Below are 144179 nucleotides of genomic sequence, written 5' to 3'. Positions count from 1 at the left end.
CAGATTCCCTTTCGTCAGCTTTCAGAACTATCAATGCAGGTAGGACTTTGCTAGCATATTCACAGCATAGAAAAATAAATTCTTAAAGGAACTGCGTGAATGCCTTGGTTTCATTTGAAAGCAACAGTCTTCAGATCTGGCGACAGTCATATTGTTAATAAATTTAAAAAAAAAGTAAATGTTAAAGCGAGACAGCAACAGTATATATATATATATAAATATAAGTATATATTTATTTATATATATATATTTATTTATTTATATATATATTTATATTTATATATATATATATATTATAATTATATATATATACTGTATATTGTATGTGTATATATATGTGTATATATATATGTGTATATATATATGTGTGTATATATATGTGTGTGTATATATATATATATATATATATACATATATATATACATACAGTATATGTGATTAGCTCTGTTCATTTACAAGATGATTGATTATAAGCAGTACACAGTATCAAACATTTGTTAAACTAACTTGGTAGAATGAATACATAAATGCATGTGCATGTCTCTTTGCTTTACAGCTTTGTGCTTTCATGACTCTCTGTCCTGTAGTAAGTATTTTGAGTTTGACTACTTTTCACGCTCATCTACTTCGTTAAGCACCTCGTTATTCATTTTTCATCAGAATTCACCTCTCCTTACTTGTGGAGTGTTGTACCATGTTAGCCATAGATTGATACAGGAGAAAGTAGGGTGAAAGGACACCTTTTATTCGCTAACTAAATAGATTACAAATGCAAGCTTTCGAGGCAGCTAAGGCCCTGATGAAGAACCCTTGAATACACTATCACATATATAATGCATTCAGAGGTTAAGTTGTGTAACATTAGATGTTTGATTTTTAAATTATTTTCTTTTTTTTCCCTTTTTTCTGCAGGAAATATGAAAGGTCAAAGTTATCCCTTTGGAATTGTAGGAATGTCTAATAAATCAGACTGCTTACAGAAGGGAGAGACTGTCAAGTTTCAGTTATGTACAGTGACACAGACTGGGCAGAAAATGGCTTGTAACATCGTTCCTCTCCGTAAAGCCACTGTAGAGTGTGTTAAAGACCTGGTGAGGCAGTTTTTTAATATTAAGCTCTACATTTACACTGGTATCTAAAAATGCCTCAAGTGTCTTTTGGAAATGTTTACAATGAAAGCTTCATACTGTATAATCGGTTGTGCAAAGTCTGTTTTTGCAAAAAAAATTAAAAAATAAATAAGTGGTGGACAGCTGTTAGTTTTTTCCCTCCAGCTTTTTTTAGTCAAAATGTGCCAGGTTCAAGCTGCATACACAACTACAGTGATAAGTTATTTTAGTTATCCGTGCCTTGCTCACACTGTAGGCATTTCAACAGCCCAGAATCATTGAACTGCTTACATTACACAGAATTGTTTTCGTTTGATTTGCTTTTGTCATTGTAGTATGCTACAAATTTCAAAACACACACAGTCCATATCAACATCTTCAATTGCTGTTTCTGTCAATGCAATTATGCCAAAATGAAGCTGGAAGAGCATTTTGCAGTACAAATGGTTAGTGCTAAAAAAATTAGACCGAATTGTGGAGATGAATAGTTGTGGAGAGATATGGACAGCATCTTGCCAGATTTTCACCAGCTTCTCCTCAATTTCTTGAGTCCTCACATCGTCATGGAGAGACTTTCCTTTGTCTTTTTGAAGTTAATTTCTGCTTTGTCTATCTAATTTCCTCTTTCTACCTTGTTAGCTATTTCTCAATACTGCTCTCACTGGCATTTTGTGCTAGTCTTGACTATGGTTGATATGTCACTGAACTGTCCATTTTTTAGCAGACACAAGTGACAACATGCACAGTGCTTTGGTTTTGTTTTGGTGATTTTGTTGGTATTAACAAAACTTCTCCAACTGGAAAATCTTCTCAAAAATAGTGAAATGTGATAGTGTGAGCCTGACATCTATCTGCATCTGTAATATTTTGAAACACTGCCTTGTTACAGAAATTGAAAAAGTAATCCATTTGGACATGTCTTTTTAGATAATTAAAGATACAACAATATTTCTGCAAAACATTTTCCACAAAGGTATTGTTTTTAAGGCATCTCAACCTGAATGGTTAGTGCTTATGCTTTGTGTGTGGCATTCATCACTGGTACCAAGATCCTGGTTAAAAATGCCTTCATGTGCTAATATAGTGCTATGACATAGAGTATACTAATTAAAGAGCCAAAGTAAAATTCATGTCTATACATTAATATATGTATATAAATGTACTTTGTTTTTTATATAAACAGTTTGGCTTCATAAACTATGAAGTTGGCGATGGAAAGAAGCTTTTTTTCCATGTCAAAGAGGTTCAGGATGGAATAGAACTGCAAGCTGGTGATGAGGTGGAATTCTCTGTGATGCTCAATCAACGTACTGGAAAATTCAGTGCCTGCAATGTTCGAAGGGTTAGGTAAGTGTATTTTTACATCAGGTAATGCAGGGGTGCCCACACTTTTTCGACTTGCGAGCTACTTTTAAAATGACCAGGTCAAAATGATCTACCTACATTAAAAATCATGTGGGAAAAGGCTGACTCGCATAAATAAGTAGAGCCGAATAATGAGGGCAAGGAGCTTTTGAATTCAGCCGAGTGAAAAATGACGGCTGGCCAATTAACTGCGATTTTAGTTCCCTCTCCTTTCTCTTTCTCAGATCGCATTTTGGAAGGATGTCAGTTTTGTAGTTTTTATGAACAGTTTGAAAGTGCCTTTCCACATTTTCCTTCTTTGGAATAGCAATGATAGATTGACAGATCAGACAAACGCACTGACCTTGTCAGAAAAAAAATCATCCATTTCCACATCCAGCTCATACCCTCCCCAAACATTTTTTTTTTTTTTTAAATCCCTTCTTTAATCGATATAAATTGGAAGGCTAACTAGATCACAGCCAGAGTTTTGCAGTAGCTCGCGCGTTTGATCATGTGTGCGGGATGACCAGTGTGTTAGAAGTAAAGAGATTTCAGACTAGCCGCCCTGTATGTCAATCAAATGACAAATGCCTTAGGGAGGATATAAATAAGTTTTTTTTGAATGCACCGCGATCTACCGGTCGATCACGATCGACGTATTGGGCACCCCTGAGGTAGTGCCTAGCTTTAAGCTGCCATTTGTGTTAACTGTTCAATGTAATTGCAGCATTTCGGTATCTTGTCTGATTCACTTTCCAGGAGATTCTGAGAATATAACAACATTGAGCATATAATTACCATTCGCTGCTGAGTGTTTAAATTTTTAGAACACGTCTTCACATCCAATCTTTCTCAGTACAGTGGAAACTCGGTTCACGACCATAATTCATTCCAAAACTCTGGTTGTGAACCGAAGTAATTTCCCCTATAGGATTGTATGTAAATACAACTGATCCGTTCCAGACCGTACGAACTGTATGTAAATATATTTTTTTAAAGATTTTTAAGCACAAATATAGTTAAACCATAGAATGCACAGCGTAATAGTAAACTAAATGTAAAAACATTGAAAAACACTGAGAAAACCTTGAACAACAGAAAACTAACAATGCAAGAGTTCACGCTGTAGCACTACAAACCGTTCGCTATGTGGAACTACCTTGCTGCCTGCAGAGTGCTGTTTATTTTTGAAGACCAGTAAGAGTTCCTATAAGTCTAAGTACAAATGAGCTAAATGCCTCATCAATGTAATGTAAGCTTCATGCCTATTAGTATAACACCCAGTACTTGGTCTAGGATCAACGCAGATTTTCCAGGAACTAATTGTATAGTTAATAATTATGCTTAGAGTAAATTTTAAGAGATGTCAATGTTTTTGTGGTGGGCGAGTGCATTTATTTATTTATTTTTTTTAATTTCAGTCACCCATTTGATACACTATATGGCCAACAATATGTGGACATTCTTCCAAATGATTGAATTCAGGTGTTTCAGTTGTATCCATTGTTAGCAAGCACATAGCCTTGCAGTCTCCGTGGTAGTCAAATGAGTCATAAGCAGGTGCAGTGGTAGTAGAATGAGTCATACAGAAGAGCTCAGTGACTTTTAAACGTGGCACTGTCGTATGATGCCACCTTTGCCGCAAGTTGGTACATAAAATATGTGCTGTGCTTATCTTGCCTAGCCAACTTTAAGTGCTGTAATTGTGAATTGGAAGTATCTTGGAGCAATAATAACTCAGCTACGGAGTAGTAGACCATGTAAACTGGAGACTGGGACCAATGCTGAAGCACATAGCATGTGAAAATAGAGTAGAGTTCTAAAATAGAGTTCTAAACTGTGTGTCAAAAGCTTCATGAAATGGATTTCCATAGCTATGCAGTTGCAGGCAATCGTTAGATTGCTACAGTATGTGCCATACCATGCTTTAGCTGGAGGTCTGTCAAGCATGCTGCCATTGGACTCTGGACCAGTGGAAACGTGTTCTCTGCAACCATGAATCCCACTTTGGTCTGATGAACCAATCTGGGTTTGGCAGATTTCCAGTAGAATGTAACCTTCCAGAATGCAAACTGTCTACTGTATAGCTTGTTGGTTAGCAGAGGGGTACCTTTCTGTGGTTGTTTTCCAAGTTTGGGCTTTGACCCCTAATTCCAGGGAAGGGTACTGAGGGTATTTAATGCTATAGCATACAAAGAAATTTTTAGATATTTGTGAATTTCCAACTTTGTCACAATAGTTTGGGGAAGGCTTTTTTTTCTCTTCTGGCATGACCGTGCCCCTGTGCACTAAGGCAGGTCCAGAAAGACATGGTTTTACTTGTCTAGTGGAGGAAATTGGGTGACCTGCCCGAAGCCCTAACCTCTGCCATTCTGAACACCTCTGGAATGAATTATGAGCCAGGTCTTCTCTCCAAGATCAGTACCTTATCTCACAAGTGTTCTTTTGGCTGAATGGGCACAAATTCCCACAGACACAAGCCTTTCTAGGGTGATTGAAGACTCCATATTAATGCCCATGGTTTTCTTTTGGGATTTCCAACCAGCCCATATAGGTGTGATAGTCAGGTGTCCAGAAACCCTTGCCCATATAGTGTATATTTATATAAGTGCTGGATCGACTTTAAAATTTTGAATTTAGTACTGATGCATTCTTTTGCAATTCAATGCCAATAACAAAAACGATACTTAAGCAAATAGCAGGTAACTTTGTATTTTTTTGCAAAGTACCAATATTGTAACAACTAGGCAGGGAAGAAACCCAAGGGTACACATGCTGGGTGTTTGAAATCACTGGTGATGCCAGACCTCTCCTTTGTTTTTGTTGCATCTATATTTGCCTTTTTTAAAAAGGTTTTCTCATGAAATGTTAATTGTTAAAACTGGTTTCAGTTGCTGTTTTGATGATTTATAATGGGGTTTGCTAAGTTGAACTGTACGTTGTTTGTTTTTATATTTAACAAAAAATCCCCCAAACCGTTTGTCTTCTGTTTTCAGTGAGGGTCCCAAACCTGTAGCAACGCCCCGACCTGATCGCCTGGTGAGCAGATTAAAGAGCATTACTCTTGACGACTCCAGTGCCCCTCGTCTAGTCATTCTTCGTCAGCCTCGAGGACCAGACAACTCCAAGGTGCAAAAAAGTGATTTATTTATTTTAATATTAATTGATTTTGAAAATATTTTGAAACGTTTTTGTAAAAGCCACCAAGGTTAAACAGGTCTCAATATAAAGTACAAAAAGGGAACCGATTAGATAGGTACATCTGAAAATATGTCATGTTTTTAATTATTATTGAAATGGCTTGGTCAGGTATAGCAAAATATCCCATCATGCTCTACTTACCTACAAAGAAACATCAGAATGTTGTGTGCAGCCTGCTGCCTCTGCTGAAACTAATGATAATAAAAACTTTTTTCAAAGTGGTTATCCCATATCCAACATATGTATGGGAGTATATATTAGATGTTCTAGTTACTGATAAATTAGTATTAGATTGAAGTCCATTACACACATTCACTAGAAAATCCTGGTATAGAAGTGACACATTCACTTGTACAGTATCTTGACTTAGCCGCACATCAGCAGAATGTCTGTCATGCGTACAGAAGTATTACTGAAATGGCAGAAGAGAGAGAAATACCAACTTTTCCACTTTGAATCATCCACCTTAATTCAGTTCATTCTCAAAAGTAGCAATGAAGACTCGTTTGTAGCATCAATTTTTGTTACCTCAGGAACTTGTATTTAAAGATGTTTGCAAATCTTGGAGACCTTCTCTTGGTGTGCCTCCAAAGTTCTTGAGGCAAAATCTTAATTCTATGTTCCTCTTTTAAATATGGGACCCGATCTTTGAGCATCCGTATTTGTCATAGAGTTCAAAATATATTTTGTTTATAATGTGTATTTTTTTTTTTTCTCCAAGTTGTTGGCAGGTGTCAGTTGGCTTGGTTTTGCTTATTAACCTCCTTTGTGTTACATTTATTTCTCAAAAAAGATGTGTAAAACAGTAAAAGTACAAAGTCAGTAGCGTACAGCAGCACTGGAATATTTGTGCAAACAGGGTGGTGTAGCGGTTAAGACCTTGCAGGTTGTGGATTCAGATCCTGCTACTGATACTGTGTGACCATGTGCAGGTAACGTTACCTGCCAGTGCTCCAAATGGAAAAACAAATGTTTCCAATTGTATCTCAGATGATGTAAGTCGCATTTGAGAAAGATGTTTAGCCAAGTCATAACATTAATATTGTCCGTCAGCAAGTTACAAAAACGGGCATGACAGTTGGTACATGTGTAGCTAATGCATTTCAAAGTGCAATAATATTTAAAGTGGCAACGGTGGGCAAAAATGTAAGGAAACAAAGTGCAGGTTGTTTGAAAACCTTTCATTTTCTCTGCCTTTCGTAGAGGGGACAATAGTGTCATCCCTAAATCTCCATTTGCTAAACTGAAAGGGTTAAATTCTTTTACCATGCTTATATTAACGTCACCTGTTTGTTGTTTGGTATAAATCTTATAATTGATATTTAACCCACTTCCTGTTGTCCAAATGACTTGAAATGTTGCACACTTTCTCACTTCCGATGACAATACATGAATCGATAATCAGTTTCACAAATTGGTCAATTCATGTTAATTAAGAAATGAAATTTTCATATGAAGAATATAGTTCCAAGATTTCACCAATAGATGGCACTAGTAATGGATAGAAATATTAAAGGTGTTATAAAAATTAAAATTAAACTAAATTAAAATTATACTAAACAAAACCAAGACCAAAAAGTTGAATATATATATATATATATATATATATATATATATATATATATATATATATATATATATATATATATATATATATATATATATATATATATATACACACAAAATACTTTTTTTTAAAAAAAAAAAAAAAAAAACATGCTTAAGTGTACTAAAAGGTAAAAAAAAATAAGTCTCTCATACATCACTCGCAAACTAAAAGGTGGCCGCTTTTCATCAATCAACATTCAAAAAACACTTCTTAAAATCTTAGCAAAGCGGCCACCTTTTCCTTTTATGAGTGATTGATGTATGAGAGACTTATTTTTTTGCTTTTTAGTACATTTTTTAACTTTAAGCATGGTTTTTAAAAAATTTTTTTATTGCCTTGTCGCTCATACTTCCACATTCCTTCAATCAATCTCTAGTTCCTTCTTGGCGGAAATCTTTAGGTCTATTATGTCTGTTATATCAAGATCAAAATTGCCTACATTACTCCAGGAGGTCCCATAAACACATTTCATATTTTAAGCATAATCTCCTATGACTGACAAATATATAAATACATGCGAAGTGTGATCAAAAAGTACAGTGAATGTTGATGCAGAGCACCATCCAGGAGCAACACAAAACAATTCAGTGCCGGTTCTGACATGTCCATCCTAGAGCCAAGTTCGTGAAAAGTTTCAACTGGCTTAATACTGTCAGTCATTGGTGAGCCACTGTTGATTTCAAGTGGGTTTTTCAAGTTTGCCGTTAATAATGGATATCGAGCAACGCATTAACATGACACTACACCAACAGTTAAGACTGTTTACAAGTGGTTTGATCAACTTCGTAATGGGTCTGACTCGGTTGAAGACGAGAAAAGATCAGGATGTCCTTCAACATCAATAACCAAGGAAAATGTTGAAACGGTTTCATTCTTCGTCATAACAACGCTACTTGTCACACATCCCTTCTAGTACGACCATTTCTGTTGAATAAAAACATTACGCTGTGTCCGCATCCAACTTATTCGCCGCATCTGGCACCGAGCTTCTTCTGGCTGTTCCCTAAATTGAAAATGACCATGAAAGGCAAAACGTTTCAATCTATTGAGGACATCCAGGCAGCCATGACAGCCCAACTAAAGACACTCTCGAAAGAAAACTTCCAGAACTGCTTCACAAAGTGGCAGGAGCTTTGGGATAAGCGCATTCAAAGTGGAGGAGAGTATTTTGAGGGTGACTAGCAGTTGTAAATCTTCCTGCAATAAACGTTTCTTTTTTAAAACATTCACTGTATTTCTTGATCACACCTCATACGGTGCAGTGTAAACTAACTTCCCATTAGTCATTTTGATTCCTTCTATACACTGTGTAACTGGACAGTGATGAGTCCACTGTGATTCCAAGGTCCTTCTCATAAATGGTTTCAAGTTAAGACTCTTCTATTATGTATTCATATACCTCACATGTACTTAAATATGTTAGTTTACATTTATTTATATAAAATTGCATTTGCAACCAGTCAGACCAAGTGCTGAGTTCTGTTTTCTTGGTGCAGTCCTCCATTTTTAAGACATTCCTATTTGCATTAAGACCTGTTAACTTCCATCTGTGATTCCTTGGTAAGTTATAAAGATACTGGTTTCAGCCCAAGCGAGTTAAAAATGGAATGTTTCCTCAATTTCAAAGACATGCCTGTTTTACCCCATTCTGAATGAAAATTTCCTTTAACAAGGTAAACAAAATGAAAAAACTAGTTTATATTAGTGGAACTAAAACCATGGCAAAAGGACATAGGACAGTGCCATTTGAGAAAAGTGTTTATTTTAAATATACTTTTGGCAGTCTAGGAGCAAGGACGTATAACTAATATAGTGATGTATGCAATTACGTATATCACTTCAGTTTCTCCATAACCTGTAACGCTGGCAAAATTGTGCTACATGATGTTGCATTTCGAACATCTGCACATAATGAAGCAAGTTTAGATAAGATTTTAAGATTAGGAAGTGTGATGTGAACTCCAGGGTTTACAAAATATGTAAACTGGAATGCAAAGGAGCATGGCCTCCCATGATGAGTGTCTCTAAATTGCATTCTTTCAGGTGAGGTATTTTCTTGACCTCAGAAGTAAAGCATTTGTGGAATCATCTCCAAAATATCCACATTCAGACCCAAAGCGTTTCATCAGTCTGTCTAAATTCAGGAAACACATTTTTATTTTTAATGACCTTGAGGTTTACAGAAGCATTTGTGGCTTCATTCCACTGCATAATATGAGCAGAATTCCAACCTTAAATTAAAACTGTGTTTTCTGCATTCCTGTCTTTGACATTTAGATTAGTCATTTTTTCCAAAGTAGTAATGTTTTTGTTTCTGTTTATTTTTTCTGTAGCCCTTTTTAGTTCTGCTGTTTTTGTCGTAACCCCCCATCCCAAAAATCCCAATCCCCCAACCCAATGTCTATGGCTTCAAAAGCCCTTCTTTAACAGTTCTATAGGTGCTAGGGTTACTTTGCTACTACCTCTGTTTTGGTTTAAAGCAAAGGGGTTTTTTTTTTTCTTACTCCGTTACAGCGTATGCATTTGATCTGTATTCCAATTTGCTTCGACGTAACTGCTTTGTATGTTTCATTACTCTGTATTGTATTTATTTAGAAGCTTTTTCACATTTACATTTTTAAATCCGGTATGACTTCCACAGTTTAATGCAAGGTTAGCTCCCTTCAACCCCTTACTTCAAATGTTTTTTTTTTCTAATGGTCAGTGCAGCGTGTTTATGCTAGAGCTAGAGGGAGGGATATGCATGGGGTGATGCTGTGATTTTTGTTTTAACATCAGCCCCACCATTCTTTCTTCTCTATTTTCTTCATGTGTTATTTTGGGGGATCAGTTGAATTTGAGTGTTGATGTGTACTTTGAGGTTGGTATGTAATTTCCTGTGATGGCATATGTGCATATAATCATAATTAAAAAAATTCTCGAGGAATGCGTAGCTACTCTTCACCTGAGAAGGAGATTGTAAAACATACAGCTATGTTAAATTTCCTCAAGAGAAGCCCTCAAATGTTAGTCTTTTTTTATTTGATATATAACGAAGGAAGTATTAGAAACAAGATTTTTTTTCTTTATAAAATACAGAAATTTGTTTACACATAAAGAAATTGCATGAAAACCACTACTGGGGGCACACTGTAAAACTTGACACACACTGTCTGTGTCTTTCTTTTACTTTAATTTGTTCCTTCTCTTTTTCAGGGCTTCAGCAGCGAGAGAAAAATACGTCAAGCTGGTGTCATCGACTGAATTTTTTTTTTTTTTCTTTTAATTATCTCCCATAGCTTAATTATTCTCAACCAGGATTTAAAGAATGATGATGAAACGGTTTGTCAATGCAGTTGTCAAAATTAGTTGCTGCTTAGCAACATGTGCCACCTACCCATGCAATTAAACAAGTCCTGTTTTTCTAAAAAGAATTGAGGGGCTTGGAAGCGAAGAGTCCAGGTAGTTGTCAAGTGGCCCAAATGGTTATTTTCAGGAAGTAATTTTCTGAAGTGTAAGCAGCAGGAATTTGAATAAAGATTTTGTTTTTAACCCTTAAGATCTGAAACACCTGCAACTATGTGTGTTGAATTCTCTAACGTAGCAGTTATTATACCACTGTTCAAAGGGGACTTGATCTCTACTTTCTGCCTTCCTTCTGAGTGTAAGAGACAAGTGAGTTGCGTGTGTGTGTGGGTGTGCCCGTCCCAAACCCCCACCCCCCCATGTCACATGCAGGTATCCATTCAACTCGAGGTACACTTTTTTGAAGTCCTAGTTGATGCATTGGGTTTGTTTTAGTTATTGAACTCACACTTCCTCTCTCTGTCCCCCCTCTTTTAATGCATTATCCCATATTGTGACATCGCTTCTGTCTTATACTTGCTTGGATTTTAGAAGTATGCTTTTATTTTCATTCAGTATTGCCACTTTATTTTTTTAATTTGTATATTACCTCTAATAAAAGCTGCTTCTTGGTTGGAATATTAGCAGGGTGGTGTGGCAAGGTGGCATCGATTTTCTGTCTTTATTCTGTACATTGCTGTATTACATGTGCCGATGAGGCTGTGCCCTGATGTACTTTTTCAAGAATTTTTTATATATCTTTTTTCTTTTTCTTTCTTGCTTTCCTTTTTCCTCTTCTCATTCCTGAAACCATATTAATGAGTCGAAACAAATGTGCCTAAAGATCTTTCCTTTTTAAGCCGGCACCCAAAATTAAAAATTAAAAAAAAAAAAGAACAAACTCTTTCGGACTGCTATTCTATAGAACTTTTAAAAATGCAAGTTTGCATCTGAACGATAACAAATGGGTTGAGCTATATATATATATATATATATATATATGTATGTAACGTGTGCTTTCAATTTTTTTTCTCTCCTAAAAATTCTGACATCACAAAAAATTTGCTACAAAAATTAAAATTAAACACAAAGATAGGTAAAGTTCAAGATTTCAATACTGTGGTGTAGAGGCTGTTTTAGGATTTCTGTTGCACACACCCACATGTATCTGTGGGTATCTGTTTGGTTTGTTGGGGGGGGGGGGGGGATGGCTCAGTTCTTGCAGAAACGCAAAGCTTTCTCCTGTGTAACTTTGTTAATGGTCTTGAATGAAACCAAATAGAAATAAAGTTTTACGAAAATTTTGAGAAAGTGATGTTCTGTATTTGTTTTTCCCTTTACTAAAGCTCTGAGAATGTCATTCATGGTCTTGTCTGTAACTTGTCCTCTCGTCTACAACGGCGCCGATTCCATAATGTTATGCTTATGGATAGAAATGGTTGGTGAACTTGTTAGTGTTGTTGCCATTTAAACTGCTTATAAGAGGTTAACATGAGGGTCTAAAGACTCTCTGCAACATAAGGCACAAGACTGGAACCATCCCTGGGTTATGGTTTGGTAGGGACACTTGGTGTACATGTTGGTTATGTAGTCAATTTACTCACATGATGGTCTGAGTCGGCTCCCTGTTCCGTGTGGGAGTCTCTTGAACCCTGATTGTAGTAATCATAAAAACAAGTTGAGCCGGGCAATTGAGTGGGCTAAACATCCAGACAAAAGGGGTAGGTGCAGAAGAGAAAGAGTGCTTTTATTAAAATCAATGCAAAAAACAAATTGCGTTCAGTAAGTGCAGAGTGCCAACTTCCAAATAAATAAGTAACCCATAAAAACAAATGCTCTTTGAGGTAAAAATCCCATAACTAAAGAGTCCTTTAAAGCAAGGTTGAAATCGCTAAGCAGGACAGTTTTTTTTAAAAATTCATGACCTTGGTGCCTCTTCTAAAACTGATGTCTGCTCTGGCGACCCCACACGGTATTTTGCATCAGAGGAGATGCCCAACCGACAGACAGAGCCAACTTTCTTTTTCAGGCTTGGGTGTCTACTGTCCATGGCTCCCTGGCAGAGTGTTGTGGCAAAAATCCTTTTGTTCCGTTATCTCTCGCTGCCGTCAAGGGCCTTACATGGGAGCGAGCTTCGTATCGCTCCACGCTCCCATTAAACACTCAGTGGGAGTGATCTAATGTAGCCCCAAGCGTTGACCTCGAGATTCACCCATAGGCTCTCCTCCCAGCTGCTTTCTTCTTGTTTTCCATACCCTGGTGTCTCCTAGTCCTGCCATGTCTCTTTCTCTCCAACCCCATAGTTTAACCTCCCTCCTTTTCTTCTTCTTCTTTGCATGCTTCTCTTGCCTCCCACGCTACTGGGTGCTAGTGTGGATGTGCTGCTCCCTTTTGAGGTGGTAATGATTTTGCACGTGTTTTTGCAATTAGCCAGACGCCCCAATTGTCCGTTGAGCGAGCCACTTTCATGCACACCCACACCCGATTCCAAATCTGCACACACTGGCATGATTATTTAAAGTTTTCCTGATGCCACGGACCGCTTATCACAACACACTGTTTGCTAAAATATTGTGAAATAGAAAGTTCTGGGGGGAAAAAAAATACATCATAAACCGGAAATGCAATTCACGAGATTTTTTTTTTTTAATTGAAGACGGGGCACTTGACCAATGAATGAGGGGGGGAAGGCCGCTCTTCAATACAGAAGCTCATTATTTTATATATTTTTTTTTTATTTAAACATTCTTAATAGTGTTAAAAGTAATGTTTGTGATATGGGTGTTTCTGTTGCGCTGTATTCACGTGCAACTTCAGTTTTGCAGTTCATAACATTCATTGCAGTTGATTTTGTTACTTGGTCTGCCAAAAAAAAATTTTGTTAATTTTGTTTTTCATGTAAATAAAGACCAGATTATATACGTATTACATTTTTCTCCTAATGCATTTTGACCATAATGTTGGCATTTCTGGCTGACCAGATTGTATATTTTATACAGCTGACTAAAGGTGCCTTCATTTACGTTATCTTAGCGAGTCACAGGATCTCAGTGGTGCTCCCGGTAGGCCGGTTGAATAATGTGCCATGGCCAACAAGTCGCTCCGATATAATCTCACTCTTATTTTAACTTTGGTCATTGGAGCAGGCTCAGTGTCCATGAGAGCGGACAACAATGAATGGAGCGCAGCGACGCAAAGAATGCGGGCGTTTTGAAATTTGGAAACCAAAGAGAGGCTCGTCCCTCCAACGTCTCGTGTTTTATGTACTGAAACAGTGGGGGTTTGGTGTCCTGAGACGGGGGTTTACACTCGTCCTGGTTGGTAACCCTTTGTTGCAGTGCCAGCTCTGAGGCTGCATGCCTATTGGCTGTCACATAAAAGGGCAAGCACAGTTGTGCTGGAAAGTTGGCGTTCATTGGGCAAAGTCGTTTACATTGACGCATGGTTCAGAAACTAGATCAGCTACTTCATTTGACAAATCTGACACAACTCCACGAATAGAAGCTGCATATTGCGATAACCGATTTAAGAGGAAAAGTTGGCATTAGGTCACAAATCCGAGTTCAGGTAGCACTGTTTTTTATCTGAATTGTTGCCCTTCTGGAACTCTGAACTCTTAAGGGTGTTCACTGTTTGTCTTGTAAACTCGTTTCGCCCCCCCCCATATCTCCTAGCATATACAGGTGGCAGTCATAAAATTAGAATATCATGACAAAGTTGATTTATTTCAGTAATTCCATTCAAAAAGTGAAACTTGTATATTAGATTCATTCATTACACACAGACTGATGTATTTCTATTTCTTTTAATTTTGATGATTATAACTGACAACTAATGAAAGTCCCCAATTCAGTATCTTGGAAGATTCGAATATTGTGAACAGGTTCAATATTGAAGACACCTGGTGCCACACTCTAATCAGCTAATTAACTCAAAACACCTGCAAAAGCCTTTAAATGGTCTCTCAGTCGAGTTCTGTAGGCTACACAATCACGGGGAAGACTGCTGACTTGACAGTTGTCCAGAAGACGACCATTGACACCTCGCACAAGGAGGGCAAGACACAAAAGGTCATTGCTGAAGAGGCTGGCTGCTCACAGAGCTCTGTGTCCAAGCACATTAATAGAGAGGCGAAGGGAAGGACAAGACGTGGTAGAAAAAAGTGGACAAGCGATAGGGATAACCGCTTGTACCCTGGAGAGGATTGTGAAACAAAACTGTGGGGGAGATTCACAAAGAGTGGACTGCAGCTGGAGTCAGTGGTTCAAGGACCACCACACACAGACGTATTCAAGACATGGGTTTCAGCTGTCACATTCCTGGTGTCAAGCCACTCTTGAACAAGAGACAGCGTCAGAAGCGTCTCGACTGGACTGCTGCTGAGTGGTCCAAAGTTATGTTCTCTGATGAAAGTAGATTTTGCATTTCTTTTGGATATCAACGACAACAACATTTATTTATATAGCACATTTTCATACAAACAGTAGCTCAAAGTGCTTTACATAAAGAAGAATAGAAAAATAAAAGGCACAATAAGAAAACAAAATAAGTCAACATTAATTAACATAGAATAAGAGTAAGGTCCAATGGCCAGGGGGGGACAGAAAAAAAAAAACTCCAGACGGCTGTGAGAAAAAAATAAAATCTGTAGGGGGTCCAGACCATGAGACCGTCCAGTCCCCTCTGGGCATTCTACCTAACATCAATGAAACAGTCCTCTTTGGATTTAGGGTTCTCACGGAAGGACTTGATGATGATGATGATGATGGTCACGTAGACTTCTGGCTTTCAGTCCATCAATGTTGGAGCATCATGATGCTTTGAGTAGGTGGTGGTGGCGCAGGAAAAAGAAACACAAGAGAGAGTCGGAGTCAGTATGGATTTTAGAGCCACCATGAATAGTTATTATGATGAATTGAACATACAGAAGAGTATCAGTATTAAATTAAATTGAAGTTATAGAAAGGCCATGTTAAAGTAATGTGTTTTCAGCAGTTTATTAAACTGCTCTACTGTATCAGCCTGGTGAATTCTTATTGGCAGGCTATTCCAGATTTTAGGTGCATAACAGCAGAAGGCCAAACGCCTCACCACTTCTTTTAAGTTTTGTTCTTGGGATTCTAAGGAGACACTCATTTGAGGATCTAAGGTTACGATTTGGAATATAAGGTGTCAGACATTCTGATATATAAGATGGGGCGAGATTATTTAAGGCTTTATAAACCATAAGCAGAATTTTAAAGTCAATCCTGAATGACACAGGTAACCAGTGTAGTGACATTAAAACTGGAGAAATGTGTTCAGATTTTCTTTTCCTAGTTAGGATTCTAGCAGCCGCATTCTGCACTCGTTGTAAATGATTGATGTCTTTTTTGGGTAGTCCTGAGAGGAGTGCATTACAATAATCTAGTCGACTGAAAACAAACGCGTGAACTAATTTCTCAGCATCTTTCAGTGATATAAGAGGTCTAACTTTATTTATGTTTCTTAAGTGAAAAAATGCTGTCCTAATGATCTGATTAATATGTGAAATCAATCAAGGTCCCAGAGTCTGGAGGAAGAGAGGAGAGACACAGAATCCACGTTGCTTGAGGTCCAGTGTAAAGTTTCCACAGTCAGTGATGGTTTGGGGTGCCATGTCATCAGCTGGTGTTGGTCCATTGTGTTTTCTGAGGTCCAAGGTCAACGCAGCCGTCTACCAGGAAGTTTTAGAGCACTTCATGCTTCCTGCTGCTGACCAACTTTATGGAGATGCAGATTTCATTTTCCAACAGGACCTGACACCTGCACACAGTGCCAAAACTACCAGTACCTGGTTTAAGGACCATGGTATCCCTGTTCTTGATTGGCCAGCAAACTCGCCTGACCTTAACCCCATAGAAAATCTACGTGGTATTGTGAAGAGGAAGATGCAACACACCAGACCCAACAATTCAGAAGAGCTGAAGGCCACTTTCAGAGCAACATGGGCTCTCCTAACACCTGAGCAGTGCCACAGACTGATCGACTCCATGCCACGCCACATTGCTGCAGTAATTCAGGCCAAAGGAGCCCCAACTAAATACTGAGTGCTGTACAGGCTCATTATTTTCATGTTCATACCTTTCAGTTGGCCAACATTTCTAAAAATCCTTTTTTTGCATTGGTCTTAATTGATATTCTAATTTTCCGAGATACTGAATTTGGGACTTTCATTAGTTGTCAGTTATAATCATCAAAATTAAAAGAAATAAACATTTGAAATACATCAGTCTGTGTGTAATGAATGAATCTAATATACAACTTTCACTTTTTGAATGGAATTACTGAAATAAATCAACTTTGTCATGATATTCTAATTTTATGACCGGCACTTGTACTGAGTTGTGCGGCGCCAGACCAGATTCTTGAACAAGGACTCGCTAAAAAGGTTAATGTTAATATCGTCACAGTCTGCCACTGAAGTCTTCACCCACAGGGCTTCTTTCTAAAAACAGTGCACTTTAAACATTTGAGGTGACAGTGTCTCATTTCTCATCATGTATTCGAGCAAAAAAAAAGGAACTGAGCAAAGATGTGACACCGAGAAAATATAGAAAGTAGAAAAAGAGATAGATAGATAAATACTTTATTAATCCCAAGTGGAAATTCACATAATCCAGCAGCAGTATACTGATACAAAGAAACAATATTAAATTAAATAGTAATAAAAATGCATGTAAAAGCAGACAAGAACTTTAAATAATGTTACCATTTACTCCCCCGGGTGGATTTGAAGAGTCGCATAGTGTGGGGTCTCCTCAGTCTGTCACTGAAGCTGCTCCTCTGTCTGGAGATGATCCTGTTCAGTGGATGCAGTGGATTCTCCATGATTGACAGGAGTCTGCTCAGTGCCCGTCATTCTGCCATGGATGTCAAACTGCCCAGCTCCGTGCCTACAATAAAGCCTGCCTTCCTCACCAGTTTGTCCAGGCGTGAGGCGTCCCTCTTCTTTATGCTGCCTCCCCAGCACACCACCGCGTAGAAGAGGGCGCTCGCCACAACCGTCTGGTAGAACATCTGTAGCGTCTTATTGCAGATGTTGAAGGACGCCAGTCTTCTAATGAAGTATAGTCGGCTCTGTCCTCTCTTGCACAGAGCATCAGTGTTGGCAGTCCATTTCAATTTATCATCCAGCTGCACTCCCAGGTATTTATAGGTCTGCACCCTCTGCACAGTCACCTCTGATGATCACGGGGTCCATGAGGGGCCTGGGCCTCGTTTTAGATTTGTGTTTTTCTTCTTTTCAGCCATAGAAGGTTTTATCTGTCATAAGTAGAGCCCACGATTTACGGCGGCCCGCGGAATTTAGGGTTTTGCAGCGGTAAAACGCCACGCCGCCTAAAATACCAAATCTGAATGAAATCTCACCATTTGAGGCATATTGATATTAGTATGATTAGTTTTGATTACTTTAAGTTCTTTCTTTAGCCTATGTCATCATCTCATTAATATCTCGTTCGTTGCTACTGAACTCGGATACAGTTCAGCTACAGTCCAGTTAAAGAAGCTGTCGGCTTTGCTGCAAAGTACTGATAAACTTAACGAGCTGAGAGCTGAACTTGAATTTGTATCTGTTCACTGCCAGCCAATTATAAACACTCAGACTTCTTCTAGGGCACAGTCATTCATCAATCAATCAATCAATCAATCAACATTTATTTATATAGCACATATTCATACAAAAAATGTAGCTCAAAGTGCTTTACAAAATGAATAGAAAAATAGAAGACACAATAAAAAATAAACATAAGTCAACATTAATTAACATAGAATAAGAGTAAGGTCCGATGGCCAGGGTGGACAGAAAAAACAAAAAAACTCCAAAAGCTGGAGAAAAAAATAAAATCTGTAGGGGTTCCAGACCAAGAGACCGCCCAGTCCCCTCTGGGCATTCTACCTAACATAAATCATCATATTTTCATGGAAGGACCTGATGATGATGGTCACGTAGACTTCTGGCTTTCAGTCCATCAATGTTGGTGCATCATGATGCTTTGAGTAGGTGGTGGTGGCGCAGGCCGCCACCACAAAGAAACCGAAAAAAGAAACAGAAGAGAGAGTTGGGGTTCAGTACGGATTTTAGAGCCACCATGAATAGTTATTATGATGAATTGAACATACAGAGTATCAGGATTAAGTTAAAGTGAAGTTATAAAAAGGTCATGTTAAAGTAATTTGTTTTCAGCAGTGTTTTAAAGTGCTCTACTGTATCAGCCTGGCGAATTCCTATTGGCAGGCTATTCCAGATTTTAGGTGCATAACAGCAGAAGGCCAAACACCTCACCACTTCTTTTAAGTTTAGCTTTTGGAATTATAAGGAGACACTCATTTGAGGATCTGAGGTTACGATTTGGAATATAACGTGTCAGACATTCCGATATATAAGATGGGGCGAGATTATTTAAGGCTTTATAAACCATAAGCAGTATTTTAAAGTCAATCCTGAATGACACAGGTAACCAGTGTAGTGACATCAAAACTGGAGAAATGTGTTCGGATTTTCTTTTCCTAGTTAGGATTCTAGCAGCTGCATTCTGCACTCGTTGCAAACGATTTATATCTTTTTTGGGTGGTCCTGAGGGGAGTGCATTACAGTAATCTAATCGACTAAAAACAAATGCGTGAATTAATTTCTCAGCATCTTTCAATGATATAAGAGGTCTAACTTTAGCTATGTTTCTTAAATGAAAAAATGCTGTCCTAGTGGTCTGATGAATATGCGATTTAAAATTCAGATTACAGTCAACGGTTACCCCTAAATTTTTTACTTCCGTCTTAACTTTTAATCCTAGTGCATTAAGTTTATTTCTGATAACCTCGCTGAATCCATTATTGCCAGTTACCAAAATTTCAGTTTTCTCTTTATTTAGTTTGAGAAAATTACTATTCATCCATTCAGAAATACCAGTCAGACATTGTGTTAGTGAATCGAAAGAGTCAGAGTCATCAGGTGCTATAGATAAGTACAGCTGTGTGTCATCAGCATAGCTGGGGTAACTCACGTTGTAACCTGAGATAATCTGACCTAACAGGAGCATGTAGATTGAGAATAACAGCGGACCCAGGATAGAGCCTTGTGGAACACCATATTGGATATCATGTGTCTTTGAGATTTGATTACCACAACTCACAAAGAATTTTCTCCCTGCCAGGTAGGATTCAAACCAATTTAAGACACTGCCAGAGAGGCCCACCCATTGACTAAGGCGATTTCTAAGAATATTATGATCAATGGTGTCAAATGCAGCACTCAGATCTAAGAGGATGAGAATAGCTGTCAAAGTCTACAACAAAGTGTCTGACTTACTGTCTTGCCTGAAATCGTCCGGATTTCCAACTGCAACCAGCAGCTGTGAAGATGTAAAGCACAATGCTGCTGCTAAACTTGAAGAATATTTTGTGCGAACCAAACAGCCAGCAATAGACCTATTCAGATCAGTGAGTATATTTGATCCACGACAGCTACCACTCTTCTCAAAGAATTCTGTTGATCATGCGCAATCAGTGCCAACAATGATGGCTGCAGCAGATGAATGGCAAGCTTATCTGGACATAGCATCTCGTGAAGTAATTCCAGCGGATATCACTGCTTTTTGGTGTGCCTTAGAGGACAGACTGCCTCGCTTAGCAGCTCTTGCTAAAGTTTACATTGCGTTGCTGATCTCTTCTGTTGATGTGGAACGTTTGTTCTCAAAATATGGATCGGTGTTGTCACCACTGCGATATCTGTCACAAGAAAACCTACGAGCTTACAGTGCCGTTTTCTTCAACAATAAACAATAAATTTAGAAACATTATTCGATAGTTTGTTGAGAATAATATTATGCCTACATACGTATGTTTCAGCATCGTTTGCCTAAAGCAAATCTGTGGATTAAAATGTGCGGATGTGAACGCTTTGATATACCTATCTGATTAGTATTACGAATTATGATTAATTATTATTAAGGATTAAGAATAAGAAAAAATTGCATTTATTTTTCTTGGGTTACGAATTAGTCTTATGGAGTATGGAGGAATATTTCGGACAAAATGAAATAAATAAATAAATGCGTAAATAAATAAAAGTACTGTGAAATGTGAGCATAAATAAATAAATGTGTCATGAAATGAGAGCCTTAATAAATAAATATGTCATGAAATGAGAGCATAAATAAATAAATGTGTCATGAAATATGTTTTTCGTTGCTTATTTATTTATTTCATTTTGTCCGTAACATTCCTGCAAACCGTCATGAAATACGGCTTGAAATAAAACTGTCACTTTCACTCGTCAAAGTTGAGAGGGTGGGCTCTAACACGCCCTCTAGTTACTGATTGGTGAATCGATAGCACAAGAATGAATTAGAAAAATGCTTACTACTGCCGATGAAATGGATTCTGCCGAAGATATTACGTATTTCAGAGAGAGAATTGAAGATTTATCGGAAGAAATTACAATGTTGGCGGCCCTTTTAGAACTGAGTATTTGACCCTTGTTTTACGAGTATAAATTCAGTTGCACATTCGCAGCTACTTTTTCAAACAACTGTACAGCTCTGATCAGTGGTAAAGTTGTTCAGTTCAAAATATTAGGTGGAGCTGCTTTGGGCATTCCATGTCAAAGTACCTAAACTAATACAGCCGTTGCAGCTTACCGTATATCAAAGTGGCTCATTCGCCTTGTGATCGTCTTCTCCGATACACCATACAGATCTGCAATCTGTCGTACTTTTAAACCGCATAACAGAAGGTGTTCTATTGACTCAGCTGGAATGTCAAAGGATGGACGTCCAGAGCAGGGAACTGTGTCACCTGAACTGGAGTGTAGTAGAGTCCGTTCCACCTGTTCTTCGATAATTTCAAAAAGTTTCATCTATATCGGAGTCTAAAAGGGTCGCCAACATTGTAATTTCTTCCGATAAATCTTCAATTCTCTCTCTGAAATACGTAATATCTTCGGCAGAATCCATTTCATCGGCAGTAGTAAGCATTTTTCTAATTCATTCTTGTGCTATCGATTCACCAATCAGTAACTAGAGGGCGTGTTAGAGCCCACCCTCTCAATTTTGACGAGTGAAAGTGACAGTTTTATTTCAAGCCGTGTTTCATGACGGTTTGCAGGAATGTTACGGACAAAATGAAATAAATAAATAAGCAACGAAAAACATATTTCGTGACACATTTATTTATTTATGCTCTCATTTCATGACATATTTATTTATTAAGGCTCTCGTTTCATGCCACATTTATTTATTTATGCTCACATTTCACAGTACTTTTATTTATTTACGCATTTATTTATTTATTTATTTCATTTTGTCCGAAATATTCCTCCATAATGGAGTTCTGGTACTGCATTTGAATTTACGGTTTTCTTGCCGCGGTAAATCGTGGGCCCAAGTCCTAAGCACAGTTTTGCTGTCAGTCAATGTTAAATGCACTCTTCACTGTTTAAATCCCCGCCCCTACTCTTAGCTCCGCCTTCACGAGGCGTTGGATTGGTTTAGAAATGCTAACACTCAGCGAGTCATCTTAATTGCTCCCACCCACATTTAAGGCAAATTCTGTCAAGGTTGTCTGTGTCCAGATGTCTGTTTTACAGGTTCGGCTCTGACAGACAAGATAGCAGTGACCACAGCATTACCGGGTATGGCCGACCAAACGTGTGCAGCGGATGGCATCACCAAGTCGGACATATAAAGGTCAGTATCATGAGCTCAAGAGTGTGGATATAACAAAGAGAAGACTGCTGTTCTCATTAGTGTTTTAGATTCTTTTGTTAATTGACCGCCACTCCCATCCTGTGTTTTGACTGATTTGCTTTTCCACTCCTTTGCTAACTTCTCTGGATTACGATTTTGGTTTCATGTCCCAGGCTTGTTTAGTAGAGTGTTCTCTTCCCGATGTCGACATTTGTTAAAACTATATTTAATCTCCTGATTCCTTTCCTTTTTTTATTTTCCCCGTATACAAAGTATAGGGAGAGTATTGTAATCGTGCAAAAAAATTAAGCTAGAGATTTTAATCAATCTGGATGCTTGAGACCTCCGAGTCTGATTTACTTTCTCATAGGGAAAGTATTGTAATCGTCCAAAAATTCGATTTTGATGAATCTCAACGTTTTGGACCTCACGGAGTCTGAAAATACAGTTTTTGGAATTGTGTGTGTGTGTAAACACGATAACTTGAGTACGCTTTCAATTACTGTAGGTCAACCAAATTTTGCATACAAGTATTGGGTAAAAAACGGAGATTGCTATTAACTTTTGGGCTATTTCCACCAACTGGAAGTGGTACTTTACCTTTTATTCATGCAGCTGCAGAGTATGATTTATTCAACATTACTTTTATAATTGTTTAATATATTAATTGTTAATTTGATTTGCTGTTAATAGTTCTTGAATGTACATAATATCTACATATACACTGACCTAAAGGATTATTAGGACCACCATACTAATACGGTGTTTGACCCCCTTTCGCCTTCAGAACTGCCTTAATTCTACATGGCATTGATTCAACAAGGTGCTGAAAGCATTCTTTAGAAATGTTGGCCCATATTGATAGGATAGCATCTTGCAGTTGATGGAGATTTGTGGGATGCACATCCAGGGCACGAAGCTCCCGTTCCACCACATCCCAGAGATGCTCTATTGGGTTGAGATCTGGTGACTGTGGGGGCCATTTTAGTACAGTGAACTCATTGTCATGTTCAAGAAACCAATTTGAAATGATTCGAGCTTTGTGACATGGTGCATTATCCTGCTGGAAGTAGCCATCAGAGGATGGGTACATGGTGGTCATGAAGGGATGGACATGGTCAGAAACAATGCTCAGGTAGCCCGTGGCATTTAAACGATGCCCAATTGGCACTAAGGGGCCTAAAGTGTGCCAAGAAAACATCCCCACACCATTACACCACCACCACCAGCCTGCACAGTGGTAACAAGGCATGATGGATCCATGTTCTCATTCTGTTTACGCCAAATTCTGACTCTACCATTTGAATGTCTCAACAGAAATCGAGACTCATCAGACCAGGCACCATTTTTCCAGTCTTCAACTGTCCAATTTTGGTGAGCTCGTGCAAATTGTAGCCTCTTTTTCCTATTTGCAGTGGAGATGAGTGGTACCCGGTGGGGTCTTCTGCTGTTGTAGCCCATCCGCCTCAAGGTTGTGCGTGTTGTGGCTTCACAAATGCTTTGCTGCATACCTCGGTTGTAACGAGTGGTTATTTCAGTCAAAGTTGCTCTTCTATCAGCTTGAATCAGTCGGCCCATTCTCCTCTGACCTCTAGCATCAACAAGGCATTTTCGCCCACAGGACTGGATGTTTTTCCCTTTTCACACCATTCTTTGTAAACCCTAGAAATGGTTGTGCGTGAAAATCCCAGTAACTGAGCAGATTGTGAAATACTCAGACCGGCCCGTCTGGCACCAACAACCACACCACGCTCAAAATTGCTTAAATCACCTTTCTTTCCCATTCTGACATTCAGTGTGGAGTTCAGGAGATTGTCTTGACCAGGACCACACCCCTAAATGCATTGAAGCAACTGCCATGTGATTGGTTGATTAGATAATTGCATTCATGAGAAATTGAACAGCTGTTCCTAATAATCCTTTAGGTGAGTGTATATACAGTATCTCACAAAAGTGAGTACAGTGATCCCTCGCTGTATTGCGCTTCGACTTTCGCAGCTTCACTCCATCGCGGATTTTTAATGTAAGCATATCTAAATATACAGGGTGGCCCACGAAAAAGTAGCCCGCCTTCCTGCCAGAGTGGCGTGCCGATTGACTACCCTCATCACGAAAGCTGTGTAGACGTAGTGCAAACGTGTGAGTACGAGCTGAGCGACATGTACTCCATTCCACAAAGAATCACAATAGTGGAGGCGTACGTTCTCACGGGTTCCATTAAGGAAACGCGGGACATTTTTGCAACAAAGTTTCCTGCCGCTGGTGTCCCAGCAAAGCGCGTGTCACTGTCACGAATTCGGGAGACATTTACAGAAGACAGGATTGTGGCCGCCGAGATCGCCGGATTCAAGCACTTGTGACTTTTATCTGTGGGGCAACTTGAAGGGAAAAGTGTACGCTAATAACCTGAGAACTTTACACCAGTTGAAAGACAATATTCGTAATGCAATTCGGAGCATTGGCGCGCCCCAGAGTTGCGTCGCGTATATGACAACATGTTAAGGCGCACCCAAACATGCATTGATGCACAGCACTTTCTGTAAAGAGTGAGTAAAGATTTTTGCATTTCAAGTTCTTTCTTTCTTTATGGAAGGGCGCCTTTTTTCGACAGGGAGGCGGGCTACTTTTTCGTGGGCCACCCTGTACATCACGGATTTTTCGCTGGTTCGCGGATTTCTGCGGACAATGGGTCTTTTAATTTATGTTACATGCTTCCTCAGTTTGTTTGCCCAGTTGATTTCATACAAGGGACGTTATTGGCGGATGGCTTAGAAGCTACCCAATTAGAGCAAGTATTACGTATTAAATAAAACTCCTCAATGATATGCGATATGCTTGATTGTTTGCTTTTCTCGGTCTCTCTCACTCTCTCTGCCCGACGGAGGGGATGTGAGCAGAGGGGCTGTTTGCACAGAGGATACGGACGCTCCTCTAAAAAACTGCGCTTTGTCCGGCGGTGCTTCGGCATACTTAAAAGCCCAACAGCACGTATTGATTTATTGATTGTTTGCTTTTCTCTCTCTCTCTCTGACATTCTCTGCTCCTGACACGCATTATTTGAAGAGGAAGATATGTTTGAATTCTTTTAATTGTGAGAAAGAACTGTCATCTCTGTCTTGTCATGGAGCACAGTTTAAACTTTTGACTAAAGGGTGTTATTTCATGTCTAGAGGGCTCTAATAATGTTAACAGTACGGGAGAGTTTTTATAAGGGCTTAAAATATATAAAAATAACTACACAAACATATGGTTTCTACTTCGCGGATTTTCACCTATCGCGGAGGGGTCTGGTCGAGGAGGGATTACTGTACACCCCTCGCATTTTTGTAAATATTTTATTATATCTGTTCATGGGACAGCACTGAAGATATGACACTTTGATCCAATGTAAAGTAGTCAGCTTGGATCACAGTGTAAATTTGCTGTCCCCTCAAAATAACTCAACACACAGCCATTAATGTCTAAACTGCTGGCAACAAAAGTGAGTCCACCCCTAAGCTGAAAAATGTCTAAATTGTGCCCAGTTAGCCATTTTCCCTCCCCGGTGTCATGCGACTTGTTTGTGTTACAAGGTCTCAGGTGTGTTAAATTTGCTGTTCTCACTCTCACGCTCTCTCATACTGGTCACTGGAAGTTCAACATGGCACCTCATGGCAAAGACCTCTCTGGGGATCTGAAACAAAGAATTGTTGTTCTACATAACGATGGCTATAAGAAGATTGCCAACACCCTGAAACTGAGCTGCAGCACGGTGGCCGAGACCATACAGCGACAGGTTCCACTCAGAACAGGCCTCGCCATGGTCAACCAAAGAAGTCGAGTGCCACGTGCTCGGCGTCATAGCCAGAGGTTGTCTTCTGAAAACGGATGTATGAGTGCTGCCAGCATTGAGAGGTCAGCCTGTCAGTGCTCAGACCGTACGCCCAACGCACACGGCATCAAATTGGTCTGCATGGCTGTCGTCCCAGAAGGAAGCCTCTTCTAAAGATGATGCACAAGAAAGAAAGCCCGCAGTTTGCTGAAGACAAGCAGACTAAGGACTTGGATTACTGGAACCACGTCCTGTGGTCTGATGAGACTGAGATAAACTTACTTGGTTCAGATGGTGTCAAGCGTGTGTGACGGCAACCAGGTGAGGAGTACAAAGACGAGTGTGTCTTGCCTACAGTCAACCATGGTGGTGGGACTGTCATGGTTTAGGGCTGCATGAGTGCTGCCGACACTGGGGAGCTACAGATCGTTGAAGGAACCATGAATGCCAACATGTACTGTGACATACTGAAGCAGAGCCACTGGGCCCTGGGCCACAGGGCAGTATTCCAACATGATAACGACCCCAAACACACCTAAAGGAGGTAAAGGAGCTGGACTGGCCAAGCATGTCTCCAGAATGTCTCCAGACCTAAACCCTATCATCCTCAAACAGAAGGTGGAGGAGCTCAAGGTCTCTAACATCCAGCAGCTCCGTGATGTCGTCATGGAGGAGTGGAAGAGGATTCCAGTGGCAACCTGTGAGGCTCGTGTGAACTCCATGCCCAAGAGAGTTAAGGCAGTGCTGGGAAATAATGGTGGCCACACAAAATATTGACACTTTGGGCACAATTTGGACATTTTTCACTTAGGGGTGGACTCACTTTTGTTGCCAGCGGTTTAGACATTAATGGCTGTGTGTTGAGTTATTTTGAGGGGACAGCAAATTTACACTGTGATACAAGCTGACTACACTGACTACTTGACATTGTATCAAAGTGTCATATCTTCAGTGTTGTCCCATGAAAAGACATAATAAAATATTTATAAAAATGTGAGGGCTGTACCCACTTATGTGAGATACTGTACTTTATACAATCCTAAGCTTAAAAGTGCAATGATTTTATGTGACGTTTTTATGTCCCGTTTTAAATTGGGCACATTGCATTGTCACACACGTGTGCATGGGAAGCAGCTAAAGGGCGTGAATGAAAGTAATACCACGCCAGACCTGCGGGGGGCGATGTGCACAGACCCCCGCGCCTTTCTTTCACTTCTCTGCAGACCAGTTATGGGAAATTCCACCTGCCACCCCATTGATGTCACTTCTGGTTTCACACAGATGACCTCTAATACGTCATTTCCGCCATCTTTTCCACCCCAAATCAGTTCTGTTTTGGACTCGACACTGCACTACACATCAAGTGTGCAGCGAAGAACAATCTGCGGGTGGCTGCCCCAAACCTTTTTGCACTCCTTGTCTTGGACAATATCTATTGATATTTCTGTTCAATAAATGATTGAGAAGACACATTTTCTTTGTGTTTTTTTTACTATTATTATTATTATTCAGGAACATTCCCTCTATCTGCTGGCACTGTTTACATCTACTGTTTGTCTTTTGTCAACACTTAACTAAGCAAGGGGTACAAAGGGAGCGTTCACAACATTTCAGAAAGCCTCCTTTACTTTGCTTGTTGTGAATTTATGGAACAAAAAGTTTTCAACTAAATAAAAGTCAAGTTTCAAGAACTGCTTTGTAAATGAATGCTTTGAGAAGAAGGACGCTCAGAACATGTTGCTTCCCCAAAGATCGGAGACACAAGTGAGTAGGCAGATCAGGGTAGTAATAAGGAGAAGATCCCACCTTTGTCTACCATCTAGTCCAGAACGTGGGGACTAATGAACAGCAACAACATCTTCTTTTTAATAGTTCACCAGCACCTTTGGAGAGCATTTTGGGCACGCTCAGTGTGTAATGTGCTGACATGTTAAGACCACCTCAAATTGTTTTAAGGATTCCACCTCACGAAGGACACGGCAGTCTGATATTTCATGTCTTTACACAACCCAAGTGCTTCCTCTATGTTGGACAGTTCAGACCTTCACTCTGCACGTCAGTCGGTCAGACGATGGTGCTGCCCCGGTGGAAAGTCTCCAGGGAGCTCGTGGCCTTAGACCAGAGTTTCTCCCACTCTTTTAGAGGCCCAATTGTAAAGCTGGTATCGCTGTAGCGGAAGGCCTTGGTGAAGGGGGACCCAGCAGGTCGGTCCAAGGACTCGGTCCCACAACTTGTCTCCAGGACCTGCATTTTCTTACCGGTTTCTTGCACTGGTACCCGGGCAAGGTCCATTGTACTTACCCAACTGTCTCTGTCTTGGCCCTTGCCCATCGGGTGGACCATTTTCTCCTGGGGATTGTCTCCAGAGTCTCCCAGTGACCTGTTACGTGGGTTCAGCCCCTGAATCCGATGTCGGTATTCTTCTAGCTCGAGTTTGCATTCTTGGACCTTCCATTTCATCTCCAAGAAAGTTTCTTGCAGGTCCTTCTCGTGGACCTCCTCAGCTCGCAGCTCATTCTCCCAGTATTCCAGTTCCTCCACTTCAGGGGTCTGGTTGTCCACAATATGCTGGAGCTGGGAAATTTCTGCCTCAAGCTCTTCTTGCTCCTTCAGAGCTTTTAGTTCTTCTTCGGTGGCAGCCAGCATGGCCTGCAGTTCTTCCATCTGGGCTTTCTGACATCTCAGCAGTTGGTGTAGTTCCTCCACAACATCTTTGGAACAGGATGATAATGATGGATCCTCTTCTTCCTTAACATCCTTAAGGTCCAAGTCTTCAGGCTGATGGGATGCATGGACCGTTTCCCCCAAAGGCTGACTAACGAGAGTAGAATTTCTCTTTCCGACCTCCTTAGACTTTGCCTTCACGCAGTTGAATTTCGCTTTACTGAAGGATTCAATCCACTCCTTGGCTTCCTCTGCAAAAGTGAGGGACTTCCTCTTGGGCTTTTTGGAGTCTTTTGTGGATTCTGTCCCAATCTTCATCCTTGCCTGCGGTGGCAGGCTCTGTCTGTGCAGCCTGTTATCGGGACATGACTGACCACGAAGTATGTGGGCTGCAGGCTTCTCTCTGGCTGATGGCCCATTGTAGTTAAGGATGAGGTGAACCTCGTTGGCCTGCTGCCCGTATTTGTTGAGGGACTCCAGCAGCTTCTCCTCTGGACTGATGTTTCGTTCAAACTCCTTGAACTTCTCCTTAAGGATATAACGACCCGTTTTACCTGATCAAAGAAGAAAAAAAGAAAAAGAATGTGAGCGTAAAGAAGCAAGACCACCACTGTGCCAGGAGTGAGCAACGCCAAGCACTTAAAGTTCTTCTATTGTTTCCTGGAGAAGTTCAGAAATATCCCATCAAGGCACACTGTAGAAGGTTAACTCCAACTAGAGGGTGCCACAGTACCCACCTTTTGATGATTCTAGAGTGGTTGGCACAGTGATAGTTTCAGAGTTCAAGTGACGGGTGTTCCCTGCGTGGAGTTTGCACATTCTCCATGTACTCCCATTGTCCAAAGACCAGCACTGGCAATTCTAAATTGGCCCCTGAGGGTGGGTGTTCTTTCAGGAGGTCAATGTCTGGGTGGCATACCCGTCGTATAATCACTCACATGACCCCCTAGTACAGTGGTTCTCAAACTGTGGGGCGCGCTGAAGCTGTACAAGGAGGGCGTCGAATAAATGAACATTTTTACATTTTTATTTCAAATTTAAATTTGCAAGCATATAATCGCAACGAATGCATTATAACTAAAATTAAAATCAAACATTTCTAAGGCATAGATCTAATGACTAATATGTGCCTACTTTAAAGTACACAGCCTGTCCAGGTTTGGTTTGATATTCGAGATATCAAGACACTCTGAGCTCCTTTTCTATTTGAAGTTTGTTTCTATGATGAGCGGCGCCGCTGCTGCTGCTTTTATAGTCGCGTATTTTCAATCCAGAAAGTTCGAAGCGTATCGGTATCTGTCGCGAACATTCGGGTAACAGTAGATCAGATGATAATGCAGGCGCGACTGCACCACACTGGCAGCGTAGCCAATATTGCCAACTTGAGTTAAATAATTTACTGCGTATTGGGTTATTCTCATGATACAACTAACAGTGGTATATTTCTTGGACGAAAATACGTTCGTCTCATGCAGATTGACTTCATCGGTGTCCTCGTTTATGAGATTTTTAAAAATTAAAACATTTAATCGTTTCTTTACATATAAAAAATTATTAAATAAGAATACAGTAAACCCTCGTTTATCGAGGTTAATCCATTTCAGACTCTACCGCGATAAATGAATTTCCACGAAGTAGGATTCTTTATTTATAAATCAAATATTTTTGCAGTTAGAGCATAGAAAACCGGTCTACGACCTTCTAAATACATTTTTTAACATTATTAGAGCCCTCCAGACATGAAATAACACCCTTTAGTCAAACGTTTAAACTGTGCTCCATGACAAGACAGACATGACAGTTCCATCTCACAATTAAAAGAATGCAAACATATCTTCCTCTTCAAAGGAATGCGCGTCAGGAGCAGAGAATGTCAGAGAGAGAGAGAGAGAGAAAAGCAAGCAATCAAAAATCAAAAGGGCTGTTCGGACTTTTAAGTATGCGAAGCACCACCGGACAAAGCGGCTGCAAGGAAGGGAGCAATGTGAAGGTAGTCATTCAGCATTTTTGAGAGAAGCGTCCGTATCCTCTAGGCCAGTGTGCGAACAGCCTCTCTGTCAGGAGCAGAGAATGTCAGAGAGAGAGACAGAGAAAAGCAAACAATCAAAAATCAATAGGTGCTGTTTGGGCTTTCAAGTATGTGAAGCACCGCACGGAAAGCATATCGTATATCATTGAGTAGTTTTATTTAATGGTAGCTTCTCAGCCATCCGCCAATAGCGTCCCTTGTATGAAATCAACTGGGCAAACCAACCGAGGAAGCATGTACCATAAATTAAAAGACCTATTGTCCACAGAAATCCGCGAACCAGCGAAAAATCCGTGATATATATTTAAATATGCTTACATTTAAAATCCGCGATGGAGTGAAGCCACGAAAGTCAAAGCGCGATATAGCGAGGGATCACTGTAAATAATTTATTCTTTGTTTTTGGGATTAGAATTAATTCCAAAAACCACACAAGGCATTTTAAGTTATTAAAGCACTTTAAAAAAATAAATTGCAAATATTTCATCGAAGTTAGCCGAACACATGCAAATCTTATGGAAGTAAAAATGATAGGATATAGCGACACTGCACGAGTATCATACCTTTTGTTAGTTGTATCAAGGGTGATACTCATCTGTCTTATATTACGCAGGGGGCGCAGAATTATTCCAGGTAGAAAATGGGGGGTGCGAAATAGGAAAGTTTGAGAACCGCTGCCCTAGTAGTAAGTAACGGATGACAGGCAAAGCAGTGAGTGAGAGACAACACAAGTTATAAAAGCTCAAAGTGCACCGTGCAGTTTTATTAAAACAAAATAATAAAGTGTGCCACAGGAAATACCCAAAGTACAAAAAGGGCAGTGCAATTGTGCAGGTTAAAACCAATCGATAAATACTTGAACATGCCTTTTGGAATACGTCAAGGTATCAGATTAGTCTCCTTGTCAAGACGAGCGCGGCTCAATCTTTTGTCTCTCCATCTCATCCCAGATCCATCCAAGTCCCCGCTCTTATTCTACAACTCGGTGAGGACAATCCTCGGACCGCCAAGGCTTTGCATCCCTCGACTGCCCTGCCTGCACTTGCTTGTAAGCTCCAAACCCAGTCTCGCCTCTGACCTCTTCTGGCTCCCTACTGCTCGGCCACTTCTTTTAAATATCAGTGGCCACAAGTGCTTAACTGCCATGGAGTGCCAACGGGGCAATCATCCAAACTGTGTGCATCTCTATGTGACTGTGCGATCTGCTGGCCACATTAACACCGCACTCCACTCCACTCCTCCGGTTTACCGCACTGTTTTAGTTTGTTTTTTTTCCCTTTTTAAAATTTGCCCCATCACGGCCATCACCTTGTGACGGGCTGGGCTGCCACCTAGTCCAGGGGCTTGTGCCAGCCTTGTGTTCGCTGGCATAGGCTCCAGCTTCCCTGCGGCCCCGCTCTGGTTATGCGGGCTTAGGAAATGGACAGACAGCAGGACTTTTCAGGTTGGGTCATGGAGGGCCACGTTGCCTCTACGATTTTGTTCCTTAGAAGTCAAGAGCTGCTGAAGCATCCATCGCCTTGTTAATAAAACTGCCAGGATATCACTGCTCTTTTATTTTGGTCTCTTTTCAAAAATCTTTGTTCAAGTTGACGAGTACCCAACTTCTATTTTTAAAAAAAAAAAAAATGTACAACCCCAAATCAGAAAAAGTTGGGACGGTATGGAAAATAAAAATTAAAAACAGATAGACAGACAGATACTTTATTAATCCCAAGGAGAAATGCAGTGAATGTAAATGTACTTTGACTTTTATGTCATCGCAGACAGTATCACCCCAAGATATTTCATGATTTGTCTTGTCAACTTCATTTCATTTGTTAATAGACATCCATTCCTGCATTTTAGGCCTGCAACTGAATCCAAAGAGAGTTGGGCCGCTGACGCATTCTGCACTTTGTAATGTCGCCATTCCTCCTCACAACACTTCAAAGCTGTGTTGGCACCGAGGGTACCAAGCGATGAAGCGTTTCACTTGTTATTTTGTTTCATTCTGCCTGTCTTAAGGTGTGCAGCAGTATGAGGGGGTCATCATTGTCACATTTTTTGATTTCCAAATCTTTTACACATTCTCTTTTGGGGACAGGAGAGGACTCCTGACAGGTCAGTCCAGCACTCAGACCCTCGTCATCCAATGTCGGTTTGCATTGTCTTGTTGAAAAATGCATGGACATCTCTAGAAAAGATGTCATCTTCCTCTAAAATTTCAAAGTACTTTTCTGCATGAGTCCTGCCATCACAGAAGTATAAATGCCCCTTGCCAGAGGCATTGAATACATGACCATGACAGACCCTGCAGGCATTTGGACTTGTTGCTGATCACAGTCTGGATCATCCTTTTCATTTTTGGCCCAGGGCACATGGCGTCCATTTCTTCTGATAAAGATCTGGAATCCTGACTCCTCTGACCACAATACACGTTTGTTTCCACTTTGTGATGGTCCATTCCAGATGTCTCAGAGCCCAGAGAAGTCGACTTCTTTTTTTGCACAGTAAAGTTTTAAGTAGTGTTTATGAATGTGACTCTGTATTGCAGTGCTTGACAAAGGTTTGCCAAAGTCATCTTTCCCTGCCCATGTGGTCTCATCAGCCATTGATGAGTGACGCTTCTGAGGGATCGGAGATCACGGCTGTTCAATTTGCACCTCTTGACCTTTAGGCTCTGAAATTCCTCCAGATTCCTTGAATCGTTTAATGATATTATGCACTGCAGAGGGAGAAATACACAAATCCCCTCCAGTCTTTCCTTGAGGAACATTCTTTTCAGACATTTCAATCGTTTTCTCACACAGTTGTTGGCAAACTGGAGATCCTCTGCCCATCTCTGCTTCTCAAAGACTCGGCCTTTGGTGGATACCAAATCCTGATTACAATCGCCTGTTTGAACACACATCATTATTTCATTATTTGACCTCATTACTGACCCTAATCCATAACCCCCAGCTTTTTCTGGAATGTGTTGCAGTCCTGAAGTGCAGGAATGGATGAAGTTGACCAGACAAATCATGAAATATCTTCAGTTCATTCTGTCTGCAATGAAATAAAAGTCAACGCATATTTAAGAATCACTGCATTTGCTTTTTTTTATTTGCACTTTCCACACCATTTGAATTTTTTTCTGATTCGGGGTCGTATTTTACTTGAGCACAAAGGTGTCCACATACAGTAGAACCTCGGGTCATGACCGTAGTTCGTTCCAAAACTCTGGTCGTAACCCGAATTTGGTCGTAAACCGAAGTAATCCCATAGGATTGTATGTAAATACAACTAATCCATTCCAAACCGTACGAACTGTATGTAAATTTATTTTCTTTAAAGATTTTTAAGCACAAATATAGTTAATTATACCATAGAATGCACAGTGTAATAGTAAACTAAATGTAAAAACATTGAATAACACTGAGAAAACCTTGAACAACAGAGAAAACTAACATTGCAAGAATTCACGCTATAGCCTTACGAACAGCTCGCTAAAAACACTTTTTTTTTAATGAGTTTTAAGCACAGGGAAAAAATTAACATTTGAAAAATCTGTAATTTAATAAACCACCAAGAAAAGTAACATTGCAACAATGCACGCGACGAACTGATCGCTGTAAACAGAAGTGAAGTGGGGGTTAAAATCCAATAGAAAAGAGTCTTCATTAAATACAACAAGGTTAAAACAATGCTCGAAGCAGTCTCCTTAAAAACAAGCCCGGTGCATTCTTTAACTGCCTTCTCGGCCATCCGTCTCTCGTGCGTGTGTCGCACTCTCTTGCTTGCTGCACAGGGAGAGACTGAACACGTGCGGAAATCATCGGCGCACACAAACCGAAAGGGAAACTGGCTTGTTCGTATACCGAGTGTGTGGTCGTGAACACATGCAAAAGTTTGGCGAACTTTTTGGTCGTAAACCGATTTTTACGTGTTCCGAGACGTTCGTGAACCGAAGTTCCACTGTACTAAAATTTGTTAGACTCAGGCAAGTTTGTCTTTAGCTCTGGGGCATCAAATATCAGAATGTCTATAACCAGTCAGTCAATTTTCAAACCTGTTAGTCCTGAACAGGGTCGGGGGAGAATTTTGTTGGGAGTCTATGTCAGCTAGCACAGGGTGCAAGGTAGGAACAAACCCTTGTGGGAGAAAACCACGCAGGGAGGACCCGGGGCACAAACATTGTTTTGCACAATGTTTAAAGAGTGGCATCTGCTGACCATTCTTGACCAGGCTGATGCAGCTCAACCGAACTGAAGAGCTGAGCACTTCGGTTTAAAAACTCACAAATGCCACATTTAGACTTTTTTTGTTTTTGTTTAGTGCATTAAATACATTTTAACTGTACAATAATATTTTCATCAAAATGCCACTATTCTAGTTTATTTGCTGACAAAGTTATATTCACTATTTTTTACTCTGAATGTCAACAAACTGTCATTTGACCAGCGGTGTTCTACATGTTTTTTAAAAAGTGCTCTTTTTGGTCTTTTCTCTTCACACAAACAGATGCTGTGTGGAGTTTTACGAGACATGAAGGGTCACATCACTGGTCATCATTTCAGAGTGGAGAGAGAGGAGGCCTTACCCATGGACTGTGCCAGTGCGATCACCACCTCCTGGCAGCTGGTATTTTCACTGACCCCGCAGATGACCCTCTGAACTCCGTCGACCCAAACTTTCAACTCCATTCCTTAGGTAGGAAGAGTCGGTGTGTGGGATCTGAAATGAAAAATAAATAAACAAAACATGGAAAATGTCATTAGGGTTTAGATAAGATAAAACTTTACTAATCCCAGAGGGAAATTAACATGCGTACCGCAGCAGAGCCATAATACACAAGAACACAGGCTCGCAGGACAAATAATACAGCCAATCAATCAATCGATCAAATAAATAATTTATTTAGAAATATTTATTTAAAAACTAGGGTGCTTTGCTCGCCAACCCCCTGGCCTGCACTATGCGCCAGCCTCTTCACGTCTCTGCCGCTCGCGTATGTGGATTTCACTTTCACCAAACCACAAATCTTTTAATTCTCGCAGATACGCCTCTTCATTGGGAAGAAACACTACTTCTCCCTGATGGCAACACAAATGAGACGATCTACAAGTCTCTGATTTAAACTATAAAGCCAAACAATATCCACATACTTCTGTCATATCACCTATGTCCATATATTCGATCTCTTTTCGCTGTTCTGTTATTTCACAGAGTAATAATTTCCATTTGTTTGTGCTAATGCGATCTTTACTATCATTTTTCTGAGACTTTTGAATTTTCCTACTTCCATTATCTCTAACCTGTTCTGCATGTGTATCGCGCCAACGTTTTTGAATGCTTTACGACTTTGTCGTCTACTCTTTGTCTTTTATTTCTGGCCCTGGGCGTGGTTAGATCTCTTGGCACAAAGTCTGTCTCGCGGGACGTAAAAGTATCTCTCTAAAAAGAGTCTCGTCTCGTCCCAGGATTTAGTTTTTTATAACTGAGAGACAGATTTTGGGTCAGTTGTGCAATTTACATGTAAGTGGACACAACAGCTTTTTATTTGCTGGGTATTTTATATATTTCGTTAGTATATTATACAAATATACCAAAATGTAAAATGAATTATATTTTTGAGTTGTAAGCATACATTTACAGTGCCCTCCATTATGTTTGGGACAAAGGCGTTTTTTTTTCCTTGATCTCCCCCTCTGTTCCACAGTTTCAAATTACAAATCAAACTATTCAGATGTCGCGATTAAAGTGCACATTGAAGACGTTCATTTAAGGGGATTGGCAGACATTTTGGTCACACAACACTTTTTCTACCTGGTCCCCCCCCCCATTTCAGAGCACCATAATGTTTGGGACACAGCAATGGCAGGTCTATTAACACTAGAATTACCAGAGCCTACAAAAAAACTCGTAATTCCGTCTCACCTTAAATTGCTTCTTAAATCCCTTCACACCTCTCCGCCAGCGTCCTTTGTCCTCTAAATGTGCTGATAAAGAGAAGCTAGGAGCAGCCGGCTATTCCACCAATTTAGAACGTGCAAGAACTTCTCTCAGCTCATGCCTTGATTGAGTATCTGGGAGTGAAGAGGAGTTTTAGAGTGGAAATAATAGATCGTTATTTGGAACACACGCATTTCATGTCTGTTCCGTTTCTACAGTAATCTGTGTCAACACATTGTTAAAACAGAGACGTTTTTTATATTCTAGTAGTAGATGACAAAATGTAGGCATAAACTATATAAATGTATGAAGCCTGAAGTCCAAATAACAAAGAAACATTTTCACAAAATGAACCATCATCATATTTAGGACTTTGTCGCATATCCCAGCATGCAGTGACTGCTCGACGTCCGTGGTTCACAGACATCAGCAGGTACTGAGTGTCTTCTCTGGCGAAGCTCTGCCAAGACTCTATTATAATAAACAGCCATCTTCAGCTCCCGTTTGTTTAGGTGGGCTTGTCCCCTCAAGTTTTCTCTTCAGTATATGGAAGGCTTGGCCATTCCAGAATTTTCCATTTTTTAACTCTGATAAGCTCCGGTGTTGCCTCAGCAGCATGTTTTGGGGGTCATTATCTTGTTGGAACTTGAGCAGGACTGTGGGTTCAAATCCTGCTGCTGACATGGTGTGACCATGACCGGGTCACGTCACCTGCCTGTGCGCTAATTAACGAAGACAAAAGAAATATCAATCGTATCTCAAATGTGGTAAAGTCGCCTTGCACAAAAGTTTAACATTTGCTTATCTGGCTGACACCCTTATATATATATCCAAGGTTTATGATATAATTGCTTACATTTCTTTTGGTTTTCCAATTGGAGCGCAGGTGGGTGACGTGACTTACTTCTGGTCACACTGGTGTCAGCTGCAGGATTTGAACCCACAGCCTCAGGGTTTGAAGTCCAAAGCCCTTAACCAGTACACCACACTGCCTACAGTAAATGTTTCTCCTTAGACATTCAAGTCTTTTTCCATTGATCCGTGTACATTAAATCAATGTCCGTGGCTGTCCGTTTGTCTGTCTGTCCAGGATTTTTAATCACCTGTAGCTCGCAAACCGTTTGAAATATTGACCTGAAATTTGGTACACTTATACTACATGGCGTCTACTATCTACTTTGAGGGTGATGACTGACCTCCAAGGTTATTCCCCTTTTTATTTTTATTTTATTGCAGAATCAACTCTCGGCAGCGAACACAAGGGCGGCCATGCGGCACATGCGTACAGCTGCCGTTCTGATCCATACCACCTTCGCCGTCACTTACCCTACCTCTTCATACCTTAAATCATTCTTGAGGCAGGTTGAAGATTTACGTGCCAGCTTAAGTGAAAAATGAAAGAAAACGCAACACAAACACTGACTTAATCAGTTTTAATGCAAAAAGATTCCGACGAAAGAAGAGAAGAAGCGGGCAGCTAGGGTGGAGAGAAGAGGAGCTGCTCAGGAAACAGCAAGGGCATCAACCTCTGAGCAAATGAATGCTAAACGTACAGAGAAAGAGGATGAGAACTGTAAGTCAAGAGTATTCGTGCAGTCTGCCATTACTGGTAGTAAAAGAATAAAATGTGAATTGGTAAATAGAGGATGGTTCATGAAAAAGTGGTCTGCCTCCGCAGAGACGACTGCCATATCTCGTCTACCGCCAAGAGTGTACATGAACATGCTGAAATGGGCACACAGATGTACGGACGCACAAGGGTAAATGTGAGTGCCAAATTTGATCATTTTTTTCTCTTCACCACGTAATGCAGTCGTCTCGGTGGAGGTGGGCCACCCTGGTAATTTTTATATGCACTGTACATTTGCGTCCCCTGCCACAAGTCCCTCTTCAACCCACGCGGACCAGAGTGACCATCACTGCCAGTGCTTACCAGTCCGTCCCTTCTCATCCCCACATCCTTTATCCATTTACTACATGGCAGAGGTTGGTAGAATTGACTGAAGTGTTTGAGATAAAGAAGAATGACCAGTGAAAGATGAACATGACTGTCATGGCAGTTAGCATCACCACTAACTGTCCTTCACAAGTACTGTGTCTGCTTTTAATCACCAGGAAGAAGACCAAACCATCTAAAAACTGCACAGGGGGATTGTGTCAACTTCAACACACACTTTGTAAGTTCTTGGAAAATTGTAAACTCTTAACTGACTGGATTTGATTGTTCACATACAATCCAAAATGTGTAGTCTTAAGCCTCTGTGGTGGCCTCCACTTCCTTTCTATGTTAGCTTAGTGGGGGATTTTAACTGGCACTGTGTGTCTGACTGGGCCTTGTCCAGCCTGCGCTCCTGATTTGCTCCCTGTGTTAGCAGAACAGACAGCAGTCTCCGCATGAAGGGATAATATGTTAAACTGACCCTTATTTATTGCATTATTTATAAGTGAATTGTATGGCAAAGTGTGTCATTCTGCCATGGATCCAGTGCCTTGTGCATATAATCTTGCAGATGGACATTGTAGTTGTGCATTCTGGACGATCCCCTCATGTCTGTTGGTGTTTTCCTCCCACATCATCAAGAACGTGCATGATAGGTGGACTAGCAGTGCCCAACTTATGGGTGGTTCCCCAGCACTTGGGCTGCCACAGTAAGGTTTTATTTAATGTTTTAAAAACGTTTTATCCACCGAGGAGACTCTTGAGCACACCACACTTACCGAAAATAATCATAAGGTGGGTTTAAAAAAATGGTGCTGTGGAAACCGTGGCAGGCCAGGCAAACATTATGTGTGTACAGGGTGGTCCAGATCTAATTATGCAGATCCAGATCGTCTGGATGACTTTGATTTATGCGGGGACGATTCCAGTTTGGCGCGAAGACAATTCTTCATGTCGTCAGTTCACACACTTCTCGATGGTCCGGGATTTTTCAGGTGATTTTCTATGTAATAAACTTAAGTTATAGCGTAATGAAAATTGCATAATTAGATCTGGACCATCCTATACAATATAGATAGATATGAAAGGCACTATATATTAGATAGATATGAAACACATTATATAATAAAGATTGATATGAAAGGCACTCTATAATAGATATGAAAGGCAACATGTATAGTAACAGACAGATATGAAAGTCACTATATATTAGATAATTATAGATAGATAGATGGAAAGAAATGAAGGCACTCTATGATAATAACAACAATGTTTATTTATATGGCATATTTTCATATAATATTTTCATATAATAATTTTCATTATAATATTAATAGAATAGTAATGAGTAAGTAACAAAGAAAATAAATCCATATAAATAAATAGATCAATCCATAATATAGATATAATAGGCACTATATGATAGAGGTAGCCAGATATGAAAGGCAGTATATAACAAACAGATGATGCACCCTGTAGATAGATAGATATGAAAGGCACTATATGGTAGACAGATAATGTAGATATACATAAAAGTCTTAATATTATAAAAATATACCGTAGACAGACCGATACTAAATGAAGTAAATAAAATGGACATAAAAGGCACTATATGATAGATAGAAACTGTAGAAAGATATGAAAGGCACTATATTATAGATACACACTTTTGAATGAGAGTGGAGCATCAAGTCAATGAAACTTTTGGGCTGTTGATGTGGTCAGTTAAGTAGCAGAGGGGCTTGTTAATCAGTTTAATGAAACAACAGGGGCACTAGAGGGGCAACAATGAGACACCCCCCAAAACAGGAATGAATGGTTTCACAGGTGGAGGGAGGCCACTGACATTTTTCCCTCCTCATCTGTTTTGTCACTCGTTTTGCATTTGGCTACTGTCAGCGTTACTACCGGTAGCATGAGGCCATACCTGGACCATACAGAGCTGGCGTAGGTAGTCCAACTTCTCCAGGATGGCAGGCACAGCAATGCGTGGCATTGCCAGAAGGTTTGCTGTGTCTCCCAGCACAGTCTCAAGGGCATGGAGGAGATTCCAAGAGACAGACAGTTACTCTAGGAGAGCTGGACAGGGCCCCTCGTAGAAGGTCCTTAACCCATCAGCAGGACCCACCGCTATCTACTCCTTTGGGCAAAGAGGAACAAGATGAGCACTGGCAGAGCCTACAAAATGACCTCCAGCACGCAGGCCACTGGTGTGAATGTCTCTGACCAAACAATCAGAAACAGACTTCATGAGGGGGGCCTGAGGGCCCAACGTCCTCTAGTGGGTACCGTGGAGCTCAATTGGCATTTGCCATAGAATACCAGAATTGGCAGGACCACCACTGACGGGCGTCCTGTACTTTTCACAGATGAGAGCAGGTTCACCCTGAGCACATGTGACAGATGTGAAAGGGTCTGGAGAAGCCGTGGAGAACGTTAGGCTGCCTGTGACATTGTTCAGCATGACCAGTTTGGTGGGGGGTCAGTCTGGGGAGACAGACCTCTACAGGCTAGACAATGGCACCTTGACTTCCATGCAGTGGGTCCTGGGTTCATCCTGGTGCACGACAATGTGATGAGAGGATGAAGGAATTGATACCACTGACTGGACCACCCAACACCAACACACACCCAACAACTCACTCTCCTGACCTTGATTATGTTTGGGTCCATCAGATGCCACAGCCTGTCCAGGAGCTCAGTGTTGCCCTTGTCCTGATCTGGGAGGAGATCCCTCAGGACACAATCCGTCGTCTCGTTAGGGGCATGCCCCCACCCCCACCCAACTACTGAATATAATTTGGAGTTGCTGCAATGAAATTTCGGCAAAATGGACTAGCCTGCCTGCCTCGTCATTTTTTCCCTTTGATTTTCGGGGTGGTCTGTGAATTCAGCCCTCTGTAGGTTGATCATTTTCATTTCCATAAAACGATGTGGCTGCCATCCTTTCGTTCTTAACACATTACCCAGTCCATATCAGTAGAGATATCCAGCAGGACTTTTTTCCCCATTGAGATCTGATGTGTTTTCAAAGTGTTCCTTTAATTTTTTGAGCAGTGTGTGTGTATATATATATATATATATATATATATATATATATATATATATATATATATATATATATATATATATATCTCCATCCATCCTCTTCTGCTTATCCGAGGTAGGGTTGCGGGGGCAGCAGCTTAAGCAGAGAGGCCCAGACTTCCCTCTCCCCGGCCACTTCTTCCAGCTCTTCTGGGAGAATCCCAAGGCGTTCCCGGGCCAGCCAGGAGACATAGAGCCTCCAGCGTGTCCTGGGTCTTCCCCGGGGCCTCCTCCCGGTTGGACGTGCTCGGAACACCTCACCAGGGAGGCGTCCAGGAGGCATCCTGATCAGATGCCCGAGCCACCTCATCTGACTCCTGTCGATGCGGAGGAGCAGCGGCTCTACTCTGAGCTGAGATGACTGAGCTTCTCACCCGATCTTTAAGGGAAAGCCGAGACACCCTGCGGAGGAAACTCATTTCAGCCGCTTGTATTCGCGATCTCGTTCTTTCGGTCACTACCCATAGCTCATGACCATAGGTGAGGGTAGGAACGTAGATCGACTGGTAAATTGAGAGCTTTGCCTTACGGCTCAGCTCCTTTTTCACCACAACAGACCGATGCAGAGCCCACTGTGGACGCAGCACCGATCCGCCTGTCGATCTCACGCTCCATTCTTCCCTCACTCGTGAACAAGACCCCGAGATACTTGAACTCCTCCACTTGGGGCAGGATCTCGCTCCCAACCCTGAGAGGGCACTCTACCCTTTTCCGGCTGAAGACCATGGTCTCGGATTTGGAGGTGCTGATTCCAATCCCAGCTGCTTCACACTCAGCTGCAAACCGATCCAGAGAGAGCTGAAGATCACAGCCTGATGAATCAAACAGGACAACATCATCTGCAAAAAGCAGTGACCCAATCCTGAGTCCACCAAACCGGACCCCCTCAACACCCTGGCTGCGCCTAGAAATTCTGTCCATAAAAGTTATGAACAGAATTGGAGTCCAACTCTCACTGGAAACGGGCTCGACTTACTGCCAGCAATGCGGACCAAGCTCTGACACCGGTTGTACAGAGACCGAACAGCTCTTATCAGGGGGTCTGGTCTCTTTAAAAAGGGGGACCGGAGGGTGTGTTCCAACTACAGAGGGATCACACTCCTCAGCCTCCCTGGAAAAGTCTATTCGGGGTTCTGGAGAGGAGGGTCCGTCGGATAGTCGAACCTCGGATTCAGGAGGAACAGTGTGGTTTTTGTCCTGGTCGCGGAACAGTGGACCAGCTCTACACCCTTAGCAGAGTCTTGGAGGGTGCATGGGAGTTTGCCCAACCAGTCTACATGTGTTTTGTGGACTTGGAAAAGGCGTTCGACTGTGTCCCTCGGGGAATCCTGTGGAGGGTGCTCTGGGAGTATGGGGTACCGACCCCTGATAAGAGCTATATATATATATATATATATATATATACATACATATATATATACGCTCACCTAAAGGATTATTAGGAACACCTGTTCAATTTCTCATTAATGCAATTATCTAATCAACCAATCACATGGCAGTTGCTTCAATGCATTTAGGGGTGTGGTCCTGGTCAAGACAATCTCCTGAACTCCAAACTGAATGTCAGAATGGCAAAGAAAGGTGATTTAAGCAATTTGGAGCGTGGTGTGGTTGTTGGTGCCAGACGGGCCGGTCTGAGTATTTCACAATCTGCTCAGTTACTGGGATTTTCACGCACAACCATTTCTAGGGTTTACAAAGAATGGTGTGAAAAGGGAAAAACATCCAGTCCTGTGGGCGAAAATGCCTTGTTGATGCTAGAGGTCAGAGGAGAATGGGCCGACTGATTCAAGCTGATAGAAGAGCAACTTTGACTGAAATAACCACTCGTTACAACCGAGGTATGCAGCAAAGCATTTGTGAAGCCACAACATGCACAACCTTGAGGCGATGGGCTACAACAGCAGAAGACCCCACCGGGTACCACTCATCTCCACTACGAATAGGAAAAAGAGGCTACAATTTGCACGAGCTCACCAAAATTGGACAGTTGAAGACTGGAAAAATGTTGCCTGGTCTGATGAGTCTCGATTTCTGTTGAGACATTCAAATGGTAGAGTCAGAACCTGGCGTAAACAGAATGAGAACATGGATCCATCATGCCTTGTTACCACTGTGCAGGCTGGTGGTGGTGGTGGTGTAATGGTGTGGGGGATGTTTTCTTGGCACACTTTAGGCCCCTTAGTGCCAATTGGGCATCGTTTAAATGGCACGGGCTACCTGAGCATTGTTTCTGACCATGTCCGTCCCTTCATGACCACCATGTACCCATCCTCTGATGGCTACTTCCAGCAGGATAATGCACCATGTCACAAAGCTCGAATCATTTCAAATTGGTTTCTTGAACATGACAATGAGTTCACTGTACTAAAATGGCCCCACAGTCACCAGATCTCAACCCAATAGAGCATCTTTGGGATGTGGTGGAATGGGAGCTTCGTGCCCTGGATGTGCATCCCACAAATCTCCATCAACTGCAAGATGCTATCCTATCAATATGGGCCAACATTTCTAAAGACTGCTTTCAGCACCTTGTTGAATCAATGCCACGTAGAATTAAGGCAGTTCTGAAGGCGAAAGGGGGTCAAACACCGTATTAGTATGGTGCTCCTAATAATCCTTTAGGTGAGTGTATATATATATAATATAGACACTGCTCAAAAAATATAAAAGAACAGTTTGAAAACACATCACATCTCAATGGGGAAAAATTATATATATATATATATATATATATATATATATATATATATATATATATATATATATATATATATATATATATATATATATATATACTGCAACAGTCAATACATTAATAAGGTAAAAGGAAAATAGAATGACGTCCATTTCAAAGACTTGTTCTAAAGAAAGGCCGTCTCTTTGGCATGTGCTGGATCACAGTAACTCCCAGCTTACCTTCATTAAGTGGCACTTTGATCTGTTATTTCTGATAGATTTGTTGTGGACAGTCTAATATGTCATCTCATGTACAATCTAAACATGCCAGGTTTATTTCTGGGATATGCCTATGACTATTTTGTAATCCAAAGACTCATTGATTCATTTCAAACCCATCTAATCCACTTGGGTTTCTGTCCTGGCAGCTTCGGGCGTAAGGGAATTTGTTAACAGTCTCTGATGATGCGCCAGCCCAGTGGATCATTCTTAAATTCATCCATCCATTATTATAATTTTTTTTTTAATACATTTAATGAATTCAACGTCATGCGTTGTGTGAGTCAATCCTGACATTATATAAGGCTGCATTTACAGCCATTTAATCTTTGACTTGTGAAAAAGTGTGAATTGGTGCTCATCTGAGTAGCACTTGTACGAGAGCAGCAGGGTGGAGCAGGACAGTTGGAGCCTATCCCAGCAAGCACTGGGCACATGTGAAGAACAACACCTGTAATAGGGTGCCACTTGTGAACACTAGCTGATCATCTTTCTGCAACATTTTAATCCAGGTTCTACCTTTAGTGTCTCAGATCTGTCCGGCCATCAATTGTCCACAAATGCCAGTCTTAAACACGGGAAGCGTCTGAGACATTCCGTCCCGAGGCAGACTAATCAGTGCCTTATCTGTGTGAGGAAATCTGTGCAGGCAATTAGCAGGGCTCTGTGACTCGGCCTTTTATCTTGAGCCAGGCTGCATCTGTCCTGGGAATGATCCAGAAAGTCCTTGGACTCACCAGAAGAGGTACTGGAGCACCGTGTCGGGGACGCAGACGAGGAAATGAAGAAGGTATAGTGTGTATTTTAAAAAGAGCTGTAAAGAAGCCCAGATGTGAAAATGAGAGGCCTCTCAAGGCTAAGCCTTATTCCTCCAAACAAGCAGAGTGCTTTTCTGTGTTGTTTGTTGGGGTCAAAACCGTAACTCTGAGAAGTGCTTGACGTTGCGTGAGAAACTGCTAAACTACTATGAATGGCAATTGTTATGGGCATTTAAGAAAACCATGTGCTTTGTGATACGGTTTTTGCAAAAGGCACTATGTCAGACTAAATAGTGTATACAGTATACCAATACTGAAGAAAAGTGAAATTGCAGCACATAAGCAGTTTCTGAAATACTCAGAGCAGCCCACCTGCCATCAACAACCATGTTCAAAGTCACTTCTGTCCCCATTCTTCTCCATTCTGATGCTCGGTTTGAACTTCAGCAGGTGGTCTTGACAATCTATAATCTGAAATGCATTCAGTTGCTGCCATGTGATTGGCTGATAAAATATCTGTGTTAACAAGCAGTTGAACAGGTGTACCTAATAAAGTGGCCAGTGAGTGTATAATGAGTGCACTGAGGAAAATACGAAATTCAGTTTGTGTAGAACTTGCTTCTTGAAAGTAAGCAACTGTCAATAAGGAGACTTTAAGAACAAATGTGTAAGGAAAATGCAGAACAACAGCAAGGAGAGTGTAGAAGCATGAACATTTACAAAAACATACTCAACATTGTAAGAGGAGAACAGCCATCCCAGCCGGGAAGGGACAGCACAATGACAAATGAACTGGCCGGTGGGAAGGAGAAGTAACTTTACGCCTGGCCAGAATCATTTAATGGACAGACTAAGAGAAGCCCAAAAATCGAGAGCTGTTCCAAAAAAAAAACATCTGGGTGGCCGTTGATTCAAGACAGATGATGACGTGAAGAAAGAAAGTAACCACCGCCAAAGACGTGAAGAGTGATCTTCACCAATTTATACCAGCCTGTATTGTGGCTTCTATAACAAAAGTGATAATGGGACCAATTTCAGGAAGGCGTTACTGTAAATAAAGTACTTTTAAATTATCGCTCCCATTGTGGAACTGATTTTGAAAATAAAAGGTACACTTGTGCGGCACGGTAGTGCAGTGGGTAGCGCTGCTGCCTCGCAGTTAGGAGACGTGGGTTTGCTTCCCGGGTCCTCCCTACGTGGAGTTTGCATGTTCTCCCCGTGTCTGCGTGGATTTCCTCCCACAGTCCAAAGACATGCAGGTTAGGTGCATTGGCGTTTCTAAATTGTCCCTAGTGTGTGCCTGGTGTGTGGATGTATTTACAGATCTGCGGTGGGTTGGCACTCTGCCCGGGGTTTGTTTCCTGCGCCCTGTGCTGGCTGGGGTGGGCTGCAGCAGACCCCCGTGACCCTGTGTTAGGATATAGTGGGTTGAAAATTGGATGGAGGTACACATAGGACCACCTCCCCCACACATACATATCAAAAAATGCTAATTACGACGGAAACCTCTTTCTAAATACCATGCCCTTTTTTTCATTACCAAAAAGTCTGAAAGATCTTTCATCAAATTAGAAACTAATCTGTAGTTGATATTTCTCTGCCAATAAGTCTTTAACTAAGAAGTACTAGATCAACCTCTCTGTACACCACCTTGCTGGGCTCCATCATCTAATCCCATGGGTTCTCTTATCAGTGCTATGCCGATGATACACTACTGTCCCCGTCACCCCCTACACCCCCAAAAGGACATTACGGTATGGGTTATGCCAGGGGTCTCCAACCTTTTTTCCCCTGAGAGCTACTTTCACAAAATAAAAATGGGCGAGAGCTACTCCTGTCTTCTAACGTTTATTCTCGTAGCTTATTTCAACCCAAACAAACCCTGTTCTGCCTGAACATTTACAAAATGTTGGTGTCCACAACTCACATTTCGCATTAAAAAATCACACAAAATATTGAGTTCACCTGCAAGTGCACTTTGTGCGTCTGTATGCATTGTCTAGTGTATCTCACACTACTGAATTAAAACATGAATCCTGTCACAAACAAAACAATGCAATTCCCAATCCACAGATCTGACTTCTTCATTTGTCATTTTGTCACATGTCACTGTGTCACTTTATTCACATGTGTGACGTGTTTTTGAGTTAGTCAGATGACTCAACAAGAGAGGCAGGTGTCTGGTGGAGTGGAGCCACTGAGGTTCTCTCTCACGGAGTCATTTCAATGTTCGTCTGTCCGTCTTGTTCTGAACTTTGATTTCATGACATTCACGTCAGACTCACAGAGGTATGGAGACCCAAACAAAGCAGACATTTTCAGAGTTGCAGCTTGGTGACGATTCTTCTAGTTTTCTGGCTCTACTGAGCTCCAGAAATGCTGTTGAGACTTTAACAGCACATTAGTTTGAAGATTTACTAATATATAATATATAAAATCCAACATCTGTCTGTCTGTCCGCTTTAAACGAGGGAACTACTTAACGGATTTAGATCAGTTTTTCTCTGTAATTTGCTTGAACATTCCGGATGATTTTGCGATGTCTCTCATTTCGTTGTGTATCACAGTCTGCATGCGGTACCAATTTTATTAGCGCGAATCCGAGAGAGACGCAGCGGGCCGAGGGGAGGGGCCTTCCTCACTCACTCGCCAGCTTCGGGGTGTGTTCCTTAACTCTGCTTAGCTAGCGAACAAGAGAACAATTGAATTGAACTTTCTTTTAATATTTAAAATAAATTGTTACTTAGGTCCTGGTGAGTTTGAGTCTGGATATTCTCTTAAGTGTATGCCACACTGAAAAGATAGATTGCAATTCAGATTGTGGATCGTGATATGATTTTTTGGAAAGATCACCCACCCCTAATTTGACAAATCAGGTTTTCATATTTATGTAGGATTCATAAACCCTTTGACGAGCAACTTGGAAAGGGGTTGAGAAGCTACCGGTAGCTCTCAAAGGATGTGTTGGAGACCCCTGGGTCTCTTCATGTCTTAACCTGGATGTAGGACCACCACCTACAGTTTAGCCTCGCAAAAACCGAGCTTCTTGTGATCCCAACCAACCAGTCTGTTCAACTCCCCACCTTCGTACAGCTTGGCTCACGGTTGCTAATGCCTGCCAAGTCAGTACGCATCCTTGGGGAGGTGACTGATGAGCAACTGTCTATCTGCCCACATTTCTACTGTTTCTCATTCATGCAGGTTCACGCCGTACAACATGTGCAAGGGCAGACCTTATCTGACAAGAGTATGCAGCACAACGTCTGGTCCAGGCTTTGGTCCTGTCATGTCTGGACTACTGCAACTCACTTCTGACAGGAGTACCCGTATGTGCTATCACAAATGATCCAGAATGCAGAGGCCCGTCTTGTATTTAACCAGCTGAGACGGGCACACGTCACTCCTCTCTTCAGGGCACTACATTGGCTCCATGTAGCAACACACATTAAGTGCAAATCCCTGATGCCTGCCTACGGAGTAGACAGTGGGTCAGCACCTGAGTATATGGAGACCCTGGTGAAATGCTGTACTCAAGTCTGCCAGGGGACAGCGTCTGGTGATGCCACGTAGCTCAATTCTACGAGCTGCCCACCTCTGTCCCTACTGCTGACTCCCTAAATATATTTAAGACCCATCTCTTCTGTGAATACCTGTCTAATTGGAAATAAGAAAAAAAAAAAACCTTTGCACTGCGATACTTTATATTCTTGGTTATTCGTTTAAATGTAATTGCTTTATTAACTGTAACTTATGTTTGTAAATGAATTAGTTTTTACATCTTCTCACTAGTGGTAATCTACTTTTGTTACTTTTGTCCTACTATGCTTGCTGAACAAACAGGCCCAAGCATAATGTTACTCAATTGTTTACCTTATTTGTAAGTCACTTTGGATAAAAGTGTCTGCTAAGCAAAGAAATGTAATTGTAGTTCAAATGCCCACGTTAAACCTCACAAATACAATCCGATCACAGATTACCAGCAAGTACACGCCACTGAGCTTTTATCCTGATGTGAAAGTGACGTTGTAGGCCACACAGTTCTAACAGCAATGCAGTAGTTAGTACCACAAAATGGTGGCATCCATAATAAACAATATGATACCGTACGAGACATGAAAATATTTAAGCTATAATTAAACCAAAGCAAAAAAAAAAAAAAACTAATGTCAGAAATTAATCCAGCAATATTAAACATCACAGTAAGTATATAAATCTTTCCAAAACACTATTTAGAAAAACAAATCTCTCTATTATAAAAGAAAATCTTGAGATGAGACAAGACTATTGCCAAGAGATTGTTTTTCAAGTCCCGCCCTCCTCTCCACCATTTCTGGTTCATGGCCCACGCCCGCGGTCCTCTCACCTCTCATTCGTGTGAACGCTTTTGTCAGACACACTTCCTGCGCTCTCAGCTCTTATAAATGTTTACGTTTTCCTCACTTTAAGTTCTCAATAAAAGAAGACTTATTATGTCCACATCTTATTGAAGAATTTCATCCCAAAGGGTTATCAACAGAAGAAATGAGTACACGGGCAATCCTAGCACCGAGAAACAATAAAGTCAAACGAATTAAAGCGAAAATTATCGATCGGTTACACAGCAAATTGGTTAAGTGCGTATCAATAGACTAGGCTGAAACAGTTGGTGGTGATGGTGCGGAAGATGAAAACATCACATCATGAAGAATATCTACAACCGTTAACACCTTCCGGTCTTCTTGCACGAATTACTGTCGAAAGAAGGATGTATCGTAATGTTATTGTGTAATTTATGTCAGAGTGATGGGCTATGCAAGAGGACAAGATTAGTTGTATTGAAAATTAGTTGAACAATTCTGACATGTCAAATTTTAACAGGCGACAAGAACTGTAACGTAGTACATCTTCAGGGGATAACATTAGACACCAAAGGAGATCTTGATATGCCATTCGTATTACAACGTTTAGTTTCCCGTTAGAATAGCTTTCGTTATGACAATTAACAAATCACAGGGACAAACATTCAAAACAGTCAGTTTATTTATTAGAGAGAAAGAAACGAAATTCACTCACAGGCAGTTAGTTATACTTTGCGTTGTCACGATGTAAGTCCAAACACAGAATCAAAATTCAATGTGATATTGATGAAAGGTTAATTCCAAATATTGTTTTTACTGAAGTTTAAAAAATATTTGCGTGTTTATTTCAAAGCCAAAAAGAAGGAAAACATATAATGCAACCAATACCTCTAACGCAACATGAAACATAATTTGCTTTCACATTATTACATTTATTTACTATGGTTAATTACTCGCTGTAATATAAAATAGTTCTGTTATACATATGTAACAATTCCCATGAAAATACCAATCTGTTTAAATTGTACATCCGCTTCCCCATACGTAAGTGACAGAGCAGCAAGTGGCTAGCGCGTAGCACCCACTCGAGCAAAGCGAGCAGGGGACAAAGCCCCCTAGTATATCTTAATATTTAACTCTTACCCATTGATCAATCCATTTTTTAAACCCACTAAACCACAGCAGAGTCAAAGGGCAAACTAAAGCCGATCCCAGCATGCATCGGGCACAAGTCCATCACAGAGTGAACACATACACACACATACCAGGGGCCTCTTTAGCATCACCCATCCACCTCAACTGTATGTCTTTGGACTGTCAGAGGATACCAGAGTACCAGGAGGAAATCCATGTGCACATGTAGAATATGCCAACTCCATGCGGGGAGTACCCGGGACTAACCCTTCTGCTCTTAACTTAAGCATTTTATTGAATGGGTAGTTTCTTGTACTGTGGATATTTTGATATGACTTCACCATGAAAGCTTCTAATATAATGTAGCATATTCTGTAAGGTAACAGGGACCAGGGGGGCTGCAGTCTATCTTGGAAGCACTGGGCAAAACTGTGACCCGACATTTGTGCGATAGACATATGCGCGCCGACAAAATAGCGCCGATTAAAACGCGCCGTCAAAATCGCCCCGACAAAATCGCGAGAGTTTCATTAAATATGAATTACTAGTTTAAAGCATATATAATAATATTTATTTTTGAAGTCAGTATTATGAGACGCGGCATCCCATCAGCACGGCCCGCAGATAGTCCTTAAGAGTACGCCCTGCATATGTAGGAAGAATTGCAGCAAGGGCGTCCCAGTCTCTTGGCCTCTCTCGCGATTTTGTCGACGCGCATTTGTCGAAAACCAGTTAGCGGGTTTGTCGGCGCTCATTTGTCGGTCGCGGTTTTGTCGGGGCGCATTTGTCTATCGCGCTTTTGTCGGTGAACCGGGCAGAACAATCCTGGATGGCAAACTAATCCATTACTGGGCTGACTGATGGGCACACACAATGCCAGTTAATGAATCTAATACTGCATTGGGATCGTGGTATCTGATGGAAAATACAGGGGTATTTAAAGTTTATAAATACATGCAGATAAATAAATAACAGTTGGTCAAAATTGATTTAATATTCAGTAGCTCCTTTCTGTTTAAAACACCACTATAAAGCATATTGTGTCCTATCTTGCTGGGTTAGGCTCATGCATTCACAACACCAAATTAATTTGTTTTAAGGAAGTTTTAACACACAACATTCGTTATGTAAGTAAGGGCTGCATGGTGGCGCAGTGGTAGGGCTGCTGCCTCCCAGTGTTGAGATGACGGGTCACGCTCTGCGTGGATTTTGCATGTTCTCCATGTGTTCGTGTGGATTTCTTCCCGCTGCTCCACACTGTACAAAGGCATGCAGGTTAGGTGAACTGGTGCGAATTCACCTGTGTGTGTGTGTGTTTTCTCCCTGTACTATAGGATGACAATGTTCAGGGTTTGTCCCTGCATTGTGCCTTATGCACCCACCCACCCCACACACACACACAAATGGGACTGTGGTGAGGATTAAGCAGGTTAGAAAATGACTTGATATATAAAGAATGGGGACATTTCACTGTGAATTGAATTAGTCCCGTCTGCTATAACTAATCAGAAATCCCACAGAGACACAATGCTTTCTCACCAAACAGAAATCCGATTGTATGCATATGAGATTCCGGTGGAACAGAAAGCAACAGCAGCCAATCAGGTACAGCGCCCTGAAGACATCGGAGCTGAGCTGTGTGTTAAACTAGGCTTAGCGCTCGCGCATGAATTATGTACCGCATCCATCCATCACTTCGTCTAATGCAGGCTCAGGACCCAGAAGTAGCTGACATAAGGCGGGCACGAGCCCCTTCAACACAAAGGACGTTCACGCTTTCACATATGAGACATAACTTTGTATTTGGCTCAGTGTTTAATACACGATCGAAGAATTTCTTATTTAATACTGACGTATATGCAGAAAGCAACAAACACTGGGAGGACTCTGTAACCCTCCAATTCCCTGACAGCCTTAACTGGATTAAGTTCAGAAATTGATAGCTGGTTTGATGGATGTAATGTCAAAATAATTGAATCGAAGATAAATCAGTTTATCTGCTGAAATTAAACACCAGTTTGAACAGCACGATTTCCCTACGTTAAGTGCACTATCATTTCCATCAGTACCATGATACCAAGACGCGGTGCAAAATAAAGATTGAGATCTGTCGGAAAATCTCCACCCGACACAAGATTCTAATTATTTATTATGGGTTCACATTGTAAAGTAAAATGCTGTTTTGTGTTTTCTCTTATCGCGTATTAGGGGTGTCCAGCTGCGCTCCACACATCACTGCAGTGCACGACGCCGATCTCATTGAATGAATAAGCGGCCGCACGTTTCCAGCGAGCTGCTGACCTCACCGCAGCTGCCTGCTTGCCGACTGTTAACAATCAACGACATCACTGACATCTCCGATCTCGCTTCGTCAGTTCGCCAAACTCATTTGTTTAGGTATAGAAATATAAAATGTTTTAATATCTCTTCCGGATACTTAATAATAACAGCTTAAGAAAACTGACAAACGACGGGTGGCAATTAAGTCCATCAAGCTCAATTCTTTAGCCACAATAGCTAAGATGTCCTAATGTTCCAGATACTTTTAACAGGTATAAGAAATATGACAAACTGAGAGGAATCTATTCAACCTATCAACTCATTTCTGCGTAGCACAATCCCCGTTATCAAGAATAAGTTTTCAAACTTAATTGGATGGACTTGTCAAAATTAAAAATAAAATCGTAACATTAAAATAATAATCAATACTAATAATTCTTACCGAAATATAGCTGGACACTGGACGGTGTGGAGGAGAAGGCTCGTATCGAACTCGAGACGGAGACTGCGAGCCCCACACTCGGGACGGTCGGTGTTGTCTGAGTGGTTTTTGGGAGGGGCAAACAAGTCTTTGCAATCAGTCGTCACTGCTGGGGACACAAAACGCTTTAACAGATTTGAAGGTTTTAGTATTTGACCACCCGTCATACAGACCCGTTTTATTGATTATTCACTTGGGACTCCTCAAAAATGATATTTTTTTCACAACTATAAAACATCGACCTCACAAAGAGGTGGGGAAAGATGAAGAGGAACAAGACCGGTATTATTTGTTAGTCATGAAACATGGCTTTATGAATAACAGGGTCATAAAGATCATATATTTTAAATATTCCAAAATGCTTTAATCATTCAATAGGTGAACGTTAATTTTAACGTCTTTATGTACTTCATAATTTATAGCGTACTGCTGTAATATGATGAAAAATGAAAAGCACTACACATAAAGAATTTGTTAAGTGCTGTAAGATCTGAACTGCATACTTTTCATAAATTATTGCTCTAGGATAAAAAAAAACAGCGTTTATTTCGTTTAATTTGCCATAGTATACAAAACAGTCTTATCACCAAATAACTGGAATCTTTATGATTAGTAAAGTATGATTTTCCTTTCTTAACGTTACAGGAGTTATGTGTATGTAGTTCGATGTTAGTGCTTTGAGCATGGAAATGGTGCTTTATCCATCTATCCATTATCCAACCCGCTATAGCCTAACTACAGGGTCACGGGGGTCTGCTGGTGCCAGTTCTCCTAACTGTGAGGCAGCAGCGCTACCCACTGCACCACCGTGCCGCCCTTCATGGTGCTTTATGTATAAAATATATAATGTGTGCTGGAGTTGGTGCTTCTCTACTATCTATACACGGAACACCCCGTCCTAAGAGTTTGTTTTTCCTTTATTGACACTGAAGGCAGTAAACTCGAAAAATAATAATTATTTAATGGCACTGCTGGTTTAACAGCATTTTATTCTAGGAGGGGTTCTGTGCATATGGAATTGGCTCTTTGGGCTGTGAAGACGACCTAATAATAGATAGATAGATAGATAGATATGAAAGGCACTATATAATAGATAGATAGATAGATACTTTATTAATCCCAAGGGGAAATTCACAATCCATCCATACATTTATCACTCTTGAAACTAAAGGCACCAGAGTGGTTCTTCAGAGAGATGCCATAGAGGAACCATTTTTAGTTCCCAAAAAGACTAATCCACGTGACGGTTCCAGAAAGATCCTTTATTTATAAAAATCCAAAACAAGATCCATATAGTAAAATAATCATGAATAGATGGTAACAGATTTGTGAAATACCAGTGGCCTGTGATTTTAAAAGGACCCTTGTATACAGTAACACAAGCAGGTTTCCTTAATCTGCTAGTGTCCTGCTAGGTAGTTTACCAAACATGAAAGATTTCAGGTTTTTTCTTCATATTATACAAAGAATTAAATGGTGCTTCGTCAAGCCATCATTCTATAAGGATCCACACAACCCAGTAATGAACTCATAAAATGTCATTAAAGAACCGTTATTTTAAGGAGTGCATGCTGTCGCCATTTTCTAATCTGCTCCATACAGACCAGAGTCCCGGTGGTTCATGGGCAGCTGGTGCCTATCCCAGATAGCATAAGGTGCAAGGCAGGAACAAACCCTGGATGGAGGGCCAACGCACACTGGAGCCCATTTAGTGTCACTAATTCATCCAACCTACATGTCTTTGTACATTAGGGGGAAATCAGAGCAACTGGAGGAAAACCATGCAGACAGAGGGAGAACCTGGGGCATGGACCCTGATCTCATTAGAACATTAGAACACTCTAGATAAGAACAGGCCATTCAGCCAGGCCAACAAAGCTTGCCAGTCCCATCCACCTAATTCTTCTAAAAAAAACCCATCAAATCGAGTTTTGAAGGTCCCTGAAGTCTTACTGTCCGCTACACTACTTGGTCGCTTATTCCAAGTGTCTATGGTTCTCTGTGTAAAGAAAAACTTCCTAATGTTTGTGTGAAATTTCCCCTTAACAAACTTCCAACTGTGTCCCCTTGTTCTTGTTGACCTCATTTTAAAGTCACCGTCTTGATCCACTGGACTAATTCCCTTCATAATTTTAAACACTTCAGTCAGGTCTCCTCTTAAGCTCCTTTTTGCTTAAACTGTAAAGGCTCAGCTCTTTTAATCTTTCCTCATAACTCATATCCTGTAGTCCTCTAATCAGCCCTGTTGCTCTTCTCTGGACCTTTTCTTGTGCTGTTATGTCCTTTTTGTAGCCTGGAGACCAAAACTGCACCCAGTACTCCAGATGAGGCCTCAGCAGTGTGTTATAAAGACTGAGCAGAACCTCCTGTGACTTGTACTCCACACATCAAGGCGCTATATAACCTGACATTCTGTTAGCCTTCTTAATGGCTTCTCAACACTGACTGGCAGTTGATGGTGTCAAGTCCACTACGACTACTATATCGTTCTCATAAGGCAGACTTTTCAGACCTCCCGTTGTGTATTCAGACTTCACATTTTTACTTCCTGCGTGTAAAACGTTACATTTACTGACATTAAACTTCATCTGCCCAAGCCTGCCTGCTGTCCAAGTCCTTCTGTAATGATATAACGGATTCCAAATTATCTGCTAATCTACCTATTTTGGTATCATCTGCAAACTTAACCAGCTTGTTACTGAAATTGCTGTTTAAATCGTTTATATTTATTAAAAATAGCAGCGGCCACAGCACTGACCCCTGTGGTACACCACTCTTAACATCAGCCAATTCGGATTTGGTTCATCTCCCATCACCCCTTGCCTTCCTGTGTCTGAGCCAATTCTGCACCCATCTACGAACATCACCCTGAACTCCAACTTCTTTTAGTTTGATGTCCAACCTCTTATGTGGCACCTTATCAAATGCTTTCCTTACTGTGACGCAGGTGTTTTACTACTGCGCCACAGTGCCACCCTACCTCCACCCATCTATTTTCAAATCCACTTATCCTCAGCATAGTCACAGGGAAGCTGGAGCCTATATATGCAGCAAACATCAGGGGCAAAGCAGGAACAGTCACAGTCCAGCACACTCACACATATAACACACACTGGGACCAATTCACACCAGTTCACCTAACCTGTAGATTTGTGGGCAAAACAGACACGTTTAATGTATCATTGGTTATACAGTTAGGATACAATGTGGCAAGAGTCATTTTAAAGTCGTGAAGCCGTTGGGATTTCACCAATATGTTATCATCTATTCATTTCATTTCATTTTATTTATTTATTTTAATAGAGCCTGTGACAGATCTAAATAACAGGTTCTTTCTGGAACATTCATGTGGATTGTTCTCCAATAGTATCCCACGAAGAACCTTTATTTTTAAAGATTTACTAAGGCGTGAGGTTTGTGAACCATAAGAAAGTCTTTTAACCTGCCTTGCAGAAATCCAGAGACCGATGTAATGTATTAAACGCAATATGAAAGACGCTATACGAACAATCGCTGGTTGATCAATTCCACTAGTCTTCTCCCTTTTCATTTGTTTTACAAACGAAATCCAGGAAAAGTCAATCGACTTAGTGATTTAAATGTATACACATTAAACAAAGTTAGTACTGCCTATAAAGCGCCATATAAAGGCACTCTATGAAATAAAAGTTTTATCTCAAATTAGGGGCGTCCGTTCTAATCTTCTCCGATTCCACTTACCTAGTGATTTAAGAACCAAAAAACGGCATCTCAGGTATAAAGAAGCACTAAACCTTTAGTGATTATTAACCATTTTTCTGCATTTTACATTTAGTTAATCTGTAGTACTAGTGTGTTATACCGTGTTAGCCATTATGAATGTTTCTCTACTTATGCAATGATAACGTAATTTCGTTATCACATTGAAGCTCACGCCGTTGATTCTCATGATAAGCGTATAACTCGAAGGAGGAGGCTTTGGATAAAATACGTGTATGTAAATTTAATCGACTGACTGCAAATTACGGAAGACGCTGCTCGCCGCATTCACGGCCGGTTATCTCGCTCTTTATAGCGCCTGTCGCTGGTATCCCTCGCTGTCACCGCCTTTACTGGTGTGAGCGCTTTTCCCACGGGAGGAGACGGGCGTTTCTCTCTAATTACTCCCCCGGCTCTTTGATCCGGAGTTCATTGTGATCTCCGTCTCTAGGTTTAAAGATAAAAGCCATTACAATACAATTGCAAAGAAGATCGAAACTCTCGCGGCGCAGACTTCGATCGAGCAGGGTGTGTTTGCATTTCAGCAGAAACTGTGGGGACGAGCGGAGTTGCCCGGTAGACAATGACACTCATCTGTCTGCTAATGGAGTGCAAACTGCTCCATTAGTGAGAAGGGCAAACAGAATTTTACTGAAGAAGAAAGTGGAGCGAAGTGTGGGCTGCACAGGATGGGACTGCGTGATACTGAGCGACAGTCACCTCAGACTCCACTGTCACGCAGATCACACGTCCCTTCGCCAGATCCGCCGAATCCAACTGTACACGCGCAACGATAAAAGTGCCAGGGTGCTCCTTCAGGGCTATGCCATAAGGGAACCATTTTTGTTTTGCAAAAGAACAATCCCCATTAAGATTTCAGAAGCAAATATTTATATCCGTAACAGGTTCCATAAATAACCATGAATGAATGATGACAGACTTGTGAAACACTAATGAGTTTGTGATTTTAAGGGACTCTTGCAGTAACACAGGATAAGTGCAGGTTTTCTTGATCTGTTGTATCTTGTTAGGTCACCTACTAGACATTAAACATTTCTGTTTTGTTAAGAGAAACTCTTCAGTAGCCAACCAAGAAAAAAATTGAATCACATATGCAAAGAACCTTTCACGGAATGAAACCACAACCCAGTAAAGTGCTGTTTTAGAACCATTCATTTTAACGGTAGGCGTTGTTCAGTTACTTGATATAAGCAACATTTCCATTAATTTGTAGTAACAGGTAAAATTGTTATCTTCCAAATGTCTTATGATTGTGTCGATTTTCCAGCTATTCTTACAGAGCAATCACGCCCAACTGTATACATTCTAACTTATAGCAACAATATCAAGTAAAGGAAATCAACTCAAAATTTCCAATAAACATAATGTGATAAACTTGTAACTCCCAAAACCCATTCAGCTATTTCTGGAGCCTCCTGGGGGGGGAATGGGTCTTTATGATGCCCCATGTCAGTGCCACTGCTCTTTTTATCTTTAGCCAAGTCTAAAAATTTATTTTTAGTCGTTCTGGTGCTGTTTGTCATAATATCTATATATATAATTCACTAAGGCAAGACACCCATGGAAAGCACGCCGGAAGGGGCGTGGATTGACTAAGCCGCCGACAAGTAAGACACCTATGGCGCACGCTGGAAGGAGCTACGCTGGAGGTGAATCGTCATATGCAGCATGTAAAACGGTTTGCGAGGTGTATCCCATGGGATCCTTAAAACAATCCTCTTTACAACTGAGGTTAAAACACAATGAAGTAAGCAGTCTTTAAAAACCGAGTTTTCGGTTACGACGCACGACCGCGTGCACCATAGCAAACTGTTTTTACACGCTACATACAGCAATTCGCAGCCGCGACAAACATGCGTCTTCTTAGATGCTCCTGCAGGAACACGGAAAGTCTACGTGAGTCACAGGTGCATCTGGACTGTGCAAAGACGACAACGACTCGAGTGACGAGTTGGAGGTGGGCACATGAGCAATCGGCGGTCCGCCAGTTTTTTTGTGTGTTGGTTTGTTCCGTGCATTGTTACAATGTTGCTTTTCTTGCTGATTTATTACATTACCGATTTTTCAAATGTTAATTTTCTCCCTGTGCTTAAAAATCATTAAAAAACCGGCCTGATTATGCGGCGTATGGTACGTCGCGGGTTGGCTAGTAATATTTATTGCTTATTAAAATTCTGTGAAAACATTATAAAAATTGTTGAAAGCAATAAAAAGTATGGCTGCAGCATGTGCCAACCAAACAAAAATGTAATAAAAATAATAAGATGACAATCGTTTGCCGCATTTAAAAAAATAAGTAAATAAAATACCCCCAAAATCTCTGTAATTCTATTAAGGAATTAAGTGTACTGCGGTGGGCTGGCACCCTGCCCGGGGTTTGTTTCCTGCCTTGCGCCCTGTGTTGGCTGGGATTGGCTCCGGCAGACCCCCGTGACCCTGTAGTTAGGATATAGCGGGTTGGATAATGGATGGATGGATGGATGAATTAAGTGTCAAAACACATATTAAATCTGGGAGACTATGAAGTCAGCTGGAAGAAGCTTCTATGGTCTGATGATTTAGAATTAGTGGCTGGACTTGACAATGGCAGTTCACTTGCAATCACCCGGTAACCTGGCAAAGCTCCACAGAGAGAGAAATACCTAATAGACTCAAGGCTATCATGGTTGCCAAAGGTTAATTTACTAAATACTGACTTGAAGGGAGTGAATACTTATACCATCAATCATTTGTTATGTCATATTTGTAATTACGGTAATTTAAATCACTTTGAAGGGATGTTTTCCTTTTGACATTAAAGAGTCTCTTTCTGCTGACCAGTGTAAAAAATGCCAAATTAAATCCATTAGCATTCAATGTTGTATCACAATAAAATGTGAAAACTTCCAAGGGAGTGAATACTTTTTACGAGCACTGTAAATTGAATAGCACCAATAAAGTCAATGAAATTGCTTGATTTATACAGCGCCCTTCCCCGAGCACACCATCACATGGTTGCAAAGTACAGCAAGCTTACAACGGAATAAAATATTTCCTGCAGCCATACCATTTGCACTTCAGAATAGGCACTCCGCCTAAAAGCTAAGCATGTTAGGCCTTGACCAGTACTTGGGTTGCTGCTGGAAGAGGTGTTGGCAAGGCCAGCAAGAGGTGCTTACCCCTGTGGTCTGTGTGTGGATCCCACTGCAGTGATGGGGGCAATGTGCTCTACAAATAGTGCCATCCTTCGGGTGAGAAGTAAAATCGAGGTCCTCACCCTCTGTGGTCACAAAGATCCCTCAGAATCCTTCGTAAAAGAAAAGGAGTAGGGTGCTTCCTGATTTTCTGGATACACTGTCTATCAGGTTATTCTGGCTCCCTAGTCATCCCTTGTCCCTTACTAGCTAATTGTCTCACTCACCCCTTCACCATTTAATGTGTGGTGAGCATACAGGTTCCCCCTGTCTATGTAAAGCCCTTTGAGTAGGCTATTAAAGTGCCATATAAATTTAATTATTAAGTCAATTGTGACAAAAATAAACTTTTCTAAGTGAGAATTAACAATACCAATGTATTAATAATGAATCAATTGCTAAGGTGACCTTGATTAAAAAAGATGCATTGTCATGGGAAAGCATAATGGTCAGGTGAATGTTATACAAGGTCTTGAGTTTAAATCAGTGACTGATTCATTTTACTGTGTGGAGAGTGCATGTTCTCCATACTGTACGTCAACATGCATTTTTCTTTGAGTTCTCCTAGTTCCAGATTCCGAAAACATGCAGGTTAGAGAAAATGGGAATTCCAAGTTGGCCCAATATGAATGTTCCCTGTGATGGACTGACCCCTGCTTTGTGCCTTTGTGTCACTGAAGCAGCATCCCTAAACTGCAGTAAGTGGATTTAGGAAATGTCTGTTGGAGACCAGAATAACGCAATGTAACCTTTTCAAACCTAATTAACACTCTGGATCACGGAAGGACAGAATCTATCCCAGCAGCACTAAACAAAGCGCCAGTTTAAGTAAATTCAAGCAAGTAACTAAGTGATTTCTGGTATGCACAAAATACTGTTGCATATTAGACAACTAATGATGCCACCACTGTCTCTGGGTTTAGGAAGATCGTGCATGATCTCTAGTCATGGCCACACCTCCATCGTTCCTGTGGTCACCATGACTGGATATATTTTCTTATGATGGATGCCTGGGGTGAAGAGCAGTTAATTTTGAGTTGATAAACAAGCCAGTCCCTCGTGACAGGGAGGCTTACATCCTCCAGGAAAGTGATGCTATCATTGAATGGTATAAACATTATGATAATTACGCTAGTTTTTGTTGGGCCCAGTGTTTTCATTGCTATATTTACTTTTTTTAATTCTTATTTCTAAACTGATTACAATCAAAATTTCTGTTGGGTGGTTTCAGATGGCACAGATTCTAAATCTTTTATTGTATTTTTTAATGATGTTTTTTAAGGGATCCTGGGTCCTGTTCCTTAGAATAATGATCATTTATTTAGAATATTAATATAAATACTGGTATCAAGAAAACAGATTATCAGACTCAGAGGCCACACCTTTTTCATTGAAGTTGCTTTTTACTAAGGCAGTTTTCCAAAGCAGGATAGATTACTATTGTTTAGACATTTAATAGTTAAATCACAGGCAAGACATGTGACTTTCTCAGAGCCATATAATGAATGGGGACTGAACCTGTAACGTTGCAATTTAAAGCTCCAGAGCCACACTGGCTGTTTGACAGATACTATTATTAAAGGAATTGTATACTAAAAAAAGACTGGTACAGGGGCTAGTGCATCAGCCTGTTAGGGTCCAAAGTGTGCATACTGGCCATGTATATATGGAGTCTGCATGTCCTCCTCTTATTTTTGTGGATTTTCTGTGGGCCCTTTGGTTTTCTTTTTGCATAACTTTTGGTCGGGTTAACAGATAACTAAATCATCCTTCTGTGACTATGGACTTGAGCAGATCCTTTCAGGAATGGACATGTTTTCGGTTAATTTAAGGACATGCTCACTTTAACTGGGTCCACACAGTTGTTGCCAATCTGCCTATCATGCACAGCTTTGGGGATCTAGGCAGAAAATTGGAGTACCTGGATCAAAACCCACACAGACACAGGAAGAACATGCAACTTTCACACATGCAGCACTTGTACCAGTATTATAATACAACAGTTTGCATATATCTATACCTATCTAAACCAATCTGCATTTTATTTGTGTATGTTAAGTATTATGTAAAATTGATGGAGGAATGTATAATTTACATTTTATCAGCAAATCTGTTACAGCGCTTTGAATCAGTATTCTGGTGAAGAAATTGCCATACCAAAATAAATGGTACACTTCTGGTTGATTTTGGCTTGTTGGTTTTTACAGCTGCCACATAAGCAGATCAATACACTTCCTAATGTCACAGTGTAAGTCAGCGGTGATAATGCTTTAAAATCCACTGCTTTAGCCAGCAGACATCTTTGCCTGTTCAACACATACTGTATCTAAGGTGATATACTGTATAATATTTCTTAGTATAAATGAACATGTCCCTGATTGACTTTGACTCACTGGTCAAGAAATTCTACTTGTAGACATTATAAGGAAAACACATTCTGTAGATCAATCTTATGCTCATGAAGTCCAGAAAATCTATCTCCACTGACAAGGTTAATTCAATTGTGAAAAAAGCAAGAAAAAAGTGTTGATGATTTGCATTAGTCAGACAAGATTAAATGAAATCAAAGGTACTGCAGCTCAAGCCCCACCTTCTTGTATCTTGGTATTATGAATATACTGAGTACAAAAATAAGAGGAATTATCAACATTATATAAAAGACATAAAAAGCAAAAATCATTTTTATTCATGTACAATTATCTTACACAAACATATTGTCCCATATTAGTATAAAAAAATCTAAGATATTCACACTGTTCAGTGTTGACTTCTATCTGTTTATTTAAGGTATATTTATATTGTTAGGCGGCACGGTGGCGCAGTGGTAGCGCTGCTGCCTCGCAGTTAGGAGACCTGAGTTCGCTTCCCGGGTCCTCCCTGCGTGGAGTTTGCATGTTCTCCCCGTGTCTGCGTGGGTTTCCTCCGGGCGCTCCGTTTTCCTCCCACAATCCAAAGACATGCGGGTTAGGTGGATTGGCGATTCTAAATTGGCCCTAGTGTGTGCTTGGTGTGTGGGTGTGTTTGTGTGTGTCCTGCGGTGGGTTGGCACCCTGCCCAGGATTGGTTCCTGCCTTGTGCCCTGTGTTGGCTGGGATTGGCTCCAGCAGACCCCCGTGACCCTGTATTCGGATTCAGCGGGTTAGATAATGGATGGATGGATTTATATTGTTTAACTGTCTGGAGAACATAATAAAATCTTTTGATTTCCTTTGCATCATCCATTGCAGTCTTCTGTATTCTGCAATTTAAACTAAATACATTATGAAAATAACTTATGATTTCAGAACCGCCACTGTGTCTGTCCTGCAGACCACCAACGTATTTATAAAATGAGCTCAAGATTTTGTTTTTAGCAAGCAGTCTCTCATCAGATTTTAAAGTAAAACCAATTCAGTGTTTGAAGATTTTAAAACTTCATAGTTACACAGAGCACTTACTTTCATATGCTAATCAACATGCAACACATTGACACATTCTGGCACCGTGATCAGTGACTATTACTACCTGAATTCAAACTTTCTGTCTTCCTTTTAAACAAGAAAACCAGGCATTACAGTAATCCAAGTGAGATCACTTGGCACATGCCCAATAGCATGGCATCAGTTGCACCTTATACATATTGTTCCAGTAGTTTTTAAAAAGTTTTTACAGTTCATTAGCAGTGTGTAAAATGATCAGTGTTGCAGTAATTGTGATGCTCTTTGCATGAAAAAAAATGTGTTCCATTAAAATTTCACTTTTTCTTTGTGAATTGTGACGTTTACTTAAAGTGCAGCAAAAAAGTATTTGGCGTCCAGGGATGCATTAACCCCCAAGTATGTGGCAGTTTAAGGGTTAAAGCCCCAAGATGCCACCGAAACGCCCTGCACCTTCTAAGGCTTCTGGCAATGAAAACTCGCTTGCATGAATTACAGTACATATAGCGGTAACGTCGGTATTTTACATTCTAGCACTGCAGGAGACATAGCAGTACAGTATACAGGTTTACCTTTATATTCTTTATTTTTAGGTAATTATTAAGCTGACCAAAGACATGCAGGCTAGGTGCATTGGCGATTCTAAATTGTCCCTAGTGTGTGCTTGGTGTGAGTGTGTGTGTGTGTGTGTGCCCTGCGGTGGGCTTGCGCCCTGCCCAGGGTTTGTTTCCTGCCTTGCACCCTGTGTTAGCTGGGATTGGTTCCAGCAGACCCCCGTGACCCTGTAGTTAGGATATGGCGGGTTGGAAAATGGATGGATGGTATTAAGATGAGTTTGAAATTAAATGAAAGTGTTTTGGGGGCATATTTAGTGTTTAAACTATAAAAATAGGCATTTTTTTAACCACATTCACAATTTCCAGGTGCTCTAGGAACATAACCCCGGCAAATTTTGGGGGTGTGCTGTAGTTTTAATTCGGTGAAACTTTACCAACTTTAGTACAGGTGTTTTAACATATAGGCATACTGGTAGTGTAGAGCCAACATTACTGCCTCACAATTCACAATGCCAGGGACTGCTTGTGGTATACACGTCCCATTGGTGCACTTGTGAAATGACTAGTATCAGTGAGTTTGTTTAACTGTGGATAAATACCTGTTTAAACACTGAAAACTGGAAATATGTCAGTAATACTTTCAGCTAAAAAAATACATGTGCTGTGCAAGGGCAAAGCAGTAAATAATATCCATACCCTTTTTCCATGCCCCAGAAGATTCACGATTTAAAAATATCTATAGCAAATAAGTGGATTAAAACTAAACAATACTTTATTTCTAGGTTTTTATCACTAGACTGCAAGTAGCATACTCTGCTATGAAAGGCTGTGCAATTGAGCCCGGGCATGCTGTGCACCATGTTCACTTCTTGCCTTACACCCAGTGCTGCGGAGGTGATGACTGCCTCCCTGTAACCCTTAAAAGGAGCAGATTTAATTTACCCCTCAGCAGACGCAGAATTAAAATTACAGTGTATGCCGATAACATATGCTCAAATCTTGGGCACTTGATTGAAGGCTATGCGCATGCTTAACCTCTCTGTCGTTTAACTGTCACTAGATAACCAGAGTACATAATTGCACAACACACATTGACTGCAGCGGGTGAAATACGAAATAACACAATTCATTTGCAAAATAACACAATGAAATATGTTTTTGAGTGGTGGCAATACGTTTTTGTATGACTTATCTTTAAGAAATTTTATTTTTATGGCAAAAAAAAACATCTTTCTTTGTTTATTTCATTTCCAAAGTTGAGGGACGTTCAAAATGTTTCCTCACTTTTATATTTTCGTTGGAAACGGTGAAAACAGGAGGTGTAGTAATTAGGCAATAAACAGCTGGGAAGACACTGGGAAAATTGAATTGCAAACAAAGGTGACTATGAAGAAAAGTGATGTCATTTGTTTTTGAAATTCTTAATAAATAGAGTCCCTTGTACCATATATTCACAAGGTTGTATGTGTTGGTATTTTCCAGGTTCCCAGCTCATCATTGCGACTCTAATAACTTTAGAGATCAGTACAGTATTTTTTGTTCATAAGATCTGAACTACTCAAACATCCATCTACTTTGGTTAAAGTTTTTCTCTGCTGAGTCCCATTTTGGCCATTTTTTCTTCTAAAATGATTTACCTCCACATAATTTCAATATTCTCCATTCAAAAATGGTTGGGTTTGCCATAAATAAAATATATTTGAGAATTGTTTCTTTCAGAATACAGATATTGGATGAATATACTATATGTGACAAAGTATATTAAACATAAGTATTATTCTGAATAATCCTTAAATTAAAGCATGCTGTATACTTATATACTAAATTAAAATGGCTACAAATAGTCAAAAAATAACTACTGTACAGTACTTTGGAAACTACCACTATCAGAATTACTTTAACATGTTTTTTACTGCTTTTATATAATTCATGATATCTTTTGTACATTTAATTCAAATACCACAATCGGGATTACATTTTGTTTTCCGTTGATTTCATATAAACTTGGTTCATTTCTTTACATTTCATTCAAAATGCCATACAGAACCATACATAGTTTTCAAAACAAAAAGAAAAATCATACTGAAGTTTTCAGAAAAAAATCTGGCATCAACAATAATACTACAACTATCAACAATAAAAAAGAAGATCAAATACCGATAAGAAAACGCGTTCGGCTTCTTGTTCCCAGAAAACTGCTACAAATACACCGACAGGTTGTGCTGAACTGTTAAAACATTCGCGTACAACAGTCTCCGCCACTCACAAAGGAAATTGCATCAGCCGTTTGTCTGCCTTTCGTTTACACCACATTACGTACTAATTTCAATTTTATATCCGAATAAACATTGCAGGAGAACGGCGTAAATTCCGTCTCCGTGGTAACTAAATAATGACGTCTACAAACTGCGCAACAGGTTCGCGCGCGTTAACCATATATAAAAATCAAAATGCTGATTTCATACGTTTTCTTGACACCTACATTTTAAACATTTTACATGAGCATGTTTAACTATTACGGGAAAAAAGACTGTTTTGATTTAAAAAATATTTTCCTGGAGTTCCTGGGTGAAATGGGTATAGCGTTATGGCGTCCTTAACAACGTTACGCTGACGTTCATGCGCGTGAACCAATCATAGGCGACTCAAGCAATGACGTGCAAAGTCTGAATTGGTCCGCGGTACCCGGATGCGAGTGTATCGCAACGTATTTCAAAGTGTGTTTCCGGTTGGTGGTTAAATATGTGTAAAATAATCGATGTAATAACGTTGGAGAACGTGCAGTTTGGTGAATTTTTATATTCAAAAACGTGCTACAATTTTTCGTCCGTGCCTGTGTAAAATGCAAAGGCCGCAAGCCCTCTTTTAAAGTTAGCGTGTCTTCGGCTCTGTGATAGTTTATGTTGAAAGATGGAGAATTGTAGAGTCAAGGAGCGGGTCAATAGGAAATGCATCCGAGTGTCATTTAAAGAAAGGAAACGAAAGTACAATGGTTATTAGTAACGCGTGGAACTGGTTTTGTTCGTGTTATAGTGGACAATGCCTTGATTGACTTTGTTAGATGTTCACTATTTTGAACTGCAAAACACAGTAGTAGGCACAGCCAGAGGTTGAAGGCGTTGTTTGCAAAAAGAGACCGCGGGAGCAAAATGGTCTTTGAAGCCACGGCTTCAAAATGGTGCGCGTGTGAAATGTAAAATTGTCATAAATTATTACGAATTATATTTTAACAGCGATTTCACTCCATACGACAGGGACTTAAGGGAAGATCATCATGTGTGCGTTTTTTTACTGCAATTGTTAGAGCAAGTCGTCTGTGAAATTGTCCCATCATACGCGAACGACTATCTGCACTGCATTAATATCTTTACCAGCTCCTCTATGTGCAGCATTATATAGGGCTGCTTCAAAACGTTGCAGCGTCTTTCTTATGGAAAGACATAAATCAAGACTTAAAACGCAGTTTAAGTAAAATCTCCTTATTTGACTTCCAGTTAACAAGGGCACACACAACATTTTATTTATTACGGAATTTTGGTCGTTAGCGGCGAATGTTTTCCCAGTGACCACACGGACCTGTTAAAACGTTAACTCTGGTCACTGGTTCATTGAGATCAATTTCTTTCTTACAGGGTTGTTGTTACACACTCTCCTTTGAGTATGGAATGCCATATGTGCCAAAATGAAATAAATACAACGGAAATAGTGAAATAAATAATTGCATGCAAAAGTACAGCGATATGTAAATACCGATATGTAAATAAACGAGTTAATAAACTGTGAAAAACACTCAAATACAAGTAATCCGTTTATTACGAAAAGTCATTTAATTATTAAATACATTGTCGTTTTTTAGTTTTATTTCAAGATATAGTTAAAATTTATTATAATAATTTTATTGTTAAGCGGGCCTTACTTGAAATAAATAGCAAAACCACCATTTTAAGGTAAAATCTGTAAGGGTAATAAAATGGTGACATTTTATTTCATAGTAATTAGATGACTTTTAGGGTGGCATGGTGGTGCTGCTGCCTCGCAGTTAGGAGACCCAGGTTCGCTTCCCGGGCCCTTCCCTGTGTGGAGTTTGCATGTTCTCCCCGTGTCTGGGTGGGTTTCCTCCCACAGTACAAAGACATGCTGGTTAGGTGCATTGGCGATTCTAAATTGTCCCTAGTGTGTGCTTGGTGTCTGTGCCCTGCGGTTGGCTGGCACCCTGCCTGGGGTTTGTTTCCTGCCTTGCGCCCTGTGTTGTCTGGGATTGACTCCAGCAGACCCCCGTAAATATAGCGGGTTGGATAATGGATAGATGACTTTTATTTAATTATAAGTTTTTTTTTTCTCACAACTTCCTTCTTTCCTCCTATATGACTAGAGCCGTCTGTTCCTTTGCATGTGATTATTTCATAATTTCCATTTTACTTTTTTCATTTTGGCACAAATGATGTTCCAGATTTGAGGAGACGAATTCCAGTGGTGCATTCGCTGTGCATTCCATGTGGGACTGCAAAAAAGATACAGTTGCTGGGTGCTACAGTGAAAATCAACCCCATCAGCAAGCCAGTTCCCCCCTATTGAAAAATCTCCCTAATTGTGAAAAACTAAAAAAGACTAAATCTGGGAAGTTTTGTTTAGTCATTTAAACACATTAAGCACACTTCCAAAAAACAGAACACTGTGTACACTATCCTAGTGTAGAGAAAGGTTTTGTCATTTGTTGAAGTAAGTTATGTTTGCAAAGCTAGTTAGTCAACTAGCTCTGGCTACAGTTGTGTAATACATAAATTATTCTGATGAAAAATACTTTCCGACTTTTAATGTGCTTTCCTGCATACCATCTGCAAAAATACCATGTTTTGCACTACATGAAAGATATTCACAAATGCTAGGCACCTTTTGTTACCCAAAACCTGCTAAAATATCTGACTTGATTAAAAATCAGGCAAATCGGAAACTGAATGAATGTATTATTTAATTATAAAATCTAAATCTTTTATAACTTGTAAACTTCACTCTAAACATGTAAAGGCAGTGTGGTGTGCTCTGATACAAAGAGATTCTTTTTAAAATGGAACAGCTCAAAGTAATCACTGTTTCATATACAAGCCAAAATTTAGAAAAGCAAAGGCAATCATTTAAATAATAAAGACTGCCTATAAAATCAGAATTTCTGTCTGCAGCTTAATGCTTTTGGAGTTGTAATTACAAATGGTAATTGTTTTACTGAATTATATTTAAAAGATTTGAATCCAATCATGCAAAGCTAAGCCAGCAATGTCACCGAACTATGCAGGCTAATACCAGCCCTAGATTTGCATTTGCACTTAGCTGGAACTCTTGACTCTTGTTACCAAATCAGGTTACAAACATTATCAGGGTGAGTACTGGCAGGGGCGAGACAACCATTCCACTTTCAGATGGCCCATCAATCCCAGACCAATTGAATGTTGGACCAATCGTATTTATCATCTATATGCTACACCGATCCCTCTCCCACCTGGACAGAGGCAGTGGTGCTGTAAGAATTATGTTTTTGGACTTCTCTAGCGCCTTCAACACCATCCAACCTCTGCTCCTTAGAGACAAGCTGACTGAGATGGGAGTAGACTCACACCTGGTGGCATGGATCGTGGACTATCTTACAGACAGACCTCAATATGTGCGTCTTGGGAACTGCAGGTCTGACATTGTGTTCAGCAATACAGGGCGCCAGAGGGACTGTACTTTCTCCGGTCCTGTTCAATCTATATACATCAGACTTCCAATATGACTCGGAGTCCTGCCACGTGCAAAAGTTCGCTGATGACACTGCTATTGTGGGCTGCATCAGGTGTGGGCAGGAGGAGGAGTACAGAAAGTTAATCAAAGACTTTGTTAAATGGTGCGACTCAAACCACTTACACCTTAACACCAGCAAGACCAAGGAGCTGGTGGTGGATTTTAGGAGGCCCAGGCCCCTCATGGACCCTGTGATCATCAGAGGTGACTGTGTGCAGAGGGTGCAGACCTATAAATATCTGGGAGTGCAACTGGATGACAAATTGGACTGGACTGCCAATACTGATGCTCTATGTAAGAAAGGTCAGAGCCGACTATACTTTCTGAGAAGGTTGGCATCCTTCAACATCTGCAGTAAGATGCTGCGGATGTTCTACCAGATGGTTGTGGCGAGTGCCCTCTTCTACACGGTGGTGTGCTGGGGAGGCAGCATAAAGATGAAAGACGCCTCACGCCTGGACAAACTTGTTAAGAAAGCAGGCTCCATTGTAGGATTAAAGTTGAACAGTTTAACATCTGTGGCAGAGCGACGGGCACTAAGCAAACTCCTGTCAATGATGAAGAATCCACTGCATCCACTTAACAGGATCATCTCCAGACAGAGGAGCAGCTTCAGTGACAGACTTTTGTCACCGTCCTGCTCCACTGACAGACTGAGGAGATCGTTCCTCCCCCACACTATGCGACTCTTCAATTCCACCCAGGGGGAGTAAATGCTAACTTACTACTAAGTTATTGTCTGCTTTTTTTATTTTTATTATTTATTTATTTATTTATTTTCATTTTTATTACTATTTAATTTAATATTGTTTCTTTGTATCAGTATACTGCTGCTGGATTATGTGAATTTCCCCTTGGGATTAATAAAGTATCTATCTATCTATCTATCTATCTATCTATCTATCTATCTATCTATCTATCTATCTATCTATCTATCTATCTATCTATCTATCTATCTATCTATCTATCTGACCCCAAACCAATTATACACAAGCTTTGAGATGAATGGGTGGAGCAATGACAGGTGTCTGGCTGTACAGTATGGTTTTTCTTGGATGATGGTTTCAACTATGGAAGACTATTCATGTCAAAATTAAACGCCATCTCATGTGTTATCTAAATTGCAGTGCAATGCATATGCATGTGATGCTTTTAATTTTGACACAGTTTTGTCATGTCATAATTTAAGATATCAACCAAATGAACATTGGTTTTCACAACGGCACACAAATTTATTGCCAGTTTAAAATGCAATACAAAAGCGTATTGTATTTTAATTTCTGTCCATAGATTGCATGTCATAACTATAAAGCAAAGGAAACATATTGCATTTTGCTTAGCAGCTGCTTGGAGTGGAATACATTTTGACTGAAGACAAAGCTTCAAAGATGCCAAAGCTGAACATAAATGACCGATCTGAAGCAGTCAATAGCAGAAAAACACTTTTCAAACTTAAAGCAGCCATCGTATCGAATTTACAGTAAACAAAAAAAGGATAATGCAATAAAAACATTTTATGGTGTCCATGTTCAAAAGACTGCAGTTATATTGGCCTCTAGCTGAATGTAAAATGTAATATCAGGATGTTTACAGGATGAATTAATGGATGGGCAAATTTTTGGGGAAGGCCTTTCTAGCCTTTTTTTTAATATATATTAAGGGACATCATTGAAAGAGAGAAGATATTATTTTCATATTTGATTCTGTTTTTGATCTATCCACCCATTTCTTTCAATAGACATATGTAAACTGCTCAAAAAAATTAAAGGAACACTTTGAAAACACATCAGATCTCAATGGGAAAAAGAAATCCTCCTGGATATCTATACTGATACAGACTGGGTAATGTGTTAGGAACGAAAGGATGCCACATCGTTTGATGGAAATGAAAATGATCAACCTACAGAGCCCTGAATTCAAAGACGCCCCAAAAATCGGAGTGAAAAAATTATGCAGCAGGCTAGTCCATTTTGCCAAAATTTAATTGCAGCAACTCCAAATTGTACGCAGCACTTTGTATGGCCCCTGTGTTCTTGTATACATGCCTGACAACATCGGTGCATGCTTCTAATGAGATGACAGATGGTGTTGTGGGGGATCTCCTCCCAGATCTGGACCAGGGCATCACTGAGCTCCTGGACAGTCTGAGGTGCAACCTGGTGGCATTGGATGGACCAAAACATAATGTCCCAGAGGTGTTCTATTGGATTTAGGTCAGGAAAGCGTGGTGGCCAGTCAATGGTATCAATTCCTTCATCCTCCAGGAACTGCCTGCATACTCTCACCACATGAGGCCAGGAATTGTCGTGCACCAGGAGCCACTGTACCAGCATAGGGTCTGACAATGGGTCCAAGGATTTCATCCTGATACCTAATGGCAGCCAAGGTGCCTTTGTCAAGCCTGTAGCGGTCTGTGTGACCCTCCATGGATATGCCTCCCCAGACAATCATTAACCCACCACCAAACTGCTCATTCTGAATGATGTTACAGGCAGCATAATGTTCTCCATGGCTTCTACAGACCCTTTCACTTCTGTCACATGCTCAGGGTGAACCTGCTCTCATCTGTAAAAAGCACAGGGCATCAGTGGTGCATCTGCCAATTCTGGTATTCTATGGCGAATGCCAATCGAGCTGCATGCTGCTGGGCAGTGAGCTCAGGGCCCATTAGAGGACATGGGGCCCTTGGTTCACCCTCATGAAGTCTTTCTGGTTGTTTGGTCAGAGACATTCACACCAGTGGCCTGCTGGAGGTCATTTTGTATGGCTCTGGCAGTGCTCATCCTGTTCCTCCTTGCCCAAAGGAGCAGATACTGGTCCTGCTGATGGGTTATGGACCTTCTATGGCCCTCTCCAGCTCTCCTAGAGTAACTGCTTGTCTCCTAGAATCTCCTCCATTCCCTTGAGACTGTGCAGGGAGACACAGCAAACCTTCTGGCAATGACACGTATTGATGTGCCATTCTGGAGAAGTTGGACTACCTGTGCAACCTCTGTAGGGTCCAGGTATCGCCTCATGCTACCAGTAGTGACACTGACTGTAGCCAAATGCAAAACTAGTGAAGAAACGTCAGAAAAGATGAGGAGGGAAAAATGTCAGTGGCCTCCACCTGTTAAACCATTCCTGTTTTGGGGGTCCTCTCATTGTTGCCCCTCTAGTGCATCTGTTGTTAATTTCATTAACACCACAGCAGCTGAAACTGATTAACAACCCCCTCTGCTACTTTACTGACCAGATTAATATCCCATAAGTTTCATTGACTTTATGCTATACTCTGATTAAAAAGTGTTCCTTTAATTCTTTTGAGCAGTATATAAAGCAAAGGAAACATATTGCATTTTGCTTAGCAGCTGCTTGGAGTGGAATACATTTTGACTGAAGACAAAGCTTCAAAGATGCCAAAGCTGAACATAAATGACCGATCTGAAGCAGTCAATAGCAGAAAAACACTTTTCAAACTTAAAGCAGCAATCGTATCGAATTTACAGTAAACAAAAAAAGGATAATGCAATAAAAACATTTTATGGTGTCCATGTTCAAAAGACTACAGTTATATTGGCCTCTAGCTGAATGTAAAATGTAATATCAGGATGTTTACAGGATGAATTAAGGGATATGCAAATTTTTGGGGAAGGCCTTTCTAGCCTTTTTTTTAATATATATTAAAGGACATCATTGAAAGAGAGAAGATATTATTTTCATATTTGATTCTGTTTTTGATCTATCCACCCATTTCTTTCAATAGACATATGTATGTACACAGTAGACAGAACTATAGTAATAGCCCCCACAGAAGAAGCAACTCTAGATATGTGCCAGTCCACAGGATACACACACAAGCATGATACAGGTCAATTTTCCATCCATCCATTATCCAACCCGCTATATCCTAACTACAGGGTCATGGGGGTTCGCTGGAGCCAATCCCAGCCAACACAGGGCACAAGGCAGGAGACAAACCCTGGGCAGGGTACCAGCACACACACACACCAAGCACACACTAGGGACAATTTAGAATCGCCAATGCACCTAACCTGCATGTATTTGGACTGTGGGAGGAAAACCCATGCAGACACGGGGAGAACATGCAAACTCCACGCAGGGAGGACCCGGGAAATGAACCGAACTCTCCTAACTGTGAGGCAGCGATGCTAACCACTGTGCCACAGGTCAATTTAATTTAATTTAATTTAAAATATATGTGCATGTCAGCTCAGAACAGCTGACAAATATACAATATAAAAAAAAAAAATGCACGCTGTAGTTAGCATACATATTCAGCTATATACAATACATACATGCAAGTATATTTATACATTGTTATTTAATAATATCTGTTTTTCATGATTGTTCAGCAGTCTTGTGACACTTTTAGTGTTACCAATCTATCCTAATGTGCACATCTTTTGAAAGTAGAAAGAGGCCCATGTGAAACCCACGAGAGTTTGCTGTGCCTGGGCATGGAGATCTTAGCACAGAGGTCTGAAGTTATTGTAAATAGAACATGTTTGGAAAAAAATGACTATAGTTTAGTGAGGATTGTTATTTTGTTTATTATTAAGTAAGAATTTATTGCCTCAAATATCTATAAGGCATGCATGTTAGGTTAATTGGCGACTCTAAACTCGCCAGTGCAGGAGTGTGAACACATGACTCTTTAAAGGCCTGATGCCCAGTTCAGAGTTGGTTCCAGGCTTGAGCCCAGATTTATTGGGCAGGCACAAGATCCCAGTGACCCTAAACTAAATAAGCAAATTAAACAAAAACGGACTCATGTCTTGAATCAATTATACCTTTTCTGGTATATCTTAGTTCTGTGAAAGTTTTATTTTTGGTTTTTTTTAAGAGCTGAGATGCCATCTACTGCCAAATCCATTAGTTGCATTCTAAGTGATGATCACTATTGGAGATGATTGTAACTGCAGTGGCACTTTCTGGGTAATACAGACTTTCGCACAGAAAACAACCACAAAGCAGCATTTCCTCAGCATAGACTCCCTCAGGGTTGTATGCTGAAATCTCCCAAACACAGCTCCAATTTAATTATTCAATTTACAAATGATGCCATAGGTCTTATCACCCACAGTGATGAAACGGCTCACAGAGAAGAGATTTGCCTTCAGACACACTACTGTCAGGACAATAACCATCCATTTTCTAACCCACTGAATCCGAATACAGGGTCACGGGGGTCTGCTGGAGCCAATCCCAGCCAACACAGGGCACAAGGCAGGAACCAATCCTGGGCAGGGTGCCAACCCACCACAGCAGGACAATAACCTCTCTACGTAATTGTAAATAAAACCAAGGAGACAGACCACATTCAGGTCTTAATCTGGTTGGATAATGTGGCAAGGATCATCATTATTGGAGTCATCATTACTGATGGCCATAGGTGAGCATGCCACATCTCGGCTATTATCTAGAGGGCTCACAAACACCTTTACTCCGTCAGATGTCTGAGGAAAGCCCAGATATCTCCATCTCTGTTTACTCACTTTTACATGTGTTCAGTAGGGTCAGTTCTCACTGGCTTTATAACATCCTGATATGCCACCTGTTCAGCTCAGGAACACAGGGCACCACAGAGGGTGGTGATGTCAGCACAGAATGTCACTGGCACACAGGACATATAGCACTCATTTCTCTAAGCAGTTTACTTAGCTGGCGTAAACAGCAATTGTGAATCAGACTTGGAATTCTTCGTAAACACGGTTAATCTAGAGTCAGACTTGGGGTAACATGTTTGTTTAACAGTGTTAATGCCGGGTAACTCTCAGGATAGTATTCTTCTGGCATCTAATGGATAAAATAACATTATGCTGCAAAAAAGTTATGAATATTTCTATGCATTTTGACAGTATGAGGTAACTCATCAATGTTCATGAGTGGGAAAAAAACCTTCAACCAAAACACAATGGCATGTAAACAAGAATCACTTAAACCAGGTTTAGAACAAACTGATACTAATACAGTTGAATCAAGCGATAGTGATGACTCTATGAACGTTGGCGTGGATGCCGAAATGGATGCATTCTACTCTGTACAACCAAACTTCTGTTTGGTGTAAGTAGGTGCATGGCAAAAAAAGCAAAATGAATGAGATGAGAAGTCGTTAAGGCGTTAGCTCCCTCGGCACAGTTCACAACGCAGCAACTGTCACTGTGTAAAGGGGAAATGTGGAAGTCACTAAAATAACACAACGGGGCACAGATCATGCAGATCAGACACTGACATTGAATCCTCTCATGCTCAAGCAACAGAAAAAATATAAGAAAATTGTGCAAAGAAACACGTTTTTACTGTCCCATTTGCGAGATTTGGCTTTGACAGTATATATTCGTGACTGTCTAAAACATGTCACATGAAGGACGGGTACTAAGTCTGATTCAATACAGCACTGAACACCTGATATAACTTTTCTGCTGTATTTATGTTGACATTTATGTTGGTGTTTACATGTTTCTGTTACATGTCATAACATTTTTTTCTTGTCAAAAAAAATTACATGTTTTTGACTTGTTCTTTTAGGGGTAAATACAATGCTAAGGAGGCTACTTTATGGAGGATAGATAGATACTTTATTAATCCCAAGGGGAAATTCACATAATCCGGAAGCAGTATACTGATACAAAAAACAATATTAAATTAAAGAGTAATAAAAATGCATGTAAAAGCAGACAATAACTGTAAATAATGTTAGCATTTACTCCCCTGGATGGAATTGAAGAGTCGCATAGTGTGGGGTCTCCTCAGTCTGTCAGTGGAGCAGGACGGTGACAGCAGTCTGTCACTGAAGCTGCTCCTCTGTCTGGAGATGATCCTGTTCAGTGGATGCAGTGGATTCTCCATGATTGACAGGAGTCTGCTCAGTGCCCGTCGCTCTGCCACAGATATCAAACTGTCCAGCTCCGTGCCTACAATAGAGCCTGCCTTCCTGACCAGTTTGTCCAGGCGTGAGACGTCCTTCTTCTTTATGCTGCCTCCCCAGCACACCACCACGTAGAAGAGGGCACTCGCCACAACCGTCTGATAGAACATCTGCAGCATCTTACTGCAGATGTTGAAGGATGCCAACCTTCTAAGGAAGTATAGTCGGCTCTGACCTTTCTTACACAGAGCATCAGTATTGGCAGTCCAGTCCAATTTGTCATCCAGCTGCACTCCCAGGTACAACAAAAGAAAAAACGATGAAAGAGGAAAAAAGCATTAGGGGATTTTTCATGCACCAAACAAGAGTAATTTATGAAATTTAAATGAAATCCTGAATTTTGAATATTAACTCTCTGAGATTTCTTGGGAAAGGAAGACAGACGTTTTGAGGTAAGGTAGTTATACTAATTATTTCTAGGGTCAAAGAGTGATATGTTGCATGTTGATGAGCACATGCAAGTAAGAAAATACACTATACATGTGACAGTAATGACAACATATAAAAGGCAAGTGGCATTCAAATTCTCAGCCACCCTGTCATGTTTTTCCCTCTTCTGTTCAATTACAATTCATTACCAGAAGATTCAGGAACAGTTTTTATCATGAGGCAACTTAATAGCTACTCATACTGATAAACATTTAAATCTTTCTTAAATAAACTGCCTTCGAAATTTTTCCATTTTATTGTTATACAACATTGAATCACAATCAACGTAATTTGGCTTTTTCTGCACTGATTAACAGAAAAGAATTCTTTAACGATAAAGTGAAAACAGATCTCTGCAAAGTGGTCTAAGTCAGTCAGTCAAGCTCCAACCCGCTATATCCTAGCTATAGGGTCACAGGGGTCTGCTGGAGCCAATCTCAGCCAGCACAGAGTGCAAGGCAGGAACAAACCCCGGGCAGGGCGCCGGCCTACCTCAGGGCACACACACACACACCAAGCAACTAGGGACAATTTAGGATCGCCAGTACACCTAACCTGCATGTCTTTGGACTGTGGGAGGAAACCGGAGCACCCGGAAGAAACCCACACAGCAAGAGGGAGAACATGCAAACTCCACGCAGGGAGGACCTGGGAAGCGAACCCAGGTCTCCTAAGTGCAAGGCAGCAGCGCTATCACTGTGCCAAAGTGGTCTTAGTAAATTACAAATATAAAACAAAAAATATTTGATTTCATAAGTATTCACCTCCAAGGGTTTTCTGTTGTTTCTAGTATAAATACACCCATATGTACCTGGAAGGGCCAACTTGTGGTCAGTTATTACGGTGGCTTCATCTACACAATGAAGGCTAAAGAACACTCCAGAAAACTCCATGAACAGATGATTGAAAAGCACAAGTTAGGGGATGAAGATGAGAAAGTATCCAAATCACTATTCAGTGGAATCAGTCATGAAGAAATGTAAAGTGTGTGACACAGCTGAAAACCACCTAGAGCAGGTCGTCCACAAAAACTGACTGAACATGCAAAAAGACGGCAATTCAGGGAGGCCACCAAGAGAGCTATGTGAACTCTGAAGGAGTTACAAGCTACAGTGGATGAGAAGGTAGAGAGACTGTGCCAGAGACAACAGCTGTTGCCCGGGTGCTTCACCAGTTGCAGGTTTTATAAGAGAATGGCATTGAGAAAGCTACTGTTAGAAAAACACATGACGTCTTGACTAGAGTCTGCCAAAAGGCATATTAGAGTCTCTGAAGTCATCTGGAAGATGGTTCTATGATCTGATGAGTTCTAAACTGAACTTTTTGGCTAAACAACACATTTGTCTTAAGCTGCACATTATTAAAAGCACACCGTCCCCACAATGAAGCATGGTGGTGGAAACATCAGACTATTTATGAGTGTTCTTCTGTATAGCAGGCTCTGATAGACTTCTGAGGGTAGAGGAGAACATGAAGGCAGCAAAATGTATGGAAATGCCAGAGGAAAACCTGATGCAGTCTGCAAGAAACCTGCACCTTGGGAAAAGATTTGTTTTCCAGCAAGACAGCAAGTCCTAGCATAAAACTAAAGCTACATAGGAATGGCTTTAAGACAACAACGCTAATGTCCTGGAGTGTCCAGACCTCAATCCAGTTGGGTCTCTGTGGCTGGACTTGAAAAAGGCTGTTCACTCACAATCCCCATGCAGCCTCACAGAGCTTGGGCAGTGTGGAAAAGACGAAGAATCAGGAAGAAATGCAGGGTCCAATTATGCAAAGCTGGTAGAGAAAGACCTGTGCACACAGATTCAAGGCTGTCATGGCTGCCAAAAGTGCATCTTCTAAATAGTGACTTGATGATTGAAGACTTAAACAGTTGATTATGTTGTGTTCTGTTATTTGCGCACCATGCCGAGATCTGTTTTCACTTTGACATCAAAGAGTCTTTTTCTATTGATCAATGTAAAAAAGTCCAATTAAATTTATCTTCCCATCCTTACCTGGTGAGGACATTGGAACACTGTGAGTCAATGTTGTACAACAAGATAATGTGAAACCTTCCATGGGGTGAGTACTTTTTATAGGTACTAAAATATCTATGGATGTGGACAAATTTGACAAATATGAAAACGAAGAATTCACAATTGTCTCTGAAATAGCTTGAAACTGCCAAATGTAATTGGCACCCATCATTGTTTATCAACATTTTACCATTGGCCAGTGTATTCTTCTATACTTTGGTCTCCTAGGGAAGCAACTTGAGTTCAAACAACACAAGATTCCTGAATATATTTACTTATTTGGCTGTTGCTTTTATTCAGTGTGACTTAACATGTATGAGACAGTTGCTTAATTTCTTTTGGTTTACCAACTGGAGCACAAGCAGGTCAAGTAACTTGCTCATGGTCACATAGTGTCAGTAGTAGGATTTGAACCTACTACCTCAGGGCTTGAAGTCCAACACTTCATCCACTACACCACACTTGCCTGCCTTATCACAGGGCAAACCCTGGGCACACAGAAAGCTGTCATGGTGGCAAAACGGGATACCATCATGAAAAATCCCCACAATTCCCTGCAGCTCTATTGTCCACAGGCTCAGTCTTCCACAGAGTGCTAAGAAGTGCCTTTCAGAGTTTTTTCTGCTCACTGCTATGATGTTATTCAGTGCTTCCTAATGATGTTCAAGACAAACAACTTATACTCTTTAAAATGACTTGCATTCTTTTTGCTGTTTCTGCAGACTATATTATGTATAACCAGTAAAGGTGAACACACTTGACTTCGCATTCCTAGTTTTCATCCTCTTTCTCTTTACGTTTAGCATTCGTTTGCTCAGTGGTTGATGCGCTTGCTGCTTCCTGAACAGCTCTTCTTTTCTTCACCCTAGCAGCCTGCTTCTTCTCTTCTTTCGTCGGCATCTTTTTGCATTAAACCTGATTCAGTCAGCATTTGTGTTGCAATTACTTAGTACATTTTGTTCAGTTTTTCACTTAAGCTGGCACTTAAGTCTTCAATCTGCCTCAAGAATGATTTAAGATATGAAGAGGTAGGGGAAGTGATGGCAAAGGTAGTAGGGTTGAGAACGGTACCCGTACGCATGCGCTGTCCTGCTGGCCGCTGCCGAGAGTTAATTCTACAATAAAATAAAATAAAAATAAAAATAGGAATAACCTTGGAGGTCAATCATCACCCCGAAAGCAGATAGTAGAGGTCACGTAGTATATGCGTAACAAATTTCAGGTCAATAGTTCAAACGGTTTGTGAGCTACAGGTGATTTAAAATCCTGGACAGACAAACGGACAGCCACGGTAGCATATTATATATGAAGATTATTTATCTATTGATTGATTGAATTATTTGTCCATTGAGTCTGTATCTTTGTGTTTTATGTTTCTCATGCTACGTGCATCTAAATTTCCCCTTGGGATTAATAAAGTCTATCTACTCTAATTTTATTTAATCCAATATATATATAGTGCATTCAAAAAGTGTTCAGACCCAGGGCTGTCCTAATAACATCATAGACCCCCAGGCAAAGTAGTGTGCTGGGGCCTCTATTTTGATAGCAAAACAGAAACATACATTTTAGGAATCAGAAACATTGTGGGCCCCTGTGCTCCTGGGGCCCCCAGCCAGTGTCCATTGTGCCCATACATTAAGACGGCCCTGTGGACTCCTTCACTTTTTTCATTATGTTATGTGGCAGCCTTGAGCATGAAAAATAAATAGAAAAACATTATTTATTCTCTTATCAAGTGATACTAAAGTGAAAACAGAATTTAACATTTTTACAGATTCATTATATTTTAAAAACTATCTCATTCAGTCCTTTACTAAACATATGAAGTGAACATAAAACCCCAAGTGACCTTTGATAAACTGTGACATTCAGGTGTGTTAATAAAGCCTTTTGAAAGTGTAAAAAACTACAACTCCCAGAACATTCTGTCTCGCAAACCATAGACATACAGTATATAGATAGACTGCGCATTCACTGTGTTGCCCAGTCAACACGATACGTCAGTGCATCCGCCATATTGCGAGTGGCAAAAGTGCCATTTAAACTAATACAGGTAGACATGGAAACCAGGTTTTCTGATGAAAAAACAATGACGTTTAAAACAGCATCGTTTGGGTTTTCTGATGAAAAAACAATAATGTTTAAAACAGCATTGTTTACATACAACAGATTTTGGCGAAATTTAAATGCAATTATTTATATCAATTTTTACACTAATAATGGCCATTCTAAAACAATAATTATAATTATTATTAAATAATTCCTCCCATATAAGTAACATTTCTCGAACTGCCTTCTTCCATCTCCAAAACATTTCTAGGCTTCGTCCTGTTCTTACGCAACACAGTACTGAAGTATTGGTTAATGCCCGAGTCACCTCACGTATAGATTACTGTAATGCTGTTCTATCTGGCATCCCACAAAAACTTATCCATCGCTCACAACGTCTTTAAAATTCTGCTGCCTGGATAATAACCTGCTGTTCTAAATCCACTGAACATATCACATCGATTCTCTCTCAACTTCACTGGCTCCCTATTCACTACTGAATACAATACAAAATACCACTCTTAACATTTAAAGCTCTCCACAGCCTCACTGATCTCCTACAGACTGACACTCCTCTCGCTCACTCAGATCCTGTAATCTGAGAGTATTCAGTCTGGCAATATGGTGCAGGCTTAGTTTGTGGAAGACAGACAGAACTAAAGACATGAGCATAAAATGATCGTTGTCAATTTCAAACTGTGTTTCCTCGTTGTGCTCCTTGAGAAAAAACACATCATCAACCAATCTCAGCCTGAACAAACTGATTGATCAAAGATACACTGACAGCTTGCCCTAATGTTGACTGTCGGATAACACGCTCAGCTACTTTGACCACCTTGACTGGACCCTCAGAAGGAATCATCAAACCTCCTTTGTTTTTTTAATGTGAACAAGTGGTAGCTTTGATCATATGATGCCGGTACAGCATCTGTTACCAAACTAGCATGGCACACATCACTGACCAGCTTTTTAGCTGTTAACAGCTAACAACAGTCAACATAGTTAGTGGCTAAATACGTTTAGCCAAAATGTTGTTTGGAGGCTCACTTGAGCACATAAATGCATAGCTTTGCTATCTTAGCCTGGCATAGCTAAAATTAAGATTATAAAATGGGATTTTCTAATGGCCAAATATAACCAAAACAATTGTTCATCTTTGCTTATTAAATGTAATCCCCCGGGATCAGGTTTGGAGCGTACAGCGGTTTGTACAATCCCAAACAACACGTGCATGAGGCATCGTTATCCATTACTTCACTCCACAGCCGTGCCACTCGCAATATGGCGGCGACGTTGACGTACGATGCTTCTGGACATGCGGCATCTAGTAATTCTATGTCTATGTCGCAAACGACTCTAGCGTGAATTAAGCGGTAACATCATTGTACTTTGAAAAAAGCATGAAAAAGATATTTTCTAAAATGAAAAACCTACTCCAAAAATACGAGTTGAATAAAAAAATAAATAAACAAAAACTATTATTCGACTGTTTCGCGACTAGAAGAAAAGGCGAGAACGGGACAGCCACGTGACGTCACTCTAGGTGTGCCCTTTGCAAGACAGGAAGTTTCATTTGAACAAGTCTAGCTTTTTCAGTTGCCGTTTAATTTATTTGATTTTAATATCCATATTTTATTCTCACTTATTGGACTAATGTCGGGTTCATCTGGGGCTGAAGTTCCTACCTCTCAATATTTAAGGAATTGTCTTTGAGCGGAGCTGAGACTGAGTGAGGTGAGTTGGGCGTATGGTGTCGGGTGGGAGTCCGTTGAGTAATGCGGCTTCTCGATGATTGTGCGATGTACTTCGTTTTCACACTTAGGTTACATATAGGGACGTGAGCGAGAATAAATTTTAAATTGGCTGCTGAGACGAGTGAGTATGCCTTGGTGACGGATCCCGTGTTTTCTCCGTTTTTTGAAAGGATTAATGTTTTTCGTGTGACTGGCAACTTTTCTGCACCGTTCTTGATTGGAGTGTTTTTTTTTTTTTGTTAAACATTCGACAAGGACTCATGTTTGTTAGCATTCCATCTTCCTGGGTTATTTGTTACCACCAAGTGACTGTTGCATGTCCCCTGTCGTTCTTCCCGTCCCGTTCCTGTCTCTCCCCGTCCTGTGGCTCTCCCCATCACTCGTACCCTCGCACTTCATATGTACGCCACTTCGTGAGGCAGTGCGGTGCCATTTTCAGGGAGAGGTCTTTAAAAAGTAATGTATTCATTAGTTAAATTGTTACTTTTCTACAGTACATGCACCGATTAGGTGGTTTAAAGCGGTCCTGGCGCAACTGGAAGCCGGAAGCAAACTTAATATTATATATCGTTTCATCTTATTCGTAAATAGTTCAGAGTAGGATTTACTCTTCATTTTTGAATCGTGCAAATTCGCAGATTGAGAGTAAATGTAACGCCTGTGCATAAACGTTTAGATTAATTCAATAAAAACATCTTGTAGTAAAATATCAGGGTTAAAATGTATTACAAGAAGTGATCATAAGCGATTTATAGAGGGACAATGACTATGCAATGAGGTAACAACAAAAACAAAAGACTGCTAAACAGTCAAACACAAGCGCACGTGTTGTAATACAGCAAACCGTGTATATCAGGGCGCTAATGTATGGTCCTGGAGGTCCACAGTGGCTGCAGGCGTTCACTTTAACCAATTTCTTAATTACAACCCATTTATATAACTTTCTTTCTTTCTCACAATTCAAAACCCATAATTGAATTTGTTTTAAACAACTGCATTTTGGTTTTAATTGTTGCCAGTTACATAACCAGTGCAAATGGCAAAGGAGCCTCCAGCTAACATCTTTCTTTTAAACCTGTATACATACACCATGAAGTACCTGTGTTAATAAAATGTTTTGAAATCAACAAGAGAGAAGGGAATCGCCCGAAAACATGGATGAAGTTCTCACAAAACAAAGACATTTCAGTTTTTGTCTTGGATAAATAAAAGCACTAACAAACCATACAGTTAAATACCAAGTTTCATTATCCGTTAGGCCTTGCTTCTAATTACAAAACTGGTTGGAACGAAAACCTGCAGCCATTGTGGACTTCCAGGACTGTAATTGAGCACTCCTGGTGTATGTGTTATATATTATTAATATATATGTATTATTTTGCCCTGCGGTGGGGTGGCGCCCTGCCCGATTTTGTTTCCTGCCTTGCACCCTGTGTTGGCTGGGATTGGCTCCAGCAGACCCCCCGTGACCCTGTGGTTTGGATGTAGCGGGATGGATGGACGATTTGTATTTTTTTTATTTTGTATTTTTATCAGTTGTTCTGAGCTGACATACAAGCGTGAATTTAATTGTATTATGTACACATGATGATAAAATTGACTTGAATCTTGACGCAAATAATAATTTTAAACTGCTACAAATTAATAAGAAAAGTCTTAGATAACTAGATCATAAAAAGAGCCAAATTTTAAAAGGCAAGAAAAAGAGCAGAAAATAATGTCTCACTTGCTACATTTCCTTAAAAGAATTATCAAACCCATTTTGTTATTTCTGTATTGACACAAAATTTGCAGAAACTGAAATAAGAGCTTGTTTAAGAATAAAGGCAGGAGTTCTGATAAAAGGAGAAGGTGGTTGGGATGAGCAGTTGTAGTTAAGTTTGTTTGCAGGACTGAAATTTGATGATTTTTTTTTTTTGTATTTTTATCAGTTGTTCTGAGCTGACATACAAGCGTGAATTTAATTGTATTATGTACACATGATGATAAAATTGACTTGAATCTTGACGCAAATAATACTTTTAAACTATAGGCACTTTTATTGTCTCATCCCCTACCATGTACAGATGAGTGAAAACCTTATGTGTAATTTCCACATTATTGAAGCAATATTCATTTTAGTGCAAGTTTACAGAATACACTGTTGGGGTTCCCATGTTCAAACCTGCTGTTCGGCAAATAAATGGTTCAGTCTTTCTTCTAAAAGATCCAATTGTTTAATTAGTCCTTTTCTTGGATTGCATTCAGAAATATGTGCTAGTATGTAAGAAAAGTTTTGAAATTTTGCTTTTTTTTTGCCATAGCTTTAAAACTTTTCTTTTACTGTATTTTTTCATCCACTTTTACCTTCTTAGTTATATCTGAGTATGAAGAGTTAGTGATGAGTGCAGCAATGGGTGCAAATGACACTGAATACTAATGGGGGAAATAGCTACTTCAGTATGAATTCATTTGTGAACCAATTAATAAGAAAAGTCTTAGATAACTAGAACATAAAAAGAGCCAAATTTTAAAAGGCAAGAAAAAGAGCACTTGCTACATTTCCTTAAAAGAATTATCAAACCCATTTTGTTATTTCTGTATTGACACAAAATTTGCAGAAACTGTGAAATAAGAGCTTGTTTAAGAATAAAGGCAGGAGTTCTGATAAAAGGAGAAGGTGGTTGGGATGAGCAGTTGTAGTTAAGTTTGTTTGCAGGACTGGAATTTGAGGGCTATGTAGTTCAGTCTTTTACTACTAATTCACACACAAATCAATGTAACTTTGAAGTAGTTGCTCTGCTTTAACATGCAATGTCATTTGCACTAATATCTGCGCAACACTGATCATCAGTATTTGTATACAATTTAAGGAGCAAACACCAGAGAGATAAGGTGAGTTGAAATAACTTGATTTTTTTTTTATCATGTTTATTAAAAGTGTGACAAAGAAAACACATTTCTGAGTTTCTTTAAAATGCATATATCCTAGTAGAGCAATTCGCTGAAGACAGACTAAGACAAGAGGAAGGGTCAGCTAAACAATTAGACTGGTTAGATGCGAGAGTGACCCATTGATTTGTGAAACTGGTTGGAATGAAAGCTTGTAGCCAAGGCAGTACATCAGGACTGAACTTGGGAGTCTCTGCCATATATGTATCCATTACATAAATACATTTTAAATATCAATTCATTAGTCACAAATTGTACAAACTAAACTCGTGTAGTTATTTACTTTTTATAATTGACAATTTATACCCTGCATACTAATGACACAAATAGCTGTTGTACAGGTGAATGTAGAAATGAAAGTACAGCAGCATAAATGTTGGGGCTGGCAGGGTGCTGATAATGATATGCCAATTTCAGTATCTTAACAGCTTGATGAAGTAGCTGCTTCATAGTTTGCTGCTCCGAGACTCGAAGTTATGGTATTGTCTGCCAGAAAATAGCAGTATGAACATATCAGGACTCTGATGGCTGGTGTCATTGATGAGTTTCCTGACTTTCTCTAAACACAGCCTAAGATGCATGTCTTGTAGGTTAGGAGTGTCACTTCTAGTAATTTGATGGGCAGAACACACTACCCTGCTCAAGACTTTTTCAATTAAGGGCAGTGCAGTTTCCTTACCAGCCAGCGATGCAACTATACTGCTCAAAAGAATTAAAGGAACACTTTTAATCAGAGTATAGCATAAAGTCAATGAAACTTATGGGATATTAATCTGGTCAGTTAAGTAGCAGAGGGGGTTGTTAATCAGTTTCAGCTGCTGTGGTGTTAATGAAATTAACAACAGATGCACTAGAGGGGCAACAATGAGATGACCCCAAAACAGGAATGGTTTAACAGGTGGAGGCCACTGACATTTTTCCCTCCTCATCTTTTCTGACTGTTTCTTCACTAGTTTTGCATTTGGCTACAGTCAGTGTCACTACTGGTAGCATGAGGCGATACCTGGACCCTACAGAGGTTGCACAGGTAGTCCAACTTCTCCAGGATGGCACATCAATACGTGTCATTGCCAGAAGGTTTGCTGTGTCTCCTGCACAGTCTCAAGGGCATGGAGGAGATTCTAGGAGACAAGCAGTTACTCTAGGAGAGCTGGAGAGGGCCATAGAAGGTCCATAACCCATCAGCAGGACCAGTATCTGCTCCTTTGGGCAAGGAGGAACAGGATGAACACTGCCAGAGCCCTACAAAATGACCTCCAGCAGGCCACTGGTGTGAATGTCTCTGACCAAACAACCAGAAAGACTTCATGAGGGTAACCCAAGGGCCCCATGTCCTCTAATGGGCCCTGAGCTCACTGCCCAGCAGCATGCAGCTCGATTGGCATTCGCCATAGAATACCAGAATTGGCAGATGCACCACTGGTGCCCTGTGCTTTTACAGATGAGAGCAGGTTCACCCTGAGCACGTGACAGACATGAAAGGGTCTGGAGAAGCCATGGAGAACATTATGCTGCCTGTAACATCATTCAGCATGAGCAGTTTGGTGGTGGGTTAATGATTGTCTGGGGAGGCATATCCATGGAGGGTCACACAGACCGCTACAGGCTTGACAAAGGCACCTTGGCTGCCATTAGGTATCAGGATGAAATCATTGGACCCATTGTCAGACCCTATGCTGGTACAGTGGTTCCTGGTGCACGACAATTCCTGGCCTCATGTGGCGAGAGTATGCAGGCAGTTCCTGGAGGATGAAGGAATTGATACCATTGACTGGCCACCACACTTTCCTGACCTAAATCCAACAGAACACCTCTGGGACATTATGTTTTGGTCCATCCAATGCCACCAGGTTGCACCTCAGACTGTCCAGGAGCTCAGTGATGCCCTGGTCCAGATCTGGGAGGAGATCCCCCACAACACCATCTGTCATCTCATTAGAAGCATGCACCGATGTTGTCAGGCATGTATACAAGAACACAGGGGCCATACAAACTACTGCGTACAATTTTGAGTTGCTGCAATTAAATTTTGGCAAAATGGACTAGCCTGCCACATAATTTTTTCACTCTGATTTTTGGGGCGTCTTTGAATTCAGGGCTCTGTAGGTTGATCATTTTCATTTCCATCAAACGATGTGGCATCCTTTCGTTCCTAACACATTACCCAGTCTATATCAGTATAGATATCCAGGAGGATTTCTTTTTCCCATTGAGATCTGATGTGTTTTCAAAGTGTTCCTTTATTTTTTTTTGAGCAGTTTAGTTATGATGCTTTCATTGTTGCAGGTGTAAAATGAACTAAGGGTTTGCAAGCTCAAGCCAAATATCTTCAGCCACCAGAGATTAAAAAGGTGGTGGTGTGCTTTTTTCACCACCTTTTTTTAGTGTGAATGTGAGGTCTTTGGTGATATGCACACCAAAGGGACTTAAAAATGCCTTTCCTCTCCACAATAGTCCCATTGATGGTGACAGGGAAGTGTATGCCTCCTCGCTTCCCCACTGTTGCCTCTTTGGTCTTGGCCACATTGAAGCAAAGGCCATTTTGTGGCACTATTGTGTCAGGACTCTGTTTTCCTCACTGTCACCATTGTAAATAAGACCCATCACCTTTGTGTCATCCTGCTTTGCTGAGAGTGAGTATAGAGGAAGTGATGACACCCAGTCGGACCATGACGCCGATCTGACAGGAAGTTCAAGATTCAGCTGCACGCAGTCATTCAAAACCAAAGCTCTGCGAATGCTGTAAAGCTTAGTGGGGGTTACAGTATTAAACGCTGAGCTGTATTCTACAAACGGCATTTTCACGTAGATGTCTCTTTTGACCCAGTAGGAGAGGGTGGTGTGTAATGTTGCCGCAGTTCCATCAGTAGTGGATCTGTTCTGACAATAGGTAAATTGTGGTAGGTCTAATGTGGGAGGGGACATGGAGCAGATAATCTCAAAACATTTACTTACAATGGGATTTAGAGCAACAGGTTTCTAATCATTTAAACATACTACTTGAGTGACTTTTTCAGAGATAATAATGGACATTTCAAAGTGTGCAGAGTTAACTGACAGAGAGAAAGTGCTTGGAAATATCCATGAATGCTCCAGCCAGTTGCTGTATACATGCTGTGAGAACATGGTCAGAGAATGCTGTGTTATTGAATTTTTCAACATAGAAATTCATAATCAGAATCTGTTGGGGGAAATCCACAATAAAAGTTGACTGAGGCGAACATACCAGTTGACTGCAGTGTCCTTTGTGGTCTGACTGTTATCTCCTCCAATTGCTGTAGGATCTTGCAGATGTTTGAAGGCTTAGCAGTTTAGGTAGGGCCACAGATGAAAAGCTCCAGGGTTGAGCAGGTCTGCAGCTTTTCCGGGGTCAGTTGTAGGGTCTGAAACACCAGTGTCTGACAACACTTTTTGTAACTTAAGATTGTTTTGTTTATAAGATAAATAATTTTGGGTATAACTATCAACTTTACCACATTCTTTTCTAAAAATCTTGAAGCAAACATGAATATGAATGCAGATTAGTGGACCAGTCGCATTTTAACTACCCTTCCATAAATTCAGACTTTCTGACAAATTTTTCTTTTTTTAGAGGTCTAAGGCGCCATTGTGAGGAGCCACACACTTGCAAAAGGAGCAACCCCTGAGGAGTAATGCATTTAATTCACATAAGCAAATCTTGAGGACAGTACAATTCATGTCTCATATGATGTTGGACTTTCCTTTTTGGAAGCTGGCTTTGATGAAGTCTCCTCCCAGGTGTTCTACATCTGCAGGAGGTGCCAGCTCATCTAGTACCTTGAGCTTGAGGTTGTTGAAATGAAGTGGGGTGGCTACCCATTGTTATAGTAAGGAATTATCAGATCCTCCCGTGGTGGTGTGCACCCCCAAAGTGGTGTGGGAGGAGACTCCAGATCAGAGAGGTTGAAACAGGTGGGTTACTGTCAGGCATAAGCGCAGAGCAAGAGGTGCACACTATCCAGGAGCTTCAAACCCAGAGACTGATGTTTCCAGCTGCTTTCACCATCTGAAAACCAGTACCCAAAAAAAAGTAGTGATAATGGGGCATAGTATAGAGAGCTTCCAGGTGCAATAATAGAAGACCAGCTTGGAATGGTGGATAGCCTATTGGCCTGGGTGGGGCGTGGATCCCGTTTTTTATCCATGTTGAAACAAATGTCATACATAAGGACGTGGGTTGTCCACTCCCAAGTCCAAATTTAAAGAGTTGGGTGACAAAATGAGGCACAGACCTGACTAGGTGGTCTTCTCTGAAGTTCGGCCTATGCCATGTACCAGTTCGGGTAAGACTGAGGTGATTAGAAGGCTTAATCTGTGGCTCAAATCTTGGTGTAAAAATAGAAGGACACAGGTTTATGGGATGTTTGGATCCCTTGAACAAATGGTACCTGTTCTGCTGTGTCGGTTTACATTTGAACGGTACAGGTCCCAATGTATTGTGGAAGCATGTGTGGGTTAATTTTTCATGGTTTAAACTAGAGAATGGGCGGGCAGAGAGTTTACAAAATGTCAGGTTTAGAACTTCACATAAAAGTAGTATAAATTTGAGTAGACAAGATAACTCTGATCTTGTCCACTAATAAAAAGCCAAAGTAAAGTAATATATTAAAAATTCTTTGCCTTAATGGTAAAAGTATGAAAAATGAAATATTGTATTTTGTATATTGTATTTATATACAATGCAATACAATTTATTTTTGTATTGCCCAAAAATCACAAAAGAAGTGTCGCAATGGGCTTTAACAGGCCCTGTCTCTTGACAGCCCCCAGCCTTGACTCTCTAAGAAGACAAAGAAAACTCCCATTTATATGTAACTGCACAAAACTTTGATATAACAGAAGTAACAGAAATCTGACTAAATATATTAGAAGTAACAGAAACCTGGTTAAGTAACAGAGATGGGGATGAGTCTAACATAGATGGGTTCATATTATTTAAGAAAGATGGGCAAAACCAAAAAAGTGTGTGAGTCCCCATTTATGTCAAACAGGATTTGAATGCAGGTGTTCACTTCAATTAGATTTCCAGACCAGACAGGTAGGAATAGGTGGGTCACGGTCGCAAGGCGTAAGGTAAAGGGTGCACACTGTCCGGGGGCATCAACCCCAGAATTAGAAGTGTCTAACCGTTATCATGTCCTGGCGGAGCTGGACGGTGACTCTGATAATTCTGAGGTGGTAGGCAGGGTTGAGGAGCCCCAACGGGCCACCTCAAAACCAGTTCCCAAAAAGAGAGAGGTAGTGATAGTTGGGGACTCAATCATTAGGGGAATTGGAAGCGCAGGTGTGCTCCAGAGAGAGAGAGTCTCGTACGGTGTGTTGCCTTCCGGGAGCACAGGTGGGAGACCTCCCTGGAAGGGTGGATAGGCTCTTGGCCAGAGCGGGGGTGGATCCAGTTGTCATTGTCCACGTTGGAACAAATGACATACATAAGGGTAGTCTGTCAGTTCTGCGATCCAAATTCAAAGAGTTAGGTACCAAGCTGAGGAGCAGAACTGACAAGGTAGTCTTCTCCGAAGTTCTGCCTGTGCCACGCGCCAGTCCAGGTAAGATTGAGGAGATTAGAAGGCTTAACGCGTGGCTCAAATCTTGGTGCAGGGTAGAAGGGTATAGGTTTATGGGGCATTGGGACTCCTTTTGGAACAGATGGGACCTGTTCCGCCGTGACGGGTTACATCTGAACCAGAGGGGCACCAATGTATTGGGGAGGCGTATGTGTAGGCTAGTCGAGGATTGTTTAAACTAGGGAATGGGGGCAGGGAGTTTAGGACAGGCCAGATTTAGATCTATACATGGAAGAACAAACAATGGTGTAGAAATAAAAATGCATAGTAATGTAAATTTTAAGCAAACACGTAAAGATAGAAGGATTAACACATTAAAAATAGCTTGCCTTAATGCTAGAAGTATCAAAAATAAGGTAAGTGAGTTGGAGTTGTATGTAGCAGAGCACAATTATGATATTATAGCAATAACGGAAACCTGGCTAAATAACAAAGATGGGGATGAGTGTAACATAGAGGGATACACATTTTTAGGAAGGATAGACAGAACAGAAAAGGAGGTGGGGTTGCTGTTTATGCCAAACAGGAATTAAATGTAAGTCATCTTCAGTTGGATGATGAGCCCCATCTTAGTGAGGACATGTGGCTTCACCTGGAAAATATTAGGGAAAAGGTCTCATTTTAGGAGTGTGTTATAGACCACCCAATTCAGACAGTAATTTCAACACACATCTTTTAGTAATATCAAAAGGCAAGTTTACAGGGGATATTATAGTCATGGGGACTTTAATTATCCAAATATTAACTGGGATAACCTTACAGATGGAGGAGCACAAGAGCAGGAGTTTTAGAAGTAATCGCGACTGTTTTTAACACAGCATGTTAAAGCACCAACAAGGGGTGAAGCCTGTCTGGATTTAGTATTCTGTAATAATCAGGATAGAATTGAGGGTGTAGAGGTGATTGAACCACTAGGGTCAAGTGACCATAATGTAATACAATTCTCAGTATTTTGTAAGAGTACAGATGCAAAGACTAAAATTGTTAAGTTGAACTTTAGTAGGGCTAATTTTGAGCAGATGCGACAAAGTCTAAGTAGGATAGACTGGGATAAGCTTTTAAATGTGGAGACAGTCGAGGAGCAGTGGAACAGGTTTAAAATGTTTTACATGTAATGCAGGACAGATACATACCTAAATTTGGAAGTAATAGGAAACTAAAAAATCTCCACGATGGATTAATAAAGATTTAAAAAGAAGTTGCAAAGGAAAAACTGCTGTATAAGGCATATAAGACTAATGACTGCAAAGAGAACCGTAGCGTATGAGAACATGAGGGCAACCATTAAGAAGGATATCAGAGAGGCTAAAAGACAGTTGGAGAGGAATATAGCAGATAAGGCAAAGAAGACCCCAAGAGATTCTTTCAGTATTTTAGTAGTAAAAGAACAGTTAAGGAGGAGGTCAAGTTCATCAGGAATAGTAAAGGGAATTAAAAGATACAGACAATGAAATAGCAGATGCCCTAAACTTACATTTTTCTGAGGTGTTTACAAGTGAGCAAGTGGATAACCTGCCAGAGGTAAACACAACTACTAAGGAGGTACTGAGGGATTTGGAAATTGTAGAGGGAGAAGTGCTGCTCAGATTAAATAAGATGAAATCAAACAAATCACCAGGCCCAGATAATATTTATCCTCGTGTTCTTAAGGAGGCTAGTGAGTACATATATAAACCCTTGACACATATTTTTAGGAAGTCACTGTGCACTGGAGAGATTCCAAAGGACTGGAAAATGGCAAATATCATCCCATTATATAAAAAGGGTGACAGGGCAGATCCAAGCAACTATAGGCCAGTAAGCTTAACAAGCATCACAGGAAAATTAATGGAAGGAATTATTAAGGATAAGATTGAGCAACACATGACAAGGACAGGAGTTATTCTGAACAGTCAGCATGGGTTCAGAAGGGGAGGTCGTGTTTTACTAACATGTTGGAATTCTATGAGGAGGCAACAAAAGGATACGATCAAAGTGGAGCTTATGATATTATTTATCTGGACTTTCAGAAAGCATTTGATAAGGTGCCACATGAGAGGTTGGGCATCAAGTTAAAAGAAGTGGGAATTCAGGGTGATGTTTTTAGATGGGTGCAGAATTGGCTCAGACACAGGAAGCAGAGGGTGATGGTGCGAGGAACCTCATCAGAACTGGCTGATGTTAAGAGTGGTGTTCCACAGGGGTCAGTGCTAGGGCCGCTGCTATTTTTAATATATATAAATGATTTAGATAGGAATATAAGTAACAAGCTGGTTAAGTTTGCAGATGATACCAAGATAGGTGGATTAGCAGATAATTTGGAATCCGTTATATCATTACAGAAGGACTTGGATAGCATACAGGCTTGGGCAGATTTGTGGCAGATGAAATTTAATGTCAGTAAATGTAAAGTATTACACATAGGAAGTAAAAATATTAGGTTTGAATACACAATGGGCGGTCGAAAAATCGAGAGTACACCTTATGAGAAGGATTTAGGAGTCATAGTGGACTCCAAGCTATCAACTTCCAAACAGTGTTCAGAAGCCATTAAGAAGGCTAACAGAATGTTAGGTTATATAGCACGATCTGTGGAGTACAAGTCCAAGGAGGTTATGCTCAACCTTTATAATGCACTGGTGAGGCCTCATCTTGAGTACTGTGTGCAGTTTTGGTCTCCAGGCTACAAAAAGGACATAGCAGCACTAGAAAAGGTCCAGAGAAGAGCGACTAGGCTGATTCCAGGTCTACAGGGGTTGAATTATGAGGAAAGATTAAAAGAGCTGAGCCTTTACAGTTTAAGCAAAAGAAGATTAAGAGGTGACATGATTGAAGTGTTTAAAATTATGAAGGGAATTAGTACAGTGGATCGAGACTTGTATTTTAAAATGAGCTCATCAAGAACACGGGGACACAGTTGGAAACTTGTTAACGAACGATAGACACTTGGAATAAGTTACCAAGTAGTGTGGTAGACAGTAAGACGTTAGGGACTTTCAAAACTCGACTTGATGTTTTCTTGGAGGAAGCAAGTGGATAGGACTGGCGAGCTTTGTTGGGCTGAATGGCCTGTTCTCGTCTAGATTGTTCTAATGTTCCTAGATGTTGAGCCACAGTTTAGTGAGACTGTTTAGTTTCATCTGGAAGGCATTGGAGATTGGGACCTGATGTTAGGAGTGTATTAAATCTCCTAATGCAGACAGTAGTTTAATTTAACATCTTTTTAGTGATCTTAAAATGGTAAGCTTGGTTTGGGGGATAGGCTATTATTGTCACTTTAATTGCACATATAATAATTGGGCTAACATTACAAATCATGAAGCGCACAAGCAAGGCTTTTTGGATGTAATTCATGACTGTTTTTCAATACTATGTTAAAGCGCCAACAAGGTGGGAAGTGTGTCTAGTTTATGTAGTAATCAGAATAGAACTCAGTTGGGTAGTGGGAATAGGCATGATTGAACTACAAAAGCATAAACTAAGAGAGGTCCATGTGATATTATTTTGATTTTTGTGAAGGCTTCTGATAAGATACCACATGAAAGTTTACGAATCAAACTAAAGAGTGGGAATTGGAGGCGTGGGATGTAGGTTGGTGGAAAAAAAAAAAAATACACAAGAAGCAAAGGGTTTTTTTGGTAATAAATATCTAGATAAGAAAATGAATCACATGTTTACAAATGATACGAAACTTGGTGGATGGGCATATAATGTAGTATTGGCGTGTTACAGAAGGACTTTGACAGTGTACAGGTTTGAGCAGAAGAAATTTAATGTAAGCAAATGGAAAGTAGAAATGCTAGATTTGAATACACAGGAGGAGGTCAGAAAGTTGAAAGTACTCCTTAAGAAAAGGATCTACTGTAGGGGTCACAGTTGACTTATTGTTATCTACAGTGGTGTGAAAAACTATTTGCCCTCTTCCTGATTTCTTATTCTCTTGCATGTTTGTCACACAAAATGTTTCTGATCATCAAACACATTTAACCATTAGTCAAATATAACACAAGTAAACACAAAATGCAGTTTTTAAATGATGGCTTTTATTTAGGGAGAAAAAAAATCCACACCTACATGGCCCTGTGTGAAAAAGTAATTGCCCCCTGAACCTAATAACTGGTTGGGCCACCCTTAGCAGCAATAACTGCAATCAAGCGCGATATAACTTGCAATGAGTCTTTTACAGCGCTCTGGATGAATTTTGGCCCACTCATCTTTGCAGAATTGTTGTAATTCAGCTTTATTTGAGGGTTTTCTAGCATGAACCGCCTTTTGAAGGTCATGCCATAGCATCTCAATTGGATTCAGGTCAGGACTTTGACTAGGCCACTCCAAAGTCTTCATTTTGTTTTTCTTCAGCCATTCAGAGGTGGATTTGCTGGTGTGTTTTGGGTCATTGTCCTGTTGCAGCACCCAAGATCGCTTCAGCTTGAGTTGACGAACAGATGGCCGGACATTCTCCTTCAGGATTTTTTGGTAGACAGTAGAATTCATGGTTCCATCTATCACAGCAAGCCTTCCAGGTCCTGAAGCAGCAAAACAACCCCAGAACATCACACTACCACCACCATATTTTACTGTTGGTATGATGTTCTTTTTCTGAAATGCTGTGTTCCTTTTACGCCGGATGTAACGGGACATTTGTCTTCCAAAAAGTTCAACTTTTGTCTCATCAGTCCACAAGGTATTTTCCCAAAAGTCTTGGCAATCATTGAGATGTTTCTTAGAAAAATTGAGACGAGTCCTAATGTTCTTTTTGCTTAACAGTGGTTGTGTCTTGGAAATCTGCCATGCAGGCCGTTTTTGCCCAGTCTCTTTCTTATGGTGGAGTCGTGAACACTGACCTTAACTGAGGCAAGTGAGGCCTGCAGTTCTTTAGACATTGTCCTGAGGTCTTTTGTTACCTCTCGGATGAGTCGTCTCTGTGCTCTTGGGGTAATTTTGGTCGGCCGGCCACTCCTGGGAAGGTTCACCACTGTTCCATGTTTTTGCCATTTGTGGATAATGGCTTTCACTGTGGTTCGCTGGAGTCCCAAAGCTTTAGAAATGGCTTTATAACCTTTACCAGACTGATAGATCTCAATTACTTCTGTTCTCATTTGTCCCTGAATTTCTTTGGATCTTGGCATGATGTCTAGCTTTTGAGGTGCTTTTGGTCTACTTCTCTGTGTCAGGCAGCTCCTATTGAAGTGATTTCTTGATTGAAACAGGTGTGGCAGTAATCAGGCCTGGGGGTGGCTACAGAAATTGAACTCAGGTGTGATACACCACAGTTAGGTTATTTTTTAACAAGGGGCAATTACTTTTTCACACAGGGCCATGTAGGTTTGGATTTTTTTTTTCTCCCTAAATAATAAAAACCATCATTTAAAAACTGCATTTTGTGTTTACTTGTGTTATATTTGACTAATGGTTAAATGTGTTTGATGATCAGAAACATTTTGTGTGACAAACATGCAAAAGAATAAGAAATCAGGAAGAGGGCAAGTAGTTTTTCACACCACTGTATATCTGGACTGAAGTAATCAAGAAGAGTAATAGGATGTTCTATTGTACACCTCATTGTAACCTAAGTTAAGGGAGTTTTTGCATAGGTTATTTAACACACTCATGAGGCCTCAACTGGAGCCTTGTGTGCAGTTTTGGTGTTCATATTGCTCTATTATATAAAAAAAATCCTGCAACGAGACAAGACTTTTTGGAAGATTTCTTCAAGTCCCGCAAGATGAGACTTTGGCCATGAGATTTTTTCAAGCAACAATATTCAACCACGCACACAGTAATCTCACCTCTCATTTGTGTGAATGCTTTTGACAGACACAGTTTCTGCTCTCTTAGCTCTTATAAATTTTAATGTTTTCCTCACTTTAAGTTCTCAATTAAATTAGACGTATTATGGCCAAATCTTATTGAAGAATTTCAACCCGAAGGGTTATCAACAGAAGAAACGAGTACACGGGCAATCCTAGCACTGAGAAACAAGTCAAACAAATTAACTTGAAAACTGTCAATTGGTTAAATGCATATCAATAGTCTATGCTGAAACAGTTGTTGGTGATGGTGCAGAAGATGAAAACATCAACTTTGCAATATCACGAAGAATACCTACTACTGTTAACATGATACGGTCTTCCACCGCCTGAGTTACTGATGAAAGAAGGATGTATTCAAGAAAGGTAATGTAGTAAATCTTCCGCGGATAACATTAGACACCAAAGGAGATCTTGATATGCCATTCGTATTAAAACGTTAACAGTTTCCCATTAGAATAGCTTTTGCAAAGACAATTAACAAATTTTAGAGCCAAACATTTAAAGTCATTTTATTTAATACAGAGAAAGAAACAATATTCACTCACGGGCAGAGATATGTTGTCATGATGAAAGTCCAAACACAGAATCAAAATACAGTGCAATATTGCTGAAAATGTAATTAAAAAAATTGTTTTCAAGTTTTGAAGTTTAAAAAGTATTTACGCGTTAATTTCAAAGCCAAACAAAATGAAATCGTACTACGCAATGAATGAACTCTTAACACAAAATGAAACATCATTTACTTTCAAATTATTATGTTTTACTCTTTTTTTTTATTTATAAATATGGTTAATTACTATAATGTAATGTAAAATTGTTTTTATTATGTTTAAATTGTACATTCGCATCCCCATATGTGAGTGTCAGACCCGCAAAGAGGCTAGCACGTAGCATAGGCATAGAGGATGGTGAGCAAAAAGAGCAGGGGGCAAGTTACAAAGAAGACATAGCAGCGTTGGAGAAACAAATATGCTGAACCAGGATGAGGAGGAATGAGGTAAAATTGAAGGAGATGAACCTTTCCATGCAGTTTAAGCAAACAGAGATTACGAGATAACATAAGTACTGTATCAATTATGTAGAAAATTGTGGATCCAAGCTGTTAATTTAAAATTAATTCTTCAACAAAATACAAGACATGGTAGGAAGCTTGTTGATGGCAGCTTTTGACAAATATTAGACAGGTTTTCTGTTCACAGAATCTGAGACACCTGGGATAAGATACCAAGTAGTATGGCGAGAATTACGCGTACAACGTTAGGGACCATCTTGACCTGACTTTATTTTTAAACAATATAGGTGAACACAATGGATGAGCTTACTGGACTGAATGGCCCATTCTTGTCACACTTGGTCTATTTCTGTTTGCTACCTGCTCAAACCACAGCATCTTGTACTGTTCTGGTTGTGGGTAGGTGTGTTGAGGAACAGTCCTTTGAAAGGGGAGCCGACGAGCCACATTTAGAATGGGATATTTATGGTTCACTCAGCAATCTGAACATGCTTACTAAGCAGGAGTGAATAGAATAAGACAAGATCCTGTCTTAACCCACAGGATGCTGGTCCTGTTGATAAGCAAGCCAGGCAAAGGAAGATGGGGGGGTTTAACTTTAACTAACTGTAGCTCTGTAGTACTTTGCACATGCTTCTTACAAAAGCATTTCCAGCAAACATTTTTGTTGAGTTTTGGAAGTGCAGTTTTACTCGGTCAATTGAAAACGCCGACCAGGTGAACACTGAAATCTGCGTATGTTGTTGGGCTATCTCATTTTTCTTCATATGCTATAAATATGGGGAAATTATTGTTATTGATTAATGGTTTGACCAAGTTTTGACTGAATTTACGTATTGTAGTCATTTTTCAACACAATTTGACCATTTTCTGAGTGGTGCACATCTGTCAGGATGTAAGCCTGTGACATAATAACTGAAACATGAATAACAAAAGTTGGCACAGTTATAAAACTTTTAAATTGCGAGGAGCTTATTAATTGTAAGAAAAGTCTCTTCAGTAGATTTTGCTGTATGAAGAGAGAGATCTTTGTATTTTTTGCACACAGTTGTACCCAATCTGCAGCACACCTGGAGAAGGAGAATATGCCATTTTCCAACATGATTTTCTCATTCCTTTATTATTATAATCTAAACATCTTAAATATTATATTGCTTAAATCACACTTTTAGTTGAACAGTGACCTTAAGCATTTTGACAAAAGTCCAAAAAGAGTCATCTTGTATTTGCTCCAATGCCTGTTACAAATCTACTTGTCAGTCATATAAAATTAAACATACTACATAAAACATGTAAATTATTTGTACAATAGAATAAAAAAATCAAAAAGAGAAGCAGTCCTGACTTTTTTCAATAAATAGTTAATTATTTCTTTATTTTGCTTGTACTACATTATATACCCAGACCTTTAAGTTAGTGTTATTTGTGTTGTAACCATAAGAGGGCACTCCTCATCAACATAACAAGAGAATGCTGCATGTAATGGTTTACTATAATTGATATTTTATCCTAAATATATTGTACACATAATTATGCCGACATAATTTATGAACAGTCAATCATTTTCTCCTTGTTCAAGTTTTATTGCTTTAAACCACTATATCTAAACTGGTTTATTTTCATTTGTTTTAATTTTACCTTAGCCATTTCTCTTTACGCAGCACTGATCACTTTTATTAACCTTTCTCTCCTCCATTAGTTCTCAGAGTTCTTTCTACTTCTCTCTTCTCGTACATCTGTTCATTTCAAATTGGTGTTGGTTTACTTTCTATGTGCTCTCTCTCTTCATTTTTTTCAGCAGAACAATCCGTTTTATTTGTCTACATTTAAAAAGAACGTTTTATTCATTACAGTAGGTGAATTGCAATTCAGACATAAAATGCTATGTCTAGCTCAAATAAAATCTGTTATCTCCCCAACTCATGTAGAGCAAGAATCAGAAGATGCACTGTGAAATAATGATTAAAAAATATCGAGGCATAATAAAAAGTTAGCAGACGTTCAGCCTACCTCATTAAGTAAAGCATTAATTTTTGTCTCCCCAGTCGGAAGGAGGTTTCATTGGAACTCTTCCAACTGAGTAAAGGCCTCATTATATTAGACAGCTTTTCTAGCAATTTTTCAATGTTAGCCTTCTTTTACATAATCTTAGCATGTCATGGCAAGCTGTGGGGTATTAGTGTGGCAACCCCAGCAACTCTGCCATGATGAAATCAGTTTGATTTTTGTCTTAAGTGGTAGGCGTGAGAATTGATAACCACTGAGTGCTCAGCTGGAAGTGTGATGTATTTTGTCACATACACTGTACAATATCTTCTGAAATGCTTAGTTGCTGAACTCCCAGACTGTGCATTAGAATATAAACATTATAAAATATTAAACAATAAATTCTCCACAAGTATCAATATATACAATGACAGCATTGTTAATTTTGTAAAAACTAATAAATAACTTGATAGAGGAGAATTAACAATAATGCATCATGTAGCTAGCTCAATGGCATTGTCCTTGCTGAGAAGAGGCCATTGTTAGAATGCCTGTCATCTGTAATAATTTGCTGTGTTAAGTCATTGGTTGGTATAGATGTCCTGGAAGTTGGAGAGTGCATACCCATTGATGTGTTCAGAAGTTAAAAATCCAGCTGCACAGTAAAGCATTCTCATGCAAGTCCCTGTGCTTGATGATGAACATAGAGAGGTTTATTGTGTTAAATTCCAAACTGTTGTCTATAAATAGCATTCACAAAGAGTTAATGAAGGAAAATTGGTGTTTTTGGACCGTACAAACAAACGATTCTTGTCTGTCTGATGTTTTGTGTGTGTTTGTACCATGACTGAACAGAAAATGGGGAAAAAGACGTGCCAAGACTCTCCATACCTGGAAAACATTTGTACAGCCACTGGTGCTGTCGGATAACACATTCGTTGGCTGTCAAAACGTGGTAAGCTTGCAATACGTTGAAAATGTGGAACAGTAAGGAGTGATTAACAAAGACTGTAATCTGTGTTGCACTGCAGTTTTTGGTTGTGTAATCCGATATCCTCCTCAAGGTGGTGCGATCCACCAACTACAGTTGTTACGTTTGACATGCTGTCTGACTCAGAGTTGTGTAGTGTGCTATTAGTGTAGTGTAAAATACCACAAGAAATGTTGTTGTTATATATTGTATATTTTTGTACTACTGTTACCAGTATGTGGGAGACATGTATGTAAGAACTTAATTATACTATGTAACGATGGCAATAAATTTTAATTCTGCTTTTTCTCTACTCTTCTCAGTATCAATGACCCACAACTTTCTGCATTATAACTTTTTTTTTATTAAAATGCATTTGGGCTCTTAGCCTTTGCTGATATACTGACACACCGTTATTTTAAAATAATGAGTTGTGGAATTGCTGGGTACACCTGTTCCTTTCCACCTTTAGTTGTCTGTTATTGTAAATAAAGAAATGGGATTTAGAATGATCAAGTATCCGAGATCCATATTTTATATCCCCTCCTCTTTTTTTTTTTTTTCTTTTTAGATGAGATCAGTTTTTAAGTTGTATGGAGTCTCGCTGTCCTCTACCATCCCCATTCACTTTTCCTCTTTCTCTCAGTACCACTTTTCCCAGTTAAAAACCTCTTGCTACCTTTTTTGTTGCATTACATAAAGTATATAAGGAGCTCTGATCTTTATATTCAGCGTAACCTCCCAGATTCCACTATCCTAATTTATTTCTAATGCACTGTTCTAATCGCACTGTGCTCCAAAAATCCTAATCACTAACACATCAAATTTCAATTTAGGAATTGTCTTTCTCTCCTTATACCATGCAAATATTTTATCAACCAACCCAGCTATGTCACTACAGTTACTTCAGTGCCTCTGGAATGTTCCCTCACATGGTTAAATATTGTAGTCCTGTCTCTAATTCTCACCATGTTGTTGCTGATTGGGCATATCTTGTCTGGATCTGGAACATTAAGGGCTTTATTGACAAGCTTTGTGAATAAAAATATTTTAATTGCCATTTTTCCCCTTATTATTCTGGACTTATGGAACTCCCAGTATTTCTGTTAAATTTGTTATCTGATATTTTAATCTGGTTGTCCACAATAACTTGGTTTTTGTTTGACTTTTACTAGTTTCTCTTAGAAAATGGTGATAACCATCATTTGTTTCAGCTTGTTTAACTGTAATCGAGTTTTCTCTGCGTTTGTATTAGCAGTGGTTTGGTTTGACAGCTAGTTTTTCTCCAAAAAGTACCTGGAATTAAAGATTTATAGCATCTGTGGGGAATTTTCTTATCAGTATCCTCCATCTGGCCACCCACATATCTGTAGCATATGCTTTCAAAAGTGACCCTATTAACTGTTTACTTTGAAGAACCAGGGTGGGCTGCCTGTTTTAATATTCTGACCTTTTGGGTTGAGCGAATTATTGTATAATTAATAAATATAAAATGCTATTTTTGCTTTTTTTCCAATTCTTGAATATTAGATGTGATTGTATTATTCTAGCATGTCTATTGGGGCTTGCAGTGATCCTCGTACAACTGATAATGTAGTTTGAATTCATAGCTACCTCACTACATGTGAAGATTTCTCTGTTTGCTGTAACAGTAGTTTCTGATTATCTTAAGTATTTGTCCATGTTTCTTGCAGTCTATTTTTGTCACCTAATGAAAAAATGGCACATAACTAGCAGTAAGGGCAAGTTTACTTGTTTTAGTGTATTGGAGTTAATTCTTAACTCTTCCGTTTTTCAGCAGCCACTTCAAAGCCACTCTCATGACACAAATTGATTTGTACATTTTACTACAATCTTGTTATTTAATTGTTATTCAGTCAGGCTATTTCCATAGCGCTACATTTTCATTATTTTGTTTTTTTTTTTAAATAAAGAGAGCTTGCCATTCTAAAATGGCTGTAAACTGCATATGACAACTGTTTGCATACAATGGGCCTGCAAAGTGCCCCCCTTAAAGGGATAGTTAGGCTGCTGGACCCAAAATTTATCACAAAACTACAGTATATTGATCAGTAAATTATTTGTCCTTTGCTTATACATGCATCTTTCAAACTGTACAAAAGGCAATTTAGATGCATATAGGTAAGTAACACAACCAGCACAATGGAAGGAAACTTCTCTGTTTCTATTTTGTTGGAATTTGTTTTACTTCAGTAATGGATGAGCAGAATCTATTCAGTGAAGGGCCACGTAACAACCACAAATTAGTCAGAGGATGATTAAGTCTCTACATTTTCACTTATCCACACTGTAAAGGTGAGCCCAAAAAAAAAAAAAAACAGTTCAAAAGAGCATTACCAAATCTTTGTTTTTGGGGGTTGAACATTTCAGGGTAGGGTGACCAAAAGGTGAAAACAGAAACTTATGCCTGCGTTTTTAAGCGAGAAACCTAGTAGTGTGAACGTAGCCTCAGCTATGGTTTCTCCACCCTTTTTTTTTTAATTTAAATCTACAGTAGAGAATAATCTGAATTACTGATTCAAGTCAGTATTATATTGTACTGTACCTTCAGTGCTTTTGGAGTTACTGCTACGCAGTTAGTGTTATCTGGAAGGGACTGGCTGAATACTCGATGGTCAATGGCAACAACTGTTTGAAATTGGTACATTTTGTGCATAGACATGGACAAATTTGTTGGTACCCTAGCAGCTCATTGGAATAAGTTCTGTCTGCCCCCTGAAAGTGAAAAATTTAAAAGCAATTGCCCTGTGTATATCTTCTTGTCTTTTGATATGTCATTGAGTAACGCACAGTAAGTGTGAAAAGAGATCAAGTAATACTTCTTCTGAAATGCCCTGGACACATTTATTGGTTCCCCTAGAAAAGATACTAAATAATTGGAACTGAGTGATTTTACTTTTTAAAACTGTTTTCTTTAATTAGTATCACAGATGTCTCAAATTATGAAATCAGTTATTAAGCTGATTTAAATGGAGAAAAGTAGGTCACTCTGCAATATGGTATTATTGTGTGTCCCACACTGAGCATGAACTAGAGGAACCAGAGGAGAGAGTTGTCTGTGGAGATAAGAAAGAAAATAACAGACAAGCATCTTAAAGGAAAAGGCCAAAAGACCATCTCCAAACAGCATAATGTTTCTGTGACAACAGTTACAAATATTATTAAGACATTTAAAGTCCATGGGACTGTGCCCAATCCTCCAGGATGCAGCTGCAAGAGGAAAATCGACCCTGAATGGTCAGAACGATAGTGAGAATGGAAGACAAAAAGCCAAGGACAGTTTCCAGTGAGATACAAGCTGAATGTCGATGTCTGTCAGTGTATATTCGCACCATCCGTCGCTTTTTGAGTGACAGTGGGCTCAATGAAGAAGACTCTTCTAAAGTGACCATCTGTGAGCCCCATTTTGAATCCTATTGAACATTTATGGGGAAAAAAAAAAACCAAACTGAAATATGCAGTCTGGAGTAGGCCCCCCTTCAAACATAACATAGCTGGAGCAGGTTTCTCAGGAACAGTAGGAAAAAACTGCTTGTTGACGGGTACAGACATCTCATTGAGAGCTCCAGAATCACTTGGTTGTGCAACAGACTATTGGGATAAGGGTCCAATCATTTTTGTCCATGCATTTTCATTTATTTTATTATTTGAAATGTTCTTTTGAATCAAAACTCTAAAGCAAAGTCTTTTTTTTTTTTTTTGTTAAATATGGAATAAACAATGATGGGTGCCAATTACTTTTTTCAGTTTCAGGTTATTTCAGAGACAATTGGGGGGCAGGGTTTTCTTGGAGGGATATAAACACATTTGTCCATGTTTTTACTTGCTTTTTGTCCTAATAAGTGAAATAAGTCTTGAGTACAAAGTAAATGATAAAAGCAGCAAATGTGATATGGAAACATCAATTATAATGGCAGAGTGTATATAAACACAATAAATGATAATGTGTTGCCTCTTTGTAACATCAAATCTCAATCCAGAGTTATGTGTAGCCCCTAGCTGACAGAATCAGTTGCCCACCTCCATCTGAACTCCTGACTCGCTTAGTGTATGTTTTTTGATTTGATATCCTTTATTAATTCCAGAGGGTTAATTGTGTTTTTACATGACCTTTGGAGGTCAGAACGCAGGGTCAGCCATTAAGCAGCACCCCAGCTAAGAAGTGTTTGAAGACTGTCATCTTCTGTGATTGGCTGTCTAACTGATAATGGTTTTAATGTGAGGATCTTGGTAGCTAAGATAAGAGTAGCTAGTCTCGGTTTGTTCTGTTTGGTTTAGATCTCTTAACTTAATCAATTCTGAAACTTCATTCTGTAACACTTGTTTGAAAACAGTTACTCAATTATGTTTGACCTCTTTTGTAAGCTATTTTGGATAAAAGCATTAGCTAAGTGAATAAATGTAAAACAACTGGAAGAAATGAGCATTGGACATTGTGTTACTTCTTTCAGAGTAGAAGAATAATTGGAAAAAGTGGCATATCATAATGACCGGTGAGGCCCAGACTGTAAATCCGATGGCAGTTACATTGCTGTGAATGGTACAACTGGGTAACTGCTTGCTATCTTATGTAGAAAAAGCTGCGTTTCATTACACTATTATTGGAAGTGATGTGTGGGAGCACCAACTTACCTGTGTGTTGCTTTTTAAAACAATATGCTTTTTCTAACATCAATTCGTCTGTATCTTCAGTATTTATTGTAAACCTGGATCTTTCTGTTTTGTTTTTCCTAATCAACGTGCAAATAACACATTTTCACTGTTTGCACTTAATTTAATTTAATAACATGTTGAAACAGTTTCTTGGCATACTATAAAACTTGGCTGTGCATCCTACTTGTGAATGGTGGAGATGTCAAAATTATTTTGAAAGGAGTCATTAGCACTATGTGGAGTTCCTTTCATAGTTAAGGAAAGAACAGACCAGATGCCTTTATAGCATCATGAAGTACTCTCCATAGATTCTGGGGAAAATTAAAAAAAAAAAAAGAGTGGAGCGCACCATTATTGTAAAATTTTGATGTATAGGCAGTCCCCGGGTTACGTACGAGATAGGGACTATAGGTTTGTACTTAAGTTGAATTTGTATGTAAGCCGGAACAGGTACATTATTTTCATAAATGCTATTGTTGACCGACTGTAACCAAGTCCTCTGCCAATGCATGGTGAAGTTTTACCTCTCTTTGATCTTTTTATTTCTACTTATTTTCAATGGTGATGGTTTTTCTCTTCTTTACTGTATCACCAGCACTTGCATCAGATTTGTGTTTCAGAGACATTGTTGAAGGGTCAAGACAAAAGGTTAAGATGAGCTCTTCTGCACAGCACTGCACACGCTATCACAGCAGGAAGGCACCCCACATCGGCACCAAGGTTGTTATAGTTAATGAAAACTAAAATCAAAACTGAAACTATTATTAAAAAAACATTTTTTTTTAAACTGAAATAAAATAATTAACAAAACTGAAATGAAAAATTAAACAAAACTATTAAAGTAGGTGGAAAGACTAACTGAAATAAAATGAAAACTAAAAATATTTTAGTAAATTATTGTTTTTGAATAAATATTCTTGCCATTAGTCTTTAACCCTTGTAAGTTTTTTAACTCTAAAACAGAAAGTCATCCACCACGTGCCGCCTGCACATATTCATCCAGTGAATGGCGGCTGGTGACTGAGGGCAGGTGGTCATTCACATTTGGGTGACAGAGCGAGCTGAATGCGGGTGCGTAAAGCTTGTGAAATATAAAGCGATTTACGTGCAACCTTTCTTTGCACTTGTTGTACAGTATATCTAAATGTAATTCAAGTGGCTGAAATCAGAATGTGATGGTCAACAAAAACGTTCACTATATGGACAGAAAAATGAGTGAGTAACATTTCAGTTTATTTGTTAGGTGACTGCTTTTTGTTGACGACAATTCACCTGCTACTTCGCACAGGAGAAATCATTTTTAGTTTGTCATATACGAAGTATAGTAATCATGAAAAAATTCGACCTTGATATTTTGATGAATCTTGACGTGATAGACCTCCTTGAGTCCAAAAATACAGTTTTTTGGAATTGTGTGTGTGTGTGTATAAACACGACAACTCAAACACACAACTAGATAAATGGATGAAATTCGGTATGTGGTGGTTACACCAGAATTGTAGATCTGTATTAACTTTTGGGCCAAATCCATCAAATGGAAGTGGTACTTTACCTGAACACATACTTGATTTTTTTTTTTTTTTAATCATGCAGAGTCCAATTTATTCAACTTTTATAATAATTGTTCAATGTATTATTTATTTGATTTGTTGTTGATGGTTCCTTTAATGTACATAATATAAAAAATATAATCATTGTCTTGCGGTTTACTTCTCAAATATCCATCCACATATCTGAGTATAAAAGAATGTCTAGGGGAGACCACTTCTGGTTTTGGAAAATAAAACTGCACTAATTGAGAGACTGACAAGGTCATTATACAAGATCAGCATGTTGTTGCTGACAAATCACTTTTGCATTAAAAACTTTTTTTAAAAATGAAGCGATACAAACAAAGGTAGGTAGGTGAAGAGAGTCTGCCAAGTGATGAAAAACTAAACATACTAATGGGTTTTTGTATTTATTCTATATTAATTTATCTTTTTTAGTTCATATTCACAACTCAAAATACCTAATATTGTGATAGTAATCCATTAGCAGAATTACAGTATATTTTAAAATATTTGTCTCCCTTTTTTCAATGTTTTTCCCTCTCTCTCTCAAAATAGATAGTTGAAATATCACATTCTTTTTGTTCATAGTTCCAGCCATATCATACATATTGCATACCAGGTATTCTTCCTGCCTTACATCCAAACCTGATAAACTGGTTTAGATAATGTAAATATTGTTCTTAAACTCAGACGCTGTCTCTGTCGTTTTATGCCTGTCCATACTCCTATTACCTGCTCTTGCTCTGCTCATTATGGGTTTACTGTCCTTTATGGTGGGCTATTCAAGTCCCACTGCCCCTAACCTTGAAACTACATGCTTGTTTTTCTTTATTTCTCTCAATATAGTTAGGTGGGGTCTGCGCACTAATTCAAGTCTAAGAGCCCTGGTCTTCCTAACCCCCTTTATTTTCATGAGAAAATATTAGTAAACCATGTAGTGTAGTAAGTTTCCACTAACATTAAACTAATATCTGTTAAGTGTATAATTCTGTATGATTGTGACACAAAACTAAACTCTGTAGTAGCTCCATGTCATAATTACTAAAATTAAAACTGAAACTAATCGATATAAAAATAAAATAGAAATGTCTTTGTGAAATAAAAACTAAACTAAAACTAAAAATACACGAAGAAAAATTTAAACTGAATTTCGAGGTAAGGTCTGAAAAAATATAGAAATAAAAACAAATATAAAAAGGCAAAACTATAATAAATTTCATTTATCATCATATCAGCATTTCTGATGTACTGACAAGAGATAACTTCCTGCTATGTGTGTAACAGTACAAGCAGGCTTGCTATTGAGAATGAATGGGTGCGGCAAGTGGCGGTGCGGCAAGTGGCGGTGCGGCCAAAGGCGGTGCGGCCAAAGGCGGGTAGTGAATCGCCCACCACCGCCCCCATTCAACAGGCAGCCACCCTACAACGCAACCCCCCCGTCGCCCCGTTCACCCTCGATGGCCTCCATTCAGCCACAACTGGTTCACCGCTTGCAGCATTACCAGCCACCCACTGAAAACGAACGGGGCAGCCATGTGTGGTGGGTGGGCAGTGAAACACTCCTCTCCATCTAGCCTGCGTCCAGTCAGGAGCAGTAGCTGTGGCGGCATAGTGGGCGGGCAGCGAACCGCCCCATCAAGCCTTCGTCCTGCACACAAGCGATAGCTGTGGCCCCAGTGACTATGGACCACAGGTCACCTCTTGTCACTGGGATCCGCCCGAGGGACACTATACTGCGTGAGCAGCGAAATCGCCTCTGTCCAGCCACCGCTTGCAGCGTCCACAGGTCGAAGATGACGGAGCGGCAGTTACTGAGGTGCATGCGTTGCAGCTGTGGCCCCGTTTGTAAGTCGTAGGTCGTATGTCCATAACCTGGGGACTACCTGTATGCGTAAGGTGAGGTTAGGAGCAGGCACTGATACAATGCATTGCTGTACCCACCACATGACGAACCAACTCAGGATCCCAGATTAGGACCCGAGTGTAGCCATGCGATGGGTGACCCCTCAGCACCACACTAGTTCAGATGGAATGGAACCAGTGTGAGGTGTAAGAATACCAGCAAATCAAAGGTGATGTCTTTCACTTTTGCCTCTTTCACATTTTTATCTCAAACACAGAGTTTAGTTGAATTTTCAGCAAAAAGGTGTGCTTTATACTTTATTTTTCCAGTACTTAATAAGGGCCCAGTAATGCTTCCAAGAGTATATTAGCTATATCACTGTCCAATCTTTGTCACTTGTATAGCTTATATGGTTTCAAAGAAGCACATTCATTCAATTTTTTTTGTGATTATAAGAACTCAATTAAAATTAGTACGACACACTTCATTTTAGTTACAAAGCACACTATTGTGTGGTCTTTTATGCATTTCTTGTACTAGACATCTGTGTGTTCTGGTTTCTTTTCAGTGTTACAGTGTAAGTAACAACATTTGTGGGCCTGGTTAATGTAGATGCTTTATTATCTGATAAATTTCATACTATGAATTATGCTAAGACATTGTTAGTTTCAAGCCAAGGGCATTTAAATGAAGTTGCTTAACTTTATTTGATCACTTTCTTTTTGGAGCTTCGGTTTTGTGTGGTGTTCTTAGGTTTTTTCCAACCTATTGACATAAATGGCATGATACACAGGGCTGCCTTTTTCCATCTGCGCAGGGCCTCTTTTTTTGTGGGTTAAACATGCTGACAGTATCCTGGAAAAGTGTACAAACTATTCAGCCCCTAGCACAGCCATTTGTGTTTGTTATCTCCTCCCAGAGGGCAAATATGACAGCTATCTATCTGACATCCTAATACTTCATAACATATTATAATAAGGAGAGATGCTGCAAGCTCCACATAAAAGGGACCAAAACAAGAATGAGAGGACGTCAATCTACTAATAACAAGCATTAAAAACATGGTTAATTGTACTGTATACGTACACAGAAATGTCTTTAATTATTCTTACAGATTTGACTGTAATTTGTTTTGAGCCTTATGATTATTTCTACCTTGCATCCTCTTCTGTTGGGATAGGCACAGGCTTACTGTCACAGTTTGTTAAATACATAGCCTTAATATTTTTGTAATATTATAATAGCTAAAGTAAGCACAGCAACTGTGTGATATCCTTTAAAGGTAATATCTTCACAACACTCTGAACAGAGAAAAGTAAAACTTTGTATACTTTTTTTTTTTGATTGTCCCATGTTGCGCATACATAGGAAATGGGAAACAAATTTGTTTCAAAAGACTTATTTTACTTGTAGCAAAGCAAATGTTGGAGTAATAAAATAAAGTTGCTGCTGCTCTTTGGATTTTGGAAAGGGATGGTTGTATAAGCTATAACATATCTACTGAAATCCACTCTGCCAAATGAATTGCTACAGAGACACCCAATCCAATGTTTAAAAGCAGACGCAGCATCTGTGCCGGGTGCCTAGTCCTCTTTGCTTTTCATTGGGTGACATGTCAACAGATACTGAAAGTGAGAGAAGAGGCTTCCACGGCATAATTTTAAACTTCTTTGTTATATTAGTAATGATATAGACGTTTTACTCTTGTAGCTGCTTTTGACTGTTGTGTGTTGAGTTAACTATGATTTTGACCATTACTGTTTATGGAGAACAGGGTGCCCTGAGCTTGACCTTTACCTAAAATAGATTTTTAACTTGACACAGCTAGTAACAGTGCTGCTCAATCTGATGGAGATATCTGTCTCCATTACAGCATGGCTGACCAGAGTTCATCTATGGCTAAAATTAGGGAGCTGGAGTGTGTCTTTTGGTTTACTAAAATGGAACATACTGGCAGTATTAAAAAAATCATTGGCTTGAGCTCCTGTCTGGTTTCAAAAACATTTGCCAATAATGTTAAGTCCGTGTGGCCATGTTCACAAAGGGCTCCACTTAAAGATGTTTAGAAATGGATTTAAGTAAGGGTTAACTTCTATAGGGGAAAGAGACATTTAGAAATCAAAAAAAATAAATAAATATAGTTGCGCAATGCAGGGTTTTTGTCAAGACAATACATCATCTGAAGAAGACTGACAGGTCTAGTGGGGTTTATCCCTTGCTCCAATGAGTGTATAAATGTAATTTCTGAATTTCTCAATTCTGTTGAGAAATGCATTCTAATATTTTCTATTTTTTCCATTTGTAGAATATACACAATTCTATGAAATGTGTTGGGCATACTTTGCCAGATTACATGTTTTCACTGAATCCCAAAGTGAGCACAAACTTGAATGTTATACTGTATATTTTCCAAATGCTTTATATCTTACTATTTGACAGGGCAAAGAAGAACATGGGGTACACACTGACCAAAGTGTAAAACACTGAAAATAATCTACACACCAGGAGAACTGTGGAGTTGGTACATATGAAACCTTTAACTTCTCAATGTATTGTACCTGACTCACGTATTTGTAATTAGACTAATATATTTACTGTGCTGATTTAAAACATACTAGATACAAGGTATTTAATTACTAAAAATATACATAATCAGGCTTTCTTTAACCTGTTCAAGTTTGGGTTTAAATGCAGTTGTAGCTTTTTTTATTTTTTTATTTATTAAAGAAGGTACAGACATCGATTAGCATTAAACATAAGACAAGACTTACAAAATTAATTAAAAAAGAGGCTAAATATTTATCAAACAGCTAGAAGAAAAAACAGTTTAGTATATATGATATTGGAAATTTTAACAAATTATATTACAATTTACATTTAGACAGTCTGTTCATTTTTACCGACACCAACTCCAGTAACCCAATAGTTGCTTCCGACTCCACTACCCTGCACACCAGTACACAAGTGCAATATCTGGAACTCTACACTCTAATGTATGTACTGTTGATTTAGTGTTAGTTTATGACCTGGTCACCACTCTACCTTCTGACATTGTAAGAATTGACCATTTATACTTTTTACTATTAATTTGCTTTGTTTTTCTTGCCTTTTTTTGTTGTTTTTTGTTTAAAATTTGCAACAACTTTTACTGATGTGCTTGAGCTACTGGGCACCTGAATTCCCCTGAGAGGATATGCTTAAAATACTGGACATCTGTCTGTCTGTTCATACAAATGCAGTGTAGAGGACATCTCCAGTGAGTCTAGGGTCTGTCCTTTAACACTAGAATTACCAGAGCCTACGAAAAAACTCGTAAATCTGTCCCACCTTAAATCGCTTCTTAAATCCCTTCACACCTCTCCGCCAGCGTCTTTTGTCCTCTAAATGTGCTGATAAAGAGAAGCTAGAAGCAGCCGGCTATTCCATCCCCCCATCAATTTAGAACGTGCACAAACTTCTCCCAACTCATGCCTTGATTGAGTATCTGGGATTGAAGTGGAGTTTTAGAGTGGAAATAATAGATCGTTATTTGGAACACACGCATTTCATGTCTGTTCCGTTTCTATAGTAATCTGTGTAAACACATTGTTAAAACAGAAACATTTTTATATTCTAGTAGTAGATGACAAAATGCAGGCATAAACTATATAATATATGAAGCCTGAAGGCCAAATATCAAAGAAACATTTTCACAAAAGGTACAAATATAACACAAAAACTGCGCTTGTGTCACGACTGGGATCTTTTCCTAAATAAGGAGTGGCATTGCACATGTACTTTGTCTCCAAATCTGCCGCAATCCAAAACTTTACGCCAAATTTGTCAGGCTTGGTCGCAATGTATTGTAAGAATGGACAATGGACCTTGGTTACACAGATTACTGTAGAAACGGAACAGACATGAAATGCGTGTGTTCCAAATAACGGTCTATTATTTCCATTCTAAAACTCCACTTCACTCCCAGATACTCAATCAAGGCATGAGCTGGGAGAAGTTTGTGCACGTTCTAAATTGGTGAGGGGATGGAATAGCCGGCTGTTTCTAGCTTCTCTATCAGCACATTTAGAGGACAAAGGATGCTGGCGGAGAGGTGTGAAGGGATTTAAGAAGCGATATAAGGTGGGACGGATTTACAAGTTTTTTCGTAGGCTCTGGTAACTCTAGTGTTAATAATATATATACATTTGTTAGAAAACGTTTTATTATTGTTGCCTGAGTGATGCAGAAATGCTTTCTGTTTGCCACGTAGTAACTGCAGATTGTTCAGATAAATGTTTGCACATTATCCATCCATTCATTTTCAGGCCTGCTGGCATGTTCTCTTTCAGAGGCATTTCCAAAATGTTCATAGCTTGTCTTCCACAGTTTCCAAATCCTTCACACTTGCTCATATTCCTTTCCTGCTGCTGTATCCTTGCTAGCAGTTGATCATAAGCCACGGACATTATTTGCCTGCTTGCTGCCTTCAGTTATTTTATTAGGTGTTTACCGCAGGTGCCATCACATGGACTTGCTATCAGTGTTTTGCAAAGTACCATTTGCAGTATGACCAAATTACACAAGAATGACACAAGGAAATTAGAGACAGAGTACAATGCAAATAATAGAGATATTGAGCTAGCAGGCTATATGGGACCTGGATTTGATGAGTAAACTGAGGACAAAAAATGTTGCAAGTTTAAAGAATCTTTCATAGCAAAATGTCATCAGTAAAAAAGGCAAGTACAGTATTTGTTTTTTTTTTTCCTTCTTTCCACTCTTATAGTGGAACCAATGCATTTTATGTATACTTCAACAACAAAATGGATTGATTGCACATTTCCCTAGGTAGTGCACAGTTTATATCTGTGCTCTGAAGAGATCCCAATGTAAAATACTAAATTCACATTGAGGTTGAGTGTTTGGGTGCATTCTGCTTTTTATAATGTTACAGGGAGTAAAGAGCTTCACATAAAACATGCAAATCCCAAAAATGTTACATGATAATGAAGAACTCTGGTCTGCTTGAAACAATGCCTTTCTCTTCTCTCATCATCTCTATTTTCTTGTCATCCACAGTAGGAAAATTAGCTGAAATCACTTTTGACAGCAGTGTGTGCTTTCATTGCACCAAATCTGGCCTGAGATGCAACAAGCAAAAATGTTTTGTTGTTTCCCCAACCCCAACCCCTTTCCTAAACAATGTTTAGCCAACTTGGGAATCTTTTATTCACAGCTGAGAATTTTTGCTCCTCTATGGCAGTTTGTTTTTCTTGGAAACCTGCATATTAATAGACAGGTGGCATGAACTTCAAATGGAAATGCACATGTATGTAGCTATTAGAATTTAAATGGCTTGTATTTGATTGTAAAATGTAAAGTACTATCAGTTGTTGGCTGTGCAATTGCTTATCTTGCAGAGTTTAATTTAGAGTACACATTTGTATATCCTTCCAAATGAGAATTCTTAGTCTTGTTGTAGAGACTGTTGAGATTCCTCAAATCCATTTCCTCAATTAAGAATAAATAAATACCTTTGAGGTATGCAATTTTCTTGTGGGGACATGATTTCAACTTCAGTTGAATACAAAGAGAATAATAAATTGCAGTATATTTTAGAATTTAATTGCAGTAACTAAATGCTCAGCATTAAAAAAATGTAAGTGTTATTACATTGTGACTGAAGTATTGCAGTAATGTCATTCTTTGATGCTCCTAGCAGTTCCTGCACCCTTGCTCTGTCAAGAGCATTAAATGCCTCTTTGGTAACAGGAAACAAGTGTAAGACAACTTCCTATTGGGTGCCATCATTTACAGTATATTGACAACTAGCAGAATACCAAGTAAAAAGATTGTCATGAATGTTGCTTATATATATATATATATATATATATATATATATATATATATATATATATATATATATATATATATATATATATATATATATATATATATATATATATATATATATATATATATATATATACATACACATATATATACACTAATAAACGGCAAAGCAGGCATTGACGGTTCTCCAAAGGTGTAAAATATCTGCCATTTCAGTACACTTGAAAGCAACAACCAAAGAATTCAGCGGCAGCCATCAACTCACACGCAGAACCATAGGTGAAGGGCTTAAGCATTTCATTCTTATAGTGCTCCTGTGTACTATAATTATCTCCTGTACCATCATCAGTCCACACTTTGAACCTATCCCAGTCATTTAATACATAAGACACAATGTTCTTGCGGATATCAAAAGTGAGCCTGATATGTCCGTGCAATATGTAACATAGAGAATGGAAAAGGCAGGCGCCATCTCCGGGCATAGACACCACTCGGTAAGTGATAGTTCTTTCATTGATGGTAATCACGTCGATAGACATTTTAATAGGGGTATAGTTGGAAGAATAAAGGGAATGATTACTTGATCAGTAAACAAAGTATAAAATACCTATACAATAAGTATAACAATCGTAATAAACGAACAATAAAACTGCGGAGAACCCGTGTATTAAATAAAGGAAATGGGTATTTGAACAGTAAAGTAAGTCTAAAATAGCTACACAATAACTGTAACAATCGTAACAAATGAACAATAAAATATAAGAGAACCCGTGAATTAAATAAAAAGGTTGCTTCGTTGGCGAAGCAAGGAAAAAGGACTTTCTTATATATCGTTCGTTTATAAAACACTGCAGAAGCTGTGAGAAAGCTGCTTCCTTCGCAAAGTTAAGGAAACGACTGAAGAGACGGCGGGGATGCGGTAAGTGTTCAGCAAGGCAGCTGAAGCGCTGCATTATGGGATCTGTAGTTTATTGTGTTACCAGTGCCTCATATCCCTGGGCCATTAATAACAATAATACAGTATATAAAATGATCTCGCGGGCCGGATATAATTACACGCCGGGCGGATGTTGCCTGCGGGCCTTGAGTTTGACACATATGGACTAAATAGAACTTGAAAAGATATATTTTTTCGTACATTGAGACCGTGTGCTATTGTGGTTTTGCTTGCATGCCTCAATAAGTCATCCTTCCCTCGCTCTTACTTTTTTACCGTTCATCTAATGAATACACTGAGTATGGCTTTACCAAAACAATCATTGATGGCGAATAAAGTATCCATTATTCGAGTATGTAGATCGGGTATATATATATACATATATATATATACCCGCGTATCGCAGCGGAGACGTAGTGTGTTAAAGAAGCTATGAAAAAGAAAAGGGAACATTTTAAAAATAACGTAACATGACTGTCAATATACAGTATTTGTTTTGTGAGTGTTACTGAGTGTTGCTGTCATCAAGGATTTGATTATCATTATTTCTTTCAATCAGGTTCGTATTTGTAGGATGTGTTGTGTTCAAGTTACATTCCGTGTTTGTCAATCGTTGTAAAGATGACAGGTTTCATTCATCGATTCGTTTCTTACTGCATCAATAAACAGCTCGTCTTCTTCTTTATCTGAGACCTGACACACTGCATGCACGGGTTTTTTTTTTTTTACACTGTCTTCCTTTAGCGGGACATTGACTTTTTCCACCGTGTGCTTTGTTTCCACAGTAGCTGCATTTATGAATATGCTTGTATGTATCAGACGCTTCATATTTTTTTGCTGCCTTTTCAATTGTGTAATTCGTTTTTTGTTCAGCTCTTTGAAACTGTTGCTTTTGTCTGTGCACTGCGTCAGTTCACGTGAGCCGCTCGGTGTACATGCATCGAAGTTTCCCAGCTGTGTTGGTGCCATGTCGTGCTATGTCCATGACTGTATCTAATGTTACCGAAGTCCCGGCACTTAAAACTTTCTCTCGCAGTTTCGCTGAGTTTGTGCCAAACACCTCCCTGACCATCTCATCTTCCTCTGCATAAGCACAGTCCTTCACCCGTGGCAGTTTGCTATTGGATTGCCGCTGACGGACGGCCTTATATGGGTAGGCACTAAATTACAAACGCCAGTGGCAGCCTGTCTATGAACTTAATTTAAAGTGTAGGTTTACATCGTGCTTTGTTTCCAAAGTAGCAGAACTCATGAATATGGTTGTATATGTCACTCGCTCGCTTCTTATTGTTTCGCTGCCTTCTCAATTATATAATGCATGTTTTCTTTAGCGCTTTTGGGCCTCTTCCTGGTTTTCTACGTACTGCGTGATTACGTGGAAGGCGTGATGATGTCACACGAAACTCCGCCCCCATGGGTTTCAAGCTCATCTCCATTACAGTAAATGGAGAAAAACAGCTTCCAGTTATGACCATTACGCGTAGAATTTCAAAATGAAACCTGCCCAACTTTTGTAAGGAAGCTGTAAGGAATAACCCTACCAAATTTCAGCCTTCTACCTACACGGGAAGTTGGAGAATTAGTGATGAGTCAGTCAGTCAGTCAGTCAGTCAGTGAGGGCTTTGCCGTTTATTAGTATAGATGCAGAGCTGTACTTGTTTCCAGAATTTCAGTGGCTTTAGTAAAATATTTAAATAAAAAATGCTATTTTACTATTTCACAACTCATTGTGCGAATTGAAAATGTTTATATACTGTTTATCATGACACATATTTGGAAAGCTATTAATATTTTGGATGTTCCATTGAGGGTTTTTAGGGATGGTACTGATCACCAATTTTATGTTACTAGAATTGGTAGATTCCATTAGTGATTTGTTTTCTTTAGCATTTATGTATTTATTTATGTATTTAACATTAAGTTCCTGCATAACCTGCCATGTAGAAAACTTATGATCTATTTAAAGTGTTATTTTTATAATTAAACTGCAGATCCCAGGTGTTATCTTTTTGCTTTTCAGTGACACAATAGTCTGTAAGTAATTCTTAGATTGTTTTAGTTATAGTTAAAATTGTAAAAATATATTTTTTTTCTGAATTCATTTTTAGGGGGTGTGAAATGACTGAATATAAACTTGTGGTTGTGGGAGCAGGTGGTGTTGGGAAAAGTGCCTTGACAATCCAGCTCATTCAGAATCACTTTGTGGATGAATATGATCCTACAATTGAGGTAAGTTTGGAATCATTTCAGAATATTTTATTAAATGTACTATATAATCCACCTGTTCCTCTATTTTTCGTAACTAACATTTTGCTGTATAAGAGTCCCAAGATACTAAAACTTGATTAGATTAGATACACTTCTTTAATCCCAAGGGGGAAATTCAAATGTATATTTTAGGGATGTAGCTTTTCTTGAATAACTATGGCAATGGTAGACTCGAGTAATTGGATGTTATATCAGTTTTCTTTTTTGGCGTATTTTAGCCTACAAAAATATTTAAATGTGGCAGATGGTGTATGTGCTAGTAGTTAATCATATGTCAATTGATTGCTTAGGTGTTTGTGTGTGAAATAGACGAGTGATATACCGCACTCAATTTAGTGTACTTTTTATTGAATTAGTATGTGTCTGAGACGCAGCCTATAAACAATGTTGTTGATGCAGAAACATAAGAATATTCCCCACAACTTGATCACCCTTCTCACAACTTATGAAGCAATCGGACTGAGGTGACTGACAGCAAAAACAAGTATATGAAATGGGGAGAGAGGAGGGAATTACACAAACAACCTGAAGAGGTGCAGGGACTGTGATGCTAGCTAGTTCAGTATGTTGAAATACAAGTAATGGGTGTGGCACACAGAATTGGTGCTGTGAGGGGTGAGTCAATAGGCTGGGATATATATAATGCCGTGGCAGTGTTTTATGATAAATGCAGTTTCAGTAGTGATAGGCTGGTTGGTTCCTCATCGTGCTTTTGGCATTACAGCATACATTGAGTACAATTTATTTATGGAGTTGCATGAAGTTTATTGAGCCTCTCCTCGTAATGCTATTTTGAAGTGGTTAGATACATTTCAATCAATTTACTAGTTGTGTGAAAGTTGTGTTGTTTGGACCTATGAGAACTGTAAGAACAACAGAAAATTATTTTCACCAGGTCAGTTTGTAATATTATTCATTTCAGACTGGACCTTTTCTCTTCATCAAGATTTGTCCTTTCTTTCATATGAAATACTACGTGACTCTACTCTTTTGCTCATTTTATTGATTTGTTAAATGAAAATTGGGATATGTTTTGTAAACTTGTTTTGAAGAATGTAATACTAATTGTGGATAATTTTTAAAAACTTTATTTTGAATAAGACAAGGTAAGTAAGGTACATCAATTAATTTTGGATTAATTTATTTTCTACCCATTGCCATGAGTCAAGGACTAAGTTATCATTCAAACTGTCCTTTCAAAAATTACTATACCCTCTCACCTCACCTATTATAAAGAACTGATTTCTCTCAGCTTAACTAAATCTTTCACCAAAAATTTACATTGGCCTCGGGATTCTATTCCTTGTTTTGAATGGTAATTTATTATTTTATGATCCATCTGTTTGAGTTCCAGTTTTTTTTTTTTTTTTACTATGGGTCCACTGAAGTTGCTTATGAGATGATCCAAATTAATATGTGACTTTGGTCCCCTTCCCTGACTCCTAGAAGCATGCTGCAACTGCACTGCTGCTCGTCGCCCAACCTGAAAGGTAGTCTTGTTACTGTTAATACATACTTGGACAAGATCAGCTTGGGATCATCCTGAGCTTGCAGCACACTGCAACTGAAACTGTGTCTCCTGAGATTATGCTGTTCTTCTGAACTCTGTACATTCAGCTCATCAAAATACATTTAGCAGTTTCTGAAATACTGAGACTGATTGTTTCAGCCTATAGAAGGAATAATGTGATCACCTGAGCATTTGTCTCGGGAAGTTTATTTTTGTGGATGCTTTCACCATTTTCTACCCATAGGTGCTATAAGTGTGTGCAAAGAAAAGTTGACTTGAAAGAGTTTCAGCAATGAATGGTCACGCACAGGCTATGAAGTCATTAACTGCAAACTGGTTAAGGGTTTACATATTCACATAACCGGGTTACTTACAAAGAAGTCTGTGTGTTAAACTGGTTTCTCGGAGACCAATATCCCGTGTGTGTGTGTTTTTTTTTCTCTCTCTCTCGCCTAACCAGAATAAGTGTATACATGGCATTTTTGAAAAAAGACTTTTGTGAATAACAGGGTTATTAAGGCACATTTAAACACACTTATTGCGTTTACATTTCAAATTCCTACCAACCTTCTGTTGCACCAGTTTGGTTCTAAGCTTTTCTGATAAAAGGAATCATCTGTCCAAGAATGGTGTTTTTTTTATATGCTACTTACCCCATTTTAATTTCATGGTGAAATTACATATTAAAGATTCAAACATAACAGAACCCTGCAGTGACCAGTACTGTTCAACGGCAACAACGTGAAAAACATCCATGGCGAAGGAAAAAAAAAAAATCTCACTTGTATTGCATAATCCACATGTCCATTACCCATTTGCATGGTCAAAACTTGCAAAATATTTCCATTTTTTGTTGAAATCTAATTAAAAGTTACTTTCTGAATGTCAACAGGAATGTCTTAATTCCCACAATTTTGTGTTTGAATTGAAGATCTACTTCTCACCCCCAAGAATCCAGTCTTCAATTCAAATGTGCAGTATTTTGGGAATTATCCATCCATCCATCCATTTTCCAACCCGCTGAATCCGAACACTGGGTCACGGGGGGTCTGCTGGAGCCAATCACAGCCAACACAGGGCACAAGGCAGGAACCAATCCTGGGCAGGGAGCCAACCCACCGCAGATTTTGGGAATTAGTTTTTTTTTTTTTTTATATAAAGCGTAAACCAAACAGTGCACGTTATCAAAAACACACTATTCTCTCCATGCAGCATGGTGGAGGCAGTAAATGAATGCAGTAAAATACAGAGAAATCTTGGAGAAAACCCTGATACTGTTTCCTAGAAACCTGCACTTTGGTAGTGGATTTCCTTTCCTTCAAGATGACCACTTCCTTCATAAATCCAAAGTTGCACAGGAATGGCTTAACAAACAAGGTTAATTTCCAGGATTGTCAGAGTCCAGATTTCAGTCCAGTTGAAAATGTATGGCTGGACCTGTAAAGGCTGTTCTCTAATGATTCCCATGCAACTTTACAGACCACCTTTGACAAGAAAAATGGGGAAAAATTGCAGTGTCCAAATGTGCAGAGCTTGGAGAGAGAGACTTTTATACACACACACTCAAGGCTATCATGGCTGCCAAAGGTGAACCTACATAATAAATAATACTATTAAGGGTTGAATATTTAAAACAAAAAATAACTTGTCACTTAATATTTGTAATTTACTTTGTAGAGCTCTGTTTTCACTTTGACATTAGTCTTTTTCTGTTGATCAAAGTCAAAAAAGCCAAATGAAGTTAAATTGTGTAATAAATGTGAATATTTTTCATAGGCACTGTATATGGAGAATTGAAGACTATGATCAATCTTTTACAGTTTTTTTTTGTTTCCCCCTTCCGAGTACAATAATAAGGTATTCTATTTGAGAAATTCATCTGAAGGAAGAAATAAGCTCACATAAAAACCAGTAGTTAAAGTTGTCCTCTGGGAATTTGCTTGAGATATACTGCATTAAAAACATCACCATGGATGGCAAAAATAAAAAAAGGGGGTGGTTTACGTGATGCATAAAACAGACGGCTATGGAAAAAAATGTCATACATACTGTCAGCTGCCAGCTTATGTTACAAAATATTGCAGGGGCACTTTGTCTTTTTATTTACCTGTAAGATATCTAATCTATTTCAGTATTGTCATGTTTGACATACTTTGAGCATTTTTTAAAACAATTTTTTTTTATGAAACTGCCTTCTTTAATCACTTTCATTGTGGAATTCTTTATTCTCCAGGACTCTTACAGGAAGCAAGTAGTAATTGATGGAGAGACCTGTTTATTGGATATTCTTGACACTGCAGGACAAGAGGAGTACAGTGCAATGAGGGATCAATACATGCGAACAGGAGAGGGCTTCCTCTGTGTGTTTGCAATCAATAACAGTAAATCTTTTGCAGATATTCATCTATACAGGTAAGCAAATAATTGTCCAATGTCTGCTAACAGCTTACCATTTAATGTTAATTTTGTGTGTTAAGTTTAACCTCCTTCTTAATATTCAGTGGCTGCTTCATAACCTTTAAGATTAATTTTGTGCATAGTTAATAGTCACGTCAAAATTGTAACAGCAAGACAATGCATGAAAAAAATCCTGACTTGTGGTAATTTTGAATAGTCAGCTCAAGTAGAAAATGGTAATTATGAAATGACAGTCAGAATTGTTGTAAATGGTTTGTTTTGTTTTATGCATATATTCTATTGTGTCCTATTACTTTGGCATTTAGGCCTTGTTCACACGGGCGTTAAAATCGAGCGTTTTTTTTGCGTTCGTAGCGTCCGGTGAGCGCGGATCAAGAGCCGAGTGTTTTCTACGTAGGAGTCAATGAGAGTGTTCACACGGGCTTTGGTGACGTGCGTTTGTCCGGCAGCGCGTTTATACGGCATCAAAAAAACGTTGCATGCAGCTTTTTCTTGCCGTTCAAAACCCAACGAACGCAAGGAAACCGCTTCTAGTTCGTTTTCTGCGCGTTTATTTTACGCTTCGGAGGACCAGATATATATAAGTTTACATGTTGTATATGAAAAGATATTAATATTTTTGTTTTCTTATACAACATATATATTTTCATATTGCTTATTTTATTTTATTGTCTCGTGTAATTTGTAAACCATGAACCTATTAATTTACGTTCTAATATAATATTTGACAACGATTATGTAAGGGGGGCAATCCATGGCGGGGAGGGGAAGGCATTTCAGTGCATAACACCGGTGTAAGCGCACACTCGACTACTGTTTCCTTACCTCAAAGTGACAAGTAGTCTCTCTTCGGGGCTAACACCAAGTCGCATATTGGTTGATCGGCGTGCAATGTGGCATTGCACCAGCTGCAGCAGACAATCAAAAGTGGAAACCGACATCCGACAGTAGTTAAACTTGCGCGGAAATTTTCGCATTTCTTCAAAAGCACAAAAAAGCTTCCTTTAACCCAGTGTTTCTCAAATAGTGGGCGCCCGTGGCTCGTCAAGGAGGTCGCGTTTGACCTCGGGAACATGCTTTTTTATTTTTCTTTTAAATTTTTTTTGAATTTAGAATGCACTTTAAATCTTTTCTGTTACATTTAATAAAGCTATTCTTTGTTGTAAATTGGTCCATATTTCTTTCTTTTTATTCTCTTATACGTTAATAAGGATACAGTGTTATGCAGAGGTGTACTTATAACAATTTTATAGACCAATGATACTATTTATGCGAGATGTTTTCTTCTTCCTAGGGGGGGCATGACAGAAAATAATTGAGAAGCACTGCTTTAACCCGACGTTGTGCAGTCAGAGGATGAACCCAGTAGCGGCGGCGATTTTTCTCTCACTACGTCGCCAGTATTACGAGTATTTTTAAAACAAGAAGATTAATATCTAACATAGCAAAATGGTCCATATTGAAAGGAGGCACCTCGAATAAAACGACAAGGGCTTTCATATCCAGTTCCCGACACTGCCTCCACAGGTTAACACACAAACTACAATTTGGGCTGCAGGCTGGCGTTAGACAGAGACAAACGAACGCCGGTGTAGAAGTCAATCGATCGCCACCACAAAATGCAACATAAACGTCTAGGACGTTCAGAGCAAGTTCGTTTATCCAAAAACTTAACGCCCGTGTGAACAAGGCCTAAATCTTTTCTTCTAAACATTTTTTTGTGTATTGTGTATCAAATAAAACTTTTTAGCCTCCTTTATATTTTGAAGAAGAAATGATATTTTTTCAAGTGTCAAATTGTTAGGTATATAACAATCTGTTTCATTTCCACACAGAGAACAGATCAAGAGAGTGAAGGACTCTGATGATGTTCCCATGGTTCTTGTGGGCAACAAGTGTGATTTGCCAACGAGGACAGTTGATACCAAACAAGCACAGGAGTTGGCACGAAGCTATGGCATTGAGTTTGTTGAGACTTCTGCAAAGACCCGGCAGGTATGGTCCCTACAACTTCAACTAATCACTTTGCTGTGAAAAACTTAGAACAGAGGTCTCTAACCTTTTTTTCCCCTGAGAGCTACTTTTACAAAATGTAAATTGCTGAGAGCTTCTCCTGTTTTCTAACGTTTATTCTCATAGCTTATTTCAACCCAAACAAACTGAATAAGCTTGTTTTGCCTGAACATTTACAAAATGTTGGTGTCCACAACTCACATTTTGCATTAAAACATCACAAAAAATATTTAGTTCACCTGAAAGTACATTTTGTATGTCTGTATGCATTTTCTAGTGTATCTTGCACTATTGAATTAAAACATGAATGCTGTCAAAACAATGCAATTACAAAGGCACAGATATGACATATTCATTTGTCATTTTGTCACATGTCACTGTTACACTTCACATGTCCAGTTGCATGTGCGATGTGTTTTTTAGTTAGTTAGATAGCTGGCACTGCATGGAGTCAACAAGAGAGGCAGGTGTCTGGTGGAATGGAGCCCCTGAGGTTCACTCTTATGGAGTCATTTCAATGTTCATCTGTCAGTCTTGTTCTGAACTTTGATTTCATGACATTCATGTCAGACTCACAGAGGTATGGAGACCCAAACAAAGCAAACATTTTCAGAATTGCTTGATGAAGATTCTTATAGTTATCAGGCTGTACTAACTCCAGAAATGCTGTTGAGACTTTAACTGCATATTATTTTGAAGGTTTACTAATATATAATATATAAAATCCAATGTCTGTATGTCTGTACGCTTTTCACGAGGGAACTACTTAATGGCTTTAGATCAAGTTTTCTTTCTATAATTTTCTTGAACATTCCAATTAATTTTGCGACTTCTCTCATTTCATTATGCATCATAGTTCACTTGCGGTACCGATTTATTTGTGCGAATCCGAGTCGCGGGGAGGGGTCTTCCTCACTCACGCACCAGCCTCGGGGTGTGTTCCTTAACACTGTTTAGCTAGTGAACGAGATAACAATTGAATTCAACTTTTTTTGATATTTAAAATAAAGTGTTACTTGGGTCTTGATTAGTTTGAGTCCGGATATTCTATTAAGTGTATGCCACATTAAAAAGAGAGATTGCAATTCAGATTGTGGATCGTGATTTTTGTGTTAAAAGGATCATGATATGATTTTTTGGAAAGATCTCCCACCCCTAATTTGACTAATCAAGTTTTCAAATTTATGGAGAATTCATTAACCCTTTGGCGAGCAACTTGGAAAGGGGCTGCAAGTAACGTGTTGGAGACACCTGACTTAGAATATCAGGAAGTGGACAAACTCTCCATGGGTCAGAATGTTTCCTTGTAAGGACTGGAGATTGGATATAAACAACATTAATGGATTCAAACTCCTGTTATTCTTGAGCTCTGATTCTAATCATGTTTCAAGTTTTTTTTAATCCATCTGAAGGTTTAAAAAGACCATTTATCCTAAACATTTATTCAGTTGCTTTAGCAGTCTGCAGCAAATTAAGTCACACAGCTGTTCTAAGAGGACATTTAAAGACCGATTTTAATTGCAAGCAGTCTTAACTTTTTTTTTTCTTTTTTTCATTGGATAGTTATGCTTGTAAATGAACTGTTAGCATTAAAAGTATTACTTTGTATTGACAAGCACTGAGAAATATGGGAAATACATTTTAAATATTTGCATAGATTAACATTGCCTGTCTACTTTTTTCTTTTGCTTTTCTAGGTATTTGTGATTATCTTCAGTTTAAAGTGACTTTCGCTATTTGTGTCTTTTTTAAGGCTCTGTGACATTACACAGCTTTTCCAATTATATTTTTTTTTCCTCTGCCTCATACTGGAAAAATCTAATCTTGGAGAGTCTGAGGTAGTCGTGGCGCGCACATATCATGTAGTCTGACTTACCTAACCATATAGCCAACCAGTCTGAGACTTGGCTTGACAAAATCAAACCTCCTTGATATTGTCTTAAGTCATAGGGGAAATGTGTATGGAAAAGTTGGGAACCAATGGGTGCCAAGTCAGAATCGTACAATTCATATAATGTATCTTGATGAATGAGGAGCCACGGATATTTTGGACCTTGAAAACGGAAGAAGAGCTTTCTTGTCCGATGTTTCATGTTTTACCTATTGCATCAGGATGAAAAGAAAAAAACCAAAAAACAAAAACAACTTGGAGCTGCGATTGCACCTGAGCTTGCCATAACTGTAAAACATTTTAACAGCACTGACCCTCCCATGTAGCGTGTTGTTGGCTGTCAGAAAACAGAACAAGCTTGCAATCTTTTTAGAAATGTGAAACTGTACAGGAAAGTCACCATTATGTTATATAATTTGTCATGCCCTGCATTTTCTGGTCATATTGTCAGACATACTCTGGAATCAAGATCAGCAAGTGAAGTTGTCAAGTATTATATCCCCTCTAACTATACTCAGCAAAAAAAGAAACGTCCCTTTTTCAGGACTGTGTATTTTAACAGTAATGTTTTAAAAATCCAAATAACTTTACAGATCTTCATTGTAAAGGGTTTAAACAATGTTTTCCATGCATGTTCAATTAACCATAATCAATTAATTAACATGCACCTGTGGAATGGTCGTTAAGACCTTAACAGCTTACAGAAAGTAGGCATTTAAGGTCACAGTTCTAAAAACGCAGGACACTAAAGAGACTTGTCTACCGACTGTGAAAAACACCCAAAGAAAGATGCCCAGGGTCCCTGCTCATCTGCGTGAACGTGCATTAGGCATGCTGCAGGGAGGCATGAGGACTGCTGATATGGCTAGGGCAATAAATTGCCATGAGATGCCTAAGAAAGCGCTACAGGGAGACAGGAAGGACAGCTGATCATCCTCGCAGTGGAAGAGCCCGGATCTCAATCCCATTGAGCACGTCTGGGACCTGTTGGATCGCAGGGTGAGGGCTAGGGCCATTCCCCCCAGAAATGTCCAGGAACTTGCAGGTGCCTTGGTGGAAGAGTGGGGTAACATCTCACAGCAAGAACTGACAAATCTGGTCCAGTCCATCAGGAGGAGATGCACTGCAGTACTTCAAGCAGCTGGTGGCCACACCAGATACTGACTGGTACTTTTGAATTTGAGCCTCCCTTCATTCAGAGACACATTGTGAAACATTTTTAGTTTGTCTTATGGTGTTGACTCTTTTAGTGTTCATACAAATATTTACACATTACGTTTACTGAAAGTAAAAACAGTTGAAAGTCAGAGGACATTTCTTTTTTCATCATGAGAGCTTGTTAGCCAAAATATATGACCATGCCTCAAACATAAAAATATAGTCTTGTGAATTAACCTTTTTCTTTATTGAAATGTATTATTGTGCACCTTAAAAGAGGGAAACTCAGGCCTCCAGGCGAAAACCAGTTTGGTAAGAAGCTACTTTGCATACTTGACAAAAAGTTGGTTAGCAACGCAAACCTCTTGGCAGTATAGCCTCTGATGTACCCATCTCCTAATGTATTTTAATTCTTTCCAGCTATAGTCAGTTCCCAATGCAATTTACCAGCACCAGAGTCGAGTACATTCGTTGAGTGCCGCAACTGGCTCAAGTTGGTTTCCAGTTCAATTTGGAAGCACACCTGAGCCGAATATATTCAGCGCCATACATTCAGGCGATGTACAGTCATGGAACTCCGCAACCGGCTATAGTCGCTTCCCAGGGCAATTTGCCAGAACTCCGGGACTGATCAGTCAGTGCCGTATATTCTTTGAGTAGCCAGCTTATGACCACTGCCAGCCCCGGCAGAACTGCAGCATCATTGACCCAGGGATTCAGCCACTGCACTAGACTAGCCTGCAATGATCAGTGTTGCAGTAATTGTGATGTTCTTTGTATGAAAAAAAAAAAAAAGTGTTCCATTAAAATTTCAGCAAAAAAGTATTTGACGTCCAAAGGTGCATTAACCTCCAAGTATGTGGCGGTTTAAGGGTTATTAACAGTAAATCACACAATACTTGTCCTTGTAATGAACATCTCAACTACTGTACTGGTTTAAACTGCCATTTTCTAGGTTTACCCAGTTTATTCCCCAAGTCTTGTTTCTCCCCTGTCTGCAGTACTGGCCATCTTTTTGATTACTTTTGGGGGAGATCTACACCTATACTTATCCCTATCATACTGTACTATATTTCATATCATTATTTTTGCCGTGGGTGGTAATGGAAGGAAAGAATATCCGTGCTTGAATTGGGAATGGAAAAAAAGGGCGGAGAACTAGTACATTTAGCAAAAGTGCTATTACCATATGTTTATTATTACTACTATACAGTCACATAAGATTTGTTCTGACTTAAATGTATCATGCAACAAATGCTTGAATATCCATGTTAAGCATAGTATATTACATCCATCCATTATCCAACCCGCTATATCCTAACTACAGGGTCACGGGGGGTCTGCTGGAGCCAATCCCAGCCAACACAGGGCGCAAGGCAGGAAACAAACCCCGGGCAGGGCGCCAGCCCACTGCAGTAGTATATTACAGTAACATAAAATTTAATAAAAGCAAAGTATGAAGCAATCATTTCTAACCCATGTGATCCATTTTCTGATCATCTAGTGCGGAACACTGTTGTCATGACAGGCACTATGAATGGATTGATAATATTTTGCACATTTAAAAAAAAACAAAAAACAAAACGTACCTTTACATAATACAAACGGCTTTCAAAAAACTGTTTTAATTGAATTTGAAATGAACGTGTGCACTTGAATGAAAAATACAGCACATGTTGTTTTTGAAATTAAAGCCAGTTCTCAATTTGGAGCATTAACTTCAGATGACATTATAGCAATGACTGAAACAAAAGCCATTTTTATAGTTCATCTATAAGTGCTGCCTTGAAAAATAGTAACAATTTATGCTGCTAAATACAATTCATTTACTTTTGTCTTTGATTAAGTGACCTGATTCTTTGTAACATAGAGATGTGTACAAAAGTGCTAGAAGTCCCATCGTCATATAGCTAAAAACCTTTAGATGTGAATATTTACATATACTTTGTTTCAATGGTTTGGTGCACACAGCTTTGCACCATACCTTGTAAGTTGGTGAATTTGAAAATTCCAAAGTTCAACATATTCAATAACTTATGATGTGTTCTGTGGCAGATGTTTGTCCCATTTGTAAAGTGTAACCGTTTTACAGTGCTGACAAATAAAAACATAACCCTGTGTAGCATTTCCATCTGAGGGCATACTGCGAATAGGAAATGTCCGCTGCTTACGAAGGTCAATGCAGTCTGACCATCTTTAACAGTTTGCAAGAGAATATGCAGCCTAACTGAAAGATCAAACTGTATCTCCACCATGATAGTATTTATCATAGTCTGAAAAGACACACCTTGAGCAGCAGTGTTGTCATCCTCTCTGAGGAAGGTTTGATTATGTTAAAATGGGTTATAACAGATAAGCCTTGAGTAACGGAAGATTTAAAGAATCTGGATGAACCAGACCAGGCATTTCTGCATGGGGCAATAGCCAGAAGTATAGGAAATAAACTACAAAAATGTTAAACAAGAAACTGGGTGAGCAAAGTTGAAGCTTAAGAACAGAGTGTAGCTGATCATCACCCAGCTCAGATATTCATTGATTTTGAGCTCCCAGAGCTCAGGAAGTTTAAGACTGGACCTTTCTTTAATCAAAGGCATGCTGAGAACATTCTCCAACTAACGAAAATCAGAAAAAGCTTCGGGTCGCAGAGATGAGGTGGACTTGTGCTTCATTCTAGAGCACAGCTCCTCTGTCTGATATTCCACTATGTAATTCAGATTTCTATTCATGTGCAGTAGGTCCTCAAACTCTTAAGTTTACTGACATGATTTCCAAAACCTGCTTAATTGGCTTACTCCAATAATGTGAGACGTGTTGCCTTAATGTCTCTTATGATAAAATGCTTTCATAAGCATTTAGTTAATTAACGTGTTTGCTTACAGGATTTACTGTGGATGTTGTACTTATATTCCTGCATGTGCAGCCTGAGTGGTATTGATTTCTGTTTGGGATTTTTTTTTCCCTTCTCTCTCTCATCTACTCACATATTCTGGTTGAGAGGGACTGAGTACATATGTCCATATGGAGCTGCTATGATGAGTTATCTTCTACACAGTCTCCTCAGAGCAAATGTTTAAATCCTTTTTTTAACTTGTACTTTATACAAATGATTAACATTGTAACCTTTCCACTGTGATTCTTTCATTATTATCCGTTTGAAAGATTTTTATTTTGGCTTTAAAAATATCCTGTTGGAACACTTAAGTTGTCAATAAATTGTGCAGGAATTTGTGCATGTAGCTTTTGAAATCTACAGAATGATGACGACTTTCAGGGGGACTGAATACTTTTGCAAGCATCTATTATAAACATTAAGTATCCATGCTGTTTTTTCTCAATTTGAATTTTCAACAAATGTCCTATTTCATGCTGATTTTTGATACTTAAATTTAAAGCCTAATCGAACAACTTGCAAAGAGTTACTGACATAGTAACTATTATAACCAGTTATGTTAGTAATACATTTTTTAAATGCCACTTCCTAAAAACATTTGCATATTGCAGAAGTGGAAACCGTACTCTGGCCATTAGTGTTGACTTGACAGATATGCACGTTTGGGCTTCAGCTATGAGTGTCATCTTCTTGTTTTATTACATGCCCACTATACAAAATGGATGGAAGGCATAGGCTGGAATGCAGTAATTGCATTATGAATGTAGTATTCCATATTACCATGAGACACAGTCACATTAACCATTAAACCAACATTTGGTTCAAAAATAGAAATGTAATTTTGGTTTTCAGTTGTAATAAAAAGACAAAAAATGATTTGAAGCATAAATACTTAAAGTTTTTCCAGTCTTTAAAACATTGAAAATAATGTTGACTCAACTGACTCTTATGTGATACAGGCAACTAGCTTCTGTTTTTTGTCTGCCAGTCCAAGGTCCTGCTCAGAGTATGTATGTCTTTGTATGGCTGGTTGCAGAAGCCTTTTTCATTTTATTCATACAACCGCTGCCATGTATGAGTAAACACATGAGAATTTGACCTCAGGTTTTGTCTTTAATGACTGCATCACTGATTGATTGATTTATTTATTTATTTCATTTTCAATCCATCCAACTACAATATCATCTGCTAAGAGCACTATAGTCACATTTATTGTAATGTTAAAGACTAGGGAGGATAAAGTAGATTTAAATATCTTTGATTGTTACAAATCACTGATTATAATGATTAGTCATTGACTTCCAGGAGAAAGATAAAGGTGTTGAGAGCATCTGTAAGAAAGAAATAGTGCTTCGGAAAGCAGGATGTTTGTAACCAATGCATGGAAGAGAGACCAAGATAATTACAAACACCTGAAATGTTTTAGATATCCTGTTCATTTTGCTAACATTCGTTTTGCTCTGTTTTACTGGTAATACAGGGAGTGGAAGATGCCTTTTACACTTTGGTGCGGGAGATCCGGCATTACCGAATGAAGAAGCTGAACAGCAGTGAAGAGAGGAATCAGGGATGCCTGGGTGTTTCCTGCACAGTTATGTGATAAAGTGAGTCTTTCCAATAAAAATAATGTATTCAATGTAGATTTAAAAAAAATACAGGTAATGGCTAAAAAGAAGGAATCGCCAACAGAAGTCCATTAATAGGGCACTTGACCATGAAAAGTCAGAAAAGCTTCAGTGTAGCATAGCATAGTCATTGTGCTTCTGTAACCTTGCAGGCTGTAGCACCATTTATATTTTCAGAAAGTCATGCAAAGAATATTTTGTTAATGACAGTCTAAGGCATTTCAGGGTTTAATATAAATGCTTGGTGGTTGTTAGATTTTTTGATTTGGAAGGGAATTGCACTTGGGCAAAGTCTGCCAAGTTTACTTTAGTTCCTTAACTGCACTGGTTTTGTTGAATTTGATTTTGAATTTCTAAAGTAAGATGGTAAGTATTGAACATAAGGCCAATAACAGTCAAATCAGGAAGGAGTAGAATAGAAGGAAAAGTTATTGTCCACAAGTGTTCCATAATTGTTCTTGATTGTTTTGTGATCCTTCTTGAGTCCTCTGCTTCTATTAAATTGACTTGCTTTTTCCATCTTTTAGTGTATTTAATGTACATGAATATTGCTGGACTTTAACAGAGCACATTCTCATTTACTCACACTCCTCTGTTACAAAAGACTGCTTGCACTTACACTGGTGAGAATATAAGTAAAACACACTGCTTTGCTTCAGTGTGCTTGAAGTTAATTTACAATGCCGTTCAGGTTGGCTGTGAAATGGAAACTTGAGCCGTCTCCTCGGTACTCCTGTCTCTTGTAGGTACAAAACATAAGATCCAACTAATGAGTGCATAAGCAAGTGGGAAGCTCCTATTTGTTTTGTAATGTATACAATATTGTCTACACAACCCAGTTGCTGGTAACATTTGAACAGCAACACAGTGGTCAGTCCTTGGCTGGTTCCTTGGCCCATCACTAATTAGAAGTGGAATGCTCTTGGTGAAACTGCTTGCTCTGGCCTTAGGGAGACATTTGAATTTTGATTTGCTTCTTACTAATTTACTCAAGCAGCTTGAATGAATATTAGGGGCAGTGAGTGCAGTGCCTATAAAAAGCATTCAGCCTCTTGTGAAAAATTCCATTATGTTATTATACTACATTTAATCACAGTGGATTTAAGTTGACTGATCAACAGAAAAAGATTCTTTAATTACCAGCGTGGAAACAGATCTCTCCAAAATTATCTAATTTAATTACAAACATAAAAACAAAATTTATCGCATGTATTCAGCTGGTAGATGACAGCCTTGCATCTGTGTGCTCAGTTCATTGTCGAACAGCTTTGCACACCTCAATGCTATAATTTCTCCCTATTCTTTGCAAAACTGCTCAAGCTCTGTCAGATTGTGTGGGTATTATGAGTGAACAGCCTTTTTCAAGTCGAGCCACAAATTTTGACATGGGTTGAGACTGGACTCTGAATTATCCAATTCAGCACATTAACATTGTTATTTCCAAGCCATTGCTGTGTTGCTCTGTGGTTGGGGATTTTTGTTTTGCTGGAAATCTAATACTCCCAAGGTCAGGTTTCTTGCTATCTACATCAGGTTTTTCTCCAGGACCTCTCTGTATTTTGCTGCAGTGTCTTCCAGGACATGATGCAGAGAAGCATCCCCAGAGCCTGAGGTTGCCACAGCCATACTTCATAATAGGTATTATGTATATACTATATGAGAAAGAGCATGGTTTCACTTGTGCCAAATACAGAGTTTTAGTCTAATGGCCAAAACACTCAGTTTCGTCCAGCTGGCTTCAGAGTCTTTGATAGGTATTCTGGCAAACTCTACCCAAAATGTCCTATGCCTTTATTTTTCTTTGCCACGCTCCCATTAAACTTTGACTGGTGAAGCACCTGGGCAGCAGTTGTTGACTGTACAGTCTTGGCCACTGCAGCTTATAATTCCTTCACAGTTTCCAGAGGGCTTTAGGTGGCCTCCATAACTCGTTGCCTTCTTCTACAATCACTGTGTTTCTAAGGACGGCCTGCTCTAGACAGTTATAGAGTTGTGCCACACTCTTTCCATTTCTTAATGATTGATTTGTAGGGCCCACGATTTACCGCGGCAAGAAATCGTAAATTCCGCGGCATGTTTTTTTAAATTTCGCAGCGTATTGCGGCAAATGCAGTACCAGAACTCCATAAGACTAATTCGTAACCCAAGAAAAATAAGCAATTTTTCTTATTCTTAATGCTTAATAATAATCGATCATAATTCGTAATACTAATCAGATAGGTATATCAAAGCGTTCACATCCGCACATTTTAATCCACAGGTTTGCTTTAGGCAAAGGATTTTGAAACATATGTAGGCATAATATTATTCTCAACAAACTATCGAATAATGTTTCTAAATTTATTGTTTATTGTTGAAGAAAACGGCACTGTAAGCTCGTAGGTTTTCTTGTGACAGATATCGCAGTGGTGACAACACCGATCCATATTTTGAGAACAAACGTTCCACATCAACAGAAGAGATCAGCAACGCAATGTAAACTTTAGCAAGAGCTGCTAAGCGAGGCAGTCTGTCCTCTAAGGCACACCAAAAAGCAGTGATATCCGCTGGAATTACTTCACGAGATGCTATGTCCAGATAAGCTTGCCATTCATCTGCTGCAGCCATCATTGTTGGCACTGATTGCGCATGATCAACAGAATTCTTTGAGAAGAGTGGTAGCTGTCGTGGATCAAATATACTCACTGATCTGAATAGGTCTATTGCTGGCTGTTTGGTTCGCACAAAATATTCTTCAAGTTTAGCAGCAGCATTGTGCTTTACATCTTCACAGCTGCTGGTTGCAGTTGGAAATCCGGACGATTTCAGGCAAGACAGTAAGTCAGACACTTTGTTGTAGACGTCGACAGCTATGAATGACTGTGCCCTAGAAGAAGTCTGAGTGTTCATAATTGGCTGGCAGTGAACAGATACAAATTCAAGTTCAGCTCTCAGCTCGTTCAGTTTATCAGTACTTTGCAGCAAAGCCGACAGCTTCTTTAACTGGACTGTAGCTGAACTGTATCCGAGTTTAGTAGCAACGAACGAGATATAATAGTCTAGATACTCAGCATGATACAGCACAGCCTCGAACCAAGAGTTCCATCTTGTGATGACTGGAGTTGGCAGCATGACTGCCTTTTCAACTTTCATTTGTCGCAGATGGTGAAGGTATTTAGCACGACGCCCTGATGCTTTGGAGAATATGGCCTTGACAGAAGCAGCCAGCATATCGCAAAGTCGTAGTGCTTCACGAAACTCTTCTCCAACTGATAACAGGATGTGGGCCCAACATGTGACATGATTGGCATTTGGCAGTATTCCACGCAGACTGTCACGAAAACATTTTTTCATATAAGCTGGATTATCTTTAAGAAACACTACAACATCATTAAAGTGCATGTTAACCTCAGAGTACGGAAAATTAGCTGCGCAATGCTTACATTGTTCACTTTGGTTAAAAAAAATCTGTGTTCACTAACATTGCTGTGCATTCATCTGGTTTAAAAGCATTGAGCGGTTGAATAAGCACATTCGCAGCATAACGTCCAACAACATCCGTTGTTTCATCGGCAATAATGACTACTTTCTGTCTGGCTAGCTTCACTATTATATATTAGCCTGTTGTTGGTTGAAAATTCTTGTAACGTATAGTTCCCTAAGTGTATTAGCCTGCGATATTCCACCACCGCCCTTCAGGTTCTTTTGCATAAAACTACGCATGGTAGGGTTGTCAACTTTCTCCAGCAGTATATTGGCTGCCATAAATGCTTCAACCAGTTCCATCACTAATGTATCTTTTGCAGCAGTTGATCGTTCAATGCATCTGGTAATAGTACTTTGTCGTTTGCTGCTTGTGGGATTATTCGTGGCCTCATGTTGTCGTTTACTTGCACACTCTGTGTGCTTTTTTGTCCTCAGATGATCAGTGATAGTCTGCCGTCTAACATGATCGACCTCACAGTAAACCACCTTCGTGTCCAAATTCTTTAAGTCGCTGTTCCGGTCCAATATTCAGTGCAGTTTTATTGCGTTGCTGCTTGTTGTTCTTGGCCATACTCAATACTAAATTTAAATAAGCCTAATTGATTGTAAAGTACATGATAGGTCAAACTGTTACCACAGCCAATAAAACGATTTAAAAATTGCTACAGGTACCACCAATGCTATAAATTGACTTAAAAAATGAATGTTTACTCCTCCAACGGAAGGGCTAAAAACGTAATGAGATGATGCAATAGGCTAAAGAAAGAACTTAAAGAAGTAATCAAAACTAATCCTACTAATATCAATATGCCTCAAATGGTGAGATTTCATTCAGATTTGGTATTTTCTGCGTCAGTTAGGTTAATTCCGCGGCGTGGTGTTTTACCGCTGCAAAACTCTAAATTCCGCTGTGTGCCGTTAAATTCCACGGGCCACGGTAAATTGTGGGCCCTGTTGATTTGAGTAGACTCCAAAGGATAGTCAGCAGCTTGAATGTTTTCTTGCCTCTGTTCCCTGACTTGCAGTTTCCAATCACACAGTTGCTTGGGGTGTTCTTTTGTCTTTGGTGTGCAGGTTAGGTTACAATGCTGACTCGCCACAAGTTGGTCTTTACACATACGGGTTCATTTAGACTGCAATCGATTAATATCCCAGACAGGTGATCTCCATTGAAGTAATCATCTGGTGACTTCTAAAACCAGTTGGATGCAACAGTGAAGATTTAGGTATGGCATGTTAAAGGGGGTAAGCTGTAAATAACTGTTTTGGAAATGTTGCTTACTGATTAATCCAAAAGTAAAACTGAGCACTTCACTTTTGCACTGCACACAAAAAAGATGTTTGATACGTAGGGTGAATATTTATGCAATCACTAAGTTCGTGTCAAATTCAAACTTAATGAGGGCCGTACTGAAAGTTGTGAAAAAAAAAAAAGTAGGAGCCGGACAATTAATACAATTCTTTATTTTTAATGTAGAAATATAACTTGACTAGTAACTGTGTTAAATAAAATAATATAGTTTTCATTTAGAAAAAAATGATTAAAAAGAAAATAGTATTTATAGAATGCTGAACAGTACTTTAGTACAAAGTGATGACTGCACAATTAAACAATTCACATACAACAAAATAAAATAACCACATAGCAACATTATAAGTATGGTCTTTGTTACTGGCATTGGTTATCAAAGCAAAATATTTTTTATCAGAGTCTGTTTTGTGTGAAAATAACTTTGCAATTAACAAAAACATGGATTACTGTACTAGACCACTACCTTATTTGTTATTATCAGAAAAATAGTTAATGCAAAAAATAATTAAAAAAATCATCTCAGATTATATGACTTTCTTTGGAAACTTAAATGTACACAATAATATGATAATATATTAAATATAATAATATATAATTATCTATATAATAAGCATTTTTAAGCATCTGACTTTTTCATTCCACTCTTACCAGATACTCTGCACCTTTTCTTAGAAATGATCTTGTCTATTCTAGGTTTAATGTCCTGTGCCATGGCCACTTTCAATACCGAGGCTAGATGCAGGTCTGTGAGGTGGGATCTGTGGGATGTCTTGTTCAGTTTCATAATGGAGAACATTTGTTTGCACGTGTAGGTGCTTCCAAACATAGACATGATACGGGCAGCGTGAAGGTGAAGCTGTTGCATTGACTATGGGAGCAGAGGTACAAATTCAGCATTCTCAGCTGACTGGTACTGGGTCTTCAGAGCACTGTTACATTGCAATTCAATGAGTTCTACCTACAAGGGCTCAAGTGCAACATCAACATCAATTACAAACGGATTTGCGAATAGATCAAGGTTAAATTTCTGTGATTCAAAATCTGCAAATCTCCTGTTGAATTCAGTTTTGAGTGTGTTCAATTTGTCAGTATAAACTTCTGACAGCAGTGGAATTGTAATTGTGTCCCCGACTGACTGGCAAGTAGGAAAGTCCCATAAGTTGCCTTGGTACATTTGGCCCTCCCATAGACACACAGTATCTTTTGAAAAGTCTCATATTTAATTAATCAGCTGCTTTCAACCCTGGTGTTTTACATTCAGAACATTGAGGTGCTCTGTTACATCACACATAGATGCCAAGTCGCTCAGCCACTTTTCATCCATTCTAGCTCGGGGATGAGCTTTTGTTTGCTCTCTGTTAAACGAGCAATCTCAATGTGGGTGTCATAATCTTCGCAATACACTTTTGCACAATTTAACCAGCGTACCGCCTATGGTAAGGCACATCCTCGTGCAGAGTTTTCCTCCTGTAAAAGTGCCCTGAGTTGCCAGTGATTGAAGCCTTATGAACGAATAAAGTTTACTGTTTTGGCTACAACTATCATGACATGTCCCATGCCCAACGCCTATCCACAGTGGGCTTCCTGATGAATGATGGTAGGCCGTCAGATTTCCCCCTGTCTGCTCTGCCTTGCGCCAAACCGACCAATCGAAGAACCTCCCAGCTGTCAAGCTAACAAGTTTATTCCATTGCAGTCCATTTTCATTGATGCACCGCTCCACTTGCCTGAAAATGTCCTGTCCAGTAGTTGTCCCGTGAATGGCCTTCCAAAAGTTCCTCTGTGACATCAAACCTGAGCATCCACCCCCCAGATGAATGTGAAAAGCTGGGCAATGTCTGTCCTGTTTTTACTCTCATCTACAGCCAACGAATATACGACAAATTCCATGGCTTTAGATTTTAGCTGGACTCGGAGGCTAGTTCATCCACCTGACTAGCCACAGTGTTTCGAGAGAGGCTGATATTTGTAAATAACTGCTTCGTGTTGGGGCATACAACATCAAATACCTTTTTAGTGCAATTTTGATTGAACTCTCCCTCTGTGAATGGCTTATATCCACTTGCTATTTCCTCCGCTATTATAAAACTTGCCTTCACGGCTCCCTCACTCTGACTGTTAATGCGAGTAAACATGTTGTTGATGCCTGTGTTTTAATTCTCAGACTTTTTGCAGCCGCTGCTCCTGGTCCATTTTTAGCAAAATGCCTCCAAAGGTTATACTCTTTGAAAACTGCCATTGATTCTTGACATGCGAGACACATTGGCTTCTGATTGAATTCACAGAATGAATGTTCTGTTTACCATCTTTTTTGAAATTGTCTCTATTCATTGTCCTTTTCTTTTTCTGGCCATTGTTAAGGCTAGCTAAGTTTGGAAAGTTGGGCTGCATTCATTTGTTTGTATGATAGGCTAATTATCTGAAAAAGCATAAGTGGAACGCTAAAGCGCCTCATACGTTTAAATGCTGCACTGTCACAAACTTAATTTTAGACACCAAAGCCAACATGCGGGCCACATTAAGTTGACCATCAGAATTTATTGGTATGCTTGATTAAAAGTTGTGAGGGCACTGTATCTGCCCCGTGGGCCTTGATATTGACACATGTGACTTGGTTTGTGTTTTATATTTGTAATTAATTTAGACCCCTTTCTAAAATTGTTTTTTGACTTTCACATTAAAGAGTCTTTTTCTGTTGATCATTGCCAAAAGTGCCAATTTAAATCCACTGTGGTTAAATATTGTATAACAAAATATGAAATTTTCCAAGGGAGTGAATACAGTTTATATGCACCGTATATGCTTTAGTATTTTGCTTTCATTTCCTTGAGGCTGAAGCTCATATCAAATCCTTTCCATTTACTCTTTTAAAGTCTTTAAATCCAATGCTGACTAGAAATTGTCATTTTTATACCTACACGTGAGATTCATGCTATTCATATTTCTTCATTATATTAAGAACTTCTTTTCCATGAAAGCACCTCTTTTGCAAACTTTGGGTTCCCAATTTATTGAAGTGTTAACATCTTTAAGGACACTATCTATTCTTGCAGTAGCAAATTTTCAAGAAGATTGACTGAAATTGTTTTTCTACCCTTTCTATTATTTTAGCCTATTTCGTCTATTGCTTTCACTACTAATGCAAGTTTTTTTTTTCTTCAGGTTTTTGGCTCTGCCTCACCATGTATTCCGGATGAAATGCTGTGAAATGGAAGAGGTGTGACAGCGTTTATTTTTGATGTGCTGAAAGAGGACATGACTTTTGTTTGCTTTTTTTTTTTTTTTTTAACATTTTTAAGAATATTTTAAGAACATTCAAATAAAAATCTGAGTGGGTTGGGAAGGTATGATTAAATAGACTTTAACCGTGGCCTCTGCCCTGTGGATGGGAAGACACAGGCTGTACTGAACTGGAGGAACTATTCTGTGGGGGCTTTAGTCGTCCCTCGTCCCTACTGTAACCAAGTGCTGGATGGATTTTATTTAGTTATTTAAACAACAAGTGTTGAATTTTTTAGTTATAAACACTTCTGCAGCAAGTTTTAAACAGTTAACTCTTACAATCACGTGAGGTCTCCACGTATGGTTTTTGAGACAGCATTTCCAAAGCTAGGGTTACTAGTTCATCGTTTGTATTTTCTGGTGCAGAATTTGGCATGAATGGAGTGTTCCTAATCGGTGAATGTTTAATTTTGTTCATGTTTTTGTAAGAGGCTGTACAGTGCCAGTATGAGGTGAATTCTAAGCCTAACTACACAGCCTTGTCTTTTTTTTTTCTACTGTAATTCTTATCAGCTAGTTAATGAGTGAGGTTTTTGGCCTTTTCTGTCATCTTTAACTGCATTTGGTTAGAACAAGACTGCAATAGTCTATCCAGTGCTTCACTTCATGTTTTTGTTCTTCCCGTTTTTCACATACCTCCAAGGAAAGTGTGCAATGAATTCTGTCCACAAAGCGAAACATATAACCCGACAGTCACTCCGACTGATGGTAGCTCATGTTTTAGGGTGCCTTCTGTACCCGTGCCTCAAGTTTTGAAAATGAACTGTGTGTAGTTTGTTCGAAATACCTGAATTCCTTGGTAAAAAATTTGCTTTGTTAACAACAGTAGACCTTTGAAGTTAAACACTGCACATGAAGGCCATTTTGAAAGCAACTTTCTCCCTCATGTAACGTTGCCTAGGTTCTAGTTGTGGCTGATTTGCCAACATAAGTGACTCAAATTATTGTCAGTGAATGAAAGATTTTTTTTTACTTGTTATATCCTATTACCATTTTTTCTCTTTCAATGAAAATTAAATCCTATTCCTTTAATTTATTCTGTCTTCCTTTCTATTCATCAGTCTTATAGTGCCTTTCCTATCCATATATCTACGTGTTTTATGGTGCCTTTCTTTCTGTCTACTTACCTACTTATCTATCTTCGTGCCTTTCCAGTTTGTCTGTCTGTCTGTCTATCACTCAATCACCTTTCTGAGTCTGTCTGTGTATAGTTTCTTTATGAAAGCAGGCGACATTCCTCATGAATGCAGCTATAGTTTTGAAATGACATAAATAAACCAAACTGACATTGGATCAGAGTACATCTTGGCAGTAACAGGATATGTTTAGGGAATTTCAGCTGAAATACAGCTCTCTGCACTTTTGTATGCTTGCCTTCAGAGCTACATATCCCACCAGGGTTTCTGTAGTGACTAAAAACTTGGAGCCTGCCAGCATTTAATGGTCATATTTCTCAGTAGTGATGGAAGTGTATAAAGAGTGAGGTGATTTGGATTGGTGGCAGGTAAGCTACAGGTGAACTGTAAATAAGCTGTGTTTTGGAGTTGTTGCTCACTGAATAATCCAAAAATAAAGCTAAACACTTCAAAGGGAAGGTTGGTATTCGGAAACGGGATTGAAGATGAATAAGCACATGTCTTTAGGCTTAATTTACTAGTAGTTAATTTGCAATAAGCCCTCCACGTTTTACAAACCCCTCATCTTTTTTTTTTAAGGAACATTTACGGGAGATTTTCTTGATGCAGTTAGCATTCAGACAAAGATTGCAGTACATGTAATATAGTTTTTGCCATAGTGCATTGTAGATCGGTTGATTATAATATAATGAGTGTGTTGATTTTTCTTCCTTGTCCCCGGACAAATCACTAGTGCTCTGTAATCAGTGCTTGATCCTTTGGAGGCTAAATGGTGAGCAGACACCTTTTAATTGTGTCGAAGTGAAGCTGAATGAGTTCAGGTTGAAAGATGAGGCTTCTGGCTTTTGCACTGCACACAAAAAAAGATGTTTGACACGTAGGCCGCTAGACTCTCTTTCTTTTAATGTGGTTCATACCTAGGCCAGTCAGGTTCCTTCTGGTTTATGAAGTGTTAATTATTGTCCGTCAAGTTTCTTCTATTTTCTACTTCTCTGATTTGCACAGTTGCTGATAAGATGGCCCTCATGATAAGCTTTGTTCAGTTTATTATTAATAAACCAATATATATATATATATTTTATTTTTTTTGTGGGGTGGTGGTGTGCCTGTACATTTATGGGCTCTGCTGAGCTCCATTGTGAGTCCCTTTTTGATCAGTATATTTCATCTGTTCCTACACTTTGAATCAAGGTGTAGCTCAGGAAGAGCTCATGAACATTTCATTGTTGGTTGCTTTGTTGGAGTGAGCACTGCATTTAAGTACATAGTTTTAATTTTATAAAAAATAAATATGCAAGTGAACTGTATTTTCAAATCAGGTAACGACAATATTGGGTGGACAGAGGCGACTCAAAGTCCAAATGCAGCTAAATTGCACAAAACAGGAGAGGGGTGTGTTAAGGCTACAGTAACAATCACGTATAGTGTTAAAATCAAGGAGACATAATAAACAAGTGCCAGTGGCCTTTGTCCTCTTTGGGAACAGGGTAGAATAACAACTGTATTTATTGGGCAGTTAATTGTGGGTTATTACATCACTAATAGCTCCAAAAAGTGCCTTTTTAGGTGATTGTAATGTTAACATCTTTTCGAATGTTATAGGGCAAAATACACTGATATCTTGGATTCCCTAACAAATCACTTAAGTAATGTGTAGTTTTATTGAGTCCAGTGAAAGCTTGCTTCTGGAAGAATTTTTTTAGAATTTACCCAGATGTTCTAGTATACTGGAAATACAAGACAGCTCATGTAGTAATTTCCCATGAAGAAATACAAAACAAATGGCTAATAGCACAGTTATAATTCTAAAGGTTTTTCTTTGTTGTTAAAATACCAATGTTAAAAGTGATTAATTACGACTAAGATTAAGCTCGGAGGGTTATAGAATCTGCCTTGAGAACCATTGACTTTGGGCTGCAAACCAAATTACTTTGAGCTGCATACCATAAAAATTGCTAAATTCTTAGTTGCTTTGCTTTGTATTCTGTGTTTTGAAAATAGAATATTAAATACCTGATCTAGTTTGTTAATAAATGCAGCTCCCTAAAATAATTGTATTGAATTTTTTTGAATAAATTTTTTATACAAGTATTGAGTTGTGTTGGTTATTTAGGGCTTGGTGAGCAAAAGCCCTGCTGTCCTTTGTAGAAATATGGATTAGGTATTGGAATATCTCATAATTGATCTCCATGTTAGACTGGCCTACTGTCTTGTTGGACTGGGATGGGAATATTGGGACTTTCTGCTTCTGTCCATCCTCTGATTTTCTGGATTGGAATGGGGAGGGGAAGAGAAAAGCCTTCTAGTTATGCACATTGTGTGACAGACTCTCCTAGGTGAGCTGAGCTATTCGAATAAGACAGAAGTTATTGAGCAGGCAACACTGGAAGACTATCTCAGAATAACCTGGTCAAGTATAGCTGCCAACTATTTGATTTAACGTTGATTCAACAGGGGTGGGAGTGTTCTCACATTGAAGGGAGATATTATGCATAAATGTAATATCCATCCATCCATCCATTTTGAATCCAAATACAGGG

The 144179-nt window shown here is 39.4% G+C and overlaps 3 protein-coding genes across 10 annotated transcripts in view; 2 read left to right on the top strand and 1 right to left on the bottom strand.

Moving 5' to 3' along the window:
- The window catches only part of csde1 (cold shock domain containing E1, RNA-binding), a 68855-nt gene extending 56954 nt beyond the window's left edge, over window positions 1-11901 (top strand). For all 6 annotated transcript variants that reach the window (XM_039749404.1, XM_039749402.1, XM_039749401.1 and 3 more), the window contains 4 exons: window positions 913-1091; window positions 2293-2456; window positions 5453-5585; window positions 10462-11901. In XM_039749404.1, coding sequence (XP_039605338.1) covers window positions 913-1091; window positions 2293-2456; window positions 5453-5585; window positions 10462-10509 — 524 coding nt within the window. In that variant the 3' untranslated portion in view covers window positions 10510-11901. The remainder of the gene's footprint in view (window positions 1-912; window positions 1092-2292; window positions 2457-5452; window positions 5586-10461) is intronic.
- Window positions 11902-27587: 15686 nt separating this feature from the next.
- Window positions 27588-66821, bottom strand: LOC120526284 (ras association domain-containing protein 8-like). 3 transcript variants are annotated; one of them, XM_039749397.1, is made up of 3 exons: window positions 66752-66821; window positions 35364-35497; window positions 27588-29324 (listed from the first exon to the last, which is right to left on the bottom strand). In XM_039749397.1, the coding sequence occupies exons 2-3, from the start codon at window positions 35464-35466 to the stop codon at window positions 28171-28173; spliced, it is 1257 nt and encodes a 418-aa protein (XP_039605331.1). In that variant the 5' UTR covers window positions 35467-35497; window positions 66752-66821; the 3' UTR covers window positions 27588-28170. The 3 variants fall into 3 exon arrangements, with proteins under 3 accessions (XP_039605331.1, XP_039605329.1, XP_039605330.1); XM_039749395.1 differs by lacking the exon at window positions 66752-66821 and adding an exon at window positions 53651-53755; XM_039749396.1 differs by lacking the exon at window positions 66752-66821 and adding an exon at window positions 36701-36746.
- Window positions 66822-83345: 16524 nt separating this feature from the next.
- nras (NRAS proto-oncogene, GTPase) lies at window positions 83346-143731 on the top strand. The gene is made up of 6 exons (XM_039749394.1): window positions 83346-83536; window positions 118780-118900; window positions 122683-122861; window positions 124703-124862; window positions 132300-132423; window positions 140384-143731. Exons 2-5 carry the CDS (start codon window positions 118790-118792, stop codon window positions 132417-132419), a joined length of 570 nt encoding a protein of 189 aa, XP_039605328.1. The 5' UTR covers window positions 83346-83536; window positions 118780-118789; the 3' UTR covers window positions 132420-132423; window positions 140384-143731.
- The last annotated feature ends 448 nt before the right edge of the window (window positions 143732-144179 follow it).

Source organism: Polypterus senegalus, chromosome 3 (genome assembly GCF_016835505.1).
Source record: "Polypterus senegalus isolate Bchr_013 chromosome 3, ASM1683550v1, whole genome shotgun sequence".
Classification (NCBI taxonomy): domain Eukaryota; kingdom Metazoa; phylum Chordata; class Cladistia; order Polypteriformes; family Polypteridae; genus Polypterus; species Polypterus senegalus.
Note: the sequence above shows the minus strand (reverse complement) of the source record. Positions and strands in the feature narration are given on the sequence as shown.

Bases quoted from the DNA above. Each gene is read 5' to 3' on its own strand.
- LOC120526284 (XM_039749397.1), bottom strand. From the start codon at position 35,466: ATGGAGTTGAAAGTTTGGGTCGACGGAGTTCAGAGGGTCATCTGCGGG. The intron at 29,325-35,363 runs GTAAGGCCTCCT...TTCTTTGATCAG, and splicing joins CGCACTGGCACAGTCCATGG to GTAAAACGGGTCGTTATATC.
- nras (XM_039749394.1), top strand. From the start codon at position 118,790: ATGACTGAATATAAACTTGTGGTTGTGGGAGCAGGTGGTGTTGGGAAA. The intron at 122,862-124,702 runs GTAAGCAAATAA...ATTTCCACACAG, and splicing joins GCAGATATTCATCTATACAG to AGAACAGATCAAGAGAGTGA. The intron at 124,863-132,299 runs GTATGGTCCCTA...CTGGTAATACAG, and splicing joins CTTCTGCAAAGACCCGGCAG to GGAGTGGAAGATGCCTTTTA.